Source organism: Amia ocellicauda, chromosome 6 (assembly GCF_036373705.1).
Source record: "Amia ocellicauda isolate fAmiCal2 chromosome 6, fAmiCal2.hap1, whole genome shotgun sequence".
Lineage (NCBI taxonomy): Eukaryota > Metazoa > Chordata > Actinopteri > Amiiformes > Amiidae > Amia > Amia ocellicauda.
In genome coordinates, this window is record NC_089855.1 from 18,592,277 (window position 1) to 18,714,172 (window position 121,896).

Consider the following 121,896-nt stretch of genomic DNA (forward strand, 5'->3'; position numbering starts at 1 on the left):
GCAGTAGAAGTTCTTGCTATATCCATTGATGATGTCCTTCTCTGGATTAGTTGTGGTATGAGTGAAGTCTTGATGAATGATACAAAAAAATTGTAGGTAAGTTATTTTTCAGACTGCAACTGTCTAGTTCAAATGAGAAACTGAGAGAGGGTGAAAGAGATCAGAGCGGAAATAGAATTTAAAGGGGAAAAGGAACAAGTAATAATTTTAAATGATCATCCGGGGAATAATGTAATGATTTTAACAGATCCGATTCTCCCAGCATTCCCAAAAGCCCAAAAGCATCTTGCCTCCGTGAGGCTGTGATGTCACAGCCCGTATTTCACGGCCAAGCACAGGCGATGACACAGGCAATTTAGCTTGTGAGTTCTCTCTAACCCTAGACATGGTGTTGTGATTACACGCTCCAGTGCAGGTTGTACATTCCAGGACAGAGGAAAACCTTTTAAAATAACTTTTATAGAGTACAGCTCTATCCTTCTAGCTCCTCATAAAACAGTGATAGATTTCAAGAAGTACGGGTAATATTAACTACTAGGTTGCCAACTGTTTAACAGAGAAAATACATGAAAAGCTCACAAAAATATCATGTTCCTGAGGAGAAGACTTCATGCATTTTTCCCATTTATCATGCATACTAACTCTAATATAACAGTTTTCAGCTATGTTTTTTACAGCCAGTTTAAGTTTCACAGTTGCACCAGGTGAGAAACTGAGAAGATTTATATTAAGCTTGGGAACTAGAAATCAGAGCCACTGTGAGGCCAGCCCAGCATCGGTAGGAGGTGGGTGGGCTGTTGAAAATGGGATTTATTCGTTTCTCGATAAGGATATGGAAATCTAAGCTGCAAATAAGAAAAACTGAAATATCATATTGAATTTGTGACATATGGTGTGACAGAATAAATTGGAAAATGTTAAGCTGGTGTCTTGGCTTGGACATCCGTGAAATAAGTCTTAGGTTTTAAGAGCTTTTTCACACATTGTCAGATCACTCAGTGGAAAACATTTCCCCAGCCTTGATACTCCCAGAATATCTATATGTCAGCTTGAGGTAGTAGGATACTATTTGTGAGCCCCCACCCAACATCTCTTATGCATTTTAAAAAGAAAGAAAAACAAAGGACTATTGTAAGATTGTTGCAGTGCCTAATGCAGATCTGCAGGAACAGAATTTCAGAATTTGTCGAACTACAATCTATTATCTTAATAATTGTTCAGTTTCATTGTTGTAGTGTAGAATATTTATACAAGTAGTACCAGTCATCATCATTATCATCAGCATTGTGATAATATTAAACCCATTCGTTCATGATCACTTGATGAATTGTCATTATTAGAATAGATTCAGAATTTAACATCAGCAAGTAACCATGTTTTTGTATGTTATTTTTCTTAGATGGAGATCATGTTTATTATAGACACAAATAATTGTCTATATATTTATCACTAAATGAAGATTATTCTTCATTTTTAATTCCATACAACGACGTGAAGCAATAAGGACAGTCGAGGATTAACAGAAGGGAGGGTGTGGCTGTTTCTTTACATGAAAAGCTCTCCTAATTTGTTCGTATTTCTGCTCCAGGCTTATCCATACACAAAATGTATCAGTCAACCTGCACAGATTGAAATTGAACTATATTTTAAACCTAAACCGTACCTAAACCTTTAATTTACAATAAAGCTGACATTGTTGATTAATGCTAAGATAACCTTCACTGCCTCCAATGGCAGTATTGCTGATGGTCGCATAATAAGTGAAAAATATCCATGGATCCTACACTACACCACACTTCATTGCACACATTAGCAACTCTGGCTTCTGTCATCTCTGTCTCCAACTGGTAGACTGACCCCCAGCATCTCTAAAATAACCCACTAACCAGTTGAAACACCAGAAGTGCCACTTAAACATTTTCAGTTGCTTGTTAAAGGCTTTCTAGGAGCCTGCGTGCTTGTCTCGTGCAGTGCCATAAATGTCTCAGTAGTTGAAAGTGACACTTACACATCAAAAGCTTCCTAGGTAAATTATCCAGGCCCCAGGAAGAGAGCCATTCTTTATCCCGCGGAATTCAGCAACGACAGCTCACTCCCCATGGAGGAATAAACATGAATACTCACTCAGCGAGACAATCCCCACTTAAACTGGTATTCCTCCTGGAGACGGAAGTCCTCAACCTCTCACACTTGACCTACAGCACATCAGTAGTTTGTTCCCCCCACTTTAACAGAGGTGTTCTGCTGCGTTATCACCTGGTAAATTCAATAGGACATGGACAGTTTGAGTACAATCTGTCTGCAGTTTGAAAATCCCATATGGAAAAAATATATACAATTATTACATTGTACTCAAAGTATGAATCATAACATGTTTTTAATATTGCACATGGCCACTTTCTTACTAGACAGCTTATTTGTGTTTGTTGTGTAAACTAATGTGTTTACTTTCAAATTAGAAGCATATATTGTAAGTATATTATAGTACTTACAGAAAGTGCCATTGACCTAAAATTATATTAAATTAGTCTGTAAGTATTGCTGAGCAAGCAAGCAGAGAGCAAGCCAGCCAATACATTGGCTCAAGCTACACAATCTCAAGGACACAGAACTAACTCACACTGGCAAACTGCACAAAAAAATAAGCATTTGAGTAGGGGGTTGCCATCCCTATCCCCTCCATACTTAATTTCATGAAGTGGTGGGTCCACCTGCTCTGATTACACAGTGCACTCAAGAATTACACTATCCACCCCAGATCTCCACACAAGTGTCCACCTGTTTACCAGCAGCTGTCTTTTCCTGATTGTTATGATTTACATACATGTTTGTTAAAAGCACAGGATATATGTTCTTATATAGATCATTTTAATATGGTGAATTATAACATCATTATAAAGTGTATATAATCTATGTTCCAAGGTCCCCTGCCTCACAATCTATAGTCTGTAGTCAAGCTGAACTATACAGTGTCAGTTAACAACATTTCAAATTCAAGACATGGAATTTTTGGCTGAATGTCCAATAGTGTCTATTTCGATTCATTTGACAAAAGGGTTATTTGTGGGAATCCAAAGGGAGAGAAGTGGTAATAGAGTGATGCCTCAACAGAATATGGTTTGATACGATTTAGTTTTCCCCTTTGACCTTTCTTCTTGCTCGAAACTCAGCACTTGGGATTGACAATTAATATACTGATATACAACAGCTCCCCAGCCAGATGTCCAGTTTCATCACCTCCCTTCTTCGATCACTCGGTGAGAAAGGAAAACAAGCCGACACAGGCTCTACACCCCTGCTTGTGCCAGGAAATTAAAACATTTCCCCCCAGGGAGTAAAACCGGACAGATAACAGAAGTTTTGTCTGGCTGGCCCAGCTGTATAGCCCTCTGTTGTTACTTTTAATTGAGATATCATCAGCTCAAGGACAGCAGCAGTCCCCTGTTCCTCCAAACTCCCCAGTAAAGCTACCAGGAGGGAACAAGCATATCGAGATCCTACTATATAAAAACACTTGTCCATTGTGCAATTGAGGGAGCTGGGGGAGGTTCAGAGCTTTTTCTAGAGTGAAATTAATTTGATATTACATGACCTAATCATATCACCAAGAGAGGGTCGTTTATTTATGGAACTAAACAGGCCTCCTTATGTGAAATTCAATCTCACGTCAGTTGTTTCACAGCCAAATCCTTAATAAGATCCTAATTACTTTCAAAAAGCAAATCAAACCCTGAGGAATATACAACGTTACCATTTTAAGTCTTCATGTTATTTTCCATTCTTGGTAGTTGGACTATATGATTTTGAAATGTGGGGTGCAAAGAAAGTACACAAATTTACATAGGCAAGTTATTGATACATTGATTTACACACCTCAGCTACGTAAAGGGTCAGTCAAAGATGAGGAAACACAATTTTATTTGCATATTAAGATCTCAAAGCCATTAAGAATTTCCGGAGAGTGACCAACACATAATTTGAATTCATATTTGTCCACTTGATCCAACAAAAAAGGTTGGTTCTGAGCTGCAGGCCACTCTTACAACAAAAAGACCTGCTCTCAGGGTTGATATACTCCTTTGACTTTGTTCCTCATTCTTGTCACAGGACAGTAAGCAGTTGGTTCCAGGAGGACTGGCCACAAAATCCAACATGTTCCAAGGGCTCAATGAACATCAGCTGTAACACCATGGGTAATCTCCATGGAAGTCGTCCATTACTCTTAAATCATAATATGGACCCAGAGCTGCTGAAGACCGTTGATCAACCCGCAGACAAATTGATATCTGAAGGTGAAAATACATAAAACCACAGATAAATCTTTGGAGCCATTCATGATAATCCTACTTAATACAAGTCATTTTTATACAGGTAGATATCACAAATCACTTTGCCATAGACACTAGTGAAGAGCACCAAGCTGTACTGTTCAGTGGCCCAGTGCTCTTTTTGGCTATTTATTTAGTTCTTATTCTGTTCATCAAAAAGAACATTGTAGTGGAATATGGACAATTGTGTCATGCAAATAGGGCTGCATACTGTCCCTGCAGTTCCTCATAAGTGTTTTCAAATTCTCTGCAGCAAATAATGTGACACAATGTATGAAAACAAAGGAAAATGGAAAACAGTCAGTTAGTAAGACTACCCCTGGTACTCATTAAAAGAACTTGGGGCTCAATGACTTAATGTTACACCCTTTTCTCCATGCATGTAAGAGGTTGCAGGGTTGCACAAAAGCAACAATTTAGGGAAACTCTTTTTCTTGGATTCACTGCATGACTGAAGTTTGGTGAATCATATATGGATGTTGCAAAACCACTCAAACTCATGCTGAATTACTTTTGACAACATATAGCTGTAACAAAACCATAGATAAACATTTTCCCAGTCTTGATTTCCAGCATTGCTTCAAAGCTCGTGAGTACTTTTTGGGGGGATCTCTCATGTGCATTTGTTAGTAGTTTGTGTTGATTTAATATATGACCTCCTTTTTTCCTGTCCATACTGGTTTCAGGAGGCAGTTTTATCTCTCCCTGCAGGAAGCCTAAGATTTATGGAGGTGACACTGTATGCATATATAAGCTTTTCCTTGTTATGTTTAGATGTGTATGAAAGGATGGCTTTTATATAAAAAGAGAAGGGATTATTTATATTTTTCAGGGCTCATAATAATGACTCTGAGAGGAGTTTTCAAGTGCTTGAATGGCATGATGATCCTTTTAGGCAAGTTCAGGAATTAACAAGCATTGGAATATATATATATATTTCAATAAAATAAAACACTGACTTTTATTTTGATCAATTAAAAGTAACCAACACTATATTCAATCTAATAATATGTTTTTGTGTGTTTGTGTTCTTACCAGAATGGGGTTTATAATTGAAACAAAAACACTGCTTGTGGACAGGTTAATTGGATCAGTCAGGTACTTGGCAATGTAGTTTTCCAATTAGCATTTAAATAATACAGAAGCATCATGTATTAAACATGGTTTTATAGATGCACAAATGTCATTGCAGCTGTATTTGCAGAGTTGCGCTGATGAACTAAACAAAAGCAAATTTACCAAACATAATTACCCTAAGAGTAACACGAGTGACTCAGGCTAATTATTAAGCTGTATTATTATTATTATTATTATTATTATTAAGGTGTCTTGTGTTTATTCGGTTACCTTTGTTATTTATATTATATCTTAATATTCTTGTTATCCCTGGAAGTCTATGGTTCTTTCTGCTAAGATTGTAAGCTGTCATTCAAGCAGAAAATATACCAATGCAGAGGAAATTCCTCTAGGATCAATGCAAGGAAATTAAGTGGCACAGGCTGTAGAGCCAAGTTCTTCAGCAACCAATGCCTTATAAGAGTGCCATACTGATTGGAAAACAGGCTGGAGTGGCAGGCAAAACACATGCCCATAAGAACATAACCAACCACAGACATTTACCAAAGGTTTCTAATAGGACGTGAGGTAACTTGGAACTGAATTGACCATACAAGGAAGACAGCCTTTTGGTTGATCCACTCTAGAAGACCATGCTAGGGCATTGCTGAATCTAAAGCAGATGAAGAAATGGCCTGGAATGTATTCCACCTATAACTGGATACCGGAGCACTCTCTCTCAGTCAGTAACTAAAGTTCATGATGATTTCCCCGTTAAGATTGGTCAGAGACACTGGATACATTTAAAAAGCCCAAGTACACATTTATTCAGACAGGCTCAGTATGGGTTCTCCATGAAATTGCATTTCTTAAAACAAACACATAAAACAAACAAAAGGAAATTCCAACACGTCACTCCAAACAATTTCCAGGCTGAGGGTAAATTGTTCTCAGGGGTTGTGACCTGAGTTCAGCGTTAAGTTCCCTTACTTGCCCCCCTTCACTGTCTCTGCACTCAGACAAACACAAGCTAAAAAAAAAATACACCACTCCATTGTTCTCCTTATATACCTTAGGCCCTTCCCTAAACAGGTGCACTAACTTAGCCCAGGTAATTTAACAAGCTACACCCCTCCATTCTGTAACCTCTCCCATTTAGTTTGCAGTGCTCACACTCTCCTACCAGCAGTTAACAACCATAAAACAGCAATAAGAAATAACCACCACAATAACAATAATAATATAGTCAATAGTTCCCCCCCCTTTCCCACAGATTAACATACACGGATTCAAGTTATAAACTTTACAATGCCATTACTAATCTGCAGTGTTCTTTATTGTCTCTCCCCTCATGGCTGTTGGTGCACACTGATGTTACGATCCTGTTGCCACACTTCCACCTGGCCAGATATGTTTGATTTTCCATTAACAGTCCATAGCCCCAGACCATAAGTCAATAGTGAATAAAAGTCCGATGACCAGGCCTAGGAAAGGCCTAGTGACATTCTCTGTCACAGTGCCCTTTGAGCGTTTTATCATCATAAATCGAGCATTGGTGAGATGCATAAAAGAAGCTGTTTGGCACTTCCGTCTGTGTTCACCTCAATAAGATCAGCACCTGCAGCTGGTAGCTCCAACATTTGCAAACAGTTTGATTTTAAGCTCTGACCATTCCAACCATTTTTACTGTCATCTTCTGTTACTAGCTTCAAGATACACCTTGGTTATTTATCCTACTTGGAATCTCCTCTGTGATTTTGCTCTATTTCTTCCTCTTGTTTGGTCATAAAATAATGTAATATCTTTAGCATGCATAACGATGAGGTTTTGTCAAGGGCATTCATTGAGAACATATTAGCACAAGGCCATCTTGAAAGGAATGAATGAACAGTGGCTCATGATAAATCTTTTGTTAAATATATGTACAATATATGTATATGTAGTTATTCGTACTATATTCCTTCATACATATAAATACATCAGAACATTACATTTTGGTTCACCATAGAAGAACAAGCAAAAATATGTTTCCAACTAAAATGCCCCCCCCCTTCCCCACACACACACTTATTTAATCACTTGAAATTCAAAAGATCTTCAATACAAATTCACCTATTGCCAACTAAAGCTCTAATCGTTTCACTGAAACCCGGATATAATAAATGCCATCTGTTTATTTTCTTCTGTACAGGAATTGGGTTACCATAAATAAATTAAATGTATAGTACCATTTGACAACAATGTTCAGATGTCTTTTGGGGAAGTCCAACGGCTTTTCGCTTCAGTAGTCTTCGTATGTGGAATGAGCTTAAGAAATATCAGATCTTTAAAATCTGCTGACAGGTTTTGGAGGGAGAGTGAGCTATTGTCTACCCTGCTGTTGGCACAGCATCCTCTGTCTATATATCAAAGTCCACAGAGAGAGAGAGGAAGGCATGGAGAGAGTCCCTGGGTAGAAAGAAAAATATATGGCATCTTTCACTGAAAAAGACAGCTTCCTTTCCAACATATGGACTAGTCATACAGCATGAATGCCAACTGGGTTGTTCTCCCAGTGCAAGGCTACTACTGGTGACATCACTCCGACTCCTGCAGAGGGACATCTCTCAGCTCTTAATTTATCTCCATCTCAGTAAGCATTTTCAAAGCTTACTTTCTTTAATATTACATTAACAGAATTAGGTTTGCTGTTTAATATAAAATGTAGACCGTGGAGAATTTTAATAATACTACTATCGTATTTGTCCTAATAGACAAGCAATGCACGAAGACAAGACCCTTTGCATGTGCGTCTATTAAGTACAAAATCCCCAAGTTTGCATTTTACCCACATCGTCATGATTTTGGCACATTTATGTATATTTTGTTGTTTGAATGTTATAACAATATATAGGTCTTCTCGGAAACCTTTTACAGATCAGGAAAAGATGACACATGCAAATGCATCCTTGACCTTGTTATACCAGAAAATCTGGCACCACATTTGAGTTTATTTCTTGCACATGGGGATATCACATTTATAAAATAGCCTGGGAACCAGGAATCGGCGAACAGGTGCTTTTTTATGTTAAATATGTTAGTGTTAGTCAGAGTGCCTTTTTTTTCCAGTCCATTTAATATGCTGATATATGTAGTTCATGCATGGATAGTCCTGATACAGTGGGTGACTATTCCTGTTTATTTCATGTTCTTACTTTCAATAAAAGCTCAAGTAAAACTTTATTTTTTAGCAAATACATTGTTTATTCATTACTTGAATCTCTTTACATTACATGAGCAACAATAACCTTGGGTCATGCACTCAATATCACGATTGCATACCTTGGGAAAAAAATAATCTGAAACGGGCATACTTGTCTATTAGGATGAATACAGTATTTAAAATACTATATTATTTAAAATAGAATAACTTCTTAAAGATCAGATATCTTAAATGACTGTCCTTGTGAGAATATAAAGACTCATTTGGACAAAGAAATCTCCAAAGGCATGACTTTTCATCTTAGGTTTTGGATACCCTCTTTTTAATTACATTTTTCATTGCAGTGTGTGTGAAATTTGCTGTGGCAAATATCATTGGCACCTTTGAAAAAGATGAACCCAAACAAATCCCATTGAAAAACATGGTTTGGATTGAAGAAGTCAGTCCATAATCATAGACTGAAGCATATCAAGGTTTTTGAAAGTCTCTGTATGAAGGAATGGTCTAAGATTCCTTCCAATGTGTTCTCCAATCTCATAAAAAAGTATATAGTGAGGCTCAATGCCATTATGTTTGCAAGAAGACCATGTACAAAGTACTGAAAGCAAAGGTGCCAATTGTGACACTTAATTGTTTGGAAATAATTCTGTAATCTGAGAAATTTGTCATTTTGATTGATTAATATAATTAATATCATCATTATCTGTGATCTTTATTTTATGCAGCCCTTTTACCTAATCTTTATCAAGGGTGCTAATAATTTTGGAGGTGACTTTTATATATGTGTATATAATATGATTGCTCTGCCTTTCTGCCAGAGCTGGTTGAGAACATTTCCAGTACTTATTTTCTGAAGACTGAGGAATATGGTCAATACATTATGATGGAGCTTAACTTTAGTTTGTTTGCAGCATTGTTTTTATCAATCCAACAGGTGTCTAGCTGGCTAGACACCATGGCGGCCGTTGTATTCCTCTGTAAATAGTCAACACATTTTCAGTCTATGCTGCACTTTTATTTAATCAAGAAAGGTTTGTAATCTCCACAGATGTAAGTTGAAGAGACTATGAAGAATTCTTTTTTCATTGCTGCACATGCTGTGACCATATTTCACAACCCACTGAGCATTTAAATAGGTTTAAATTTATAGTATCTCTTTTATGAAGTAGCTTATTTTCATAATTATAACCCTATGTCACAGTCCACTGCTTAATACTTTAAGAGATACCAAACCACTCATTTTTAATCATAAGCCATCCAAGTGTTGAACGCTCTGAACATTCTTCAGCAAGGATTCTCCCAGCTGCATTAAACATTGTAATATCTGTAGGGAACTGATACATCATTTTGTCTTTTGAAAAGTAACCCAGATAAATCTTTTATATTGATGACAACAGTATAGTTTAACTAAGCCTGATTTTACAAGTGCAAGGGCAAAGGCAATGGCAAGGTGCAAAGTGGTTGCCCCAGTGCCCCTGGAGCAATTGACAAAAGAGAACAATTATCTTCAGATGACATGTCAAATTTGGAACTATTTGATTGGGCTGAACCAACCACTGATGAGTGGGAGGTGAAACCTACTGCCCAATCATGAGATAGTGATGTTCCCTTTACCAGGCCATACACACAGGATGCTCAAAACAGAGACAGGTTATACGTCACCAGCATAGGTGACCTGGGGAGCTCAGGTGATCTTGCATGCCACTGAGTGGGAAAGTTGCAGTTCATAATGTGCTGTAAGCCATGTTGGTTCAGCAGCAAAAGTATTACTGGAGTGGCAGTGTAACTAGGTGGCCCATCCTGCATAATTGTTCCAGCAATAGGCGCACTGTGACATAAATGCCCCAAAATTAACTGTCCATTGTACACTTCAAATATCTGAGTCTGGAGACATATGCATTATACTGTGACAAAAGGCACATATGCTCCACCAGACCACAGAAACCAGCAACCATTGTGTAGATACTCCTTTTCCCACTGGAAAAATATCCCAGTAACTATGCATTTTGGAATGTGCTAGGTGAGCAGATGTATAATCTTTCTGCTTAAACTCAAGTGTGTTCAGCCAATTAATAAAATATAGATCCTGATATGTTGCATATTACTTCACAGGATTGTGCATGAAGTGACATTCTGGTTTAATAAACTATTGTGCTTAGTTTCCCACTGACTTTTTATCAAAATCCATTGTGCATATAGACTAATTTGCAAAAACGTCTGGCAAAGGGCCCGTGCCACTCCCTGAGGCATTGCTAATTTCTTCCACATTTCTGATTATTGTTCTGCACAAGGTTTTTATTATTTATGAGTTTACATCAGTATTAACAACTGATTATTAAACCATTTTAACTTTATGAATGTTATAGGACTATAAACAAGCAAAATAATTCCGCTTTTAGATTTATTAGGTGTGTGTAATTAGCAAAAAATCTATAAAGCCATTTTTAGAGCACACTTGATCAATACACAGGTAGGTGCCATTGTCACGTTGATGAATGAATTACTTTGAAGTCTTAATACTTCAGGGTTGGGTATTTGTGGCTGCTGGATGTTCAACATTTTCTACCCATTAATATGTGTGTGATAGTTCAACTCTTTATATTTTACACAAATAGGATTTCCAACATCTTCAGAACAAATGACCTCCAAAGCATCCACAGATCTTCAGCTGAAAATGTTGCTTCATTTCCACTTGGAAATTATTTGTAACTCTCCATGTTAAAGACTCCAGGAAAAGCATAGGATTTCCAGCACCCCTGACAAATGCCTTTGTGATTTCCGTTAGTGAAATTTATGAAGGTGCAAAACATGACCTTCCTGCACTCCATCTTCGGACTTGGTGAGAAATTTGTCTGTGATTAATGGGTGGCTTCAATGGATTAACCGGTGGTTTCAGGTTGATGGGTCTACTGGTGGCGGACGGAGAATTAGCAAAGCGGTTGCTTTTGGATTACACTCTGAATCTGGCCCAGGATACCACATCATGTGCTGTAGTTAGGGGAAACAGTGAACCTTAAGGCTTAATGTTTAAGACTTGTGTACTGCAAACTATATTTTTGTGGAGATAAAAAAAGAAATCCCAGAGAATGGAAAAGTGATCTTTATGTGGTCTGTAGTTAATTTAATAACGAGTCAGACCCCCTTCGAGCAAAGGTACCCTCTAAACAATTTTCCAACTTTATAGACTACATATTTTCCATTGTTTCAAGAAAAATGAAATGCGGTGCGCCATAAATCACAGTGAGTGCTACCAGCACCAGGCCTGCTCCCCTAGGTGTTGCAAATACAGCACAGCAGCAATCCTCAGTACCTGGTCCTGCCTGCATTCTGTAAACATTGTACATTATAAAATGTGTCCAGTTTTCATATATGTTTTAGTTGACTTTTGAAACTTCAGAAAAGCACACTTTATAGGTATGTTAAAGGGAAAAGGAATGTTACACAAATTGCTGTATCAATATATGAAATTACTTGCAGAATTTAGCTAATCTAATCAATGAGGAAATATCTTCTCGTCATAAATAAAGTAATATTAAAATGTTGCCTTGTTACTTATCAGAAGACTTAACATTCTTTGGTTACTTTAAAGTTATAAAGAATATATATATTTTTTCTCATTTGCTTGTCACTCTTACAAGCACTGATATGTAATATACTTAAGTCTCTTAGTCTTGACATACCTTGAGCAACATTCATGAAGACATTAAAAGGTGTTGGCAAACACCTAACAAGATACCATATAATGTTATGAACAAGCTTCCTTTTTGTCCGCGCACTAAAGTAATGTTCAGCATGCTATCCATCCATTTGGCTTCAGTATTAACTATAGTTTCAGCCAAAACAAACAGTCGATGTGCTTGCCGGGAACTTTTATTTCAGTGACTACATTTAAACTTATGAAAGCTGTCCAGAATCATCAGTTTAAGTAGACTGTTTGATATAGCAGTATTACTACGTCATGACAAAAAGCAATATAAAGCATTGAGAGGACGAGAAAAATTGTGTAGTTCAGAGAAAATAAAACATACCAACCAGTAGGCTAACATATTCAGATAATAGTATTATTTTTCACAGACTACCAATCTGGAGAAAATAAACAATAATGTAATTCCTGATCATTCTTTTTTCTTCTTCATTTCTTTTTTCAGTCATGGACAAAAAATAAGCATCTGTATGAATCTTCTGCAGAACAACCATAGCCATTCAAACAGTACTGACTTTACTTGATATCAACGTGATGTATAATAGGCAAATAATAATAAACTTATCATTTTGTTCTGATGTACATACTTTTGTGTAGGGAAGTGGAATTCTGACATATTTTGGGGTCTTATATTTATTTGTCTGTCATGTACAACCATTATTATATAAACAGTTGGATAGTTGGCATGAAAGCTGTTTTCATCATCTCCTCGTTTTTGGCTGCCAGGGTCATGGAAAAGTACCCACATTCACTATGTTAAAATTATGTCTAGTTTACAAATTAATTCACTATGTATCATTTTACAGCAGTCCTCATTGTACTCTGCTATCTTTCTGTATTTTTGTCTTACACTGTTATCTTCTTGTAAAGGCCTTAGCTTTTCCTTACATTTCTTTGCATCACCTTCTACAGTCAATGCTCTGTGTGTAGTCAGTAAATTCCCTATAAATGCCAGGCTCTGTAATTGGTGAATGCATTGATTCAATCAGATTAACCTCAATCACATGCTGTATATATACAGTAAGCTGTAGGGGGGAGATGCAGAAAAAAGAAAGAATATTCCTGTCACAATTTGTAGATAACCCATATGGATTTTGGTATTTTCCTGAAAAAACATCTAAATTGGTTATGACACATGGCTGCTTGCATAATACACATTTTCTTTTTGGATTATGGTGTATTGCAGAATTAATTCACTAGCAGATGTTTGAGTTCAAATCTGGAAGCCAGAAACTATTGTAATGTTTCATGTTTGCCTATCCTCATATAAATATGGAAAAGCATTAATGGAAGACAGCAGTAAACCTCTTATCACTAATCAGAATATCAAATCAAAGTATCAAAAGACACAGAGAGGGTTTTTTTTTTTTAATTGAAAGGGTCAGATGCTGCACAGCTTAAATCTGAGATGCAATCACACTATGCAGTTGCACTCATCTTCAGTCTATTCTGTTGTAATCAATGTGGCACTACAGTTGATCAAGTGGCCCAGCTCTCTAGGCATCACAGTAGTGTGTGAGGTCAGGACACACCTACAGTTCAGTTCAGTGTTTGTTGTGGTACTCTTTTTGTCTTGATGCAGAGGCCTTTGTTATCTTAAATAATATGAAGACTCAGGAAAACTGAAAGGAAAAGCTACAGCACTTAATTTATCTACAACCAGTTGCAGTTGAAAGTATTCACACCCTTCATTTGAAACAATTATATTAGGTGATTAAATCAGTTGAATACATTAAACATTAAAAAGAACACTTATTTATCAATTATGAAGTCTATGTGGAAATGTCCCTGGTAATTTTATTTTATCATAATTTTATCATAATTGTCCTATGCTTTGAATACTAACTTACCTTGCTTTCTCTATGACTTCCAATTATACACTTTGCACTGTGAATTGCTACACTTGTCCTCTAAACAAAGCATATTCTAATGAGCACTGTTCAGTACTATTCTTATGATCATTTACTACCAGTAGCCTTTAATTGAACAGTCCAATTCCTTATCCTTTGCTGTGACATTTGTGATCAAGAAAAGACTGCTTTGCAGCTCACACGTGTGGCTCATTCTGTTAAAGCTATGCAACAGTCCAGCACTGATTTACGAGCTCTACATTTCTTTCAATGATCCCTGCTGGTGCGGCCTTCAGCAATTTCTCTTTCATGTGTCAGTGTCAGAGGGCAACTGTGGACCAGCTGTAGAGAGCTGGTAAAGAAATTGCCATTTCATTGGCATGTTATTGCACTCGCACATGTCATGTACACATGTACATTTCATTTGAACGAGAAACTCTCGATATATATAAAGTGGGTTGATTGATCTTGGAGCAGTTTACTAATGGCAAAATAACTCTGAAAACAATGAAAAGGCTTTCCTCAAACTAAATTTATTTCTTTGTCCTCTTTATAGAATTTTCAACAAACCCCTTTATCTCAGGCCAGTTCCACTAATTGCTTCGTTTTTGTAGTTTTATGGCATGAATCTGATTCTCATAAGAGCCAAAATGCTCTGTTAATAATTCCCTTTTTTCAGGGGCTTCCAAGCTGAGTTATCAGTATTCTTCCCCATGGATTTACTACAGTTTGAACTATGGTCTAGGCTTAATATTGTCTGCTGGGTCAGTGTTAAAAAACAATTATTCTTTACATTTTAGTTTGATCCAGAATCTGGGTGATTTTCTCTTTCCCTAATTCTGGAGTGTTGGATGGTATTTATAGGTGGAACAGATATTGGTATAACTGTTTACCTTCCCTGAAAAAAGGTATGTGAGTTTTAATGTGCTACTTTATATCAAATGCAAACAAATGCAAGAAATATACAAAACCTCCATATTTAATATTTTGGTTTTTGGTTGTAGCATAATACTAGTATTAATTCCAGCAGATCTGTCGAGGGTGCTGTTTTGATGGTGTTAAACTAAGACAGGGTTTCAAGAAAACAGTGAAATATAAATGAATACAAGGGGCATGCAGAAATGTAAGGCCACCAATGAGAGTTTCATTAACAGTAATCTGGTTTCCAAATCTAAAACACTAAATACCAATATTAAGTAGAATGTGATGAACCCCACTACAAATGTTATGCTAATAAGGCATGGTGCAGGAGCTGCTGCCCAGGTCCGAGTCCATGTTAGAGGAGTAGAAGAGAAGCACCCATACAGTCTCCTTAAACAGTTCAAGGTTCTGCCACCACCAATGCAAGTCATCTTTCTATTTCCATAAATCAATGAATGGAAGTGGAAAAACTAGTAGGAACATAAACCATATAGTTTTTGTCAAATTAATCCCTTTTAAATAAGTAAAAGGAGACCCTGTGAAAAGCAAAGATTTCTCAGTAGGTGGGGTAATCCTGGCATTTTAAGGAGTGTGTAATGAGGGCCTAAATTAAATTATAAGGGCCGTTCTCTTCTGCCATGCCTGGCCTGGTCGAGTGTGCTGTCACCTGCTGAAGTGCCGAGGCCTGGGCCCCGCTAGCTTACAGAGAATGGGCTCTTTAAATAACACCAGATGCGGACCCTCGCTGTTACAAAGACTAATTGATTTTTGCCAGTCACAATATGGCTATTGTTTTTAATTTAAATAAATACATTGGATTTTTTTTTTTTGAGCTCCACAACCAAAGGCTATTCAATTAGAGTACTACAGAAAATGTGACTAATAATGCATGGAACACTTCCCCCCTTTCTCTTTTTTTACCATAAAAAAAAAAGAAAAAGTCCATGTTGGAAACCCAGTCGCTTCGGGACTGGCTATAACCATGATGGATAGCCAGTGTGTGTAAGCCGTTATTATTTGTTATGTGAGCAGGGGGATATGACAGGCGTTCTGGGCTATACACCTGCTGCGCCGAGAGAGGCAAGAACAGCTGTATGCATTGATTTAGAAGTTCGCGTCCATGGGCTTCAGGAACGAATCAAGCAACAGCTAATAAAAAGGGGTTTTATGATTCTCCACCCCCCTCACCCCTTTCTGCAAACAAATGGCTACATCATATGTTTTTCTAACACCGTATCGTTCAAAATTAAATCCTGAGCTAAGGTGTCAATTTTGGACTGTGTCACCATTCTAGCGGTTGGTGTAGAGAGAATAATCAATGTGTTGTACCATATACCATGTACCATGTAGCAAGCTGTTTACCATATTTATATAACCACAAGGGTACCGATGTTTTCCGAAAAAAATAATTATTGTTATTAAGCAAAAACAAAGGCCATACATTTCTCCTACCACTTCAGTTACAAACTACAAACTACATACTAAGTACACAGATGTCAAAATTATATGCTTTATTTTAATTTCCTAAAAGTTACTTTGAAAATCTATTTTTTACAGTATGTATTCATGCTGTTCAGCCTCTGTCTTACCAATTTTATAAGTGATGTAAATATAGTCACTAATCTCTTAATTTTACTGCTTGTTGTCAGGTGTAGCTGACCAGGGCAGTATGGACAATGTCTATCAGTATTCTAGATATATTTCTTGAAGTGTAGCTGAATCTTACTTTGGTTCTGCTGAAGGTCATTGGCAAACAACCGCAAATACTGTTTTAATGGAGCAACAGTGCAAAACAAAAACAAACAGAGTATGATTTTCTCTCTTTTTGAACATTAGCTGATGATCCTAGTTGCCATATTATTACACAATTTATCATAATTATTTCCCACCTCGTATATTATAAACTTGGTAACACTTTATATTACGGTTTCATTAATAAATAATTGGTAAATAGTTTATAAAACAGTTAGGAATCATTAATAACTCCATTTATAAATTATCAATAAACATTTATAAGATATGATTTACCATTTATAATGAAGATAATGTTTTGGCAGCTCCCAAAACACAATTTCTTTTTTAATTGTAATAAATGATAAATAATATTTATTTATTATGATAAATAACATTTTATAAAGGTTTATTGATAATATATAAATTAATTATAAATGGCTCCTAACAGTTTTATGAACTATTTACCAATACTTTATTAATGATACCGTAATAGTGTTACCATGAAATCCTTTACAAATAAATATAAAAAATTATACAAAAATCAATTACATTATTTAAAGATTACATAAACTGTTTTTTATTGTTATCATCAAATGATGCGTTCAACCTTTTTTTGTGAAGTGCACCAAAATGTACCAAAATACCCTGACTATTCCACTAAAGAGAAGTGCTATTTGATTTTTTTTTTTACTGGTAGCTGACAAATCTTGAACCTTGAATTTTTGTCTGTGTTTCCTCCCACTTCAAGCTGTCTTTAGACATGAGTTGCTTGGCTGGGTTGGGTATGTGATATGATTCTAACTGTGCAAACTGTAGCTCCGCTATAGCACAGTGGAAGTTAAATTGTAAACACCCACCACTACTCCCAAGCTAGATAAACCTGCTCAGTTACACACAAAGAAAGATAGTGTTACAGAGCCAATCCTTTGACTTTAGAAATAAAGAAATATGTGCTATTCATGTCTCTTCATTCCTATATTAGTCTGTGAACAATTAGTTAGTTACTGGCACCGTTAGCTACTAGCTGTATAAAAGACCCACCACGTCTCATCACCTGATTAGTGTGCTGTGCATTGTGGGAGTGTGTGTTTTTCCCAGGATACGTGCTGCATGCTTCCACACACAATGATGATGTACCGCATGTCATCCTTTAGCACAACTGCTGGTTTTCCAGATCCTAGATGTTAAGCAGCAAGATAACAGAGGCCTCTTTGTGGCAGTTCACGGAAATCTGCACTAGAGAAAAGAATGTCCTTTACATGGGAAACATGTTGAATTCCAGTGAATTGGATATGGGTCATATTACAAGAAAGGGCCACATATTTTCATTGCACACTAAAGCCACAACAGACCTATTACTTTTTAAATGTGTTTTTTCTTTATTTTTTTCCCCTCTAAGAGAGAGTCTGTTATATAAATAATTTATGTATATGGTTCCCCCCCCCACCCGTGTAAAGCCCACAACAGAACTCCACACAAAACTGAAATTTTGTTGTGTATGTTGTATTCATAACAGGGTATTGTTGCATATCAAAGATCATTCCAGCCCCCCTTGGATTTAACAGTGCATGCGTACAGTGTTGCATGTGGCAGTGAACATGACTTCCTGTGGTAAAGTGACACCAGCAGGAAGTCAGGGATAAGGACCAGCTGTCAGTTTTTACACACCGGCTGCTTGCCAGCGACTTTGTGCTTTAGCAGCTTATATTGGTGAGGGATATTTCTCAAGCTGTTTTTCAGTGTGACCGGTGTTTATGAAGTTGGACCCTTTTTGTTTACGAGGTTATGTTCTAATGAGAGAGTGCCGCACTGGGAACAACACCTAGTGTGGAGCCGTGGAGGAAAGTGCCATTATAGGGTGCCACATACTCCTGCTTTAGCACAAGGTTATGGGACTTACATCCACTGCTAAGCAGATATCGGTGTGGTACCAGAATGGTTTAACTGAGTTTATACAAACTCCTATTATGGAGTAGCAGGGGGGGACCATATGCTGATCTCACAAACTCAAATAGTTTTCGTAGCATGAATGAATCAGGTAGGGATGAACCAGCATCTCAGAAGAAGAAGAAGATTAGCACATGAACACACATCCACCAGGCTGGCAGAGGCAAGAAATACCCAGAGAGAGGGAGCAAACATAGCTGGAAACATAATCAAACACATTCCTTTAAGATTGTGCTGTAAAACAAACGCATATATATTTGAACATCAAAAATAGAAAAATCCCCTGGTTAATAATCCTAGGTTTAAACAAGTAGTTTTTTTTTTCCTTTTACTTTTGGCATAGATATTATAGAACTGCAGGTATGTGTACTACATAGATGTCTGCACAATGTAGTTTGAATTGTAAGATATAAAAGTATAACTATGTAATAAAACAGTGTTATAACATTAGTATTTTGTGTTAAGTCTATTGTAGAATGTTTGTACTATTTAACTTCATATGTATTGGGTTTGCTATGTTGAAAGACTTCATAAAAGGACCCCTAACTTTCCTGCTAACAGTGACTGACTATATATCATGAAAATGATCTCACAGTCGTAGTGAATACCTGGTGTTTTGTGAGCTAGGACACTTTAAAAAATAAATCAGAATAACGGTACCTTGTTTTTTCCATCCCTTAAGGAAGTAACACTGGAACACTTTAACATCCCAGCGTTAAAATCAGTGTGGCGTCTGCTCCCCTGAAGGAGGAAATGAAAACTCTACTGAGATTAGCCAGACCTCTAAAGTAACTACAATCATTTAAGTGCTGCATCCTGAGAGTAGCATTTAAATATACTTTTCCGTGTTTTATGATGACCTGGGAAGAAAAAATCTCACCTCTGAAATAAAACGTAATTGCAGGTTTGCTTGGATTTTCATCTAGAAAAAGACCGCTTCTCTGGAATGCCATCAGTCATGTGTGTACACTGTAGCCTTCTTTCCAATGCTCCTACCTTTGCCGTAGAGAAAGGCAGTAATTTGCTTTTGTTTCAGCTGCCTTGCAGATTGCTGTGACCGTGTGTATTTAAAGAGCATGTGCCCCTGTTGTCTCAAACTAATCAGCATGTTTGTGTACTGAAGGAAAGAAGCGGTCCACTCAGACGAGAACTAAGCATGTTTTTACGATAGGCCATGGTTTGATTTAGAGTCCGGTTCATCTTAAGCTTCCATTAGTGTAAGATTACACTTTAGCTTTTTTTGTTTTGTTTTGGAACAGTTTTAGTCACAGTTTGTGCTTAGCTTCAACCATTGGTGTGGGTTGAGGTTTGGATTAAGTTTATTGTTAGGCCAAATTACTTGGTAGAGAAGTTTAGGTAAAGGGTCAGTTTCACAGCACGTATCAGGAAACGTTTTCATTTGGGGATTAAGGTGCTAAATTTAGTAAATGATATACTCTTTGCTGTGAAGGTTGGGACACCTGTGCCATTACAACCCCAAACCTAGCCAGTTTTCACAGAGACAACTGTGTGTGCCTATGGCAACAGCTGACCAATTATTTTATTTTTTCAAAAACAATTAAATTAAGCTGGAACTAAAACAATTGGATCATAATGAATGACCTGTAGATGCCTTACATTTCAATAGTAGTTCATTCTAAAAATGAGTAAGTATATAATTCCATAAATGTAAAAGCTTATAAAGGTTTCTTAATAGAAATATTATACAATGATTGAAGAATTTCACAAGAGGAAAAAAAAGAACAGAAAAATTGGATCATAAAGCAGAGAACTGTGCCTGATATGCTAAAGTCATCAGACATGTTCTGGGGTGCAGTGCAAAGAAGGGGGTCTTGTGCTAAAAGGCTTATGAATGAAATCCAAGTCGTCTGCGGTCTGCTATTTCTGTCCTCCTGTAGGCCGAGATGGCCCAGAACAGAAAGGCAACAATATTTCACTATTTTATTCAACCCCGTAAAATCAATGGCATATTTCGTATTTATCTGGATAATCAACTGAGACAAGATAAAGAGTATCCTAGCTGAGCTTAAACTTGGCTAGGAAGTGGTATTTCTCATAGCAGCTGTTTCTTCTCTCTCTTGTTATACTCCAAGCCCAGTGTGACACATTGTGGTGTAGAGCAGTGGACTGAACAGTCAAAGGGAGTTTCAAAATCAAAGGTGGGAATCAAATGTATGTTATGCGCAAGGATGTGTTAGAGAATATATTTGCTGTCTCTAATAATCATTATCATCTAGATGTCCTCTCTGAGAAAATTGTCTTTTAAGGTCTGTTTGTCATAGTTTACTGACTAGGATCCCCCAGGATGGCACACAGTCAGCCACAGAAATGTGACCCAAAATGTGTAACAAATTGCCTGTTGACCTGCAGCAATATTAGTGAGAGCTACATCAGTCCTCCTTATGCTGCTATGAATGTGACATCATTTATTTGAGATTATTCATTTAAATAAGGGGCATTAAATTAAAGATAAGAGTTTTTGAGTAAAACAGTTCAAGCCCCACAGTCCAGTTTTTAAACCAGTGCTCCTACAGAGCCCATCATCTGAAATATTGATTATAACCTTATGGCTAAAATAAATTATTCATTACTAGTGTTACCTAGTTAACTATGTTTAACTATTTGTTTTTTTATTAAATCAAAATAAATCATTTAAAAGGAGAGATGTATGTGAACAAGCACATGATAATAGACATGAAAAACCAAAACATTAAATAAATGACAGACAAATATATATTGAAAGGAAACTTTTAAATTGCATCTGATGCTTTGGGAGAAACATTCTTGCTGAATTGCAATTGCTATTAGCTTGCTGTGGAAGTATTGGTTCTACAGCAGAGCGCGGGACCCCCTGTCCACACACACTCTGTGAGATGTGATTTAGTGCTGTTGGTTGCATAGTTTATTTACTACTTTTTGCTTCATAAAATTGAACCCCAGGGTCCTAACGCCAGCATGGGTCACTAAGCAGACATTTGTTACCTGTTCTGCACAGGACACTAGAGGAATCCCAAAAATTGTACAGTAATTAACTCTCAGTTGAAAGCCATTCAACAGCCATAGCTCTTTAAACACAAGCCTTTTGTGTGTGGGTGTGAGCTCCAGTTATAAATAGTTTTAATACATATGATATTAAATTATTAGGCATTAGGCAATGAGACTCACATTAAAAAACATATTAGCATTATTAACTTAGTGAGCTGCCCTGTGTGTGACAGCCTGTTATTAGGGCCGTAAATGGGCTAATTTGGGCTCGTTTTTCCTTACATATATTATTATTAAGAAAATGTTTTTTTTTTTAACTCTCATGATGTTGTTTTTAGGCAGCTTGTGAATGTAATTCCATAGCCGGAAAAGTTATTTTACATTTTTTTAAGTTTTTTTAGTTGGTTTATACTAACCCCCCCGCTTGTTAGACTTAAACACTAAATTATTCAAAAGGGAAATACTGCCAGACAAAAATTAAGAAGGAAAAAACTTTTCAACATGAAATATTTCCCCACCTTTACTCAGGGATTCGACAGTCCCTTTATAGCTTAATCCCCCGTTAAAGTAAGTTATTGCTGTGTTTTGCTCACATTTCACTGAAAAAGGCCTAAAATCAGATTTGCTTAATTATGTTTACATTAATATATTCATCAATACTACCATTTTTTTTGTGCCGTTTTTTTTTTTTTTTTTCCAGTAATACAAATCCTTTCAGATATTTTCTTGTGAAATGCTCATAATTACATTTGACTTTTCAACCTATTTTAAATGGTATCAATTCAAAGTTACCTGTTGATACTCTCTCCCAAGTTTGGAGTATCACCATTTGCAATATCCATTAGTCCAGATTATTTAAATGACCTTCATATGTCTCCATGCTATACATTTTTCCAAACCTTTAAATAAGAAAGCAAAGACGAACTATTGCTGTTAGTTTTCCACCCGTGGCCTGAAGAATTAAACAAAGAGCTGCAGTTTCAATCAACACAGAGAGCAAAGCTACCAACTGTGCGTCTCTCAGCGTACGTCTCTCTTCAAATCTCTTTGTAATTCATGCAGTAAAAAGTCCCCCACTAACCTGTCAATAGCAGCATGTCTTTTGACATCACCTAGGCCTCTGTCAAGCTGAGAGTTTGGGGACCTGATGTTATGAATTAGTTCTGCATGCTGTTGCCCAGCTACTTTGCCAGTGTGATTTATCGGTTTGGTTATTTTTTAAATTTCTGCATTCCTGCTTTAGACATTTCATCATTCCTGGTTTAATAAGGTACCCTTTAACTATGGAAAGACATTAACACTTTTTAATCTGTTTTATATACATATATATGATTTTAGTTTTTAAACGGCCACTTATTCTTTCAGTTCAATTCCTTATTTTAACTATAGTCATTCTATCTTATTTTCAATTTGTTTTCTTTTTTCTTTTTTCTTTTACTTAACTTTTACTATTTGGAAGTGTCTATATTGGGTATTGCAGTCACATAAAAGCACACAAATCTCTTCCAAGAGGTCTTCTGAAGTGCTCAAGATGTCTGGAAGAAGGTCTGTATTCTGTGTGGCTATAGCCTATATGCCTATGTTAGATGAATAGTTTTGCCTTTTTTCAAAAAATCAACCCCTGTGCACTGATATGGCCTTGTAAATTAGTTATTTAATAGTAACCATAGTGAAGTAGGCTGTGGTGCATGTTTTCCAGCACATAATGAGCCCTCGGCACTGAGCCTTGAACTGTGGTTTCTTGCACTGAACATGCTACCACGACACTAAAAGATCAGCCCCACTTACTACGGGCAATTTCCCTGCTTTGTTGATATTGCATAGCCTCAGCCCTAGATGTATCACTGTTTCTTCCCAGCAGAGATGGATTTGGCTCTCATATTCATAACAACAATACGCCTACATGTTTTTGTTGGTTTGTTTTCTAGTTTATTTTGTGTTTTCTTGAATCAGTTAGCGATTAGTAGAAATGCAGCTACTGTCAGTAAGGTATAAAGCACAAAGATTTATTCTGGAATAATTCTATTATGTTTACTTATTCTGTTACTTAAAATGTTTTGCCCTGAAAAATGTAATTAGTAAATATTGGTTGTTGGTAAATTCACCTGTAATTAAGAAATTAAATCATGAACCTTTCCATATATTATATTATTTTGTATGTACAGTCTGTGTATGACTCTTAGCTCAGACTTTGTACATCTAACTCCCTTTCTAGTGCAGACTTGTTCCAATTTGTTGCTAGTCAACTTTCCGTAAGATTGAGTTTAACATGTGGATGAGAGGTCGATTGATTCCAGGTACTCTTTGCTTTAAAGCCGCTGTCGAAAAACAAAGAGTTCTCATTCTTCATTTGATCTTAATAGCAGGGCCTTAAAGTCAAGACAATGCTCAGATCTCCATGAGTAATCGTGTGTGTTGTGTACAAGAGATCCAGGTCAGTACCCAGGAGACAGTCCCTCCAGACTGAACTATGAGCAGTACTAGGAACAGACTCCAGCACAAATCCTTCTGCTAGGAAGATCAAGCTATGACAAAATGCCACAGATGATACAATAGCATGGAGGGAATAGAAGAAATAGAGTTGAATTATTGAATTTTATAGCTGAATTTATATATAATATTCTCAACACAAGGCTCCAAATTGGATGAAGATCCTGTCATGGGATTTCAAATATAATATATATTTTATATTATATATATATCTTAATTCTTGTCTTAATTCCAATTAATTTTGACATTAGTAAAAGTTTTAGCTAGCATAAGAGACTAGTGCTACTGATCATTGTCAGGACATTTCTAATATAGATGAGTCATCTACTTGCTGAAGCATTACAGTGTGTCTTGTGCCTGAACGTTGCTCTGTTCTCTAAGCAGGGATGAAAATATATATATTTTTAAAGTAACTGATAACTCTTTTTAGGTAAACATGTCATCACATTGAAATCCATTTCAGTATATTCAGAAATAGGCCTACTGCTTCCATTCTTTCCCCCTACACTTTCATTTCTACATTTGGAACTGGATGGCAGTCAGATTTGGATGGGAACGTACACCGTTATTAACACGTTCTATTCAAAGCCACTTAGTGCTGATTCATGCATATATTTTTAATCCACTGCCTTCTGACCAGCTGGGACTGAATCTAGCAGGCAGGCTCTGAAGCAAAGTCATGTCAGGATGGTAGGAAACTGTATTGTAAGCAGCCCCTTTCTGTCTCACCTTCTTGACAGACAGACTGTTTAATTATTTGAAGAAAGCACAGAGTGCTGAAGGTCGGGGCAGTTTTAATGACACGCTGTGTGCCAAACTGTGCAAAGCAAACAGACGGCTTCTTCCACACACAAACACACTGGGGAGAATGTGTATATGCAGTAGCCAGATTCCTGTCAGGATAGTCCCAGGATTCATGTCACTCTGCAGGCCGGGACCTTAGGCTCCTGTCTTTCTCAAGCTGACGCATCGCTCAGCAGCACATCTGGTATCCAGGATTACTGCACCTTTCGCCATGCAACCTTTCAACTTCTGCAACATCATCATAAAAGAGGGATATGCAATAACATTACGTCCCAGTTTCATCCAAAAATCACTGCTGCAGCTGACAACTGAAATAACACAATGTTGTTTTTTCATGTGTGTGTGTTTGTGTGTTTTTTCTGAATAATTTTGAATCACAGTCAAGATTTCCTGCTAATGCTGACAAAGCTCTTCATAGGAGATGTGTTTAGTGAGCCTTCTTTGGTTTTGTTTGTTTGTTTTTATCAGTGAAATCTTGTACTAGTTCCTTTCTTGACAATTACTGTTCATTTTTTGATACTGGACATATTTAGCTGGGAATACTTAGGTAGTAAAATCCAGCCAGTATTAATTAATTATTTGTGGATGTAATAACATACCTTTTCCACCGATTAGGTTATTTAATTTAAGTATATAAAGTCCCTTGTGTAAGTACTTCATTTGAGTACATCTGCATTAAATGTAAATGCTTATGAATTGTTTGGATTGCATAAAACAAAAAGTCTGGATTTCTGATCTGTAAAAAACAAAAGCATGTCTCTTTACATGCAACATAAGCTCCTGGAGAGTAATCTTAAACTCTGATTTCTACTGACTAGTGGAATACAGACCCTCCTGTATTAAAAGTGGTGCCCTTTACCAACTTAGCAAGCAAAGCAGAAATGTGTATTACAATTGAATTACTTCAATTTGTAATCTGGTTTAAGCAATTTGACCTTTGCCCTACAAACCTTGTCCCAACGATGGGGATTGGTTTGCACATTTAGAATGACTTAAATAAATAAACTATTCTTAATGGAAACCTAAATAAATGAAAAGCAATGAAAGGTTAACTGCTGTGTTCACAAGGAATGTTAAATGAGTTCAAGAAATGTTGAATAAAGCTGCATAACTTTGAACATGGCATCTGACACTGTTACACTGTGAGGAGCTGACAGACAATCTGTAGGTCAAGTGGTGAGTGAAGAGAAACAAAGCCAAAAAATCACTGGTAAAAACAAATGTCTTTCTTGTGGTATTATAAATGTGATTCAGAAGGGTGAGCTGCTTTTCTGAAATAGGGGTTATCTTTCTCAACTTTTCATTTAAGTTTATTTGATGCTTTTGGTTCCACGTTTCAGTTACTGCTAAGTAACATGAAACTGCTGTATTTTCCCAGTTATGGTGACATCCATATACCGCACAAGCTTAGTATGATGCTGTTTTTAATTAAATACACTGAAACAACAGACAAGCTGAACAGCTGACAAGTGAGAAATGAACCCATTTTCAACTCACGAAAAACCCAAACCAAATGAATATTAAATAAATATTTTCCTTAACATTTTATTTAAACTAAAAGATATATAGGACTTCTACAGTCTAGTTAAAGTGAGTTTCTTCCAAGAGTGGGTTTGGTCTTCAAAAAATGCAAGTCTATTAATCCACAGCATCAATGAGAGAAAAAGGATGACATCAACACATGACAGTGTTTCATCTCTGTCATGTTGACCATAGTCAGGATCAACTGTTCATTTTTTATTTTAATTTTTTAATATTTCTCAATTAGGTTGAAACCATTACCTGCTGAAAATAATGATTATTATTGTTATTTTACAAAACAGAACTGCTTCAAAAGGCCTATAACATCCCAATCCAAATTCTATCCCTGTCCCAGAGTTTGGTCATTAACCACCAATCACCAAAATGCTGTTCAATCTGTTGACAGTAATTAATCATTTCCGTCACCACCATGGAGTATCAGATTCAGCTGTTTCGTCTGAGATCTGCCGTAATCCAGCTTCGCACTCTGCCTTCCCTTTTCTCCCTTCAATGTGCACTTTACAATTAGCCCCTTTATTCGATCTATCAGCACTAGGTGGAGTTACAGGTCTCCAGAGTACTGCACATCGTCTGAGAGGGATTTGGCCACTGTGTGCAGCCCTAGCATAATGTTTCTAAAGCAGAAAAATTCAACGGAGAAGAGCTGCTTATTTTTGCCCTTGGCAATCTAGGCCATTTTTGAAGGATAAGAAAAAACCCACATCTGTATCATTTCCAATAGGCTACCTGTTACCTCAGATTCTACATAGAAAGTTATTAATGTAGATTAATTATTTAAATTAGTTTCTAAGTGTGATTATATTACAAATGTGTATTTAGATTGAGAACAATTAATTTGTAAATTGGAAAGTTGAGTGTTGTTGTTCTTTTATATCATGTTTCCATGATTTTTCAATTAAAAATGTAGGCACCTTTCAAACATGCTGATAGGACACAGGAAGAAAAAGGCTTACTTGTCCAACCCAGAAACAAAATGACTATACATACCCTGAAAGCTTTTCAATTCAAATAACACTTTTGTTTTGATTATTTTAAAAGGAAGCTGCACCTGTGTAAACAAACTCTGATTTAAAACAGAGATCCATACTGATGATATTTGAGTTACATTCTTTGTCACCTTTCACACAGCTTTGTAAAAGGTCTGTGTGAATGGCTTTTGGTTTCATTTACTCTGAGATTCATTTTAATGAGCACCAGAGACATATTGATAATAAGGCGATACCTACTGTAGTCATACAAGATGTAATTAATACAGCACCAGCAGCAGCACTATTCCTATTGCGTACAGTGGTATACTACTGCAAATGGTCTTATTATAATACTGCTATGAGTAGATCACAGTCTGAAAGTAAAGTTATACTCAATGCATTTGTACTTGGCCAGGGCACCTCCATCCATCCCAATAATAGTACCACCAGCCTTTAAAAAAGCAGACTCCTTTAAAGGAAGGAACAAAAATAGCCACAAAGTTGCTAATTTAGAATTAAAGTATGTATACAAATTTGTCAGGGCAATATTTTGTCATACAGTTATACACCCAAACAGCTGAAGCAGACCAAAGAGGCCGCCGTTCCACAAGGAAAATCCTCAAACGTCACATGCAGACATGGCTGGCATTAATGTGATATTGAAATGAGCAGTTTTAATGTGAAAGGTTAAAGGAGTCGCAACCCGACTGGGTCTAAAATAGTCAGCTTTCAAAGACATTAGGATGAACTAGACAACTCTGGTTGCAGGAGGCAGGGATATATTGAGTATGTGATTCAGTGAGCCCCTTTTGGCAGATTTCTGTGTGCTAGTAGGGATGGTGCCTGGTTTTAACTGATAAGGTTACACTTACGGGTGGGGGGAGCCTGTCTATAAATCAACTCACCGTGCTGACAGTTATGAGCTTAAGTTGCTTTTTTTACAGTTAAGTAATACCATCCCGAAATCACATAATCTTCACTAATCTGTTTTTCAGCCTGGAAACATGGTAAAGCCATGCACAATTAACATTCATCTGCAAATTATTTTTTGTTACTTAAATAACAGCTTTGTTAGACAGGACAGAAATGGTCTTCTGTCTCCTGCTCTTACTCCTAGATGCTGAAATAGAAACTTCATCATCCTAGTTTCGTTGAGTGCTGATGACATTTTGATTTCATTCGTCTTTGTCAACGAGGATAATCTGGTTGCTGGGCTTTGAATATCTCCGGGTGCGAGATGAACTTTTTGATAAGCTGTTAACAATGTTGTTACAAGTTAATGATCCTCAGGACATGATGTTCAGCTCCCAACAGGAAAGCCACATATTATCTATAAAAAGATCACTTTGCACCTTTTTGATTGGACAGATAGGAATTCTTATTTACATTTGTTTTGTGAGTCTGTATGTTAGGGATGTTTTTCATGATAGTCCGTCTTCAATTTAAAATTAATTGAAACGAGGAAAGTGCATTCAGAATCATTTCACATATACATCAAAAAATAAGAAAAGGTTAAAGACTAGAGCATATTTCCTGTTTTTCTTTCGTTTTCGTAGATACCTATAGATCTATTAATCCAATCCGTATTTTCTTTTTTTTTTTAGATTTTTCATGAAATCAGAATCAACACGGATGGGTTATTTATTCCACAAACGCATTACTCTTTGGGCCTCTTGTTTTCAGTTTTTATTATTATTATTATTGTTGTTGTTGTCCAAGCAGGCTCACATTTTACAAGAAATTGTAAGAAGTTACATAGTGCAAAGTTTGCATGTTGTAAGTAACAACGTAGAATTAAGTGCAGTACTTCAAAACTTAAAAACACGTTATCTTCCATTGTGGGCAGTGTGAGGATGTTCTGCTGTGAATTGGAATTGTGAATTGGAATTCCCCAATGCTAACAACCAAGCGCTGCACGGGTTGGGTGAGCTCCCAACACAGAGTGGGTATCTGGGCACCAGTCTTGGCTCTTGTTTGCTCTTGGGACTAAAATGAAAAGAACAGTGTACATTTTACAGGAAGAGTATCTGTTGCCTTCATCTTTCCTGTATTAGTACAATAGTATGGCGACAAATACTTTTATATCTGTACTATTGGTTCTAATAAAATTACATTGTATTCATACATCTCCAGTAATTATAGATGAGCAAATATACCCTTAGTAAGATTCACAATTGTGTTATATGTGTAAGAGAAATACAAGAGATCCTTGGTGTGTAACAGTATATGTGGGGGGAAATGAATAAGATGTTAACAATGTAGAAAAAGTGAAAGATTTCTGTTGTCACTCATTTTTAGGATGGTATGAAATGGCTGATTAGATTTGGCCATTGGCTGGGTGAGCGATATGTTGAAGTATCAGTTGTTTTCCCAGCTGTTTTGAGGAAAATGGACTCATGTGACTCGTATTTCCCCAGCTGCTCAATGAACAAGACCCCAGGTACTTCTGGCGGATTGAAAAATAAGCAACACAGACAACCTTTCATACTGTGTGTTCTTAAAAGACTAGTGTCTTTAAGTGAATTTGTTTCACTTCGCTGTTACCCGATATGGAAAACAACGCAGCCACCAAAATCTCTCTTGGGAACCATAATGTTTGGCACTGTAACCAAATGGTGTAGTATGTCACTCTAAAACCTGAGCGTTTCCTTCTGGTGAAAAGAGACAAATGAATTTCAGTCCAACCAGAATGTGTAGTGATATTCAGAAATACGATTAGGAAAGAACGAATACGGTGGGCAATCTGTAAACCTCACACAGACATTGACCCACACATGACTTCCCCATGGTGCAGTATTTAGCATTCATTACAAGAGCAAAGGCAATGTTGTCTGAATTGGTTACAGCATAAAACATACAGCCATCAAATGAATACAGTAACTAAGAAGTCCATATCCGGTTTATATTCAGATTCATTCTTAAAACTCATGGTATTTGCTTAAACTAAAATGTATCCGATATTTTGATAAAACATTAACTGATTTAACCAATTCAGATAACTTCAATTAAATAATACTAATATATAGAATGGATATATAGAAGCAAAATTAATTAACATTTGATAAGCTGAGCTTGAATTGGGGTTCTTTCTGGTACTGTGTGCACTGTTAGTAAGTAATGTAATCAAATAAAATATATAAATATGAAGTCAAAACTACATGCCTTAAAATCTATATTAATAAAACAATTGATGTTCTCATTGCACTTACATTTGTTAGAAACTCTTAATTTTTAATAAATATGTATCACTCTGTAAAACATAAAGGCATTATTTCAGAATAGGTCAGATAAGCACATCCTTTAACTTGGTCCAGTATAGGTTACATTAACTTTGAAGTGCTCCTCCTACACTTTCAAATTCCCTGGCAGCGCTGCAGCCTGCCCACATTCAGGCCGAGCTGTCCCAGCCAGGCCTCTTCAGTTATGCAGGGGTTAACCCCTGTTTGAGCTCTGAAGTCACAGCTGGTGAAACATGTCTGTCAGCGTGGCTATTACAATCCTCCCTGATGCAGGGGCATGCGTCCTTGACCTTGGAATCAGCACATAACATTATCTACTCCTGGCCAGGCTTACATGCCAATGACACATGCTGTTCTTCACCTTGGACAAATCTCTCCCAGAAGTGTGCACCGCTGAATTGAATGAAATCGACGGTACTGAAGGGTGGCCCAAATAAATAATTAGTTTATTTTGTTTTCTAAACGCTAAAAGCACTGTATGTGTTTTCAGTCATTGTGATATTATATCAATTCAGCACTAGCTTATTAACGATTGTACAGTGGTTGCCTGATACTGCGCATGTGTTTTATTTCTGTGCTTAAGGGTTCCCATATGCAGATGACCTAGACTTACTGACATAATGGTGTGTGTTGTTGTGTTACTCAAATTTCCTGTTAATGTTCTAATTTCAGGGAAGTTGTAGTTGCCAATGAAGGTTTTATGATTCTGTTTTGTAAAGCACACAACATGCAAGACATTCAGGAAATTCAATCTCCTGCTTGGGTCACTGCTTTTAATAAGGTACAAGAGAATTTGGCATATGTAAACCCCACCTGATCATTTCCATTGTATGTTTTATTTTTTTATATTGCACAATACAAAAGCAGAGAGAACTTTGTCTCTGAAACTGTGTGAGCCTAGTTTAATAATATGCACAGGATCATGTGTACACTTGCAGACAAGTTTGTGCAAGCAAGGAAAGACCGTGATGAAACTTCTATTTGTTGGCTGCAGGAAATATAGTTTTTGTTGCCATGTCTGTCATCTCTCTTCTGAAGGAGTCCCTCTCTTTTGGCTACATAGCAACAGATCAGCTCTTTCATACCTCAATTACTGCCTTCAATATTAACAGCATTTCCTGTGGTTCCTCACTGTTGCAGCGTTTCCAGTAAAGTAGGTGTTGAGTCGTTCTGCATTTTGCACAAAATATATATTTTGTGGTGCTCAAAGGCATTTCTGCTGACCAGCAACAATAATGAACAGACATGTTTTCAGATTGCACAGGGACATGTTGTTACAGAAGGGGGAGCAGTAAAAACATTTGCGGGCAAATCAGCTTTGCACACTGGAAGCTTTGTGACATCACTATTTTTTATGTTTTATTGCTGCAATGACCTCACTGTGAATTCTACTGTGAAACCTGTATCATCATTTATAAGTGTTAACAGAGCTTTTAATATTAAGAAACAAATGCAGAAAATATGGTATATGTATTCCATTGTAATAGTACAATACATGTACAGTACATCTAATTTTCAATATTGTGTCACATCTGACAAATATACTGTGGAAAACACAGAACACAAGACTCAAGAAGACTGAGTATATATAAGAAAGTTTAACAACAACCTAATTAGAGAAACCATTGAAAATAATGGGAACATCAAAAATGCAAATAACGCCACCGAATAGGAATGAATCGAATCACTGCCCTAAAAAAGGATGATGGCACAACAATCAAAAACAGCGATTATCAGAGTGGAAGAATTCTACAAAAAACTACATTGTAGTGATAACAGCAGTGAAGAAGAAGAAGTCTCAAGGAACACAAGTGAAATACCAGATGTGATTCCAGAAGAAGTAGGCAATGCTTAAAGAAGATGAAAAATGGAAACACCTGCCCTCTTCAATTCACACTACAACTTTTCGATATGGTTCATGTCTGTAGACTGACAAAGCAATTGTAAAACATTTAATTTTGTGGTCAGTCAACCATTTCTTAGTTGATTTTGAGGTATGCTTTGGATCAGTGTCTTGTTGAAAGATCATTTTGCAGCCAAGTTTCAGCTTCCTGGCAGAGGGAACCAGGTTTTGGGCCAAAATTACTTTTTGGTGGAGTTCATGATTCAGTTGACCTTAACAAGAGCCCCAGGACCAACAGATGCAAAACAACCCCATAACATCAAAGATCCACCACCATATTTCACTGTAGGTATGACATTCTTCTAAAAATTTCTATCTATTTTGTGTTTAATATTTAGAGAGGAACCTGTTTTGCAGTTTAGTTTCTAAGAAGAGCTTTTTTTTTCCTACTCTAGCCACAGTAGATCTAATAAATATCTCCTTTGCACCATACAGTGAGGGAAAAAAGTATTTGATCCCCTGCTGATTTTGTACGTTTGCCCACTGACAAAGAAATGATCAGTCTGTAATTTTAATGGTAGGTGTATTTTAACAGTGAGAGACAGAATAACAACAAAAAAATCAAGAAAAACACATTTCAAAAAAGTTATAAATTGATTTGCATGTTAATGAGGGAAATAAGTATTTGACCCCTTCGACTTAGTACTTGGTGGCAAAACCCTTGTTGGCAATCACAGAGGTCAGACGTTTCTTGTAGTTGGCCACCAGGTTTGCACACATCTCAGGAGGGATTTTGTCCCACTCCTCTTTGCAGATCCTCTCCAAGTCATTAAGGTTTCGAGGCTGACGTTTGGCAACTCGAACCTTCAGCTCCCTCCACAGGTTTTCTATGGGATTAAGGTCTGGAGATTGGCTAGTCCACTCCAGGACCTTAATGTGCTTCTTCTTGAGCCACTCCTTTGTTGCCTTGGCTGTGTGTTTTGGGTCATTGTCATGCTGGAATACCTATCCATGACCCATTTTCAACGCCCTGGCTGAGGGAAGGAGGTTCTCACCCAAGATTTGACGGTACATGGCCCCGTCCATCGTCCCTTTGATGCGGTGCAGTTGTCCTGTCCCCTTAGCAGAAAAACACCCCCAAAGCATAATGTTTCCACCTCCATGTTTGACGGTGGGGATGGTGTTCTTGGGGTCATTCCTCCTCCTCCAAACTCGGCGAGTTGAGTTGATGCCAAGAGCTCGATTTTGGTCTCATCTGACCACAACACTTTCACCCAGTTCTCCTCTGAATCATTCAGATGTTCATTGGCAAACTTCAGACGGGCCTGTACATGTGCTTTCTTGAGCAGGGGCACCTTGCGGGCGCTGCAGGATTTCAGTCCTTCATGGCGTAGTGTGTTACCAATTGTTTTCTTGGTGACTATGGTCCCAGCTGCCTAGAGATCATTAACAAGATCCTCCCGTGTAGTTCTGGGCTGATTACTCACCGTTCTCATGATCATTGAAACTCCACGAGGTGAGATCTTGCATGGAGCCCCAGACCGAGGGAGACTGACAGTTATTTTGTGTTTCTTCCATTTGCGAATAATCGCACCAACTGTTGTCACCTTCTCACCAAGCTGCTTGGCGATGGTCTTGTAGCCCATTCCAGCCTTGTGTAGGTCTACAATCTTGTCCCTGACATCCTTGGACAGCTCTTTGGTCTTGGCCATGGTGGAGAGTTTGGAATGTGATTGATTGATTGCTTCTGTGGACAGGTGTCTTTTATACAGGTAACGAGCTGAGATTAGGAGCGCTCCCTTTAAGAGAGCGCTCCTAATCTCAGCTCATTACCTGTATAAAAGACACCTGGGAGCCAGAAATCTTGCTGATTGATAGGGGATCAAATACTTATTTCCCTCATTAACATGCAAATCAATTTATAACTTTTATATATTTATATATTTATATATATATATTAATAATTTATATATATATCCATGCACTAACAATGCACTTTGACTTGCACAGTGCTAGACTCATAAAAAGCCCAGACATGTGAAATTAACCAGTGGGCTGTCTTCAGATTTTGTGAAGCCAGTGCTGACCTCTCGTGAGTGCATAGCAGCTGATCTTTCACAGCTCTGTACAGTCAGTCGACTGAAGCCTGCATCCCGCAGCTGTTGTCTGTACTGTAAACCTTATAATTTTGTATGTCCCCTTTTCCAGAAAGGTATAACCTTACAGGTTCTGGGGTGTGTGAGCCATTCAATCTGCCCATTGGAATTTAGGGAATGATAGCGTCAATGCACCCCTCTCTCTTTCTGTCCCACACGCACACACACCTCCCAGCTCCTCGGAGGAGAGCACACCGGGGGAGCTGGAATTTTTGAATTGTGTTTATTTGTTGGCACCCTGTCGTGAAAACCTTTCCATCAACGGCATATTAATCTTGTCAGCAAATTTCTACTTTTTTCCCAACCTTCAACCTGATTAATTTACGACTCCCTGTCTTCTCATTCTCAGACACGCTCACATGTACAAACTCATATGTCCACTTTTGTAACACATAGCCATCATGGTGAAGGGCACTAAAAAGCTGTGGTGATGAAAAACCTCCACACCTTGCTGGGAACCCGTCTTCCATTTCACATGGTTTAAATTTATGGTCCACTTCTGGGCTCCAAGGAGGGCCTAGTATCACTTTTTAAATCTATCCAAAAAGAAACCATATTAGTCTTTCATAATCCCACTGTTTTCTAATCTTCTGAGTAGCTGATTCCTCTATTACACACTTGAGATCCAGACGCCACTTTCTTACAATTTATTGTGAGCTTGTTTTTAATTGTCAGCTACTTAATATGAGCATTGAATTAGTTCAGTTATAATTTGTCTGCTGGAAGTTAGATGACAGTGATCTGTGTTTCACAGATGGTACCCCTACAATCTGCAAATTATATACAATTATATAAAATAACTAGGTAACAAATAGAAAAACAACAAATAAAAAAATAGCAAATTCCAAAACACAACTATTGAGACTCCCATAAATAAATACACATACACAATAATACCCCAATAACTCAGGGTCAATCTGCAGCAGAAACATATCATACAGAAACCCTGTCCCTCTGAGCATATGACCAATTCATTTATTAGGTAACTGAGATGATGCTTTAATTATATTTTAAGTCAGTTTTAAGCCAAGACATTATAAGACATCTTATGGAAAATTATACAGCCCAAAAACATTGGCCTTGCCAGATCTTGGCAGTCTTCCTGACACTGAGATGTGAAAAGGGGGTTAAAAGTGAGAACACTGTGTAAGGTATCTGAGCATACTGGTTCTCAATTAAACCTGACCTGTCAGTGAGGTCATTTAAAACTCCCCTTCCTCCCCCACCACCTCCTCGCAAACACTCAAGCAGTGTTGGTATCCACCATGCCCAGACTGAAATGTCAGCCAAGGGGCTCGGACACTGTAGACCCGCAGGCATCGTGGCCAGGCTGCTCAGATTTACTGACATGCTGAAATCTGGGAAAAGGATCTCAGAATATCAATGCACTTTTTACAGTGAAGTCCTCATGCTGATACCAGCCTCATGATGTGAGTTCATGTGCAAATTATACTGCTCACAAATCTTAATGGAAAATGAATGATCGGTTGCACTAAGCCATCCTCGCACCTCTCATTCAGAATACAGGGTGTTTGTCTTCCTTATTATGTTTCACTCCTTGTGCCCCATGCAATGCAAGATCTTGGACTTTTAGCCACACATTTAATAAAATATTTATAATTAATTAAATTCCTTGCTATATACTATTTAACCACTGCAGACTGCATGAAGCAGCTATTGCCCTTGGTCCTCAGAGCTCTCCTGCATAATGTTCATTAGTTAATCATATTGTTTCACAATAATAAAAAAGTGTAGCCAGAGGAAATATGCCCCTCTCAATTTTAGCCAATTTTAATCTTCATTTCTTTGCTTGTGTCCTGTAAGGAACTTTGAGATGCCACCCAGCTGAGAAACTGCATTTACAGGACTGAGAGGCCTCTTGGCAAGTGTTTACACATGTATTTTTTTAATGTCTTATTAGTATTTTTATTTTCTTCTTCTTTTTCAGTCAAATTCTTCCCACCCTAGTTTTCTTAAGAGTGTTTTTTTAAACCAGCTATGTTGGATATACCTGTTTGCAACTATATAACCTCCACTGTGACAATGAATGGGAATGTGTCCTTGTTTGAATAAAGGCATACAGTGAGTGTATTCAGATCTGCTTCTGTTAACATAATGTGATATTGAAAATCAAAGAAGAAAGATTTTATTAAACTTCAAGAAATGTTGCTTGACTGTATATTAAGAGAACGTTGAGAAACTCTGATTGATTATATTTAGCTATATTGTGGAAAGTGCTACAAGTGCTTAAATTAATATTTTCCTCTTTTCTGTTCTGTTCCACTTTCACTCTGTCCATCCAAAATTGAAATAACCTGGGCTGGCATGGTCCAGACACTAACTGGGATTCTGATGGTAACTCTATTCCTGACCCCATTTCTATTCCTGAAAACAGTTGCAAAACATACAACTACAATTACATCAATGTATTTTTGCGTTTGGTGTCTGTGCGCGCATGTGTGTAGCATAAATGTGTATCTGTATCGCTAACCACCTCTCTCACTTGTGTACTGCACTGTAGTTTCTACAACCAGGGCTAGAGACACCTGCCTTCCTGTTCTGTGAGATGTGGTTATAGTTGTGACATTTTTACGATAATTATGCATTGATGTATTTATTTATTTTAATTATTTTCATTTCAGTCTATTAAACCAGGCTATTGTGAAAGTACCTTATCTACATAGTACTGCACATGTCTACAGTGGCCGAATGGTACACTAGTTGGTATAGTACAGTGGAATAGTGCTGTTACCATAGGGAGCTGTAGTAAAGGAAAAGTACAGTACAAATGTGCTGTTATAATATATAGTATATGAATATAATTTATTATAAATGATTTATATTGTAATGTTATGCTATAATAGACTATATGGATATATATATATATATATATATATATATATATATATATATATATATATATATATAGAGAGAGAGAGAGAGAGAGAGAGTCGTTTCCTGAGGTCCTGAACTGGCTATTAGGCTTAAGGATTTCCTTTGCATTTTTTACCAGATGAACTGGATTTGGCCCTGGTTTAGACATTTTTTAAGGCTTTACCAAGGCTATGTGAAATGGGAAGCCAACAGGGGGTTGGTTTCTTGGCAAACTTAAAAGTAGACTACAATTTTACATGTGGAAAAAGGTTCATAATGGTGGAGAAAACACAACCTCCTCAGAAGGAACATCAATCCGAGGAACAATTCAAAGTGTATTCATAGACCAAACATGGTCAGGTTTATATATATGTTGTACGAAAAGTACAAAGGCAATGTTTTTATCTATGTGCTATATTTCTGTAGAAATATTCAAAAAATCAAACACAAATCAACTACAGATTATGTTTTGTGGATTATTCAATTTAACTTCATTTTCAAAGATGATATAATTTCATCGAATACATGTTAGTGCCAAATACACTCTTATAAAGCATCTTTGAGATGATTATGGGAACATTTAGACCCCTTAATGAGGCCTGACAGCAACTCCCTCTGATCCTAATGACATGCTTTATCATATTATGGATCAGAACAAAGGCTCTGGAGTCAGTATGGTACCTTTCAGTCCATATATAATTCCTGGCACACCCCATAACTGTCTCAAAGGAAAGTCACACTGCAGGGAATCGCCTGGGGAGGGGTCTGCCTTGTCTTTCTTTTTAATTAAAGTAATAAAGTACTCTCACCCAAAGTGCAGAAATGTGCTCCATTCAGAAAGTGTAAAAGTTTATGTCCTGAGTGTCATAACAGGCTAATGTTTGGATATGCATGTTGCATGAAAAGTAATCTAGAGGTAATATATAATGTGGGTATATATATATATATATATATATATATATATATATATATATACGCTACTGGTCAGAAGTTTTAGAACACCCACATTTTTCCAGTTTTTACTGAAATGTATTGAAATTTAAGTACAATTTCCTACACCATCAAAAGGCACTTGGAAACTGGAGGAACCTCTGACAGGAAGAGGTCTGGCAGACCCAAAGCCATAACAGAATTAGAAGACAAGTTTCTGAGAGTCAACAGCTTGCGTGATAGGCGGCTCACAGAACAACAGCTTCAAGCACAGCTTAATACTGGTCGAAGTAAGCAAGTCTTAGTTTCAACTGTGAAGAAAAGATTTTCGAGCTGCAGGTTTGTCAGGTCGAGTGGCAGTAAGAAAGCCATTGCTAAGATGGCAAAATAAAAAAAGAGGCTTGCCTGGGCCATGAAGCACCACCAGTGGACTACTGAAGACTGGAAGAAGGTCTTATGATCTTTTGTACGCTGTCGAGTAGGCGAAAGGATGGTTCCTCAGTGTGTGACACCACCTGTCAAACATGGAGGAGGTGATGGTCTGGGGCTCTTTTGCTGGATCCAGAGTTGGCGACCCTGAACCAAAACGGCTACCACAGCATTTTGCAGCGCCATGTAATACCCTCTGGTATACACCTAGTTGGTCAGGGGTTCATCCTACAGCAAGGTAATGACCCAAAACATGGGATGAACTGGACAGAAGGGTGAAAGCAAAGCAACCTACAAATGCAACAAATTTGTGGGAAATTCTGCAACAGTGTTGGGAAGAACTTTCCAAACAATATTTAATGTCCATTGTAGACATTAAACTGCGTACATTTCAATAAAACCTTGAAAAATGGTGGTGTTCTAAAACTTTTGACCGGTAGTGTATATATATCACCAGCATCCACCTATATCGATCCATTGCTGGATGAAGACCTCCCCAAGATGTTTCCACTTGTTTGATCTACAGCTTCTCTTTTCCATGTCACACCAGCAAAGTGTATGATTTCATCTTCTATGAGGTCTTTTTCCATCTCTTGGGATCCATTCAATAGCTTTGTTTGTCCATGTTTGATCTGTTCTTCTTGCAGTGTGTTCGGCCTATTGCCATTTTAACATTTTCACTCTTTCAGTTATGTCACATATTTTGGTTTGTTCTTGGATCCATTAATTTATGTTTCTATCTCTTCTTGTTATTTCATAACCTACAGCTTTCCATGCTTCTTTGTGTTGTCTGCACTTTCAGTACCATTTATGCAGATAGTGACCAGAGTATATATATATATATATATAAAATGAATATAAAACTAATATATATATATATATATATATATATATATATATATATATATATATATATATATATATATATATATACATATACATGAATTGTACTACAATTTAAAAATCAATAAGATTGTGCCAGCTTATATTTGTAGAGATATTTAATAGATTAAGAGTCAGAAATTTAGCCAAAGGAAATGACATTTCATTTTCAATTATTTTTTCCTGGATACTGAATAACATTATTTAAGTGAGATGAACCCAGACCTTACTATTGATGATGTCACAATATGTCTAATATTTTTATTATGACCTTACATGAGGATATGTGACTTAAACATGTGAGTTTGCTGATTACGTTAAACAATCTAATTAGCTTTTCTGACAGAAGCTGACAGAATTACCAAAAGATTTCCCTTTTCCATCAGGTCCTGCCAATCTTTCTAAATGTGTCTGTTTCTGTTTAGCTAGCATTGAAAAGGTTATCTGTTAAATTAGTTCTGTAACGTATGGAGGTGCTAAGCAGAGATCTGTGAGCAAAAGTATGCCTAGGGTTAGGAGGGCTGAAAGCACTTAATGATTTTATTGAATTAATCACATGAGTAAGATCACATAGCGAATGTCAAAGGCTCAATCTCAGTGATCCCAGACCATCGGAATGCCAGCTGAAACCCATGAAAGAATAGACGACTTCAATTGTGTTATTCATCTGCAGGGAGAGGTTTCTCCCTTTAACTTAATTAAAAATTAATATGAAGCAGTCCACCTTTTGTTCCAATCCCTCCGAGGGTTTAAGGTGCACATGGAATTCTCTCCATTGCCACTGCCACCCAATTTACGCTATTATTTGTAACAGCAAGATTAACTGTCTGAGCTTTCCGAATGTGACGATAGATAGGTTCTGTGCACACTGCGATTAAATTTAACAGGTTCTATTAACCCCATTGGCACCAAGATGAAAAAGAAGATCCATTCAGATGCTGTTGCATTAAAGTGGAATTAAAATCTAAAATGTTGCTAAATATATACAAGGTCTCCTTTAACCTGAGTTACTTTAAAACTGTTATAGACTTTAATAATATTAATCTAGGATTGTGTGCATTCAATATATAGAATATATCGAACAACTCAATAGCCAATTGAAATTGTTTGATATGTATTAGATATTATTACTAGGAATGTATTTTCTCAGTCTACTGTGGTGCCCCTCCAATACAGTATCTTTAAGATTATCTTTAAGTGGAGAGTATACAGGCAAATCATTGTCACAAGCAGTTTTGTCACTGTAAATTTACAAAAAATGTAATGGTCTCATAATCAAATAAAAAAATACATTATGAAAACCAATTACATGTATTGGAATTATTTACATGTAGCAGTTCATAAACATCGAGATAGTTTGTACCAAGCTAAATGCAGGATGGCTGACGAATCACCCTGGAGCTTTGAAGTGTTTACAGCACAGTCTGAAGTGTGTGTATCTCCTCCACTCTGAAATGATGATTGACAGGCTCATCTTCCGTCTGGGTGGTCCTGAGAAGGAATGTCTTTGACAGCTTGTTACACTGGTCCTGGACTTCTGTTTTACAATTTAGAAATAAGATTCAAAGTATCTGGCTATGTCAGACTTCACTGTTGACTCCCACTGTCTTTCAAAAACAAAGAAAGAAAGAAAGAAAGCATTTGTGCCATTTAACTTGAGTCACTACATCAGAGTGAATTTCAAATGAAACACGGTCAGTGTGTTTTGTTGTTGTTACTACTATAGTACTACTACTATTACTGCTTTGACAACTAATACTGCTGCTGCTAACAATAATAATAATAATAACAGTTTTTGTATGTTAAAATCAGTTATTGCATTGAATACTTGTTTTTGGAGATTTTAAGGAACTAATACTGTTAAACGTAAAACCATAATTAAAACATATTTGGGGAATGTGGCTAAACAGAAAGCACACAAAAAATATTTAGATTGCTGTGAAATTGAATATATTCAAAATATATTTGCTTTTCTTGAAAAGTGCCCTTTCCGTTTACATAGTATAAACACAGAAATCTAAACTGATTGTTAGATCCCAGAATAAACAGCCCATTTTCAGAAGGGGATCGAATAACTGTTTAAAGGTAGATACAGAGGGCTGGCTCTTAATGAATCATTATATCAGCTTCTGAAAATCTACAAAACAGCACTTAAAGAGGGTATGCAAGCAATGGCGACTTACTCCTGAGCTGGGGGTTTGTCATTCTGTAAGGTTCAGAAAATCTAACCCAAATGCAAAATGCATAGTCTGATCTTTAAAGATCGCTTCAGAGAAAAAAGCAGTGCAACCCTGTAGGTAGGAATGAAAGTCTGACAATAAAAATTGTTGAATTTATAGTAAACTTACTACAGACTGAAGTGCTCTGTCCACACAGTGGTATCCAGAGACTACCCTTGTTGCACTGCCAATGTACCTTCAACCAGTCTTGGAGGAACCAAGATATAACTCTTTTCCAGCCTGTAGACTGAAAACATCAGCGCTCTGTTAAATGCAATAATTTAACCCCAAGTTAAGGGTCTCATGTCGGGAGCAGTATTCTTTCAATACATTTATCCTTTTGAACTGAGAGAATTTATTTAAATATTCTTCAGTTGCAATTTTCTTTTATTCCCAGTGTTTACTTCCTGATTGTTAGCATAAGATGGATTCTTAATAAGCAGTCTGTTACAAGACTGTCCGTTTAAAATGTATTGCTATAAAACTAGGGATAATTGTCCTGATACTTTCATATCTCAAGAAAGATGGTCATTTAAGAGAAATAGGCGTACTGATGTTACAATATAAACTGAGAAAATATTTTCTTTGATTTGTAAGTAGCTCCCCATGATAAAAACATACACCACATCTATAGTGTGACAAAAGCAGCTTTGTGTGACTGTGGTGTGTATCAGGCCGTCTCAGTAGCCCTGGACACTGTAAGAAGCATTTTCATTGCAACTTCCATAGCTAAAACCAGGTCAGGCATACATCCAGGACTATGTTTGATATAAAGGCATGATTGACACTTAAGTTAAACAACACAATGTGACCATTTATAAGCCCACTGGCTTGACTATAAACCCTCTGGCAACAGACTGCTACTGCAAAGTCTTGCTTGGCTTGATATAAAGTACAGCCCATAATTCTATATGCTCTGTAAGCTACACGCAAAGCATAACTACAACATGAACCCAGTGTATAATTTTCCAGGAGACCATTGATATTTAAATCAATATGTGTGGTGTGTGACCATCAGTTCAGATATGCATGAACTTTAATTTAAAACAATATTTTTCATAGTGATTCCCAGTTAATAATATACATATTAATTATAATGATTGGATGCAATCATTAAATTCTTCTACAATGGTAATCAACTAATATTTTGTGCAGCTATATTTTCTCGAGATGTTTCTTTCCTGACTTGCTGAACCTCACGCCTGCACTGGTTTAGCAGTCCGCCACCTGCAGGTATCTGGAATGATGTCAAACCTATATACCAGTGAAAAGACATTGATATTTACTTTAATCCTTAATGTAGCGTGAAACACAAATCTGGGAAGTATTTTCCAAGTCGACTAAATCAAACGTGTATCATGTATTATTAATATTATAAAAATGAAATGTAAACGAGTTGTAATGTCGGCGGCTGGCCAGCAGGTGTCCCTCTCCCCGTCTCCAGCGCTTTCTATTCTCCGGCTACTTCCGCTTAGAACTCGACTGTTGCCAAGGGTAACCACAGAGCGTCTCTGCAGAAAGTGTAACAGTCCGCGCGACACGGGATTTCAATCGCTTTGATGTAACAGATACGTGTACAATTACAATAAACACAACTTTCAAAATATATGCGTTATCTCAATGATGAACGTAATATAAATACGTTAATATCGGAGGGAAAATGCCTAAAAGAGTGAAAAGTGGCACTTTGTCCGCAGGCGCTGTGACAGGTGGGGGTAAAACCTGGGAACCTGGCCTGGTTGCGGCTCGTTTGGAAGAGGTAAGATGCACCAGTTTACACAGTTACAGTCCACAGCTGCCTAGCAATTAGCCACACGTTATTTCACTTCAAGACTGTATGAATGCTGCTGCCCAGCGTGCTTGTTCTAGTTAATAACAGTGTTTAATTACAATATATAGACAATCGCCATGATCGCAGTGCAACAGCAAGGTATGAACATAGTGAAGCAATCACGTGTCTTAATTTGAGGGGAGTAGGAGCTTGGGTCAGAATAGAGAAACATACTATTGAAGAAGAAGAAAAACAAACGTTACAATAATTGGATTATTGGAAGATGTTCAATATATTTGACAATAATAATAACAACAACAAAGCAGAAGATTTTAGGTGCTGGATTTGCACAGGACAAGTTGCACAGGATGTATTATTATTGTTTGTTTAGGGTAATGCTGCCACCTTGTGCTTCTTTGGTGTAGCACTGTCATAATGGGACTATTTTCTTAAGATGCAACTTCTCACAGACAGTCACTTTATTTGTGTGGCAGGATAATTGGAAGGCAGATGTGTCTTTCATTGTTCCTGGGAGGCTGGAGGATGAGGAGCACATCAAGGCCCTCACTGTGGCTGTGCAACAACCTTTGAGGAAGTTGTTTCATGTGGTCACATGGGAGGACATGTTGCAAAAGGTATCTAACTCTGTTTCTATACAACAATATTCATGTAATGTGTGGTTTACAGAAACTTTTGAGTATTTGGTTACCCCCAGGTGTCATTCATTGCTTTTTTTTTTTTTTTACCATTGCTGTTTTTTCTTTCATGCTCTCATTTTATTTACATAATACTGATATGTTCGATTCAGACAAATCATATTAATTTTCAATAATTTGGCTCATATTAATAATGCACAAGTCTTAAAATGTATAGATAACATACATTCAATGTACTGTGTAACTGTTAGATATTGAAAACACACAGACAGAAATAGAGATAAATGCATATATATGGTTCTAAAAATATTTTGTTCAAAATTATTTACAGATCAATGAATTTGGAGTATCAAAGTCAAAGAAAACAAAGGATGTCCCCATGTTTTATGAGGTAACTTATTTTCTATCCTGATTGTCAAGCAGCATATTAAATTAGAGCTGACACAGCACAGCTAGGTGGCGCAGTGAAAGCATTATTTCATGGTTCATGGTCATCGTTTTGGAAGGTCTTTGTGATTGAGACTAGTACCAACATTAGTCTACGTTTAGGATTGAAGTATGTGGATTTTAGATTAACTGTCTGAAGAGCACAGAGGAGGTCAAGAGACAGTTTAATTTTCAAAGGCATCTATAAGAACCCGCTATTCTTAATAAACTCTTTTCAACTTCAAGATTTACAAGTTTTAAACAAGTTTGATTTGTTTCATTCTTGTGCACTTTAGTGATGATAAATTAATTTTAAAAATAAATACAATTGTGTAAGTTAATTTAAAAGTATTGTGCCACGTGGAAATCTTACTGAATTCACATTAAAATAATATATCCTCTGTTTGGTTTAGCAAAAGTTTATTATCCATTTCAAAATAAATATATGAATGGGTGTGTTTCACTGGGGTTATAGCTCTCTTACTCTTATGAAACTGTTAATAATTATAAATGTGTTTGGTCAGTAAACACATAATTAAGGACGAATATAAGATATAATGACTGTGTATACATAGTTATTATTCACAAGGAATTATATTCTGGAAGTCAAATTTAAGTTTTAGACCCCAGTCAACAGAAAGCAATACAAACACAAGTAATAAAGACAAAAAGGGGGAAGAGAAAATATACTTGCTATAATATATGATATACTTAAAGTTTGAAAGTCCAAAGTCAATCCTTTCCTCAAGTTGTTTGTGATTTCAATTCCACAATAAATCTGCCAACATCAAAGGAAATAGTAAAAACACATTTTAGAGAAACTGGTATGGGAAGTTGCAGGCTGAAATCCTTTGTTAAAAAATGCAATGGATTTTACGGTTGTTTGATTCTGGTTCCACTTAAGTTTTTTCTATGGATCTATAAGGGTTGCCGCGAATATCCAACAGCTATAAGAAGAGATATATAACATCTTCATTAGGAATACATGTAAAATACATATATGCTTTTTTATGTGTGATCTGTTTTATTGAATTAATTAAGCTATAAACAATGCTAATGTTTACATATAATTACAGCACAATAATGTTGCAGTACAATGTTTTTCTTTATCAAAATTACAATAGATTACATAGATTTTAATAGAATCAACAATTTTTTGTTTTAGCTGCCATAGAATTGATGCCATTTTTGATTGTGTCCACGCAGTAGTAGCCCCCACCCACAGCCATATATGCGCCTGAGAATTCTGTATCGGAAAGCGGAGCCACATAACCAGTGTTTTTTTATTTATTTAAAAAATGTAACTTGTCAGTTTCAATTGAAATAAAATAATATAAATTATACAACTAAACGTGGAATTCCTAACACATTTAATGCACTGGATTAATGCAGCATATACTTTTACTGTTGGGAGTGCACGTTCTTCAATGCATGAGCAAACATACACTGGGAAAATACATGTCTAGAAAAACAATACATTCATTAAGATATAAATTAAGATTAGTTAATTGGACTTGTTTGTTTTATGTTGCTCTAATTATAATAAGTTTTATGGAGTGTATAGTTGTGGCAGCTGTAAGTGGATCTGCAAAATAAATGTATTATTGTTGTTGTATTTATAGCATATATTGTTTACATTTTTTACATGTTTATTACTTATGAATTGTAGTTTTAACTTTATGAGATTATATTTAAATTACTATTTAACAGTCAAAAGGTAACATACTTGTTAGCCATGCTTTTATAGCAGTCTTTGTCCTGGCAATGTTTCTTTTATCCTGAAATGTAGGCTGTCATTCAAAAGAAATTCATATGCCGCTAAAACAGATTGCTGAAAGAAAAAAAAAAAAAGCATGTAAAAAATATTTTATTCACACCTAATGTTTAATACTGTTATAGATATTCCATTCTTGGTAAAAATTTTAATTTAAAAAATAGGGAAAATATTACACCAAAATTAATTACAGAGCATGAAAGAGTCAAGGGATGAATTCCAAAACTGGGAATTGCACTGTTCAGTACAAGAGACTAGAAGAATTAAATAACTTTATAATGAGTTTTCACAGTAATGGGCAAGTAACTGTTCTCGAGGGGAAACATGCCAGGTGTCAGTGAGTGGCTGTAAAATCTAGTGCCAACAAGCTGTAAAATACAGTCGTAAAAAAGTCAAGATATTCGCATTCAGACAGCTGCATATTTCATGGGCTCTATTTCATGCATATGTACTTAATGAATGGTTTAAGAAATACTTGCTGTGAAAGTGTATAGGCCTGCTTGTGTACCAAAACACTGCTCATCTCTTTCCTGCGCAAACTGTAGATTTAAATGTGTAAGATTTTTGCCTAAATGCTAAAGTATTTGTCTGTTTCTGACAAAATGGCTTTCTTCTATAAGGCAGAAAAATAAAAATGTATGGAACTGTATATTATGTCGATATTTATTTGAATTAAAGGGGTAGTACCTTTATGTGTAATTTCTGTGGTTGTTATTGTAAAGATGGAAGGCTTCATTAATGGGATTACTTCAGTTCAATTAAAGAAGCAAGGCACGGGCTACAGAGTGACACATGGTTGTTGTGACTGCAGAGATAGAAAGAACATATACAGAGCAATACAAACATACGTTAGGACTAGACCAAGGGCCGGATGAAATCAAAACTTTGACCCACCCACTCATTGAAAATTACAGAATTGTAAGCAGTTACGGCTTCATTTTCAGTAAGATGACACTTTCTTCTAATCATAAATGTAACCACTATGACGAACAGGTTTGTAGTTTGCTATTAGCGGGTGGGTCAAAGTTTTGATTTAATCCGGCCCCAAGTAAAAATTCTGACCGTTTCACCAATTTGCAAATCACAGTTCAATTTATTGTCCTTAGTGTGATTACTGGAGTGCACTATTTATGACAGAGCATATGCTTTTGTATTATTTTAAGTAATTATTGACAAACGATCTGCTGTCATTAACCGGCAGAGTTTAAATCCTTTTCCTTTTAATGCTCTGTGCATCTAATTGGCATCAGTGCCTGGAGCATGAAATATTTTGAGAAAGTGAATTTGAATGACTACACCCAAACTACTGACAAGACAAATAAAATAAATACATTGATTACCAGTATTTGTAGTAAGTATTTGAGTTGATCATGTAATTATGTCTCATCTGGACATTTTGAGTTTTTCGGTTTTTAAATTATGATTGTTTTTATTGCTGAAATTCATTAGAGGGAATAACTGTATTTTCATTTTTTTTTAATAAAAGCTGTATCTGTGTTTTCCTGCCAGGCTGATTTTGTATAAATTACATTTCTTCTATGAGACCAAAGGATGTGTGTGTACTATTCTGTGCTTTTGACTATGATGCCGCGCCTTTTAACCATAGGATTGTCTATGATCTAACATGTAGGCAAAACCATTTCAGATTTTGCCATTTCAAATTTGTCTTTATTTTTTTTAATTTCTTCATTGAAAGTATACATTTCCCATGGATTAATGTATCCCCACACACACTCACAGACAAGAAGACAATAATTACTGTGGAATTGTGCATGATTTGTGGGTACTGAAAAATTAAGTCTGACCGCACTGAGAAACAAATTATAAAATGTGTTCCAATTTTCCATTTTTTTCTGCCCAGAGTAAATTAGAATTTATGTTAATTTAAAAATCTGCTGATGTATAGTTTGTTTAATCATTTGGTTATCATATGTGCACAATTAGCTTCCCCAAAAACTAATTTTAATGCATATTTTCCATTTTTTTCCCTTATATATAGTTATAGAATATTTCTGAGGATAAATCTATAAATTTATAGACCCTAAGAAATAAGTGATGCAGTTTCTGTCTACCATATACTATAAGCCTGTGTTTAGAAGTTGTTAAATTTAATACATGTGCCTTTAAACCTGGAAACCATCAATCTGGAATTTAAATGTTAGATAAAACAGTTATTATGTATGTTGTCTAGTTGTTTTTGTTGTTGTTTTGTTACATTTGGAGAAAAATTAAAATGAAAGAAAACTGTTGTAGGCACTGGATGTAACATTTTGCTTTCTATGCCCAAAGGTGACAGAATCTGCAAAATCCATTCTGGATACTGGAGAGGAGTTGCCCATTCACCTCACTGGAAAACTCTTGAAGTTCCTGCTGCTGGTGGACAAACATAATGACCTGCAAAGAAGGACAGCAGAGCAGAAAGTAAGGGATCGTATCAGTGTTGCGCAGTTTAATTTTTAAATAAAATTAAGTAACAGATATTTACTTAATATGTAATTAACATTACTTTAATCTGTATATTTTTAAATGATTGATGTTGAAAGCAAATCAGAATTTAAAAGCAAAAGAAAGTTACTCTACAAATTACACTACAAATTCATACCACAGTAATATAGTAATGAATAAACTATTTTAGAGGATTATTGTATAATACAATACCCCATTAGTGACTTACAATATCAGTCTAAATTAAAATACCAGAACAATACCCAAGTACTGAGCTCTTGCGATCACCTCTTTGAAAACACTAAGGGGAACAGTTTAGGGATTCTGCTCCCATTTTGGGGTTTGGAAGTACAGCTGTTGAATAGGTCAGCATCTGAAGTGTATGAAGGTGTTATAGTTTAATAAAACCTAGCTGAATCCTTTTTTTTCTTCTTTTCCTCACTCTGGCTAGCTGAAATATACAATAAATGGGATAGTAGGTGGTCTTGGTTTTGCATGTCAGCTTACACGTCAACTCACTGTTTGACTCTTGGCCAGGCATTTGTCTTTTCTGTGTTACAGCACTCCTGAGAAATGTCCAGTGGCGACCGAAGAAAGGGAAGAAATCAACACTATCCCGATACATTATTTCCGTTGAGGGGAAAAACAATAAAAATCTGTAGATTCTTACAAATTAATAAAATCACTTTTGGACTATAACTCACAATGCACAATGGTTTTCTTCATTTTAAATCGACAGTGCAGTAATTTAAATCTTTAAAGACGGTTTAATTGAATACCTTCGGAATCTCGTTTTTCTCTTAAAATAGCATCAACGGTTTCCAATGTACTTTTCCTGCTTTTCCCATATGTCTTTACGAGGAGATACCATCACCATGTCTACCAGTATGACATAGCTGTCATACTTTGAAACAACCTCAGAATTTTGGTTAAACACCACTGGTTTTGAAAGCCCTACGATACTCATATTATCAACACTCTTTGCTTTAGGCTGCAGAGGACAAAGCTAAGGTCAAGGCAGGAGGGCCTCCCGTGAAGGAGAAAGCTGGAAATAAAACCCCTTCCAAAGGCGACAAAGCTAAAAAAGTCACCGAGCCCCCTCCTCCAATGAAGGAAACTAAGCTCAAACGAAGAGGGGAGGAAGATGAAACCAGCAAATATATCGGTATTGGTCATGTTCATATATTAGTATTTTAGCAGTATTATTTCATTTTACACAAGCACAGAAACTGATGTGCCACGTCTGAGTCGCCAGAGCAATATCATAACAATGTATCTAACATTTTACCCCCAAGACCTAAAGCAGCACTTCTAATAAAGTATTCAGCTCCTTGGCAAGTATAATAAATGCTACTATTCCTAAGTATAGTATTTAGGCGTCATTGCCAAGTTACACGTTTGTAGATAGATACTGAAAGTCAAGATATTAATAGAGAGAATCCAATAAATAATACACTGTAGAACAGCTTTGAATGAAGATGTCACCTTGTCCTTCGTGCTGCATGGCTTCTGAAGTGACTCTCTGTTATGTATAGATGATGAACCGGATGACGGTGTAGATCACTACGTGTTAGTCGTTGGTTTCCACCAGCCTCAACTACTGGCCATCCTGCATGAGCTGGGGATTCACGTCTCGAATGTCATTAAAATCACCTTGGAGAGCTATGACACCCCAGCGACACCACCGGAGCCGACCAACACAGCTCTGACCGAGGGCAAGTCAGCGTGTGCGTTGGTCATTGGGCCAAGAACATTATAACCAATATTTGAACTTGTAATGTATAGTCCTAGTCAAAGTAAAACGAAGAAAGCAATCTTTAACAAGCATTTATTTATTTATTTTTTATTTTGCCAACACTACTACTGGTATGTTATATTATTACATTGAAACAGGATTTAAATATGTATGCTTTATCTTGGAAAAGTTATATTTTTTAAACATATTTAGTTGGCTTAAGGAAGTTAACTAATTTGTTTGCATATGTCTGTTATCTGTTTATTTATATGCATGTGTACTTCTCCAGATCAGTTTATTTACTTAGCAATGTCCCCCTATAGTGAGTGATATTCAGACCCTGAAGAAAAAGAAGGATTTGGAGATGTTCTGGAAATATCTGGAGCCAGTTTTGAACAATGCCAAGTCAGGATCAAAGCTGTATGACGTTGCCAGACTTCATTACATGGTGAAGGAAGCCATCTTACCTCAGGACAAGAGCAACAAAGATGTGACGGTTTGTGACACTGCTTCTTTATCTGTAACTTTATTTTAAAGTGTATATGACACAAATGTATGTATTTCAAGGGCTAATGTTGGAATGATATTAATTACACCATGTTTCTCTGTCTTTCTAAGCTCATTTCCCCAATTAAGTCTGTTACCAAATGTAGTAGTTGCTTGCAGAGGCAACAACAAAATGGGGGCAAGCTGTGAATGCTTTTTCAACTAATACTATTGCATTGGCTGCCCTAATTTCAAGTGATGTTTTTCTTAGTTTAAGAAATGTAGGTTGTGTTGTCAATTGTAAAAAACAAAACCCAACCACAAAAATAATCATCAGTTCTAATTTGTGCATCAGCTGGAGTTGGGGACCATACTGTTTGAAGATGTTGCATGTCTGATTTATGACTGCCTTGACTGGAGGAGACAACATCTCAACTATCTCAATAATATGAAGCTGATCAATGTCCCAGCTGTGTCTAAAGGAGAAGTTTTCACTGATGAGGTACATGTTGATTAATTGTTTTCATTACTTTTCTACCATTTAATTATATGTAGAAATTAACTTGGTGGTATATTATGAAGGTTATTGGGACACAAACCATTTTTAAAACATAAAATGTATTATTTTCTATTATATATATATGTTTATATATCTATATATTTATATATCTGTCATATATCTGTGTGTGTGTATATATATATATATATATATATATATATATATATATATATATATATACACACACACACATTTCCATTTAAATGGCAATTTGCTTTAAAAAATTGCTTTAAAAAAATAGAGTTATGAATTGCACATTGTTCAGTCTGAGCTTTTTAATATCATGGGTTGGAATAATTTTCTTTCCTGTTTCAGATTCAGACTATTGCTTCAATAGCACATACTCCAACCTCGAAAAAGAAGCCATTAACAGAGGATACACAGCAGCCTCTACAAGGTACTACAGCTAATGAATAAATGAAACAATACTACATCAATAAACTTTTAAAAACATAAGACTTTTCCTACAGCCTTTTACATAATTGAGAGCATTAGATGCATTCTTTGATGGAAAAAAAATAAAGTCAAACAAAAAGCTGTGCATTTCTTTGCATGAAACTGCTGACAAAATATTGTTTAAAATAATAGTATTACTATTTATTCATCAGTATATATCCCAGAACATATCCCAGATGCCCCTGCCCTTACCACTGAAGTGGACATGCGCTATTACAATGTTTTGCTGGGCCTGATTCCTCCAGAGACTGTGTCTGTGCCTTTAATCCTACACTGCATGCTTGAACAGGTTTGTTCTTCTGTGAATCTGAGCTGACGTGTTTCCTTTGAACTTGTGATCAGGTCCTGCTCTGTAAAATCTCTGTATAAAATTGCATGCAGTTCATCATGCATTGCCATTATTAGCAATTATTAGTTAAGACTCTACTAACTATTGCCAGTTTTTGCATTTCAGTACTGTATGGTTGATTGAGTAAATTATCCAAAGGATTATAAGAATTATCACAATATTATTGTGCCAAACATAAAAAAAGCATAAATATGTGATGAGTTGTTGTCTTCATGGCTTAGAGACATGCTGTTTTAATGATGATAATACCCCCTGCTAAACTTAAAAAATAGAGGCTATTTTATGTATACAATACAACTTTTCCCTTCACACCTAAAATTTTTAAGTAGTTCAATTGTATAATAACAATTATTATTATTATTTCAAAATAATTAGATTTTATTGTCTAAATTCAGATTGTTGCAACAGAAGAAGATATCCCTCCTTTATCTGAAATAGCTCCACAAACATGTGCTGATGGATTGGACCAAAGTCTTACAGATTACATGGTATCTGCAGTGCTGAGTCTGTCAATCTCAGAACAGGAAAAAAAGGTACCACGATGTTACAGACCCATAATCAGCCTGGCAGCATTTATTTTTTTATTTTTTATATAAAGTACGGGTTTGCAATTACAATCAGCTGCAATACGGTCTGTATTTAGATTGCTGCTTTAGATTTCTTTCCAGAGCATAAAATATAATATAATATTAAGCATTACATTGGCCCAAAGTCTGTGTTCTTATCCAGCGTTGTATTCTGGCACACAATATTTAGCAGCACAAGATAAAAACTATAATTCTCAGGCTAAATTTGTGTTTGGCTTCAAACCGTATGTTTCAGAGCACACTTCTCCATAGAGGCACTTCCATAGCAGGTCCATTTGAGCCAATGGGCGCAAACACGGACACTCTTTCTAAATTAGGCATTTAAAAAAAAGAATGACTGTAGAATCTGAAATGTTCTCTTGATGACCCATTTCTTTCAACTGTCTGAACTCTACAGTTTTCCAGAAAACATACGTAAAATGCTTTAAAACTTCTAAAATAAAATAATATTTAAAGATTTCCTCTAATTCTATCATTAGAATCACAAATATTCTTCAATCCTGAATTTTAATGTTAACATATTTTAAGATAATTTTTAAAACTGCAGTTTTTTTTACAGAAATTATTGGAAGATTTCAATGTTCAAGAACAAAACTATGAGAAAAAAGAATGCAAGTTTCCCTTGCTTCTGAACTATCACGATGAAATAGCACTGAGGTTACGCCAGATATCCGTAAGTGTTTTGTTTTTTGTCTGTGGCCTCTCTCTGTACCAGGTGCTGTGTTGTACCTGTTTTTCAGCAGGGATTTAAAGAAGTGAATGAAAACTGATTGCTTCCTACAGGACAATTGAGTGATGTATTTGTTTATTTGTTTATCTAAGACAACTCAGGTTTATTCTCTGTTTTATTATTTTTGTATTTGTTTTGATAACCTGTTTTTAAATCACAATTCTACTAGAGAAACATGGAACTTGGGAAATATTTTATTTCAATTGAGAAAAGTAATGCTTAATTTTCTTTTGTTTAAATTCTTACAAACGTCTACAGTAAAAAGAAGCATTTATGGAGATTATAATTAGGTTTTATTCGGCATTCATTCTATAATCTTCCACCCTAACATTTTATTCTGTTTGCAAATTTAATTTACTATACTAGAAATTAAATTTGATTGGTAGATTGATTGATTTCTGTTATAATATTTCTATCATATCATAAAACATATAGATCCCTCAAAATGGGATTCAATTGCAACCCAACATACATTTGATTTGTGACTTTTCTTTGACAATTTACTGCAAATTCCCCTTTAAAAAATAAAAAAACAGACATAATACATGACAAGAAAAACAAAAAACAGTGGAAAGAAGGTTGCTTAACAGAAGGTCGAAATATTTTTCTCATTACATCAGCTCTGAACTTTATATGCATATGGACTTCTAAAGTAAAGTTACAGCAATTAACTGATGACTGGTGATGTAATAAAACAATAGATAATCTAATTCATGGACATGTGTACTCACTTTTTCAGGTTCATGAAAGTTTTGATGCAGTGAAAGCTGAAAGGGAAATTCTTCAAAAGATCCCAATATCACAAGTCCTTCATTTCGCACAGCCTCTGCACGAAAACAAGAGGCACATGGCCCGGATTCAGGAGCTAATTCACTTCTGCACAGATGGTAAGGCAGAGGACTAGAGCAATGGCCACTTCGAACTGGAAAAAAATATAAAACCACAATCAAAATAAAATATATGAAGTGCGTATGTGTGTGCTTTTTGATCTTGAGGATCTTGCTGACAATTTGCTACCAATTTTGTAAAAAATATGATGGTGTAAAAGAGACAAATTACAAGATGGAAAATTAAATTACATTTTCTCATATTTTGGTTATTTTCACTTGATTTATTCCAAAATTGAAGTTTTGTACAGATGCTTTGTAATTATATGCTTTGAGAGTTTTCTTGTAAGTTTAATAGTTAAGTCATTAACATTTGTGTTTATTTTTTAAATATCAGAAACTCTGAGTTGGTCAGAAGTTGAAAGAGCCTTCAACCAGTTTTTGTTTGAGAGTATGAAGCTGACAGAGGTGGATGATAGAGGATTCCTGACAGAAACTACACTGGAGGAACCAGGGGTCATACCTTGGGACGACCCTGTCCTTTTTGCAAAAGAGCTGACAACAAAACAAATGAATAAATCAAATGATGTTAAGAAGAGCAGAGGTAAAGTTCTCTTTTCAATCTATGAAAGAATTGCTCCACCTTCCCATTTATTGTACTGCTCTTCAACAGTTCAGTACCTTCTTATGAATGTCATGTTTTTAATCATCATTAAAGAAAATCACTTTAGTATCAATTTTAATTATCATTTTCATGAAAAGAGAATGTGTGATGTATCAGTTTGCTTTTGTCTTGCAGCGAGCAGTAGAAACAGCAGCTCAGACCCAGTGCATAGCTCACAGAGAGAGGGACGCAGACGGTATTCTGACTCTAACAGCTCCGGTAATGTCTGCTCGGTTCATGTGAATATCTGTATGTTCAACCATTGCATGAAGACTGTTTAGCTAAACATACAGACAAGATTAATATGAATGTAGTATATTGTTTTGTTCCAGTCTGCAAAGTGTATATAGGATTCATAGTATAAGCTATTAATTTCTTAATTTAAGAGGTGTATTTTAGTTCAATAGTCATATTAGATTTATTTGTCCCTGAAAGTGCATGGTTCGTATTCTTGCAGTATGTTAGTGATTTGATATCTTATCAGCCTATTCCTCAAAAAGGACAATAGTCACCAATTATATCCATATGTTCCCTTTTGTGCACCCCGAAGTAATCAGAAAAAATATATTTAAAGGGAAATAAAATCCTGGATTCAGTAAAGCGGTCAGTAACGTTTCATTAACTATGGTTTGCGGTTTCAGCAAGGTTCATAAAAAGTACTATACATATGCGTGTGATTCACAAATGTGGAATTAAGCCCGTAATTTTCAGGTCAATGTAACCTTTTTGAACTGAAATGTCTCTGAAGGATAGGGAGGGAGTGAAAAGCATCTCGGACTATTCAGATTGCATGGAAGTAAATTTGACTTTAAATCACAACACATTAAAGGGAAATACTTCTAGTCCTTAAAAAAAGACCATATGTACATTTTTGTTTTTCAAGTGCACAACAACAACGGAGTCGAACCTTTACTAAGAAAACAGGTATGTTATTTTATTTAGTTCTGCTTTTATTCTCCAAATGTTATTATTTTGTCATATATGGTGAACATATTTTATTTGGTCACAATTAAACATAGATATTCAGCAGTTACTTCATATTTGGCAGAACAATGCGCAAAATACCCTTCAATGTGGAAGTCTGGCTGTGCCGGAAGAAATGCAATCTGTGTCCAATCACTTGCAGATCTAATGTGATAGATTGATTATCTGTTTAAGTGTATGACATTAATTTGCTAGGTTTATTTATACAGAATATTTTATGGACAGAATTTTTCTAACTCACAGTCTTCTGTACAATATTGATATTGAGAACTGGATTTTAGAAATCTTTATTTGCTATTCTCATAATTTGATTGCATAACATTGATATTGTTAATTCATAATACTCTGTTTTATTTGTTCAAAATAGGAATGGGAAGAAATGTGCCAATCCATCAAAATCAATACTGAGGAACTCCAAAAAACTCAACTTCGGTCTATGAGTGACTGGTATTTTGCAGAGCATTATGAACAAAATGTGTTTTTACAGGTAACAAGACCAAATCTTTTTTTTTTTTTATATTGGTAGTTTTGATATATACAATTAATATACATTTATACAATATACAAATAATATAATTATTTTGTCGTATAATATTTTTAGATCCTCCACAATTGTTACCAAACATATCAATGCACCGATATGTACCGTCGCACTCAGGATAACTCCCTTTTCCTGGTGTTTCACAACCCTATGAACAGCCAGCGACAGAGCCAGGAAAAATGGGATATGGCTCTCCATTCCAACGTTGGCTTCAGGTAAAACAGGAAATATATGGTAATGTTTCAGGTAAGATTGCACAAAGTAAAAAATAAAAAAAAAGTCTATCAGCATCCATAGCATATACTAAGGAATATCTATATATTTTGTAGCATAAGTTTTGTTTCTTTAGCTAATAGGTATTGTGTGCATTAGCATTTACAAAGCAGTTATTGTCTGACAAATACGTTTTTAAATTACTTTCATTATAGTCAAGCACTGTTTTTTATTTGTTTGTTTCTTACTATGCAATTTGACTACACAATTGAAAAAGGCATACTTTCCAATAGAAACTACCTGGAGCATGTTTCTGATTCTATTTCGGACTGGGTACGAGATGAAGAGGTGAAATGGCAAGCTTCTCTCCGGGAGAAAGAGGCAGAGAATCTGAAGATGTCACAGTGCTCCTCCTCTGATCCTTCAGAAGGGCCTAGGCCTGTCACCCCAAAGAAGAAGAGGAAATCTCCTTCCCCGAAAAAAACTGGAAGTAAGAAATAAATACAAAGAAAAATATTTTTTCACAGCTGTTTTGATTCCAAACTGCAGCAGTCCCTTAAGAGCAAGTGTCAAGATTTTGGTATTCTAGAACTAACTTTTTTATGCACTTGATAAAGGATCACCCAGCAGATCACCAAGCAAAACTGAAAGTGTTTCTGAACCTCAGTCAGCACGGGACCCATTTGTGCGTGAAGGGTCACTGAAGGTGAGTCATAAAATAAAGCAGGAATTAAGGAATTAAAGTGTTTTGCTAAGGTCAGAGAAGAGTCATCCTAGTGGATCTGAAGAGCAAACTCAATGATTTATGTGTGCTTTAATAAAACATATAGTGAACTCTTCAATTTCGTAAAAACCTTTATTTTGTTATTGTATTTTTGCTTGGCTGGCCAAATAACAAACTTATTTCAAGATGACTTATAAATAAGTAAACAGTCTTGTATTTTGGATGTAGAAAGGATCTTACCAATCATTTAAGAAGATTAATTCATCCAAACCCAAGCTTCAGACTGCAAAAAAACTACACAAGAATATACAATCTTAAGTGTTCTAACACACTCAATTCATATTGATGTTGAAAGTGTCTTGGAAATACGTCCATAAAACCTTTCAAATCCGACTTCAGTAGAGACCCCCAAAACGAATCTTACGAAAGATGATTTCTGAGACTTAATGCTGGTTTCCCTGTAAGGCCTGGAGGGAAGAGCAGGAGAAACTGAAGGAAGAGGAAGCCGCAAAGAAGGCAAAGAAAGAAAAGGGGGTAAAGAAGAAAGGAGACCGGTCAGTTTCCGCTGACAGCAAAAGAGCCCTGTCTTCTGCCAAGAAATCCCCCCCGGGTAGAATGAAAGAGGAACCCATCACAACCCCTGAACCTCCTGCAGCTAAAGTTCAGATGGCAGCAGCTTCAGTGCCACCTGAAAACAAATGCAGAGTAAGTACCCTCCTTTAGGTCAAGGAGAGGACAGGCCATTGTTCATGAAAATGTTGAATATACTTAAATATTAATATGAATTATGTTTATTACTTAAAATATGTAATAATGATACTGAAATAAGTGTGTAATATGTATGCTTTCATTGAGAAATATGTCACTTTTTATAGTTTCTTAGAGCTGATGAGTTGGAACTTCAATGAGACAGCAAATACATTTTTTCTTCATTTGAATTGTTGTTTATTCATGTTGAGATTATATGTGCCACAGACATAAACATCTGAAAATATCATTTTAAATCAATGCCTGGATGGAATTTCAGCACATTTATTACTAGTGCAGTGTCTTGTCTTTCTAGTTCACGGGCTACACTATGGGCGATGACCTGATCCAGGTTTCTGGGCAGATTCAGTCTTTCTTTCCCTCTGATGGAGGGCAGATCACAGTGCAAAGCACACATTTTGTCCAAGGTAAATTCAATATTTATTCAGCTCTGGATGCCAGTTTAATTTATCTTCAGTACGTCCATCCTAAATTCACATTTTAAACAGAGTAAGCGTATAAGTAATTTACCACACTGTATAATTGCACCCAATGCATAGTTTTTGTGGATAAACATTAGGGTTATGCATTGTTGTTCTTCCTGGTTATATTGAGGATGAGAAGCAGTCCAAGTCTATAGTATTACAGACTACTCAAGCATCTGTTATGTGGAAATGTATCAGACTGCAGCAGTTTTATGAGATCTAAAATACAAAATGTGGAATTTAAGTCACATGTTTTCCATTTCATCATCTTTAAGAAATGAAAATCAGTTCATTTACCGTGAATACTGGTTCTCATTATAATAATAGAAGGTATGGTTTGATTTGTGTTTTAATTGTATTGTGTTACAGTTACATATAATAGATGAAATAGTAACTGATCCTTTACTTGAAATGTAAGTTTATGTTCTTTTTACAGGCTCATCTCTAATTCAAGTGCGAGTGTTGAAAGACAAACATCACTTTTTCGTCCATATCACTGACCCTGTGAAAGAACTGGAGGATGAAGAATATACAGTCAAAAATGAAGTTGTCTGTGGTGAAAAAGAAGGTTAATCAATTTCCATTTGGAATTTTGTAGCTGTATAAAAGTTATATTTTATGGTTAACTTGGTTTTTATTGCCTTATGGTATTGGAATGTTTTCAAAGATTTTCTTCCAGTGCTTTATCGAACTTCAACTATTTTTCCAAAGTGACAGAATAATGTATTTAATTGTTCTTTCCCATACCTGTGAATTTTAAAAGCTTACTTTCGGAAAAGGAGATTTTTTTAACTGGAAGGAAATGAATGTTGATGTTAGTTTTTTCATATAGCATCAAATAATGTTCTTGTCAGACTGTGTAAGGGTTATATATATATAAATGGTATTTTTTTGTTTGTTTTCTGCAGAAATTAGGAAAAAGAGGAAAGGAATTAGCAAATTTGGATCATTTTCTGCTGTATTGGACAATGGAATGCATCTCTCTCTCAGCAACTACGGCCCCTCTGGCAAAGGCAGAGGTAATAATTAATTAGCAATATCAATCCCCAACATTTTTGAGTGGTCTGGGACGGGGTAGTTGGTGAGGAAGTAGCTCAAGTAGCAGGTGGTGTCTCCCAGTGAGCCAGAGCATAACCCAGTGGACACCTGGTGCAGAGTCCTGAACAGGACTGCAATGTTTTTTGGTCAGTTATAATTATGTTTATTTGTAGTCTTTTTTCCTAACACACAATACGGTATTTACTTTGTCATAGTACTGTATTTACTTTTATTATTATTATTGTACCCTTTTGTTGTAGATGAGAAAGACCCCAATTTGGCTTTGGTACTGAACATTCCTCCTGCTTCCACACCTTCTCCTACACCCTCCGCCCCCATTTCTCCCACTACCCCGAGAAAAAAGCCCAAATCCCCCCATGCCAAGTCCCCCCGTTCACCCAAAAGCTCTCGAGCCAGAGTGGCTACTTCATCTCCCCTTGTGGTAGAGGACCCCTCCAAGCAAGAGGACATACAGGTTAGAATAAACCCAGTATAGGAAATAATACAAATCTATCATGATGTTTGTTATTTAGTCAATGGTGCTCCTGATCTCTAGCTATCTTTTGATATATGCAGTTAATTGACAGTTTATTTAAATATGCAGAGATAAATGCATGATCTGCAGTCAATTATAGGGAATAGTATATGTTACTTTGCTGCAGATATTTGTAAAATGTTTTCTTCATTTATTTTTTGGTAAAGGTGGACAAGAATGCCCCTTCCACAGCAGCTCATATAGAAGATAGATCTCCAGGTCCCCCTCCCTTCCAGTCTCTGAATGTATCAGCACCCAGTGGACTGGTAGTGAAGTTCCTCAGTGAAAGCTCAGCAGGTAAATTCTTCAGCCTCCCTGTGCTGCTCTCAATTTCACTTCAGTTCCCCACAGTCAAAGCTCTTCCATAGGGGTTACACTGAACACTGAAATCAAAAATGTTTTATTGTACTTATTACTTAATACTATTACTGATATTTTTATAAATGACAATTATATACATATGTAATGGTTTCATGTATGATAGTATAGCCTAGGCATTTCTTTTACTTGCTCCAGTCCTCCAAACCAAAAAATGGTCTCTTATCCATACTTATAACTTGAGCAAATATTTTTGTATTATTATCATCATTATTATTATTGTTCTGTATTCAGATTTCACAGGAGACTCCTTTCAGGACTCTCACAGGATGCTAGTGAGACAGAGATATCCCGTGACTCACAGCAGCCTCTCAAACGCCAAAAGGAAAGAGCTCTCGCTGGTGGGTGAAGTGTCCAGAGTGATTACCAGCCAAGGAACTGTGATCAAATACATGAGAGATGGATCCAGTGAGGTACCACATGTCTAAGAATTACTATATCATATTATTATTATTATTATTATTATTATTATTATTAATAATAATAATAATAATAATAATAAATTGCTTAATGTTGATGGTTTATAAAAATAGTTTCCATACAAATGTATTGATTATTTTTCTCAGGTGCTTTTTGCTGACGGCACTGTTAGCAAACGACTTGATTCACTTGATTCAGGGCCAATCTGTAAGCCCCCGCCTGCTCCTCCTCAAGTTGAACAAGAGGCTCCTGTTAAAAAGGAAGTGATAGAAAAGAAACCTGAAGGGAAAGAACCCACAGAAAAGAAAGGTAAATTTGAGTAACTAGATGCTAAGCAAAGCTAGTAAAGTCAATCAATATATGTGTGCTCAAGACCATGTGATTTATTACTGTATTGCTAATTATGGTTTAATTACCTTCTTACATTGCAGTACGTTATTTATTCAATATCAAGTCTTCAAAAGGCTAATGGGTGTTTTAAATTATTTGAGAGTGCCACTTTATATATTTACTTTCCTAGGTCGGGAAAGAGAAATGTAGCTGCTTATTGCCTGTGCTCAGTCACACGTCTCTACTCATTGGAATTAAATTATGGAATATGATTTTTGTTCTTATATTTGGTCTCCAGATGACATATTTAATTATGGTACACAAATCACAGTTCCGCTGTAACCACACATGCCTTACCTTTCATCTCAATGCCCTGTTTATTTATCAGTTTGTGTGTTGTTTTTTGTTTTTTTATGGTATCCCACATCAAGTGACATGGGGTCCTTTTTTAGATGGGAGGGAAACCTAGAATATGCCAATACTGCACAACTTGGTTTATGTATCTGTGTTTTATTTTTTAATTTACTGAGATCGAATATTTGCCATTTGGAAATAATTTCACCCTGTCATTATGCATAACCAGGCCATATTATGATTACTCTGGGCTTTTACGTCTCTTATTGCTGTTTTATACTTTTACATAACTGATGCCCAATTATGGTTGTGTAGGGAAGCTCAATCAGAAGGCAAGTGCGGTTGTAGTCAAGGCAGAGGAGGCTGAGCCCAGTGTCTTGGATCTCAAGGCTGAAGTGGAGTGCATTCCTGAAGCCCAAGTGGGAACCTGGGTCACCACAACACCATCTGGGCTCAGGGTGGCAACAAAAGGAGAAAAAAAGGTTGACACTAAACATGCTTTGGTTTACAAAGCCACAGACCCCATCAATGGATCAGTAAGTATATCACCCGCTCACAGCAATCCCCTGTGCGGTGTCTTAAAAATTACATTATGAAATATTCCTGTCATTAAAAACTGTACACTGTCACACTAAAGAAAGATCCAAGAAGACTGTTTGCATATGGTCTGAATATGTGCTTGTTGCAGTAGTTGCCATGTCAGCTGAGTTGGGTTCATTCATGAAATAAGAAAACACATATGGGTATGGTTTTAGCACTGTGCATGAAACCTGATAGTATGAGCATTGTTATTGTGTGGCCCTGATGTATCACAGGTTATGATAACCAGAGAAGATAAAGTACTCACTGTGCTGGAGAAAGATGGCACTGTCATTGTGGACCATGCAGATGGCACCAGAATAACCACCTTGTACCAAGATGTTGAAATCCCTTTGTCTGGAGACCACCAAGAGACAGGCAAGTGAAAACCGCACAGGGCACAGTATTCATGAGCACTTCAGAAGACCATGACAGTTCTTTGGATACTATCTCTGTGTGAAATTGACATTGCAAGACTTTTTCATTAAACTGTACTCCAAGTTGAGGTTGTCTTTCAAACTCTCTTTGAAACTGTATTATTTACAAAAGCCACCAAACTGGATAATATGTCAATTCAATTGCTTTCAAGATGTTTAGAAAATAATTGGACTCCTTATGTATTCGAAAAGTCAAGAATATGATATACCATGCTTTCAATAACTACTAAAATAGTCATTTCAACTTTTACTATGCATGCAAAATTGCAGGAAAGAAAGTAGAGTTATAGATGAATAGCTGTCTGCATGTGACCAGACTTATATAGACAAATAAATCTTCATATGTTTTCCCAGGAGAAAGTCCTATTACCATCACCAAAAAAGAAAAAATCATTTGGGTAGAGTGCTTGGGATTCGCCACTATGATAATAAACCAAGAAGACAACACAGTGACTGCTATTTTTGGAGATGGGACTACAGTAACAGCTAGTCCTCAAGGATCATACCAGGTGAAACATTGAAAATAGCTTAAGAGCATCAATAAATCAATGAACAGTCTCAGTGGTGGAATAACTATAGTTAATAATATCTCTTATAATGCCTAACATGAGCATAAGCTGTCAGTTTGATACCAGCTTCATTATTGAAACATGAAGAATCAATTCCTTGGTGATTTCTTCGGTAGTCAATATTTTTCCTTTTGAAGAGATATGATATTGTCCTTTTTTTGTATACCTATATGCAGTAATACTAACTGCAGAAAGAATGGGAAAGAAGTGCATGTGTGTGATACTAAGTACTGGGTCTTGATTCAGGTCATTCCATCAAGTGTGGGGTGCCTCCACTTTGACCTGGAGGGCTGTGCAGTGTACAGCTCCACACTGTGCCGTGATGTAACACTGGCCCCTGTCGGTACTAACATAGAACTGCAGCCTGGAAGCTACATTATGCGACACACCTCGGATATTATCTGTGAGGTGATGGACCCAGAGGGAAACCTCTTTCAGGTACATAATTAGATACATTGGAGAGCCGAGTAAAGTCTTTGATCTGTCTATTTTTTAATTTAATTAAAAAATTATTTAATTAATAAAAAGTCTTAATACACCTCTTCTGATTAATTTCATATCATATTTGACACCCTATGAGATCAAAAGTATCTGTATAGTTCATTTGAGAGTATGAGACAGTGCCATGCTGTTGATTTGAATGTTACTCTGGTGATATGCGTATTTGTAGGTAACAGTGGATGGAACAACCTCAGCTGTCATCTCCAACACTGAAGACAACACAGAGGAAGAAAAGCAAGGAGACAAGGAGAAAGAGAGTTCAGAACCCAGGCAGTTTCAACACGTGGCTTCTAAAGAAAACTCACCAAGGTAGGATTTTGCAAGTCAATATACTGATTTTGTTCATAATATTGTTATATATTTCTCATTTTAGTTTTTTGTCAGCAGAATTAAATCCCTACAGTAAAATTGATATTACGATTGTCCCTGTCTGTATTTCATATAGATTAGAAAAGTGCACCATGGGTTCCAGGTATTTCATGGTCCATGCAGATGGTTCTGGTACTGAACTGCTGCACTGCACAGATGTGGAAGCCATCCTGTCAGAGGCCTACTCTGACCCAGCTACAGCAGTGCTCAAGGAACCAATGCCGGAAATCTTAGGTTGGGGAGCTAATCTCTGTCTTTGAGCAAATCTAAATATCATATACAAAACTAATCATATTTTCTTGGTGGGCATCGTTTAATATCATTGGGTATGAGAATCACATTATTCGGTCAAAATATATTTCATCATAAGACTTTCTATCTTCAGGCATCCATGGAATTACAATTCTCCGGCCCTGCAAACAGGATGTGTGGTCTCGCTGGCTGAACCAGAAAGAAAGAGACAATATAATTCCTCCAAACCTTCAGTCTAGGAGATGGGACACATTTCCTTCAACAGAGGTAAGAAATTAAACAAGTTTCTATCAAAGCAGATAGCTTATGTGTTCAGATACACTGTACACCTACATAAATTAACAAATACAGTTTCTGATTGGGGTTTTCTATACACTAGCCTGGGTGTCTTCAGGGAATTCAGGGATTGCAAACATCTGATGTGGCAGTTTGGGAGAACAATGGTGGTGTATGGACCTGTGTTGTGGACTGTTCCTACCATCCTCTATTCCAGAAGAAGGTTCCCGGGCCTCCTTTCGGCAGCACCCTGGGGAAGGGTCTTTACCTGACCGAGCGCCCTGTGTCGGCTCAGCCCATGCCTGTATTAAAGTGTCCTGAGGTGCTGGAGGTTCGCCAGCTAATCCAGTATGCACCCATAAGCAGTGATCTACGGAGGAAGATGCAGATGTCCTTAAAGGTGAGCTGTATGCATTGACTAAGTGGCCATTCATAGTTCTCTAACACATATATTGTTAAATGATCCTTTACGTTACATGTATATTAGCTTCTTAAATCATGGACAATGCCAGTGACAGCATTTGCATGTCTGTTAAAGGAGTACATGGACCACATCCTGACAAAGGAGCACATAGCAGATCAGCTGCTACTGAAGGATCCCAGGACCCAGGAGGAGAGAGTTCACGCTGCAGATTTGCTCAAACTCGTCCTGGTGAGAGACGTACAGTACAAACGATAGACACTGATCTGTGTGTGATATCAGTCTGAATATCACTGTATTTTTGTCAATTTCATAAATTTGTGTGACTATATACAAATGATTAAATGTGTTGAGAGCAGGAGAGGGAAGAATCATGCCTAACACCAAGCTGCTTTGGCGGAGAAGGGAGGGAAAGATAGAATCAGTGGAAATAGAGACCTGATATCATAAGAGAGGGAGGAGAAAGAGAGTAGATTGGTTGAGCTTGAGGTAATGGGAGTGCATCTGTAAATCTGACATGTCTTCACTGATTTTAACTGTGTCTAAGCCATCCAGATACAGTTTGATATCAATTAAGAAATTCCAGAAATATAGGACATTAAGGAAGTGAAGCGGTGAGCATTCTCTGCAGAGAATTTATCATTAAAGTATTAAAGGTATGTGATGTTATTATGTAATATCAGAGTATCATTCTTTCCAATTCCTGGAAGTTTGGAATAACAAAATATAGGACAGAATCTTTTCATAAAAGTCAATAAATTATTCACCATGAACTTTTCAGTCTTTCCCTGAAGATTCAACAGACCCTGAGGAGAAGAGAGAGAAACATGGTGAGTATTACAATTGACATTGTTTATATATGTATGGTATCTAAATACATTATGCAAATACTGCTTGCACTACAATTCTAAATGTGTCCAGTTGTTAAAGTTGTTGAATTCAGGTCCTACAGCCACAGTGTATTAATGTAATGGGTGTTTTGCTTCATCTAAACTTATGTAAAACTCTTCAATTAATCCAAAATAAAAACAATAACAATAGCAATCATATCTAAATAGTTAAATTAAATATATGACATACTGTATATAGTTCGCTCTTTTTTAACTTAATCTAAAATATGTTTCTTTAATGCAGTGGATATTGCCTCCTTATATACGCAAGCCATTACTACTCCTCCCAAAACCCCCCCAGAACCTGTGCGATCACAGCGTACAGAGGAGGACATGGAAAGGGACAGGTAGGTGTTTTTATTTTTTTAATGGTTAATGTACTCAGTGGGAGCACTAACGTACCATATAATTCTCCAGAGTTCACAGAGAGAACAGTTCTAAATGATACCATTAGACCTGTGAGAGAGCACTTAAATAAATCTCTGCTCACTCTTTTCTACTGAAGCATTGTTTTTTTGTTTATAATAACAATACCAATGGATGGATCAAAATGACCTGCAGCCAATGTACAGAAACTCACATTGTAACATAAATATGTAATAATGCATAAACCTGAGAACTATATCATCTGTCATTCAAAGAAAAGGTTTATATTGTTAAATAACCCAGCCTGAATGAATCTCTTTACCCTCTATCTTCATACATGCAGCCGGACTGGAGTTGAGCAGGTATCTCAGTGGGCAGGCAGACTAGAGCAGTGCAGGTACAGCAGCCAGGAGGACAGCCATGGCAGAGAGGAAGTGTCACTGAAGTTATCATTGTGTTGCAACATGTGTACAAAACAAAACTAGTTGCATGGATTTTCTGGCATTTACCCAATGTACTGTAGTAAGAAAAGAAATGTGTTTTGGAGTTCAGTGGCATGTTATATGTAATATTTTTAAATGTAGTTTATAGCTTCGAAACAGGTGTGGGGCACATATTCTGTATTGTCTGGAATTTAAGGTCTTGTCTTGAAAATGCAGACAGGAGAGGCTCGAAGAACAGAGATGCAAAGAGGCTCTGAAGAACCGAACAATACCAGCGTATTTTAACTCTGAATTTGGCAAAGCATTCTTGCTCACCCAAGTAAGATTGTAGATGCTATTTAATTGTTTTATATATTTGTTTAATTATTAGTATTTTATTGTAGTGTTGTCTAAAGGGTGTTTCATTTAACTAATAATACTTAGAATATATTCATAATTTTGTTAATATACATTTGTACATGAATGTATTAATAATTCATAATGAAGACTTTTTTTTCTAAAACCTTAAATTACATTTTTATTTAAATAACTGTTTTGAAAGGAATTATCTTCTGTTTCTCCTGTAAGGATCTAGATATGACATTCCTGTCCAGAGAGCTCCCACCATTCCCAAAAAGAGAGACAACACAGCCTGGGAGTAAAATCCATCAAGCTCCCTCAGAACTGACCGGTAATGCTTTACTCACTTCATTATTTTTTCAGCTGATCTACATCCAGAATGTTCCAACATCTTAATTAAATGCAAGAATTGGATGTCTTAGTTACTCAAGTGGTCTTCAGTTACTGAATGAGAAGTCATGATATTTCTTTTGTGACTTATGAAGGGCACAGACCCTTGAACCCAACTCCAAGTCATGCAACAGGGAGTGACATGACTACACAAGGAAGACCAGTGAACCCAACCCCACAGGCAGCAGCAGTTCCCTATGCTTCTCCTGCATCAAGTAAGCAATGTGTATTGCATGAAAAAAGTCACTCATTGAGGCTCAGAAAATGGATCAGGATGTCTGTCCATATTCAATGTGAATTGCTTTGAGACATGACAGAACCAAGCAATTCAAACAGGGATGAAGTAATTTTTATAGTCAGATAGAAAGTGTATTTTTTCTTTTTTTTTCCAACTATTTTTATTCCTCTGTTTTTGTAACTCAGGTCTGTATCATTTAATTGCTGTTATTAAGACAAGTTGATTTTTCCCCCCATTATATTAATTCTTCTTCAACAGGTGGTACAACAAAGAATTCAGGAAATCGGCCTCACGTGTCTTCAGTTCCGCCTCACTCCATCCCTAAAGAGGGAACTGAAAGGCTTTCCCATGCCAGTGAGTTTGACGATGGCCAAACTAGGAAACTAGAGATGTGGGCCTCCCTTAAATGCAGTTATCCCTTGACGATTGGATACCAAATTACCAGGCAATATACAGGGCAATTTGATTTGCTATGCACACAATATATGTAAATGAAAAATTAAAGGAACATTATATATAATTATTATCATTAATTTATTAGCAATTTCTATCCAAACATTGTTATGCTTAGTTATAAAATCATACAATAATAAATAGCACACAGCATTAAAACACTGTAATGAATGTGATTTTTCTTTCCAGGATCAAGACCAAAGGATGTGTATACAGTGAAGAGTGCTGCCCCCCTATCTCACAGTATGCTGCTGGATGTGACTGGGGCTCCTCGTAAGGAGAAGGTCAGAATCCCTTCTGCCATCCTCAGCTGCAAGCCTGGAGGACTTCCTAATCATAAGGTATGCCATGAGACACGGTGAAGGGAGTTAGCCCAGCTCTCTCTAGTTATCACATGTAATCCACTCTCTCCTGTGCGCGGCTGTGTCCCAGTTCATTGCAGTGGAGGACCCGGTGAGGAGGAAGGTGAACACTGTGTCGGTGGCTGGCCCTCAAGCTCACGGGGTCCTGCAGTGCGCTCCCCGGGGCTTCGAGCTGTTCCCCGCAGATGTGCAGTTTGGGGTTCTGAGAGAAGGCTACACCTACTCCGTCACTGTGGCGCTGAAGAATGTCGGGATTGACTCGTGCAGGTGCAAATCCGAATGTGTTCCCAGTGGTGTCTAGAGAGCGTAACGGCCCTAAACCTTTTACAGGTTAATAATACCCACAGATTTAACCAGGCTCAGGATTCATCTGCATTTGAAGTCAAATTAGTATAAATTAAGTGTTTCATTGTGGCTTTTTACTTTGCAGACTTTTGTATTTTAGTTCATGATAATCCTTCAATCTTGCTGTGTTGCGGTGAATTTCATTTTAAACTCAAAGGAAAATATGATTTTGTCAGAAGATGCAAGTATTTTTTTTAATTGTATTTGTCAGCCCTAATATGTTTTTCAGGATATCCTCAGCCATAATATACATTTTACGTTTTACCCCGTTGTTAGAGACTGGGTACGATGGTTCGAATGGCCTCCTCTCGTTTGTAAACTTTCTGATGTTCTAGGTGAAGCACAAAACAAAAATAAACCTTGCTTACAAGAATCTCAGAATGTTTAAAATGTTTAATCTCCAAATGATGTGGCTTGAAACTCACCACAGAAATCCACATCGTGTTTGCTCCTCACAGTTGTATTTTTTTCCTCTGCTTCAATAGATTCAGTGTGATCCAGCCACCACCCTCCACAGGCCTAAGAGTTATATACACCCCTGGACCAGTACGTTTTCCTTCTTTTCCTCTGTATTTGTTTCTTAATTTTAATTTATTTGCATTCTTTGCAATCTAAAGTGCTAAAACTACTGAGTATCTTTTTTATTTTTTTAAATGAAGGTTTGAAAAATCAGTGCCATTAGCTATAGGATTATTAATTGACTGTGAATCCAGTGTGTTTGTCAGTAATATTCATTATTAACTGGATACTTCAGGTGGCTGCTGGGATGAAGACAGACCTACTCATAGAGCTGTATGCCATGGCCATTGGGCTGGAGGAGACTGAAGGAGCAGGTCACATTGCCCACCACATTCCCATCCAGACAGAGATGGAGATTCTCTATCTGCCTGTTACTGCAAATATCCTTGAGTCCCAGAAAATTAAATAATAATAACGTTATGTACACTGAACACAATCTATATATCTTTCTTCTACTCAGGACTGCTTACAACACTGGACTTGAACCTTAGAAACCCTATGTGAATGTTGTATTGCACATATGTAAGAAGTGTGTATTTCCACAGGTAAATATTTAATTTTCAAATACATGAAGGACAACTTCCTTAATTGAACTCTTACCAGTTCTCACTGAACAGTTGTTTGAAAGCAGCACAAAAGACTTTCCCCAGGGCAAGACAGGAGCAAGAGTGCGACTCGTCTCAACCACCCCCTCCTCCAGACGAGGAATCATACGGCCTCACAAACTAGGTACAGCAGCTCAGTGCAGATCGCTCTGTTTAAGGCAGAGTACATACGTGGAGATATCTCAGCACCTTCATTTGTTACACTGTGTCTCATAAGGGGGAGGTATTTTCTAATTCACCAGAAATGAATTGCTAAAAAAAATGTTTATATCTCTCTAGAGCAGCTGGGCACTTCGTCAACAGTCTGGTTTCAGCCTGATCCATTACATAAATATAATAATAATAGTAATAGTGTCAAGTGCAAGTGATATACAGGGAAAGCCCAAAAGATATTTAAGATTTGAAAATAACAGTCACAATACAAAAGACTGTCTTTGCTACTGTGTGTTTTAATAAACCTTTATATATGTACAGTACTAATTGCACTAATTGTACTAATTGTTGTTGTACTTAGAAATGTACATTGTCATTTTTTTCCTTCTGATTTCTCTTGCAGATTTAGATCATACCTTTGTGACACAGGCCTCTTGAAGTCCACCCTACACTGCTACAATTCTCCCCCAAAATGACTTTCTTCATCCTGTTTGTGCTAAATGACCCAAAAACATGTTGTGCATTGTTCACGCTTCCAATTAATATGTTTGAAATTACTTTTAGTGTTAATAAAAAATAAAAAAATAATAAAATATCCATTGCCTTGCTTTTCAATTAATCTTGCTCTTAATGTTGTGGTGATCAGCTTATTGTTTCTAAGTCATACAACTTTATAATAGAGAGAGAGAATTGAAAATGTTGCATATTTAAATATTAAAAAGATATTTGAATTTAATTTAGAGACTATATTTATGGTGATAGCTCAGAACGAAGAAAAAAAAGACATTTGTTTAAGGTTACACATTTAAAAAGGGCAAAACAAGACTTTCTATCCTAATTATCATGTAGAATTGAGTTTCCAGCATTTCTGTCAGTCCTTTAGCCACGGCCTTGTTTCCATTACAGTGGACATAACATTGTAGCTTGTACTTTTTTGCTTTTGTAGAAGTTAACCCCCCCCCACCATATCATCAAGTTCCTTTTATTGGCTGTTTAACAACCAATCAATTGGCAGTATAGCTCATGTTGTAATTTGAAAAAAAATTGAGGCATTACAGGACTCCACCCCACACGTCAAAGTAAAGAAAATGTTTGCATGTTTTATTCACATTTATAGATATTGGTTGCAAGATTTAATAGTTTTAATAAAATATTTAAAGATGGAACGAATTAATTAAACTTTAATATTGGATGTTTGATTACAAGTTTTTATACAGGATATTTTCAAATATTGCCATCCACTACATTGGATAGTATGTCAGAAACCTTGTTATTGCACTCAGTTCTCCAGTATTGATGAATTACCTTACTACTAATATAAAAACAGTACATCAGAACAAGAAAATTAGTTGATAATAACAATACAATAAAATATAAAATAAAATAATCATAAATAATACAATAAGGAATAAAAAAGCCCACACTGTAACAAAACTATACTGCAGTCTATTGACCTCACACTGTACAGTAACTACAGTGCAGTCTAAATATCTCGCACTGTGCAGTACCTATTCTGTAGTCTAATGAGCTCATACTCTACAGTAACTATATTGTAATGATCTCAAACTGTACAGTAACTATAGTGTAGTCTAATGACATTACACTGTACGGTACCTATAGTGCAGTATAGTAATCTCACATTGTGCAGTACCTATTCTGCAGTCTAATGATGTCACACTGTACAGTAAGTATTCTGCAGTCTGATTACCTCACACTCTACAGGAACTACAGTGCAGTCTGATGATCTCACACTGTACAGTAAAAATTGTAGTCTAATGATGTCACACTGTACAGTAACTATAGTGCAGTCTGATGACCTCACACTGTACAGTAACTGTAGTGCAGTCTGATGACCTCACACTGAACAGTAACTATAGTGCAGTGTGATGATCTCATACTACCTCAATACTTTACAGTAAATATAGTGCAGTCTAATGATATCACAATGTACAGTAACTATAGTGCAGTCTGATGACCTCACACTGTACAGTAAATATAGTGCAGTCTAATGACCTCACACTGTACAGTAAGTATAGTGCAGTCTGATGATATCACACTGTACAGTAAGAATTCTGCAGTCAAATGACCTCACACTGTACAGTAACTATAGTGCAGTATAATGACCTTACACTGTACAGTAAATATGGTGCAGTCTAATGACCTCACACTGTACAGTAAGAATTCTGCAGTATAATGACCTCACACTGTACAGTAAATATAGTGCAGTCTAATGACCTCACACTGTACAGTAAATATAGTGCAGTCTAATGATCTCACACTGTACAGTAAGAATTCTGCAGTATAATGACCTTACACTGTACAGTAAATATAGTGCAGTCTAATGACCTCACACTGTACAGTAAGAATTCTGCAGTCAAATGACCTCACACTGTACAGTAACTATAGTGCAGTATAATGACCTTACACTGTACAGTAAATATAGTGCAGTCTAATGACCTCACACTGTACAGTAAGAATTCTGCAGTCAAATGACCTCACACTGTACAGTAAATATAGTGCAGTATAATGACCTCACACTGTACAGTAAGAATTCTGCAGTATAATGACCTCACACTGTACAGTAAATATAGTGCAGTCTAATGACCTCACACTGTACAGTAAGAATTCTGCAGTCAAATGACCTCACACTGTACAGTAAATATAGTGCAGTATAATGACCTCACACTGTACAGTAAATATAGTGCAGTATAATGACCTCACACTGTACAGTAAATATAGTGCAGTCTAATGATCTCACACTGTTCCAAAACTTTAGTGCAGTCTGATGACCTCACACTGTACAGTAATTATAGTGCAGTATGAGGACCTCACACTGTACAGTAATTATAGTGCAGTATGAGGACCTCACACTGTACAGTAACTATAATGCAGTCTATTGACCTCACATTGTTTAGTAACTATAATGCTATATATGATGCTATCATATGATATTGGTATTTGTATCTTAAAACTGTGTGGACCCGATGTGCATTCAAATGGACAAAATGTTGAACATCTAATTAAAACATCCAAAACATTTTATTTATTCAGTCTCATTTCTGCTTGCTTTAAAGATAAGAAAGGGGCATTGTTATATTTTTCAAAACCTTGGAACATAATTCAGGTCTGAAGGGTAAGCAACAACCTAAAATACAGACGTGCAGAACTGACTAAAACTACAAATCCCAGAAGGCATTGCGAAGGAATCCCGAGTCCCAAGATCCCCCGCTCCTCGTTTTCACAACAGCCAGCCAACATGGCTTCTCACGGGGGGCCGGGGCAGTTCCCTCTGTGCAGCCGCGACTTCCCCTCGGCTCTGCAGCGCGGTTTCCAGGAGCTGTGGCAGGCCCAGTGCCTTTGCGACATTCGTCTGTCTGCTGGAAATGAGACCTTTTCGGCGCACAGGTCGGTCCTAGCCGCAGCAAGTTATTATTTCAGAATAATGTTTACAACGGACATGAGGGAGAAACACATGGACTCGGTAGAGCTAAAAGGGGTCTCTGCAGCGGGTCTGAAATGTGCCTTGGATTTTATTTACACGTCCCACCTGAGCGCAGACTTTGAGAGCCTGGAGGACGTGCTGCTCACCTCCACCCACCTGCAGATCCCGCATCTCACGCAGTGCTGCGCCGAGCTGCTGCAGCAGTCCCTGAGGGTGGACAATTTCAGCGACATCCTGTGCCTGTCCGATAAATACGACCTGGTCTCTTTAAAATTGCAGTGTTTCTCGTTCATTTCACAAAACCTAGATGTGATTTTGGAAACGGCCCAGACCTCTCTGTTGCAGGTGGACGGGGACGCCGTTTTGGGTGTTTTGGAGAGAGATGACGTCAGTCCGCAGGTCAGCGAGAGAGCCATCCTGGAGCTGTCGCTGAAATGGTTAAATTACGACCTGGACAACAGGCTGCCCTACCTGGAAGACCTGATGAAAGAAGTCCGCTTGGGTCTGATCTTCCCTCCAGAGTGCTTGTCCGAGGATGACTTCAGAGACTCTGTGGAGCTGGTGAAGGCTGTCCCAAAGGGTGACACGTACATTCAGATGATGTCTAAAGAAGATCTTCGGTTTCAGATTGACAGTCCATATCAGAAGTGGTTCAAAATAAGGTCATCGCGAAAAGGGGTGCTGGCAACTTGTGGTAAAACCACAGGCAGCCAAGAGTGCAGGGAGATACTGGTACTGTGCTTGTCTATGCTTTATGTAAACCAGGGGTGTCAAACTCCAGTCCTGGGGGGCTGCAGTGTCCTCTGATTTTTGTTCCAACCGGAGATCCCAGTTACTTAATTAATGTCATTATTTACTCATGTAGGTTTATCTAGAACTTTATTGTTATAGCCAATACATTACAATTTTGTTGATGAACCCACAGAACATTTCAGAGTCTGGAGAGTGAATTGTTTTAGAGCAATTAAGGTGCCAAGAGCTGGTCTGGAACAAAACCCAGCAGACATTGCAGCCCCCCAGGACTGGAGTCTGACACCCCTGATGTAAATGGTCACCCTGCGTTTTGTGTGGTGTATTGAGCAGCTGCTGCATTATATTATGAACTACATTGAGAGAAAAAAGTATTTGATCCCCTGCTGATTTTGTGCGTTTGCCCACTGACAAAGAAATGATCAGTCTATAATTTTAATGGTAGGTGTATTTTAACAGTGAGAGACAGAATAACAACAAAAAAATCAAGAAAAACACATTTCAAAAAAGTTATACATTGATTTGCATGTTAATGAGGGAAATAAGTATTTGACCCCTTCGAATTAGTACTTGGTGGCAAAACCCTTGTTGGCAATCGCAGAGGTCAGACGTTTCTTGTAGTTGGCCACCAGGTTTGCACACATCTCAGGAGGGATTTTGTCCCACTCCTCTTTGCAGATCCTCTCCAAGTCATTAACGTTTCGAAGCTGACGTTTGGCAACTCGAACCTTCAGCTCCCTCCACAGATTTTCTATGGGATTAAGGTCTGGAGATTGGCTAGTCCACTCCAGGACCTTAATGTGCTTCTTCTTGAGCCACTCCTTTGTTGCCTTGGCTGTGTGTTTTGGGTCATTGTCATGCTGGAATACCCATCCACGACCCATTTTCAATGCCCTGGCTGAGGGAAGGAGGTTCTCACCCAAGATTTGATGGTACATGGCCCCGTCCATCGTCCCTTTGATGCGGTGCAGTTGTCCTGTCCCCTTAGCAGAAAAACACCCCTAAAGCATAATGTTTCCAGCTCCATGTTTGACGGTGGGGATGGTGTTCTTGGGGTCATTCCTCCTCCTCCAAACATGGTGAGTTGAGTTGATGCCAAAGAGCTCAATTTTGGTCTCATCTGACCACAACACTTTCACCCAGTTCTCCTCTGAATCATTCAGATGTTCATTGGCAAACTTCAGACGGGCCTGTACATGTGCTTTCTTGAGCAGGGGGACCTTGTGGGCGCTGCAGGATTTCAGTCCTTTACGGCGTAGTGTGTTACCAATTGTTTTCTTGGTGACTATGGTCCCAGCTGCCTTGAGATCATTAACAAGATCCTCCCGTGTAGTTCTGGGCTGATTCCTCACCGTTCTCATGATCATTGAAACTCCACGAGGTGAGATCTTGCATGGAGCCCCAGACCGAGGGAGACTGACAGTTATTTTGTGTTTCTTCCATTTGCGAATAATCGCACCAACTGTTGTCACCTTCTCACCAAGCTGCTTGGCGATGGTCTTGTAGCCCATTCCAGCCTTGTGTAGGTCTACAATCTTGTCCCTGACATCCTTGGACAGCTCTTTGGTCTTGGCCATGGTGGAGAGTTTGGAATCTGATTGATTGATTGCTTCTGTGGACAGGTGTCTTTTATACAGGTAACGAGCTGAGATTAGGAGCACTCCCTTTAAGAGAGAGGTCCTAATCTCAGCTCGTTACCTGTATAAAAGACACCTGGGAGCCAGAAATCTTGCTGATTGATAGGGGATCAAATACTTATTTCCCTCATTAACATGCAAATCAATGTATAACTTTTTTGAAATGTGTTTTTCTGGATTTTATTGTTGTTATTCTGTCTCTCACTGTTAAAATACACCTACCATTAAAATTATAGACTGATCATTTCTTTGTCAGTGGGCAAACGTACAAAATCAGCAGGGGATCAAATACTTTTTTCCCCTCACTGTATATCATCTCAAATTTAGTAAGTTAAGAGGAAGTCTTTAATTTACTGGCCATTCCTCCTTCTCCACCTACCTGGACTTTGAGATTAAGAAGCATACACAAGCATCTGGAAGTTGTATACTGTGGTTGGGGCTTAATAATGGTGCGTTTGTGTTACAGGTATTGAGTGGGGGTGAGCACCTGAAACCGGGTTCATGGAAAACGGTTACTCGTGTGGAGGGGATGTATAATCATTGTGCTGTAGTGCTCAATGACTACCTATATATCATAGGTAAGATGTGAAAACAATGAGCTCAATTGAAGGTTGGTTTTGCATGCATTTATTGTTGTACCTTTCTTATCATATTTCTTATCACATGTGTGGTCCAGTGTGTCAGTATGTTGTGTACACATGGTGTGTCCTGTACAGTAGGTGTTTGTTTGCTTTCCAGGGGGACAAAATTCCTGGTTCAACAGCAGCCACGAAGAAGAGGCCACCGCTTCAGTGCGGCGATATGACCCTCGCTTTGACAAGTGGACTCGCCTTGCAGACATGAATGTACGTTAGACAAAGGCAGCCATTAGCTGGCAGCAGAGGTGTTCGCTATAAAGAATTCGCCCCTTTTGACATGTGTGGGCACAAACAAATGGGCCGATTCCGTCAGGTACAGCTGTAGCCATTGCTGATCTTTCCAGGTTCGTCGTCGTCGTTTCCACTGCAGTGCCATGGGGGGTCGTATCTATGCTGTCGGAGGAAGAGGGGAAGGTGGCATCCTGTGCTCTGCAGAGTGTTACAGCCCTGCTGATGATGAGTGGACCCATATCCGAGCCTTGCCCTGCCCACTGTCCAGCCACGCCGGCGCGGTGCACGGCAATAAGCTGTATGTCTGCGGTGAGACTCTAGAGTTAAAACATTGCATGGAGCTTTTCACAGAGGGCTCGCTGATGTTTGCATCCATTGTTGGAGGTCATTTTTTATTTCTGCATTTACCATCATGGGCAAGCAAATCTGTGTGTAATTTCTGTTTGTGGGAGGTATTGAAATTAACATCTGTTGTACACTTGGCAAGTCCAAGGTAAATAACATACAGATCTCCTGTCAGTGCAGTTTTAAGACATGTGCATTTGTGCACAGGTTTCTAAGTGCTAGCCCTGTGTGAGCTGTTGGTGTCTGAATCTTTATCTGATAAAATATCTTTTAGAAGGTACAGTGGAACAGTATGTTCATTCACCAGCATTTGATCATATGGATTTCAAGTCTGGCTTTGGTACAAGCAAGATGAATGTTGTTCTGTCAGCTCAGTCCCCAGCACACATCTCAACCACACAGTTTGGCATTTTTTCCACAGTAAATCATTTTACTTGGCAATGGTCCAGGACTGCATAGATCTTTATTTCTTTCAAGGTAGAACTGAATTGAACATGAATACCTCTAAGTGGGTGCCGTCCTGAGCCTTGATTGCAATGTGGCAGTTAACCTTTGACTGACATATTTTAAGCAACTATAAAAAAACATTTATAAAATGCAGTTTCGGACCTGTATCTTCAGTTCCTGTGTGCTCACTGGTGGCCGTGTGTGCTGGTATTGCAGGGGGCTCCTCGGGGGAGGTCTTCTCTGACTCAGTGTACGGGTATTGTCAAGAGCTGGACGAGTGGACAACCCTGCCCCCTCTGCGGTATGCCAGGGGCTTCCACAGCATGATCTGCATAGAGGACAACATCTACGTCATGGGTGAGTGTGGAAAGGCCAGTCTCTTGTTACTCCACTGCCTACACCCTGGCCATTCCTTGTAGAGAGTGCTTTTCAATAGGTGTCTCACTTTCTCTACTTTCCCTGATGTGTAATACCTTTGAGTGCTGTTTTGTTAACCATCGTGCCTGTGTGCTCAGGTGGCGTCCTGATCAGCAGAACCCAGGCCCAGAGGCGCTCCTACTCTGACGTCCTCGTGACAGAGCGTTACTGCCCCATCTCGAACCAGTGGACGGAGCTCAGCCCTCTTCCTGTGGGTCACAGCCAACATGGGTGTGCTGCCCGGGGTTCCTACATCTATATCATTGGGGGCTTCTCCTGGACAGAGGAGGGCTTCCTCAGCAGTGTCCACGTGTATAACATCGAGACAGACACCTGGAGCACGGGCCCTACACTGCCACGGCCCCTGGTCGGGGTTTCCAGTGGGACTCTTACCCTCCCTCACCATCTGTGTCAGAAGAGAGGAGTCACAGAGCCTCCATAAAACACTAATATCAGAATACAGAGACCGCTTCTGTGTCCAAACAGTGTGCAGTCCCCACAGTCTTCAATATCACATTGTTTTTCTCCAACTACACTTGAACATCACTAAGGTATGGCTGCCCACCACATTAACAACATAAGCAAAGAACCCTTCCACTGTTACAAGAGAATATTGATAAGACACTTAAAAAAAGAGAGCCAAAATGTGTTCAATTTCTCCAGTGATAAATACGTAAGTACTTACTTTCCAGCTTAAAAATAATTGTGCACTTATTTAACTGCTTAGCACAGTAGAACGGGGAAGAACAAAGTAACAATGCAAGATTTGTAAGTAAAGTAGGTACCTTAATTCCTATTAATGATTCCGATCTTATCCTTATCCGTATTACCATATCCCATTTTGTCTTTCATTCATTGTCCTTACAGCACAGCCAATTAATTTCAGTTGAAGTGAAAAAATGTACCTATACGTACTGCTGAACCTAAACTTTTTTTTCTCAAATTGTCAGTTTAGTTAAGAATTTGATACAAATGTGTTACATTGTTATAGACTCATTTGGCTTTTGATGGAATGGAGTAGGATAGATTTGTTCTGGACTGAAATCCATTCCAGACTAACAAACCAAGAAACATATTGGCCAAGTTAAAAGATCTCTCTTTCGAAAGCTGATGGAAACTTACTGCATTCCTCCTGGCCACTGTATCTACTGTTAATGTATGTTATGAGAGTGTTGTTTTTTTGCTGCACTGGAAGGCTGATGTCACCAGGTTTGGTTCGAGCTGAAGCACATGAAAGTTTGACCTTGTGTAGTCTTAATGTGCTGCTAGACTGCCAACATTTTTATTTAACATACAGTAAAGACTGCAATAACAAATCTTATAATTTAATATTTAAAATATCATGCATTGTATAATATGTTCAACATGTGCAATCATTAAATTTATGTCTGAAAAGAGGCTGTAACGCTGCTGTATTTATATATAAAGAAACATTTTCAGGTATGTTTACTCATTTTATTTATAATTATTTTCAGCTGTTAGGTCACATCCTTATGGACTTGTACAGATACAGAAACAGGCTATTTTTTATTATAGATAAAAAAAGTCAGGTCCTGGAAGGGACAGTGTCTTATTGTTCAGTTCAGGAAACTACGAGAATGGCTCGCTCCCGCTTCTTTCTCTTTCTCTTCTTTTCCGTGAACCGATCTGTGGCATCAGCAAAGAAAGTCACATCTTCCTTGTCTTCAATCTCTCGCTGTAAAAACTTCAGCCCTGCCAGGTTAAATCCAAGAACGTCCTGGAAGAAAAACAGGAGTCAGACAGCAGGTTTGTTTAAAGTTGTGGACAAAGACAACATTACTGGTATGCAGTACATCCCTCTTTGGTGTAAACACAGTCATTTCACTTCAATCAGCTTTTGTATTTAATGCAAAATAGTTTGCTCATGGCAACAGTAATGTAGCTAGAACCTGTTTCTGCAGATCCAGTTTTCACAGGATGTTCAGAAACAGAAAACCTTATTAATAAGATCTGGCACAGGAATTGTTGTTTTGGTTTTGTCCATCAACGTGAGGAAAAAAATGTAAATCGCATTTAACTATTTTCATAATTCTAATTCAATGATATATACAGCAAAAATATTGTAATCAGCAAAGAAATTCAATTGACATAACTGCAGCAAGTACTGAGGAATTGGTTTTCAGGATCATGTGGAACAAGAACTCACCCTAATCTGCTCCACTTTAGAGATGGTGTTAGTCCTCAGGCTGTTGATCACGTTCAGGAGCAGATGATTGCTTGTGATTCGTCCAAAGTGTATCCTGAAGAAAGATGGCCCGTGAATGAGATCAGTATATATAGAGACTTAAACCAATTAACATTGCTGTTAAGGTAAACAGACAAATGCCATGTGCCACTATTATAAATACACTTCCTCACAGCTTGTTCTTAATACACAAAACAGAAACCTTTTTAAATGAATCTTGATGACAAGAGCAGCTAAAACATGACCTTCACATATAATGAAATCCTGGCCTATACTGTGTGCAGATTCCAGTCCTTATAAAGCCGCTCATTCAACTTGGACATGGCACAGACACCAACCCATCCATGTTCCTCCTGAGCTGAGCTCTTGACCAAGCGCTGACAAACACAAAGCCCGAGCAGCCTGCTGTGTACCTGAGCAGGAAGAAGAGGCAGCGACAAATGAGCTCCACCTGCAGCCCACCGCAGATGAACTCGTTGAACAGCCGGAGGAGGTCAGGTATGTAGGAGAACGGCAAGACCAGCAGGGACTCCTCCAGTTCACTGAGAGCAAATAGAGAGGGAATATGAGAGGAAACCAGTGAGACGTGATTCAGATGTACATATATCTGATGTATTTTTAATGATGTGAGAAGCTCAAACTTTTCCTACCTGGATTTGACTTTCCTGATGACATCTAAGACATACTGAGAGGGCTGCAAGGCAGGAAATCCAAAAGTGAAAAAGTACATCGACACCTTATTGAATCTTCTACCCAATTGTATAGAGGATATACAACAGCCATGTATTTCTCTAAACCAATCATTCAAACAGGCACAGAGGTATACAGTACATCTTGTTCAAGACTTTTTCAATTCATATTCTGCAATAAGAACAGTGTGGTCAATTAAATGTGCAGCAATGCATATGCTCATCAGAATATATTCACCATTAATCAAAACGAGACCCCAGCCTCCTGACAATCATCAGGAGAGATGTAGATTAATTTAAAAGATGCGTGACTTCACAGTGAGGTCAGGACTTTACGTACCGAAATGTTTCCGAAGGCCACTAGGATGGGACTCATTTTAGGTGGTGGTAGCTTAAAAAAGAAAAGAAAAATAAATTAATAACATCTCTTGTAGTATTCATAAGTGCAGAAACAGACCCTGAAGTCCACAGCGTTAATGCTAGCTCTGCTAACACTCGGGACAGGCCAGGCAAATGAAATAAAGTCCTACCTTCTTGCCTGCTGCCTCACAGGCTGCCTCGTGCTCCTGCAGCTTCTTGCTCTCGTCCCTGTAGAGCTCCAGGGCCTCCATGATGCGCTCTGCCTGTGGAGACAGACAGGACAGCCCCGTGTCACGGCCTGGAGTCTTACTGCACATCACTCTTCTTAATTAATGCTAACTCATACCTAAGCGCAAGTCCTATAACTGTGTACTGAGATCCAGACAATTAGTAGTCCAGATTACGATTTTACTAACATTGAGTACATTAAGGTTTCCATCCTTGAATCAGATGATCTGTGATTTATACACGCAGCTCCCTTCTACCAGGAACTGGACAGCAAGTTAGAGGTCTTATCAGACAGGAAGATTTGGGAGTTGAATACAAAATAAAAAAGCAGTCTAGTTGGTTAGTCGTTAGACTCACAGCTTTGACAGTTTCAATGGTCTTCTTCCCCGCCAGTGCCGCCTCCCCTGCGGTCTCCCCTGGAACCTGAGGAGGAAACAGACAGCAACAAGAGTGAGACGGACAAGACCCTCCTCACGAATATAATGGAGAAGAATCACAATGAAAGTAGAATCAGAGTCTTACCACTGGCTCATCACCTTTGGCCAGGCTTTCCTCAAATTCCGCCTCTCGTTCCTTGAAAACAGAAAACACAGGAACACGGTCAGATATTTGCTTTGTTCGTCCCCCTATGTGCCCTTTTGGTTCCCATTAGATTTGATTCCCTTGACTTCATACCATTTCTTTCTCTTCTTCCAAGATGATGGGCTCCCTAGTTCTCTCCCACAGACGCAGGGATTTGTCGTGGGACGATGACACAATGTGATCTCCACTGGGGCTCACAGCCAAGCACCACACCTCTCGATGATGGCCCTGCGCATAGAAGAGACACTAAATCAATCAAGCAGGTGACATGAGGCCAGGGCATGGGCTGGGAGGAAACTCTTCCAGGCTGGCTCTCGTTACACTTATTCAACTAAGCTATTAAAATATTCACATGAACAGAAAACAAAGCACTGTTTGTTGTGTGGAATAAGATGCTGATAGCCTCATATTTACCTCCAGGGTCTGGATGTGCTCAAACTTGTCAGCGTCCCACTGTTTGATCTTCTTGTCCTTCCCGGCTGTGAAAAACAGATGAGTTTTGGGTACGAACTGCAGGAACATGACACTGCAAGACAAAATCAACATCAGGTCACTGAACAGTGTGAATAATGCCACACTACACCGATACTCTCAGCAAGACATAAATTAATAACTTGATAGTTGAGTGGATAGCATCTGTGATTTATTTCCCCGTGTGTCAATATTTCTGTATCAAATCTTAATTTTGTGATCTTACCTGTCATCATGAGCAAAGAGTGACCTGTGACAATCTCCAAAGTCCAGACCCCAAATCTTCACATTCCTGTCAGCGGAGCCCGTGGCTATGAGTGTGCTGTCCTGCAAAGACAGTTACCAAATAGTTCAAATTCAATGCCAAACCTTTTGAACTGGAGTTCATTAGACCAGATTTTCTCAAAGGCGGCAGCACTTACATGAGAAATATCCAGGCACAGTACTGGCAGCTTGTGTCCATACAGAGACAGGAAAAACTGAAAGAAATACAAAACATAAACTTAAGTACTGACAAGTAATTTGAGTTCAAATATATTCAAAGAATCCACCACCATTCATCTGAAGAGGGTTGCAGCAAATTAAGATAAAATAAATGCAATAGTGAGTTGACTGAGCTGGGGACAAATATCTGAGATATCTTGACTAAAGAACCTGTGGCCAGTTGCATAAAACAGCTGAAAATTGTCCCCTAGTTTTCCACCTAGGTTTCCCATGAGTTGAAGAGTTAATATCAATACTGCAGGTAAAGCAGATGTATTAAACAGTTCAGTCTACCTTGAGGGTGTCTGTGTAGAAGACTTTGACAGTGCAGTCAAGCAGCGACACAGCAAGCAGCCTCTGGTCCGGGCTGTAGCGCACACACAGCACGTCCTCGTCCAGCTGCAGCGTGCGAACGTGATTGACTGTCAGCCTCCTGACAACACACACAGGAGTCAGGACACTGTCACTGAGGACAAGCACTGATTTACGATTTTATGCTACCAATAATGTGACTTTCAGGACACAGTCCTCTTCGAGAATTCTAGCAGAAGGCAGTGAATGGATACAATTATTTAAGGACATGCATTTTGTTTTCACATTTAAGTTAAACAGCAAATAACAAACCTGAATGTCATTTCTCATGCGGGATTTAAAGGGTATGGTTTGGGAAATGCAATTGCTGCTTACTTGTTTGATCCGGAGTTCTCGTCCTTGACCAGCTCAAATTCCCAGAACTTCACAGTCTTGTCGGCACCTCCAGTCATAATCCCTCTCTGTAGGAGAACACAAACACATGCACACAGTGAACCCCTGTAAGGGCTGGACAAAATCTTGCACATAAGGCAAAGATGTGCGTAATTAAGAAAGATCAGTTAGGATATTAAATAAATAATACAAATTGTCCAAAAACCTCATGAAGATTCAACCCCTTGGTTTTATTTTTCCCTTTCATACACTAAAGCACCTCTATAATTATACACATACAAATAATAAATTAGACATTTCTTTCTTTTAGGAAATCATATGAAAGCTAAGGTCTGTAATAAGCATTTTAAAAATAAACACATAAACCTTTAGTAATGAGGAGTTTGATTTGGCTAAAACCTAGCAAACAGAGGCCTCTTCTAGGGAGCTTTCTTAAGACAATGTAAATCCAAACCTGATCTGGAGAAAGACAGATGGACCACAATGCTCCCTCGTGTGCGTCAGTGGTCTCCAAAAGGCTGCCGGACGCCAGGTCAAAAATCTGGATCTTCCCACTCTGAGGACAGAAGGACAGACAGGGGTTACACAATGAGCCTAGCAGGTGGTGGATTCAGAATTAGGACAATTTGACAGAGAGAGTTCAGTATTATCACAAAGGCACGACCTAAACCCATAATGTACTTTAATCTTTTTGGATCTCCACAAGACGCACCTTGGTTCCTATGATGACCTGTCTGTCTCCAGGGACAAAGAGGGAGCATAGGGCGTATTCACAGGCCATCGTACGGATCACCTGCAGAGTTGATCTGAAGAAAACAAAGGAAAAAGATAACCATGCTGACTAGATTACGTCAATCAGCAATTTCACATCTCCTACTCCCTGTATAAGATAATTTTAGCATAATGTAACCGTACTATTAAAGCTTCAGTCCTTTTAAGTTAGTTTTACCACTCCTATGCTCTTCTTCTCATGCTTGGATCTTAATATTTTTTAATTAAACAATGTGATACAGTTCTACTAATCATCTTATATACAATTTAACAATTGATTTTCCTACACCAGTTACTTAATGGCATCACAGTTCCGCTTTAATATGATATGTTGTCTGTGCAGGATGAAATGCCCAAGAAAATCAACTCCTTAGACGTATGACGGAAATATCAAAACTCTAATTAATGAAACTGTTTTCCTAAGATTCTCCTCTTTAAGCCTCACAACCTTGCGATTCTTATTTCTAAAAGTGATCTTGAATGTGAACACCATCCACCCCTGACAGACAGGCCCACCTGTTCCAGACTTTGACGGTCTCTGCCGAGCCGGACAGGATGGCGATGTTGTCGGAGCTGAAGGCGAGGGTGCGAACGTCGGTGCGATGGCCACTCAGAGTCAGCCGGGCAGTCTTGGTGCCCTCGGGATTCTTCTGTGTGGTGCGGAGGGAATAGCACTCCACCGTGTTGTTCTGGAGGAGCAGAGATACCTTCAGCTCTCCGCTTGGGAACAGAAAGCAGTCCAGGGATCTGCAGGAACAGGTAAAACTCTGATATCATAAAAGCTGTCAGAAGAGTTACATGCAAACAGTTACCAGGAAGAGCCACAAATAAACAAACAAAAAGTATGACAACCAGGAGAAAAACAGGGATTATCTCTACCTGCAGTGTCCGAACTGACCTGATTTTGTCAGAAGCCTTGACTTTAGTGAGTCTCTGGATCTCATCTCCCAGTTTCATCTCCACCACTGGCTCCTCATCAACCACCCCATCCTGAGACCTACAGACAGTTAAATCAGTTACTCTCCAGTGTCCACAGTCTTAATGCAACATTCCTACTTTCATTAATAAATTATTCCAAAATAAATGTTAACCACTTTTTAGTACTCTCATTGGTGTAACCTGAATTCTCCTGAACTCTTGAATAAAATGTCAAGCCAACTAAACCACCTTTCTCTTCTGCATTTCTTAACCTTGAAGTTTCACTGAAGTTAGATTGACTATATTCATTCCCTAAACATTTTTATATTTTTTCAGGAAAAACTATGCAAGAGAAAGAGAGGATTTTCTATTTTCTATGGTTTCATTTATTGTATGAATTATATAAACAAGTACCCAAGTGACCTTTAATTAATATCACCTAGCCTGTAAAGGGTGTAGAAGGGATTAAGTAAAATATACAGAAAGGTTTAATCCATTTTAATCTGCTTTAAAGCTTTCTAGCATAAAAAAAAATATATATATTAAAACAGCCTGTTATTTCTCTGCAACTTACTTGGCCTTTTTCTTTGCTTTCTTCAGTTTCTTCTCTCTACACTTCTGTACCTCATCTTGGGAGAGGACACTGAATACCTCCAGAATGGCATCTGTTCCCTGGGGAAACGCAGGCAATATCCTCTCAGCTCACTCACCGTTAAAACTTAACAGAGGCTTCCAATTCTCACAGTAACACGCCAAAATGGTCTCACAATTCATGGAATAATCGTCCTTGTTTTTTAGATTTTTAAGAAGATTAAGCGAACACCACCAACAGCAACCACAGCACAAAACAATCAGTCCATCAGTCTAGCTGACGTAAGCGAATAGAGGATTTAGTCCTCTCGGAGCAGGGTCTAACAAACATGCCTGGATGAGATTGTACTTACGTGACAAGCTAACACTTTGGATTTCAGATCTGTGGTCATGGACACAACCCTGTCTCTCCCTTCTCGTAGGATGGAGCCTGCTTTCTGACAGCTCAGGATTCGCTGAAAGATCATAAAGAAATATTGATGATATCACTGCCACCTAGTCTGTTGAAAAAGAGATTTCAAATATGAAATACGAATGTTTAAATACAGCGCAGAGTATCCTGTGCTCGTACCTCCTCAGGGTTCTCATCAAGATCCTCCTCCTGGTCTTCAGGTTCATCCAGCAACCCTTTCACCTTCTTCACCTCTGGCTCCCCCACTTCTTTGTTCTGAATCGGAAAAACATGACAACATCAGTCTGACACGCTCCAGTGCCAATGCTTTAACCACTCGTATCCCGTACTATCACAAACGCCTTTCCTTTATAAAGAGGATCCAAACATTTGCATTTCAGCTCCTGTTCGAAGGTCCCATTAGTCATTATCCTGTAAAGAAGTTCTGTAATGTGTAGGATAAGGATCTACGTAACCCTCACTATTGTGACGACACACTCCAGTCCCGTAACTGGATGTTGAAGTCCCCCTTTACCTCCTGTAAGTAGCTGATGTCCCACGCTCTGAGCTCACTGTCTGCAGAGCCGGTGACAATCCTCTTCTCCTCATTCAGCAGCACCAGTCCCCACACCTGCAGTTGGACAAACCCAAAATCACCTACTCAGTACTGACACATCGACACACGTCTCCCAACTGTCATATCACCTGAACAACAACAATTACATTGATTAAGACATTCATATTGTAAGACTTAAAGTGTCAGCAATCTGCATCAATGCCCGTTATTATGTTCCTTTAAATGTATTCTTATTAGTGTCAACTTTACCTCACTACGATGTCCAACCATGGTTTTGAAACAGTGTTGTGTGTCCAGATCCCACCATTTCACAAAAGTGTCTTTAGAACTACAAAGAGAAAACACCACAGAAAGAATAACAGACAATGTTATTAAAAACCTGCTATCACCATATTATTGTTAGCCAAAGAAACATTCTAGAGCAGGACCACAATATCTGTAAAAATATTGCATATTTAAATAGCTGCAGAGATACCTCTAAATCTACACATAGCAAGCTTTACCTAGTAACCAGAAGGTTCCGGTTCTTCAGGAACACGGCCTGGGAGATGGCGTCCTTGTGTCCCTTCAGGCGGTACAAACCACATTCATTGATCACATCCCACACAATCACATCTGTGTCCTGCGGTACAAGGAGAATGCAAGAGTAAGTTTAGTACAGACTACCAGCCAACCATTAAAATCAGTGGAATGACAACTCAACAGTCATTTACTTTCACCTTTGGTTTAATGCAGAACATAAGCTGTGTTTTAGTTCTTTAATTCCAGTGTTATTACAGCACAGGTCTGAAAAATAATATTCACCATTAGGGAACCTCACCTTTGAACCTGATACAAGCCGTGCCCCAAGGTGGTCGTATCTCATGACAGTGACCGCGGACTTGTGTCCATTGAAGGAGACATTGCTCTCTCCGTTGAGCAGGCTGAAGACACGGATAGAGCCATCCTCATAGCCCACCGCCAAATGAACCCCATCCGGAGAGGGGCAGAGATGGGTCACCTCCTGTTTATTACCCTGGAGAATCTGAATCTGAAGAAAGCAAGCTGCAACTTTACATTTTTGTTTTTTTCAATAATTGAAGTCTAAACAACACAGAAGCTTCTAAAGTGAATCTGAACAGCAGTGGGGCAGTTTGGGTCTGAAACATGTGCCACACATTATTTATTGAACTTGCACATCCAGTTAAGTCTTAATGTTCTGAGCTACTTAAATACCATACACCTGTACATCTCAATACAGATTTTGTACATTTTTACATTTTCTTGCTAACCTACTAATATAATACTCAGTTGTCCATTTCTTACCCATTAACCTTGCAATTTGAGAGCTCTCTCTAAGGTTTTGTTGCATCCAAGTTCATTTAAACCCTCCTGAAGGAATGAAAAACACTCCTACTCACCTTTTCAGCTTTGCGTGTGTCCCATATGAAGACATGCTCGCAGGCTGCTACTGCTACATACCGACCCCTCTCTCCTCCCCTCAAGGTGACATATGCAATGTTGGCTTTCTGACTCCCTATCACTCCAAAAACAGCACTGGCGGTATACCGCAAGTACTGCTTTGTCAATCCCATGACAACCTAGTGCCCTGTTAAAAGATTAGAAACACATGTAAAAGATCATACCCAACTACAAAGTAACATTTTAATTTCAAGGCCCGAATCAAACAAAATCTCTGTGGGACTTCTTTAGATATGTTTTTTTGGTAACTAGGAAATATTACTCAGCAGCCCTACCTAAGCTAGATCCAGAGCAGTATTTGTGTGCAAAAGTGGATAATTCTGAGAACAATCTAGATTTGGATATCCCAATTAAAATACATACAGATGCCACAAAAGAAGGAATGTAGCTTTTAATATTCAGCTCATTTATAGTTGTATCAATGAGCTAAGTCTGTACATCATTGCCATTGATATGCATTTAGGAGCTGTGATAACGGTGCCTGCAAATTCATTTAAAATGGTCTGAATGTCTCCTTGGAAAGAATATGACCATCTATATTTGTTTCCCCCCTGAAGGGTATGACATCACATCCCCCAAGTATTTAAGTGGAGCACATCATGGAAGTTGGCTCTAAAGCAGAAGAATCAATGGATCACAGGGTGGGATTTGATTATTCAATGCAATGAGTAATATAGGAATAGTTGTTGCGGACACCGAAACCACTGGTATTCTCCCTCGGTACTTAGTTCTGTATTTTGACAAGTGATTTTATGTTTTAAAAAAAGTTTCTTCAGGGCTATTGTTAAGAAAATAGCATGCAAAGTCCCAGTAGGTAGGTGCAGTCAACGTGTCCGCGGATATTTACACTGCGCAGACGGACCCACGTGTGCGTGCGGCGAGGTGTTAGTGACTGAAGCTACAAGTATATTTTCAGACGCATTTCCTAACATAAATGATTAACTTGTACCTTACCGTTTACTCCTTATCGAGGAAAGACCCTATGGCCGAATTCGACAGGTTTCGCTGTTTCTATCGTGTACAAAGCGTTTGAATATTTAGCGGTGCATTCCTTCCGTCTCCTTCCCTGCACTCATGAGTGGCCCGTGTAGACATTGCCAGCCGATCACCGTGTAATCGATCTAAGACAGTGTGTACCCAAGAAAGTTTAATTGTAAATCGATTTGATCGTGTCTCATTTATATAAATCATGTTTATTTTAATCACATTAGCTATGGTTTATTGATGCGTTAGCTGCGTTTCATCTTTCTAAATATTGACATTCTGTGCTCGACTACTTTTATCTGTTTTTTAAGGGACTATCCATAAATGGAAAATATTAAGCATCCCCGATTAATATCAATGAGAAATAACATGGGTATTAAGGGAAATGAATGTGTTCTTAACTGATGATGTGCATTTTAAAAGTTTTATGATGGAGTATCCCTAACATCTGTGGGACAGGAAGTAAAATTCACCACACCGCATTGGTTTACGCGACAAAACCGCAACACTAATCGCTCCTTTTTTAGGTTACCTTATATTTAAGTACGGGTCGGAATATCCTTATTGGTATTTACTTAACGATATATGGTGATTGGATGCATGTTTATATTTTCATTTTCCCAAGTTGGACAGACATGATTTTAATGTATTAGGCATGTACCTTGTTTTGACCAACCCTCGTCGTAGAAATTAATACGGAATAGGAAAAGTCCTCTTATATACTGTACATTTAATTACAGATTTAATGCAGATGCAGCACTTCGGAAACGCACGAAACATCCCGGAAACGACCGAAGTAGGACACCCATTGTGGATTTGAATGCGGCTGTGTCCCATGAACACGCACTGTGCAATGCCTCGGAAGTGATGAATAGATTTCTGTTTGATGTGAATCAGCTGACCGGGAACACCGCAGGTAACTAGTAAATGTGAAGGGGGTTGCTAATGCTGCATTATATTTTACATTAGGATATGAAAAAATATAAATACATTGACATTAAGGGGCTGTCATGAAGCCTTGAAATGCGCTATATTTAAGAACAATCTAGCCTTGCAGTCGCCTAAAGGATTGTGTTGCAACAAATCTGGTGAGTGTATTATTAAGTATTATTTCCACGTCTGTTGCGATGAAGCATTATGTCGATGAACTAAAACGCCTACTCATAATACAGATGAGCGTCTATATAGGAATACATGTATGAATACAGAAGGAATTGGCAAATTTGGAGACGAGTCAATGAAGTGTCAGTTTGGCTTCATTGTCTTTAAAACTCGGCACGTTTTGTATTGCGTTACAATAATGACTTCTGCATTTAAACACGTTTAAAATAAAACCTCATTGAGAAGTGCCTGTTTAACTTTTCCACGCCACGTTTCGAAAACTTTACAAACCCTAGACAGACGCTTTTAAAATGAAATGCATATATATATATGAAAAAACACTTGTAAGAGACCAGCAAAAATGTCGGAAGTGTTACTGTTCGGGTGGGTTAGGTTAGTTAGCCTCCAGGGCGGCGCAGGCAATTGCACAGTATTACATTCACCAGCAGTTCATGTGTTCACTGTGAATGCATATTGTATCAGGAGTACCAGTAGAAGAGTTCAACATCAGCCGTTTTCATATTCATTCTCAATAGCATGGTGAAAACTCAAATTTCAAGTCTTTATTTGTCACATCCTATGCTTCTCTTTATGTCTTTGAAAGCACTTGCCCCTTTATGTTTTAAACCCTTCACACGTTACACAGCCCATCCCTCTGTTCCCAGGGATTGAGGTTGGAGGGCAGTCCTCATAGACAAGAGGGGGTGTGAAGTCCATTGCTCCTTATTTATCGTTGTTGCCTTCAAATATTGTTTGATGCTGCACATGGGTTGTGTCGATACAGAAGTAATATTATATGTATCGCCACTAATATTGTGCCCAGACCTTTGAATGACTTTACATCGCGTAGGCTGCCTGTAACTTCAAACCACTGCAGTGCTGTGGCAGAGGTGTATGGGGTTTTTCACAATGGATTTGACTTGAATTAAGTAATTACATTAAAATGTGTTCATTATAAAGGGTACTCTGATCTCCTCAATGTGTTATATGTATTATCAAATTAATTAATCTGAGTGACACCCAGAGAAAATGTCCTACACTAGAAAAGATGGGTCATTTATGAACAAGACACAAAAGAGTTGATCATTTTTAAGTTTGATTTGGGTTGACATCATCCAAAGTTATGGTGTTATACTAGCCAAGATCAATATACTGATATCAGACATTTTTTGCCTTATATTCCCTCTTAATCACATTTCCCAATATGGAAACTGTAATGTAGGTCATCTGTGCTTATGATTGTGTTACTTGTAAATGTATGATCAGTTTAGTTATACGGTGCTCATTGAAACCCCTTCTGCTCTCTATCTGATAAATGCAGAGACTCCCTTTCCAAGAACAGCAATTACTACCTTGTTCTATTCCAAGAACATTCCAGTATGGGTCTGAAAGCTGGTTTCTGTGGGGGAAAAAAAACTTGGGGGCTGTTCTTTTATGGGAAAAAAGGCATATTCACATGGACACAGTAGTCCTTTTTATTTGAGCTCTCTGGCATAACAAACTACTTTTAACAAACATAAAAAGCAGCCTAAATATTGAATTATAATCTCATGCTATAGGACTACTTGAAAACATATACCAATGTTTAATTCTCATTAATTGGTCAATTCATAGTGAGAGCTGAAGGATACTATTTCAAAGGTATTTAAAGATGGTTTCAGTTTACTTAAATGTTTAAGAGTCATAGGAATTACATTTAAGGAATAATATTACCCCCAAGTTACTTTTCACAGCTTATTTTGAAACCAGAATGCAGTATTCTTAGTTTTAGAAATGCAGGTGCATTTAAATTGGCATTCAGATTTGAAACAGTAATGTCATTGTCTATATTCCTGAACTAATAACACTGTAACAATTACCTTGAAAAATGTTCCTCTGAGATCAAACACACTCCAGAAGGCATTTTAGACCCCCATACTGAAACCATCATACAATTGCAGTTAAATAAATCAACTATCTATTATATTAATGGTTTGCATGAATTCTTATAAGGATTTAACTATGGATTCATAATTGCAAGAATCGTAGGCCTACTTTTCAGTTTTAAACTGCACAACCAGTGTGATAAGCACACATAGTTGGGGCGAGGTTGTCGAAGTAAGTCGTCAGAACAGCTGTTTTTGATATATTGAGGAGTAAGCAAAGTTTAAATGCCTTATCATGTACCTCCATGTTCTGTCATTAATTAATGCTCAAATTCCTTGGGCGATATGTTTCAGCCTCTTGTGTTTCATTGAGAGAGAATTGTGAAATCATGCATTTCATAAATGCTTATGTGGCTTAACATTTTCATTGTCTGTGATGTGTTGTGATCTGTTTTTGTTCCCAACTTTCTAAGATAATGAGATTAATTAAAAAAAAAGTAAAAAGAAAATTACTTCCTTAGTAGGGTTTAACCTATTTTTAAATAAGTGTTACTGGAATGTCTGGGTGTGGGTTTTTGTTTACATTAAATATAGTGTACAATTACATTTGCACCAACTGTTTATAATAAGGATTATTTTGAATGTGTTCTGCATGCTTTTCATAATTTCTCTCCCCAGCGGGCAGGCGGTGGCGAAACATTAAGTGTGTGAAGTGTTGGCCCGGCCTTATGGATCCTCTGGGAGCGCGCTCGCAGTTTGTTGATGCCCTGACGCTGCCCAGTTGGGAGCTGTCCCAGAATGGGGAGAATACGGCAGAATCCTGTGTGACTGACTCTCACAGCAGCCAGGACAGGGATGTCACTTCACCTTTTCCATTCAGAGAAGACCTTAACAGAAAGATTGTGCTCTAGTAAGTTCATCTACATACCTTTCAGTTCCACAAAAGATGTATCTTTTACTCTTTCTTTGTGGAGAGATTTAGCAAAGTTCTCCTGCCTACTTGTGTTGTTTAAATATCCCATGGCAGTAATGAATGAGCAGGGTGGCTAACTTCAGTGTCCTGGTAGGCTATCTGAAACAAATGCTTGCTTTTTGGTGGCATTTTGTTTTTCGACGGCAAGGTAGGTGAATGGGTTTATGCCTGCATTTCGACCCCAGCAATTTTCCACGTACATTTTTCCCCTCATTTATTTTAGTTGATTTAACTTTGCTGCAGTATATATCAAGACCCCACACAATGCCTCTCATTTCGTGGCCATGAACCGAGAGCCGAGTCTCATACTGGGTTCACTGGCTCAAATGATCTGTGAGCGCTGGGTCCAGTGGCCACACCGCAAAAAACATACAACCTGATGAACTAGCGATTAACTAGATTGACATATCATTTGCATTTCCCTCCTGACTATTTGTTCTTGGTAGTGAGTCTCAACCGAACCGCCACCCTGCTTAAAACCAATAGCTCAGTAAACACGATGGAAGGAAACTGGTAAAACTTAGAATTTTTACAAACACGTCTATAATATTGGTCCGTGTCTCCTCTCCCGAATCCACAGGCTTCTGTAGTGTCTCGTTCACAAGGCTTTAGCACTAATGTCTGCATTCTCTGTTTCATGTGTGTATGGGTACATCCTACATTTTGCCAGCATTTAAAGCCAGTGTGAATGGGGGTGCAACAGGAAAAAAGCTGGGAAACATTGCTTGCAATTTGCTGGCATCTGAGTGTGAATGGGGCTTGAGTCTGCCCTACTTTAAGAGCCTCCTCTAGTTAACTGCCTGAATGTTTTTTTTGATTCTCTGCTTCACTTGCAGTAGAACGCTGCTGGCATTGAATTTCTGCTGCACACCACTCAAGTGGGTGCTTCACTGAGTCATGATTCAAGTCACCGCCTACCTTTTGAAATGGTTTGGGAACATTTGAATTGAAATGTGATATATACATGCAGGATAATATGAAGGTGTTTGAACAAATCATATTTTAGCATGATCACATGTCATGGATTTCCCCCATGACTATACAACACAACCTAAATGCTCTGTAAGTACTAGACCAATATAAAATGAATGTCAGTGAAAGGATGACTGTATTCCTAAGCTCTGATGTTTTATCAATTTGTTAAATACAATTTGTCATGTTCACTTAAACCTTTTGCCTTTTTTTTTTTTTAAACTAACTTTTTAATTTTCAGTAAATTTAATCATCCTACTTGGAAAACAAATGCTAATCTTAATTACATTAATTACATGATTACAAGTTTATTAGAGCCCCACTGGTGTTTTAGCCCTACAATTGTATAAATGATGAACAAAGCCTTTTAAAGATTTTTCTCTATTTATTTTGGATTTGTTTATTGTATCGTGCATCTCAACCATTCACATGCCAAATGGTTATACAAAGCACATAGTTTCATTTGGAAGCTCACTGAGCTGTAATGATACATTAGCAACATCAGTCACGGGACAGATGAAAGCATTGTTTTACTTGGAATTTAAAAAGGACTTTGCACCAAAATGTCCTTTCACAGCTAATTTAGTCTTTCCTGTTGAATACACAGCAGAGGCATTTTGGAGTTTAACTTATTTTTCAAATGAACATATTGGGAAATCTACATTTTTTTTTTTAAATATATAAATTCCTTTTTCAGTAATTTACTTTACTGCATAATTGTAATTACAAGCCCCCTTTCAAACCATTTTCCTACAGTTTTCAATTGTATCTGCTTTTTCCAAATCCATTTAACTTTATCCAATTTGACATCATTCGTGAGATTTATTTCAATTCTTTACATTGCCTTAATCGAGTTTAATATTTACCACCCTTACAATTACTTCAGTTTGATTTTGAGTGAATTGAGGAGCTTCAGAGATGGGGATAAATGCATAGAAAACACATCAGTGTTTTATTGGTTATTGGTTAGTGTTTAGTGATTTGTTTGTGGTTTGATTTGTTTGGGGACTTTTTTCCAGCACTGGGAATGTGGCTCTCCTGAACTGCACAGCGATTGTCAACACAAGCAATGAAACGCTCATGGATAAAAATCCCATTTCTGACAGCATTCACAGACATGCAGGACCGGAGCTCAGAGATGAGCTGATCAAACTTAAAGGTTGGTATAGTTAAAGCTGGGTTAAGAGCACATGTGGGTTGATTTGGACTCTTTCTGTTTCATTGTGTTTAAACTTCAAAACGCCTTGGCTCTATGGTGAATCTTTAATCTACATGGCGTGCTTTAGAAAACCTGTGCTCAATATTTTCTGTCATGTGCTCACTACAAAGAGAAAACAAACGACATATATGGAACACATTAGTGTAAGACTAGATTTGTTTTTCTCTATTCAGTGGGGTGTTGTAACAATACAAGCAGCATTCGCTGTTGGGATTACTCATTGTCTGGATGACGTCCTGTTCCACTTGTGACCAGTCGTCAGGATATTGTCTATGAAAGACCCCTCAAGCTTTTATACTTCAAACAAATCAAAAATCTATGTCTGTGGTGTAAAAAAAAAAACATGAAACCCATTTATTATTATTATCATTCAAGTCAGTCAGACTTGAAAGTAGTTTTTAGATTTTAATAGCTTCAGTGCTTGTCCTTTTCTCTTTTCATAGCACAAACATTATTAGAAGTAATTAAAACGGGTTGAGTTCATATGTGCAACTGTTGCTTACATTATGCTTTTATTCATATTTTGTTTAGTACCTTTAATCTTTTCCCTTCTGTATTTGTGTAAAATGAAGTATTTGATCTCTTAATTTCTTGGTCCATTCAGGCTGCCGAACAGGTGAAGCTAAGATGACCAAGGGCTTTAACCTGGCGGCAAGGTTCATCATTCACACTGTTGGACCAAAATACAAAGCCAAGTACAGGACAGCGGCCGAGAGCTCGCTCTACAGCTGCTACAGGAATGTGCTGCAGTTGGCCAAGTAAGACCTACCAGCCTTTGTATACCGTTGAAGCGTTCAGTTTTTACATTTGACTAAAGCAGCATTTTGATACATTTTGACCTGCTTGGTTTACATTAAAGTTAATAATGTAAACTACCTCAATGCTTACTTAGACACTCCTCAGGTTTACAAAGATTAATTACGCGGTAAAACTTTAAACAATCACTATTGAGACAGTAACTTCTTCATATCACGTAGCCCAATGACATTCATTTAGTTTAGCAAACTGTCCTTTTTCAGTATTGGCCAACTGCTTGAGTATTATGGAAATGAAAAGCAGACGGGGATTGATGTGAAATACATAGTTTATTTTTTGACATGGGGAATAGAAAATTGGAAAACTGAAATGTAAATGCTTTTAATTGGACTTGAACTGCGAAGAGCAGACTCCTGGCTTATGTACTGGCCTAACAGCAGTCTGTGCTGCTGTGGGGAAGTGATACAGTCCATAGCCTGTATGTTTAAGGCAATGAAACTGGGATGGCAGTTTCATACTGTCCCATATGTCCATTACCAAAATGAAGAACACTGGAGAAGGTTGTTTGTTGGATTGATAAGTGGGAAGTGAAATTATGGATGTAAATCAAAATAAATGTGCTGTATTTTCACTTTTTGCTACTGGTGAACTCTTTAACTTTAATTGTTCAAAACCCCTTGACTTATTAAAGCTGTTTTCTTTCTCCCCTGTCTTTCTAGGGAGCAGGGTATGGCATCTGTGGCATTTTGTGTCATTAACACATCGAAGAGAGGGTACCCCCTTGAAGATGCCACACACATAGCGTTCAGTAAGTATGAAGGGAACATTAAGGGCCGCTTCTGGGTATTGTGAAATGTATGACTGGACCCAAGCCCTGGTCCTTGCCCTGTCTGCGACACTTCTGCCTTCACTCTAATCCTACTCTGGCCTTAATTATGTGCATTATCCTAACCCTGATCCTAAACCTAGCCAAGCCTAAATACTTTTCTGAACCCTAATGCAGTCAGTAACCTTAAATAATTTTACTCTTACCTGAGCAGTAACCATGACTCTATGCCCCCCCACCCCAGTCCTAGTCCGATTCTTCACTTTCCTGTTCCAAGCCCAAAGACTAACACAAGACTTTACCTGACCTCCAATCTTAACCATAGCCCTGTCTCGAATTTAAGATCCAGTCAGCACTAGCAGTTGCTTGAATTCTAGCCTTAACTCTTACCCTGTGCATGTAATCTTTCCATATGCAATTAAAATTTGCAATTTTCATTGATTTCACTACATCTAAACATTATTCTAAACATAGTTGCAGATATTGAATTATTGATTTTGTTCAGTTTTCAGCAGTTTAATTAAGACTTGTGCCTCTTCTTCGCTGTAGGAACGGTCCGAAGATTTCTGGAGAACCATGGAGAAAGCATTGAGACTGTGGTTTTTGTTGTGACTGATGTAGAAGAGGTAAGTTAAGGAAAGTTAACTTCTGATGTATTTTTTTTTACTTTTTCTTAGAAAATGACATTTTCAATCTACTGTATCTTTTAAGGGGATTGCGACTGAATTACTTCTCCCCTTTCTAAACAAAGCACTTAAAAAAAACAGAATAATAATCAAAACCCTCTGTTTGTGTAAACCTCCCATATGAGTATGCTTTCTGAAGGGAAACCATGGATACACAGTAATTTATGTTTTATGCTTCCCTCCTTGAAGCCATGTTAAACAAGCCATGAAGTCTTATGAGGCATGACAGTATCAAGGGACTAACTGAAATAAAATCTCAATATAATCTATCCATTTTTTTGTTTTATTATAAGCCAGTTGACTGCAAGTGTTTATACATACTATATGTGTGTGTATGTAATATTTAAGGTATGTGTGTTTGTGTATAAAGATGTGTATTTTTGTGTGCATGATATCTTGACCTTCATTTTGCATCTGGCAAGATGAGATCTATAATCTCTGTATGTATTTATCCATGTTCCTTCTCAGCCAGTCTACCAGAAGCTGCTGCCACTGTATTTTCCGCGGTCAGTGGAAGAAGAGCACAGAAGCCTCCCTCTGCTCCCACCCGACATCGGAAACTCTGAAGGAGAGCCCGTGGTACCAGAGAGGCAGATACGCATTGCGGAGAAGCCAGGCGTCCCTGAAGGTGAGTTCTGCTTTGGCTTTGGTGAATGAGGAAATGTCTCGGGTCAGACTTTATTACAAATTGTGTAGCATCATTTCAGGCAAAAATTTTAAGACTGAATATTTCAATTTGTGGATTCATACCCTGCGTTTGTAATTTGTATAATGTATGACTGTCTTTAAAGACATATATGCATATACATATACATATATGCTGTACAAAGGGTCTTTACGCGAGGAAGATATTGGATTGGAGGGATTAGACTGGAGAAGGACCTGTATTTTGTTTTCCCAGAATGGATGTATGTACCCTTTAAAAATGAACTTTAGACCGTGACCATTATGTCCGAAGGTTTTTCTAGTAAAACATCACAGCTGAGAGAGGTTTATTTACGGTCTTCAAAATTAGCTTGTCACCAGTGCACATACAATGATTGTCTTTCTGAACATGTTGCATAGTCATGCCAAAGACTCTAATGTGCAATCTTTCTGAACATTACATCAGTGCTTCAAGTATGATATTGTTTTGCCTTTGTAGAACAACATGGATGACTGTGCTCTTTACTTCACCCCAGAATAATAGTTTTTTGCCAAGCATTTGGCATAAGGCAGTCCAACTTCATTGCAACAGTCCAACTGGACTGAAACGACTAATCTATTTTTGACTTTGAATTGTCAGAGGATTCAGAGGAGGAGACTCTGGACAAGGACCTGTCTTTTGTGGGCTCTCATGCCTTCGCACGAATGGAGGGAGATGTTGACAAGCAGAGGAAGCTCATTTTGCAAGGCCAGATGTCAGAGGCTGCTCTGCAGAAACAGCACCAGCGCAAGTATGGCAATTCACACCTCTTTGAGCTATGATGCACCTGCTGAAGGCCACATACTGTGTGCTGTTGGCATTCTGTGAACCTGTCAATATAACAGTATTTATCTTAACATACTTGTCATGATGAATAGGATTAGATTATTTATCTCCCCATAACGTGTGTGTGTAATTTTGTTTTAATATATATATATATATTTATAATTGCAAGCATGTGTCTTTTGTATCTGAGGCTATCAATATTTGTGTATTCCTCAAAGTACTGAAGGCATCATAGGACTTGACCCCTGGCACAGATGCAACAAAAGGTTTGCATTTGTGTATATTTTTTCTAATATGCTTTTACTTCAATAACGTTAATGTTTTCTATTGTGGGGTTTCTGCTCAACTTTTGTGCACAATGTACACTACCAGTCAAAAGTTTTAGAACAGACCGATTTTTCCAGATTTTATTGAAATGTAGTGTACCAAATATGCATTCAGCATTGATCACACATTAGTGGGGAAAAAAGCAAGTTATACCATTCTCCAAAACTCTGCACATTATGTTTTCCTAAAAACATTTTTATTTCAGTAGATTGTGTAGAATGGTAATACCTCTGCAAGAGGTCATGAGGTCTTTATTTGCTATTCTCAAGAAGAGCAAGTGTCGATAGCCTGCATAGCATGTTTACATTTATATATAGTGTAAAATTGTCCCCCAGAAGGCAGTTTTGTTTTGGGGGAAGAAACTATCAAATGTATTAAATTTGGGGATCCTTACAAGTAAATGTATCATCTTCTATTGAGTGGTTTATATAAACATTTAAGATTTTAAACCATATTTTAATTAAATGTTTTGAATTTCAGACTAATTGTAAAGAACCGTTTTATCTAGATAAGGTAGTTGTTGGCCGTGTGATTAAAGGAAGCATTCCACAGAGATTCTCTGGAATTCTTACAAAACCTGCATTCATTGGGCAGTTGTATAATTGTAGTTAATGGCTATAAATAAAATGCTTAATACTCTTAAGACAAAGAAGATGTTTTTATGTTTTCTTAAATTCAGACTTCCGGATATTTCTACATTTTGAAAAATATGGAAAGGCTTCACAATGACCCACTTACTAATGCTTCTTAAAATATGGCCTAAGGAAGTTTTCTTTTTTTATGTAAAGTGTGTTGGCAACTTTCCTAATATCCATACAGTACAGTTTAAATGTATTATGACACCTCAAGAATTGTACTTTTCACATTTGCACACAAAAGAAACCTTTTTACCACATTAGTTTATATTCAGGTAACCGATACTGTGAGACGTTCCCAAACATCGGATGCCGGTTCTGTCATTTTAATGCATCTTTTTGTTCTTTGTACAGCTATACCAGATGGTTATGTAGAGCGAGAGCAGAAGACCTGTCAGACATTGCTGCCTTAAAGGCATTGTATCAAACGGGTGAGCATCACTGGCATGACTTTGTCATAAGGTTCCTATTTTTAAATTGAATAACTGTACAATCTAAAATAAACAATATAAACCAGCTTGATGCTCTTTAGAAACCTTGCATGTTTTTTGTGTGATTAAAAAGGGTCACACTAAACGGCAATCTGACCTTACAGCAGCTGAACTCCTCTGCACTGTATTGATTGATAGATGTTTTTATTGAATAGTCAGTCTTGACTGTGGCTAGACTTCTGTGAAATGAACAGCGGAAGTGTTAGTTCTAGCTTGGTGATTGCTTAAGTTCATTTTGTAATCCTTTATTTCAATTTCGAGTTTCACTTGCGTAATAATTTGAGTTGTGCAGGAAGGCCCATGTTGTCAGCTGTTATGTGCACACAGAGAAATGCAGCTGACTCCTTCCATGAGTTTTACTTGAAGATGTCCCTTTTAATAGAGCTATGTGATGATTTTTGAACCCCCAATAGATTATTCAAGATCTACAACCCTACCTCTACATCATATTTTGCACCACCATGAAGTACTAATTTAACAAGACCCATTGTCTCAAACCTATTACTTATTTGTAAGCGGGGTGCCTCTTACCCTACAGCTGACTTTAAATTAAATTAGGTATTTTAATATTTTTGGTCTAGTATTTAATGAAAGTGTAATTATAATAAAATAAAAAAATCTATTTGGCTATAACCATTAACCAGTAGGTGGCGCACACTCCATTGTAAATATTTGGAAATGGAGTCATGTAGTCTACAATTGCACTGACTTAAAGGGGAAATATGACAATTGTGGAATGGCCAGTCTGCACTGTTTCAGTTGTTTACAGATATGAAAAAGAGTGGGGGAGAGAGAGATTCACGCATACATACAATGAATCCTTTAATTAAATATAATTTTTATCTTTAGGGGTGGATATCTGTGGAAGAACAGTTATGGTCATCGTTGGAAGAAATATTCCTGTAACACTAATTGATATGGAAAAGGTAATGTTTCTGACCACATTGTTTTAGTCTCAGTGATAACGGGGGGCCTGAGATGGACCTGCAGAGGGTCTCCAGTGTTTCAGAGGAATGTCTCTGACTCGCTGGAGTTTCCAATTAAAAAGCTACCCACGTGCCTTTCTTTCTGCAACCCAGTCTGTGAGGAATTTTTGTGATGAGTCAGTCTAGTTGAAGGCAATATACAACATTGTAATTTAACCCTGAAATATGGAGGCATGGAAACTTTCACCAAATTAACTACTTATGTGGAATGTGCTGTGGTGAAGAGGTACACCGTAAACAAGCTGTTTCCAATGTGGACCCGTCTCACAATTGCATTAGGAACAATAAGCATATTTTGTAACAATCTTCTTTCTGTGTACTGTTATTACTAACTTTTAAACTTCCAGTCTATAAAGCCACTTTCATCAGATGCATTCATTTAAAGTTCTCTACCCTGTGTGGTTACCTTGCAGGCTCTGTTGTACTTTATCCATGTGATGGACCACATTGTAGTGAAGGAGTACGTGATGGTGTATTTCCACACACTGACGGGCGAACACAATCATCTGGACTCGGAATTCCTGAAGAAGCTCTATGACATTGTGGATGCCAAGTAAGCAGAAACTGAATGGAGGGTGACCTAAATGAGTGCTTTCGAGGCTTTCGAACTAATTAACCTCACAGACGAGTGGGATGTGACTGTGGTCCTTTAAGAGAGCCCACTGGTTATTTTCTTAATGATACAGATTGCCATGGATTATAGTAGTAATTCACTGCACTTGAGTACTCGTATTTCCTTTCCTTTCTCAAGAGATGTACGAGGAGAAAAAAAAAAATCCCATATGTTGTTGCGGTTCTAGTCCCTTGTTGAGAGTTTTTTTTTATTTTTTAGCAATAGAATTCCGATTTAAGTGGATTAGATTAGCTTGTTTTATAGACCAAAACAATGTTCAGAAGAAAACTTGTATCAGTTAATCTTCTGAAAGTATATTAGTCATATTATCAGTATTTTTATTAATGGGTCTGATGTCTTTATCCAAGGCATCTTACACATATGCAGAGGGAGGAGATCGCTAGTCGGAGATGGGTCTCCACTCTCCCCAGTTGCCTCATAGCTCCACAGCCCTAGAATAGATTACCATATTTGCTTAAAGTCCTCCCAGTTATATAACACACACACACAAATGTGGTGACTTGTTTACAAACATTAACAAATGTTTACAAACAAGATGTTGCTGTTGGAAGCATTGCAAACCTCCGGTTAGATCTGGTTTTGTATCAGACTCCACTTAATGGTAACTCACCCTCCCCCAGTCTCCTACCAAATCAAAACATGTTGATGTGCTGTTTTTTTGGTGTATTTATAGAAGTGCCAGATCAGCTGGACATTGGGGGTGTTTATGCTGCAGGATGAAGACTGGGCTGTTCTGTTTGAGCCTTGCACTCTGAGAAACGTGCATAGAGGCAGCTGGAAGGAAGAGAGCACGTACAAACTATGTTCAATTGTAAACACTGGTCTATGCATATTAGAAAAGGGGTTTTGCACTGCTACCTTTAAAAGTTTTCAGTCATCAGTTCTATAAATTGATACTGATGTTTGTCTGGCTCTTGTATGTTTGCTCAGTGGTAGATTTCCATTCTGTTTTCAAGTAACACATGAACAAGGTGTAGAAGCATTTTGATGTGGTTTTGAGAGGTTGATTTCCTTGTGAAACCAAAAGGTAAAAAGGCTGGTAAGCTATGCCTATAATGTATCTTTGTCTACATGTCATTGTTTTCCCTTTTGTTATAGGTATAAAAAGAACTTGAGAGCGTTCTACTTTGTACACCCTACATTCCGTTCCAAGGTAAACAGTGTTGGGTAACTTATTTATAGAGGACTATCCATGCCAAAATTAAAATTCAATACACAGAGAAAATAATAGATCAATCAATAAATAAATAAATACATGTTGAAATAAATAAAGCAACAAATACATGAATAAATACATTTTAAAATAAATAAATGGGACATTTATCTATGTATTTGTGTATTTATTTCAACATTTATTTATTCATGTACTTATTTCCTGTTTGTCGCTTTGCTATTTATATTTGTCAGTACGCTTTTACATTTCTTAGTGCACTTTTACCCCCTCTGTCAATCACAGCTAGTGGATAGTATCCAGTACGCTTATTGGCTAATCCAATACTCTGTGTAGTGGGTTTTGATTGAGTTTGAAAGACAGAAGAGCCAAAACATGTATTTTTGTTTATTCTAATAGATACACTTCAGTTATTTAATTATAAAATCGTCTTCAGAAACAATTAAACCCCTCAGGAACCCCACAACACAGTGTACCTGATTAGCCAAGAAGCGTACTGGATACTGCCCACTAGCTGTGATTGACAGAGGGGGTTTTGTCACATTGAAAAAGAAAAACGGAGAAGACCCTTCGAAATGTACGCACTGAAAAATGTAAATAGCAAAGCTGCAAATTGGAAATAGATAAGTGTCCATGTATTTATTTCTTTTTCTCTGTATTTATTTTAAATTTTGGCATGGATAGTCCTCCATACTTATTACACTTTCATGGGGGCTGACCACAAATAGATTTTACACATTTACCAATTATGCAATGTCATAGTTTAATTCCTGTTTTTCTGTGTTCTTACTATGCCCTGCTTACAAATTTAACAGTATTAACTGTTGTAAATTGTAAATATGTACTGTTGAAAATGTGCAAGTGATTAAACTCTGAAGGAGTTGCTGATAGGGATGCACCGATTAATCGGCCAGCAATCTGTATCGGCAGATTATAGGCAAAAAATGTAGTTGGTGTCTGCTGACTACTTTAAAATGGCCGATTTACTTGTGACCGATTTGTAGTGTCTGAAAAGGCATCATGCTTACCTAATTTTTATAATAGGCTAACATTTTTTTCTCCAGTTACGCGTCAATGACAGATAATATAGTGCCAGGCTGCTTTGTTATATATAAGGCAAGAGCTTTCACACATACAGTGGGGGAAAAAAGTATTTGATCCCCTGCTGATTTTGTACGTTTGCCCACTGACAAAAAAATGATCAGTCTATAATTTTAATGGTAGGTGTATTTTAACAGTGAGAGACAGAATAACAACAACAAAATCCAGAAAAACGCATTTAAAAAAAGTTATAAATTAATTTGCATGTTAATAAGGGAAATAAGTATTTGACCCCTTCGAGTTAGTACTTGGTGGCAAAACCCTTGTTGGCAATCACAGAGGTCAGACGTTTCTTGTAGTTGGCCACCAGGTTTGCACACATCTCAGGAGGGATTTTGTCCCACTCCTCTTTGCAGATCCTCTCCAAGTCATTAAGGTTTTGAGGCTGACGTTTGGCAACTCGAACCTTCAGCTCCCTCCACAGATTTTCTATGGGATTAAGGTCTGGAGACTGGCTAGGCCACTCCAGGACCTTAATGTGCTTCTTCTTGAGCCACTCCTTTGTTGCCTTGGCTGTGTGTTTTGGGTCATTGTCATGCTGGAATCCCCATCCACGACCCATTTTCAATGCCCTGGCTGAGGGAAGGAGGTTCTCACCCAAGATTTGACGGTACATGGCCCCGTCCATCGTCCCTTTGATGCGGTGCAGTTGTCCCATCCCCTTAGCAGAAAAACACCCCCAAAGCATAATGTTTCCACCTCCATGTTTGACGGTGGAGATGGTGTTCTTGGGGTCATTCCTCCTCCTCCAAACATGGCGAGTTGAGTTGATGCCAAAGAGCTCGATTTTGGTCTCATCTGACCACAACACTTTCACCCAGTTCTCCTCTGAATCATTCAGATGTTCATTGGCAAACTTCAGACGGGCCTGTACATGTGCTTTCTTGAGCAGGGGGACCTTGCGGGCACTGCAGGATTTCAGTCCTTCACGGCGTAGTGTTACCAATTGTTTTCTTGGTGACTATGGTCCCAGCTGCCTTGAGATCATTAACAAGATCCTCCCGTGTAGTTCTGGGCTGATTCCTCACCGTTCTCATGATCATTGAAACTCCACGAGGTGAGATCTTGCATGGAGCCCCAGACCGAGGGAGATTGACAGTTATTTTGTGTTTCTTCCATTTGCGAATAATCGCACCAACTGTTGTCACCTTCTCACCAAGCTGCTTGGCGATGGTCTTGTAGCCCATTTCAGCCTTGTGTAGGTCTACAGTCTTGTCCCTGACATCCTTGGACAGCTCTTTGGTCTTGGCCATGGTGGAGAGTTTGGAATGTGATTGATTGATTGCTTCTGTGGACAGGTGTCTTTTATACAGGTAACGAGCTGAGATTAGGAGCACTCCCTTTAAGAGAGAGGTCCTAATCTCAGCTCGTTACCTGTATAAAAGACACCTGGGAGCCAGAAATCTTGCTGATTGATAGGGGATCAAATACTTATTTCCCTCCTTAACATGCAAATCAATTTATAACTTTTTTGAAATGCGTTTTTCGTCTCTCACTGTTAAAATACACCTACCATTAAAATTATAGACTGATCATTTCTTTGTCAGTGGGCAAACGTACAAAATCAGCATGGGATCAAATACTTTTTTCCCTCACTGTATGCCCCGTTTCCACTGGCGGACGCATCCGGCCCCGGACACTTATATGGGTGTTTCCAGTTTTTGTGGCCGATTAACTATCTGCTGCCAGACATATCCGTAAGCGTCCGTCATGCCACTGAGGAAATACTTCTCTTTAAGAAGCGAGATATGAGCTTCACTTGAGACAGACGGGGAAGAGATCAGATGCATTATGTTGGAAGATATAATCTCAAATGCCCTGTGGGATCACGAAGAAATTTAGTTTTATTAGCAGCATGGAGTGAAATCCACGTACAGAAACAATTAAACGTTTTCCTGCTTACAGTTAATATCTTACTGCTTACATGGCATCCACAATGTCATAGAGCTTCTTTGTTTGCAGTTACAAATCTGTAGTAAGAGAGGGAGTCAAGTTGTGCCATTTAAAATGTCTACTAGCACATATTGTGTTGATGATTACAATAAAAATCAATAATAATAAATTGCAAAGTTATTTTATTGTTGCACATGGAAACGTTTTCTTACTGTAATGTAATGCCTGTCTGAATATAATGTTGTCTATACACATTTAGCTGCTCTTAATATCTCTTCACAGAAAAGTGTATTTATTACGCTGTCTCCAATCACGTAAAGCATAAAGAATGAAAGACACAAAAGTCCTTTCCACATCGCTCGTAGTGTTTTCGGTCTGTTTTTAAATTGAAACACAGTTCTTCCATTGACGTTTTTTAATCTTTAAAATACAGACGTTAATAAACGAATGTTTAAAAGTAAATGTTTGTTCTTTTTGCAACTTACTGTAATAAACTACGTTTTGAACTCGTCTGTCTGAAATGGAACATATATAAATGTTCCTTCCCCGCTCATTTCAGATAACGTATGCATAATGCATGAAGCCTGTGCACTTATGTGCATATTTAATTAACCTACTGCGTTAGCCTATATTGTATGTTATTAAATACACAAATCTGTAAAGAAATCACAGATAATGTGTTCTTATTGAAACTATTACCACAGTATTAATTACAAAATGCCATCAACGCTTGTACCCCATTCATACAAATCCGAGGTCAAACAGAATACCTCCGTTGCAGGAAAGAAATGTAACGGCTTTGTAGATGGGTTTCCCTTTGCATACCTTTCATTTCTAAAAACTACACCATATGTCAAATTGGTGGCCTTTTATCCTGTCTGAATGGGGTACAAGTCTTTTCTTATTCAAATATATGGAAAAATAACTTGTATAATTAAAATTAGCTGAAATTAGAAGCCTCATCAGAAGCAACATTTTTATTTAATTTATGACAGGGTAGAAAGTTACAGAAATGTCAAAACACCGGTATCGGCCAATTATGTTATACGAACATCGGCTATCGGTATCGGCCAATAATTTTCTTATCGGTGCATCCCTAGGTGCTGAGAAACTAGAATGATCACTGTACTGTGGCTTTTAATAAATAATTGAGCACAGGAAACCATTGCAACTCTTAAAGTAAGAAACAATCGTAACATAATTGGGTGACTTCTGTATCAAGATGCAGAAAAGCTCATTTTACTAAGGTCTACTATTGGTGTAGAAAGTGGTTAACAAATAATCAATGACAGGACATTCCTTTATTAACCACTGCACTTATTATTGGAGTCATACATGTTGCTATTTGTCATCTACCACATTTTATAAAACATGTCCCACACTTTAATTATTGCTTCCCCCCTCTGTTTTGTTAGGTTTCAACCTGGTTTTTTACTACTTTCAACGTCTCTGGGCTGAAGGACAAAGTTCACCACGTGGACACCCTGCAGCAGCTGTTCACCTGTGTGGTGCCTGAGCAAATCGATATTCCCCCTTTCGTGCTTGAGTATGATGCCCGGGTAAGCAGCCTTTTGAAGTTCGCTTTTCTATCAGTGATTACCATACCAGGCCTTCAAAGTTTCCTCCTCACTACCAGCAACGCCTTTCATTTTAACTTGCGATGAACCAGAAACCTGACCAAAAAAGTCATGTGAGGTCTCACTCAGATCCGTCCTGTCACTGAAATGTCACAGTATGCGACTGTCTGATCTTTCCACTTTGGGTGCTTGAGATGACATTTCAATCGAATCAAGAGATCCAAAACATTGCACCGCACTATGAACACAGCAGTAATTACATTCATATTTCACATATGTAATTTACTTTGTAAGTAACTGGGACTTGCCATGTGTCGTAAGCAATTGAACCAAACACTTTCCTAAGATTTGAAGTCTTTGCCTAGCCAAACAGTCATTAGAGTGTTTTCTTGCTTTTCTATCCATATTATGCTGCACTATCCTTACTTACCCTTGCTGAAGCCCTGACTGATGCTTTCTATGCTGTAATATAACCTGCCGCACCAGTCTGTTTTAGTGTCAGTCTTTTCTGAAACCTGCTGTGTAGAGAGGCTTGAGTATAGATGATGTCAGGGAAGAGTTATGTTATGATTGCATAACAAGTTTGTAACCCTTCCCAGGAAGTTTATCTGTCTTTAGAGATGTTAAACAGCATTAAGTTGTTGTTTTTCAGAATGTTCAGATCCTTTAAGAATAGTTTTACTTGTTGTGTACAGAATGAAGTGAGGCTACTTGTATCCAACTGGTCTGACTCATTACTGACAGGCCCATATCTTTGGGCCTATAAATCTTATCTTACACAGATAATGCACAGATGTTTGTTTGACTTTAATTCAAATGCTGGCAGTACAAATTGTGGATTATATCATCATCAGTCAGTATTTATTGTATGATGATGATGTAGAGGATACTTCGAAATGAAAAGCATTCTGACATTTGATGTAATCCTGTAATATATCAATTTGCATTGATCACCTCCTAAAAAGATTGAGAATTTTAAGATGGATTATGTAATTGGAAGTGACCTCTAATAATAGAAGGTGACCCTGAATCGGCTACTTGGCAGTGACCTGTGATATGGATAATGGGTCGCAATGTGAATTCCACTTGGATTGATTAATTACTGAGCAATTGCTTGAAGTTAATACGCAGACAAATAAGATTGGTGTAATTTGCCGCAAATATTTTTGTAAGAACAACATTTACTGTAAAATATAATTGAGCAATTATGTTGAATTTATTTGTATTTTATCCTTTGGGTGGATTTATAATACTGCTTTTCAAAATCTGTGTTATTCCGTGTGTGTTGGGTTTCAAATGTTATTTCAGAAAGGTTATGAGAGGTTATGAAATTAGCTCTGGAAATGGTTTAAAATGTTTTGGTTTGTTTTTAGGAAGACTGGAGGTGGCATGAGAGAGCTCATGAGGCCAAAATAATGAGGAAATGTTAGCATTAATACTAATTTTTTAAAGATTTTCAAAGCATGTTTGTCAAATGTGTTGAGCATAGCATGCATCAGAGGAAATTTTAAAATTGATTTCAAAAATTGGAGTTGGAAGAGTACCTTGGAATGAACCTGTAACCACTTACACGTATTACTTGGCAACGTTTGAAAAGAAAAGTTTTGTGTACAGGCATGGTCCGTCCTTAAAATCTGGAGTCTATTTCTCTTTCCTCTGTATTGTGCTTCAACAACATGATGACACCATCATCGGGACTTAGTCTTTTGTTAATACCGAGTCTGCCCAAAGCTGGCGTGATGCATGCTTTCAGAATGCTGTAGTTCCGAAACGCAGGTCGTACCAGATGCCCCTGATTTAGATGCATGGCTTTTGGTAAACATGACCGGTGTCCAAAAGCCTTGCAAACTGGACACTTATTTTTGTTGAGACATCATTCTGATGGTTCTGAACTTGAATGTGCAATAACTACTGTGAAGTGGTAATTGGAAAGGGGGGGGAATCTGCTTTTTGTGCAATTTTAATGTTGCATGCAAGTGGTTGCCTTATCAGTTGCCTGAAATAGTTGCATGAAAGTGCCAAGCATACAAGAATTTAACTGGAGACATGTAATTGGAAAAGTATTGTAAGGTCTGTAAATTAAGTAAATGGCATTTATGATTTATGCTGCTTCCACTTTAATGTATGCAATTCGGATTCTCCACATTTTTTTTCATACATATCGAATACACAGGAGTTGGAAAATAATTTAATCAAGGGCTGTTTAAACACTGTAAAGTGAAACACTGCATTCTAATCTGGAAAATAAGTTCTGCCTGTATTTAAACAAGCCTGTATTAATTAGCCAAGTTTTTACATAATGAGATACAAATATGAAGTTAACATTTTAAATATCCTTTGCAATGCTGCTTTATGAATTGTATTCTAGCTCCTCAGTTAGTAGCTTCATATTACGCACAGTCCTTTTATATTTTTATTTAAATAAATTGTATATGGAGGGCTTGCTCCCTGATAATGCCGATCAGTTTACTCCTTTTTGATCTTGCTGTGTCTGAGTAATCCATATCCCAAGTATGAATGTAGTCCCAAAGATGATTATAGATCCTGGTTTCTTGTTTTTTTTCCCCCGTTAATTTATGCTGTTTGAAAACTAAAGGAAATGTGCCAACCATATTTTCTTTGGTGATTAGCTTCACTTATTTTGCCAATCTTTTTCCTGACTTATTGCTGCCCCCTCTCTGTTAAAATAAACATTTGTGTGTATGTTTATCTTTTGGATCATCAAACGTTTCCACTCCAGCCAGCACCCTAGCTCTCTAAACCCCAGCTGTAGTTACACTAGAGCAGTATCCTGCCCTCACAGTGTGATTTGCTTTGCAAGGTACTGATTTCAGGTAATAGCAGGAAGGTATAAATTACTTCAGTAAATTCAGAGTTTTTATTAGAATAAAGATTGTATTGTTGCCGGTTTGATGTTATAAAACCATATAGCATGAAAGAGATTAACATGCACAATTGAAGTGGGGGAAAAAATATGTAACTGCCCTTTCCATTGTTTATTAACTTGTTTGCATATCAGGATTTTGTCTTAAACAAAATAAGTACAAAAGTACCCAGTGAACACTCTGAAAAACTGTGGTAAAGGACAATGTCCACTTCCTTTTGCAGAATAGAGCTCTCAAACTTGTTTGTCTGCTTTTGTATTCCCTTGTGCCATCTGTAAAACCTCTCTAATATGAAATGTTATCACAGTCCACTCCGCAATCAGCCAGCGGAGATGATCCATATTCAGTGTTTCCCCCAGAAATTATGCATTGGTGGGACGGTCTGGTACAGAATTGTTGATGGGTGGCCGTGGGGTTAACCGTAGCGAATGAGAGCAGGAGGCAGAACGTGCCCTTTCATGCATATTTTCTTTTGTTTTCCTGGGTTGGGGGGCAGCTCATGAGCTTTGAGGGGTGGGTGCCCCCCCAAATATAATGCTTGGGGTAACACTGAGTTTCTTGTTTCCTTAGTTTGAAATAGACTGTGTGTGTTTGTCGTGCTTCCACTTAGTTGCCCAAATTACTTTGCTGTTGGGCCGTGTTTCTGCCTGACTGGCACATCCCATCCAGCAGCACTGAGTTCTCTGAACATTGTGAGCCAAAAGTGCTCAGGCTAATTGGAGTAACAGTTGGCAGTGGGCTGTTGTAATTAATTTGGCTTCCGAGTGGTTTCCTTTTTGGGACTAGATGCAAGCTCTCTTCCAATTGTTAGGTTAAGCTATGCAGGGCTTGTTTTGACTAGAATGCAAACGCCAAAAGGAGCGGTGTTGCCCAGGGCCTGATTTTAGGTGTAATGTCCCTTTTTATCCATGATTTATGATTTTGCAAAGTCATTTCAGGCTCTTCCTTGATGTTAAAACAATATAATTTTCATATTCTTATCAGAGGAGGAGCAGACAAGGCCTGTGCAGGGAAACGAAATGAACTTGGAAATCAAAAGTTGTAGCTCAATTGATTGTGAGAACGTTTATCTAGTATTTGGCTGCATGATTGTGTTCTTCCGACCCATATGTAGTATCAGATTATTCTGTATGTCTTCAGACATGCATGTACATACTCATGCAATCTTTTAGGTTCCCTTGTTCTATCGATTGCCCATGCACAGAAATAAACCTGATTAAAGCAAACACCATGCGTCTTACCATATCTATTTATTCTATCATGAAATATTTAGGAATATTTCTAAGACACTGGAAAGGGCCCAGTTCCTATACACCCGGTGTGTAACTATTGCCTTTGCTTCCATTTCAGGTGAATGGGCCTTACCATCCCTCCTATTCCTCTGGTCTCTGAAGAACATGGAAGGCTTCTGCATTCAGTGGAAAACCTCTCTCCTGTGACTGAAGGCCCATGATCCGCATTCTCGGATTAGAGAACTTTGCAATGGTCCTATATTCCTTTGTAATTGATTTACAAAGTAATTTGAAGTTGCTAAGCAATCCCAAAGGTGTGTATTCACACCTTGAGCCATAATTTCAGCATCCACAATGCGTGTTAGTTCAGGGAAGAACCACTGATAGGTCTTAACTTTCAGATTGAATCAGTATTTTCGACACCATGCACTTGCAAAGCCTTTCTCTATGCAAAACAGGTAGTATATTTGCTCTCTAACAGTTTGACACTGTAACTATTGAAGGCTCCATCTTTTCCGAGGGATCCTTTCTGCTTTTATAGCACATCTCTCTTGAAAAAGAGACATATTGGACAGCAATCAGTCACTCTTATTTCACTAACTGCATGCATCTGTCAGCTTTCTACCTGGTTTACATATGAAGGTTTGTTCCTTATCTTTGAAGGCGATACGAAGGTAATAACATCCAGTGTATTTAGGCTTGTTCTCATTGTATTATCAGCCATGTGAAGAATAGGATGTATATGGGAGCCTAGAAGTAAAAATACAGTTTAATGTGAAAGGTGAGACCGATAAATATCCACACTTCCAGAAGTGAGGTTTCTTTTTTCTTTTCTTTTTTAAGAAATGGTATGTGTGTATTATGTGGGAACAGCAAAACAGGATAAATTACAAAAGCCTTATGTCCCACAGTTAGTGGTTATAGTCTTTCTTCCTGGGTATCTCTTCCACCTTCGCATGTGTTATAAAGGGGTAAAACATTTGGATATGCTTACCATTGAAAACTAAGGATAATCAAAAAATGCAGCCTTAATACACATTTGCTGTAGAAGCATTCGGTTATTTTTTCATTTTAGATTTACTTGTTTTATTGCCTTCCCAGTAGAGGTAGTCCAAACTGCTGTACTGTTTTCTCTGGAGAATTAGTTCAATGACAGCTGTATATCAAATGTTTGTGTTCATTTTACTAATTATTATGCAAATGAGCAACAAGTTTTCTGTACATGGCATACGTTTATCTGGCTGTGTATATCAGTATGGATTCGTGGCTGTCCATCTGGACTTTCTTTGAACAGCTGTAAGAGCAGTGTGTGGCAGATGTCTGATATTCAGTGTGGTTGCAAACAGGCTAATATTCCTTTTCGGGGTCGGGGGTAGGGGCGGTGATTCATTTTAGGAATACATGAAACTGTTATCGGCAAAGTTCTGAACATTAATGACTCTAATCAGGATGGATTATGGGCCTATTTTGGTATATTGTTATTCTTGCCGTCTTATACAGAACTCACCCTTATTTTTCCTTTGCATGTCCACTACACTCTGCGATTTTGTCTGGTCTTGCACATGCTCCACAAGGGCAGTACTCTGAATATTCAATCTGCATGAATTCCTGAATTTAAATTCGGCTTGCATGTACGCAGCTTGTGCAGATTACTATATTCATAATACTGATGTATTTTACATGTCACATGTGTAAATGTAATTGAGATTTAAAGAAAAATAAATCTATTGACCAATGTATGAATTGATCCTGACCCTAAAAGGAGAGATTTGTAATGACTCTCTCTCGTTGGTTCAGAAATTACATTTTAAGTCTATAAAGGGTCTTTTATAAGACTTTCAAAAGAACGCATATACACTGTACTAGTAATAAAAATGGTGGCGAAAGCACTTGCAGTCTTGAGATCATTAAATATTGTGAGCATAATGGTTGACCTACATAAAACGGAATAATCAAAATGCATTTTTAAAGCTGAGCAATAGACATTATCAGGTGTGTTTGGTTGAATTTGCAGCCTGCAAAAACACTACCACTCTATAGTATGAGAATTTGTGACTTAAAGATGTACTCTGGAAGTCTGTTATATGAACAACAGCAGCACTATTTAATTTGTAATTTGTGTTCTCTGAATAGGGACATCTTCCCTATGACAGTATGTTATGTATTTAAGATGGTTACTTGGATTGTTTGCTGACATTTTTTAGTGTGTTAATGACAGCTGGTTACTGTTTTGTATTTTTAAGTCCATTTATTGATACAGTATTTGATGCGTGTAAAAGTGGCCATAATATATTCTGCTAGTTTGGTGCATATGTAGTATTCATCATTATGCAGAGCTTAGAGTGCCAATTCTGATTGTAGAAAACCCTTTACATAGCCCATTGTGGCATCAGTGTTTTATCATGGTTGGTTGACATCATCCTTTTAATGAATGTAAGAAAAAGTATATTGGTGGAATTTTATTCAGCCATTCAGATTTTTTTTTTCTCTCCATTCCATATTGCAGATTGTTTAGTTTGGACAAACAAGGAAGATGTTGGCAAAATTGTGAAAATACACTAAAGCATCGCTTCCCAGCTCTGCACCCTCACCATTAACCCACAATCGCATGTTTCTATCCAGAAATGTAATATTTTCAACTCGATGCTTCCGTATTTATATTCGTACTTCTTGTGGAAGTCTTTCTATATATGTAATTAAAGTACCTGGCAAACTGGATTACAGTGTGGAGTTTCTCTTTACATTTGATACAAGTCAAGGACATCAAATGTGCCAAATCTGTTTTAGCAATCCATATGCTTGGATTGGAAGTGTGATGGGTATGATGTGATTTGATGGTTTATTTTCCTGCCTCAAAAGCCTTATTGATATCCATAGGCGTTGGTCAAAGGATGAACATTGATAACTAAGCCATACTCCTTTTTATGAAGTATCGGGTACATGTTATATTTTATTTTCTTGAATTCACCACACAGTTGCAGTACAGCACAGTACAGCATGCTTTTCTACAGCACAGAAAAGATAATGAAGCTCAAATGCTAGTGTTAGTTAGCTTGAAAAAAATATAGAAATTGGATATTGAATTGCAACTCAATTTCATATTGCAATACGGATTAAGAAAATGCATGGTGCCATAGGCAGAGCCTCTCGGTACAGCCAGCCTGTCATGACATTGCAGTGAGTTCACATTCCTGTATTGCAGAACAATCTCGTCATTCAATGTCTTTGACATTGTATTTATAGATGGAGAGCCATAAAGTAAAGTGTATTTGGAAACAAATTATTGTTATTGGCGATCTCTTTACATTTTCATTAAGAGGATTTGATTATGGCACTCATTTTTAGAAACATCTGGGAAACATCTCAGCCCTCCAAATCCTTGGTTTTCTTTACTGAGTTCTCTGAAGTTAGCTGTTCTATGCATTTAAAAAACTAAATAAAAAAAAAATAAATAAGTGAGTGTGTGAGGGGGTCCTTCCATTCTTCTCTCAGGTTCTGTATTCTAGAATGGGGGAAAGGCATTGAATATGTAATCAGAACATACACCATTTTTAGAATTGTTCATGTCCTTTCTATACTACACTTAACTACTCAACTTCTGTTTCTAACTAGATTTTTTTCATTAAAGCTGAGTAAATAGTTTTAACTATTTTCAGTTTAATTGCAGTGAAGTTACCTGGATATAATTTCTCACCTATTTGAATACAACAAAGCAATTTTTTTTTTTTTGTATTCTAGTTTTTTAAATAAATAAACGGAATGTGGCATTGTAAGAAGTTTTTTTAGTTTTTTGTAATACTTGAAACTTGGGCAGGACTTTGGGGTCTGGCTAGAAACCTGTTCTAGACATCTGTGAACTTCTGTCAAAATTGTCAGCTGACTGCTTTTATTGTTAGCCAGATGAAGCCAGTTATTTTCTACTGTATCTTCACCTGCTGATTTGTCATAACTAGAGCTGCATTTTTCGGTGTCCCCTTACAAATTGTCTCTTGGACTGAAATGTGTGCCATCTGTGCCATAACCTCAGGACAGTGTGTCCCTGGTCAAGCACAGAAAGATGTAAAACCATTTTTTTATTCTAAATGTATTGCAAATGAAATTAAGTATGTTAATTAATTAATTGCATTTATTATTATTTGAATTATTTTGTGCAGATGTGATTATTGGAAAGAAAAAAATAGGTGTGTAATTTTGTGAAATCTGAAATGCTGATTTATTTCCTGTTAATAAAATATGAAACAAAATAGTTTTTTGTCCGGTTTTGATTTGAGCATTCATAAAATGTGTTTTGGCATTTCATGTTTCTTCTACAAATTCTGATAAATTGTTGCTCAGTATGGCAAAATCCAAGATTGGAAAATAAACTTTGCTTTACACTGCAAAATATGCCAAAAGTAAAATTATAATAGATTGTACGTATGTAGGGCTGAAAATAATGCAAAAGTCTATGTCTAAGTGTTCATGTATGTTATATTTTCCATAACAAGGTTTTGAATTGGTTTGGTTGGAGGTTAGGTTTAGTTCAGTCTTTAAGTGTATATAAATGTTACACTGCAATACATTGCTTGTCTGTTACAGCTTGCCAAAAGCTATGTTCATTTAAAGAAAGAAAGACAGAAAAAAGTTCTAACAGGGCTGGTTCTTTTCTTCTGGCACTTACTTTGTGAACTAAATCTTTGGCCAGTTTTGAGGGAGAAGTGTATTTATGTAACAGCTGTCTTCATTTTACTTAGAGTGCTGAGGTTTATGTGCACATTACTGTTTGGAAAAATAGATGTTTCTATTTATAAATAAAAGGGGAACAGAACAAACTTCTCCTACATTCTCCTTGTGTACCTTTCTTTTCATTTAGCAATGGTCCATTTTATTATGTTTTATATCCACTGCAATGATGTAAAGATGTTGCATATGAAGTCAAATAAAGATTGAGTGAGTAAACGGCAGGTGTTTTTGGTTCTTATTAAGCTTGCGGAATCAGTTTTTCCACCTTGGCTTCATGCTGACCTGTGACAAAAGCACTTTGTTCCAGGAAATCGTGAGCGGATGCTCCCTGTTTGATTAAAACTCTGACCTCCTGCAGTCTTTAGACATGCATATGTTATATGAGCACCTAATGCTCTCCTATGATTCTTTTTTCATTCACTGAAGGGAAGCGATTGTATCTAAGGCAGAAATGGCCATTCTCCGCTGATATCAACAGGATTCAGCACATCTGCTCCCACACAAGATGCATCATTTACAAATGGGTTGTACATGAATTAGAATTGTTTGGTCAGATGCCGTGCTGGACACAATCTGGCCACAGCTTAAGTGCTATTCAACAGTGTGATTGAGTGCTCAAGGAGCAAGGAAAGTGAGAGTGTGGCTTCAGCAGGAAACGATTAGGCCCTCTGGCTCTCGGGCAAATGGGTATCGGAGGAAGTTCAGTTTTTCATATACTTTCATGTGATTTTTTGGACCCACTCCTTTTTTTGTGTGTAAACCTTGTTCCAATAAATCTTTCATATAATACTGATTATCTGTAAACATTTTCCACATCACAGCCTCTAAACACCATGTGTGAAAGTACTCAACCCTTTTCGACATCATTGAATCTTAAGTGAAATGTTTTGAAATCGTTAGGGATAAACCATGATGGGAAATAGAGGCTTTTTAGAAAACTAGCTTTGTTGTCTCCCAGACCACCAACAAAATAAACAGTTCTTGTCTCATAACAGCTGGATGGGAGAGGAATGCCACCATTTGCTGGAATAAACAGAAGGCAGTAAAAGGAGGTATGTGTACTGTGAATGAACCTAGCAGAGTGTGACTTGGTTACATGTGGTGATTTTCTTACGTCCTATGTGTTGCTGCTGAATCTTCTGGTAGCAAAACTGGATTCATTAGGAGATATCCTAGGTTGCAAACTGGACAGACTAGTCTCAGAGCTGTCCAAGGTCCTGGACCCACCGTGTGACCTCCTCAGACAAGGGCCTGTATGATACCCCTAGAGGCAGCTACATTGTAATATTATGTGTGAAAAACATCCCCAAGTCTTGCATCATCTTATCACCTCTAGTGGATCTTCCAATCTGGATGTCTGTGTCTAAAATCACATACCTGATACTGACAAAGAGATAAAATCACAGTGATTTTTGACTCATCTTGCATGTCAATGAAAAAAAGCCAAGCAAATGGTAATACTAAATACAATTGGTTCCTCATTTTTCAAGGTCTCAACACATGAAAATGCCCTTCCAGCAAGCTGACTCACTGTGTAACTTAAAACCCTTAGTTAGCATTTCATAAGAATTTCATAGGAAAAATAAGTTAAATTCATATAATTCTGTAAAAAGGTGTGTTTAAGAGTTTAACAGACATCTAAATTAATACCCCACAGTAAAGGGCTATAAAACAAAACAATATTTAATAAGAAATTGATAATAGGGAAATGCTTTTTAATCACTTAAAACCTGATATACAGATGGAGAGGAAGTAGAGGAACATTAGTATAAACCTGTAGTTGATATTTACTGGTTATTATTTTTAACTAAATTGTAGAAATGGCTGCTAATGAAAGGTATAGATGATATTGGGCTCAGAGTGGTATTGACAAAGCAAATGCTCACTGCAAGTTTTCTTTTTTTATGTATGATATTGATGATTCATCTTTTAAAACATAATAGTGCAGTCATTTTATTTAAGATAATAGTTTAATCGCACCTTGAATTTTTCCATACTGGAGGTGTGTTTTGTAAAGCATTCTGAAGCAGCTCTGTAGATTAAGAACAATACGAAAATGAACATCTGGGGTTTGTTTGTTTTTCTATTCTAAAAATAGAACTGAAATTGGTAACACTTTCAAATGACGGCCACAGCTTTCCCGGTGGATAAACTCAGACAAAACACAGTTTTGAAACTGAGGCTTGTTAATAACAATATTGATAAAATGCTCATCACTAATAGTCCAAAATTAATATAAATACTGTCTGCAAGTCAAACTGATGTCCATAAATAACCATTAAAAGATGTATTCATTATTTTCTATATCTATTTGTCTTCAGGCCGCTCTGCATCTGGACTCATGTACAATGGACTAATTTGCCTCCAATCTCCTCTGAATGGGTATGAAACACCACATGCTTTGTTTCCTTGCTTGGTTGCAGCTCTTTGACATATTTGACTCAGGAAATTCACAAACTGAATCTCTGCGTATATCATTTCTCTTAAAATAAAACTTCCAATAATGGTTCATGTAATTATCCAGTCTTTGGAAAGTGATTTTTTAAATTGCCATTTCTGATCATATAAAGAACAGCATTAGCAATTATGCCTGCAAGAGATGGATTTATATTAAAAATTGATTGCTCCACCTCGAGAAAATAAGCACATGACGTCAATGGAGGTGACCTTTGTAAAATCCTCATCAATAAAACCATGCCGAGGAAATGCAACTGATTCATATGATGCACACATTTCCAATAACACTCAGCCTTTAATTCAGTAATGAAACATTTCCCAAGTCTAACATTGTGCAATGGCCTATGACTTATATTGTATAGCATCCTACATATAAAGGTGCAGAGCACACCATGGGAAATTAGACTTTAAAATGCAGCACATTTCCAAGCAAGGTCCCTTCAAAGCAAGGAAGTTCATACTGCGCATAACAATGTTGTACCATTTGTTTTAGGTACCAAATATTTTGTTGATTCAGATAGTGAAAGGGGAATGTGATACTATATAAACTGAAGATTATTATTATTAAATATTTAAGACAAATTCATTACGTGCACTACATTATTTTGGATTTATACGTGTAAATATGTGAAGACACGTTCCTTTTTTTTTTTTTTTTAATAATCCATCCAATCTGCAGTGATAGTTGGTTTCCATGGTATTATCACCTTCATATACAATCTGCACCTTCTGTGATATGGGTTTATTGTGTCTTTTCAACTTAAATTCCCTTGTAAACGTATAGAAAGTATGGTTATAATGGGGTTATAATTGCAAGTGTGCAAAACGCTATGCATTCGAGTTTTAATGGTAGGCTTTCTTTGATCAAGAGCCCCCTCCTTTAACACCTCTTACTGTGCACATAGTGAGACCGTTTCTGCTGTAATGGTTGTGGTTTCTGGGAACAACACGTGGCATTGATCAGGCAGGTGAGCCGTATTGCCCCCCCGACTTTATCAAACAACTCATGAACAATAAACAATAAGGAGCAAAGCACACCACAGCAGGATGCCGATCCAATTACAGCAGGTTCATGGTGCAAGCTGCACGCCCCCCCACCAGGCTCTCCATTTATAGATTCAGATCTCTCCCCCTGACGTGGCCAAGCCATAGACTCCCCATTCATCTGAAGCACTTCTGGCTCTCTGCCTCTATACTATGGTGACCCTGAAGATGCAGTCAGCTTCTTTCGTTGCTATGGAGAAATAACAAATCCACTCTTCCTGCTGTTCGGAGCTCATTTTCATGGTGCTGATTGACAGCTGTGACTTCCCATTTCCTGTTCGGACTTGGAAAAGCTGAAGATGAATTAATACCAGTGCTGCTTTATACCCCGGCTGACTTGACTTCACTTATGACTTAGCATACAGAGGTTAACTGACTCTTAACAAAGAAAACATGCATGTAAGTCAGCATGAAAATATTCTGATTCATAGTACTACTGTTACACAACTGGGATGACCTGACATCATGCACAGACAGGCCCTGCAGACAATTTCCACATCTCTTTAGTACCCAAGTGCCTGAAACTAGAAATGTCGTTGTGTAAGCAATTGTTTGTCTGTTTATAAGATGAATACAGATAATTGCAACAATAATATATTTCTTAGTGATCACTTCACTGCCTGATGGACATAATAAGAAAACTGCTTAAGCATGAGTTAAAAGTGCATCAATGTCCACCTCTACAGACTAAAAACAAATCGTACAGATCAGGAACAGTACTTCAC

General features: G+C 37.6%; 4 protein-coding genes across 9 annotated transcripts; 3 read left to right on the forward strand and 1 right to left on the reverse strand.

Annotated features, from left to right (window-relative positions):
* The first annotated feature begins 43,611 nt into the window (after positions 1 to 43,611).
* On the forward strand, positions 43,612 to 71,389 carry spag17 (sperm associated antigen 17). The gene is made up of 49 exons (XM_066707600.1): positions 43,612 to 43,861; positions 44,368 to 44,508; positions 44,861 to 44,920; positions 49,019 to 49,150; positions 50,165 to 50,339; positions 50,710 to 50,901; positions 51,233 to 51,405; positions 51,751 to 51,897; positions 52,270 to 52,351; positions 52,563 to 52,699; positions 53,155 to 53,292; positions 53,906 to 54,019; positions 54,816 to 54,963; positions 55,301 to 55,507; positions 55,703 to 55,786; positions 56,451 to 56,491; positions 56,919 to 57,038; positions 57,153 to 57,307; positions 57,599 to 57,795; positions 57,923 to 58,011; positions 58,495 to 58,734; positions 59,093 to 59,204; positions 59,698 to 59,829; positions 60,170 to 60,280; positions 60,560 to 60,774; positions 61,002 to 61,131; positions 61,447 to 61,625; positions 61,779 to 61,941; positions 62,632 to 62,852; positions 63,132 to 63,237; positions 63,714 to 63,841; positions 64,148 to 64,339; positions 64,572 to 64,711; positions 64,848 to 65,005; positions 65,157 to 65,290; positions 65,517 to 65,699; positions 65,838 to 65,951; positions 66,502 to 66,550; positions 66,855 to 66,957; positions 67,636 to 67,738; positions 67,987 to 68,089; positions 68,244 to 68,363; positions 68,645 to 68,740; positions 69,029 to 69,180; positions 69,272 to 69,468; positions 70,032 to 70,092; positions 70,301 to 70,445; positions 70,666 to 70,794; positions 71,227 to 71,389. Exons 1-49 carry the CDS (start codon positions 43,763 to 43,765, stop codon positions 71,259 to 71,261), a joined length of 6,582 nt encoding a protein of 2,193 aa, XP_066563697.1. The 5' UTR covers positions 43,612 to 43,762; the 3' UTR covers positions 71,262 to 71,389.
* Positions 71,390 to 74,055: 2,666 nt separating this feature from the next.
* Positions 74,056 to 80,128, forward strand: LOC136751157 (kelch-like protein 9). The gene is made up of 6 exons (XM_066706512.1): positions 74,056 to 74,997; positions 77,119 to 77,230; positions 77,391 to 77,497; positions 77,635 to 77,830; positions 78,530 to 78,670; positions 78,829 to 80,128. The coding sequence occupies exons 1-6, from the start codon at positions 74,080 to 74,082 to the stop codon at positions 79,170 to 79,172; spliced, it is 1,818 nt and encodes a 605-aa protein (XP_066562609.1). The 5' UTR covers positions 74,056 to 74,079; the 3' UTR covers positions 79,173 to 80,128.
* A 43-nt stretch (positions 80,129 to 80,171) lies between these two features.
* On the reverse strand, positions 80,172 to 90,269 carry wdr3 (WD repeat domain 3). The gene is made up of 27 exons (XM_066706511.1): positions 90,118 to 90,269; positions 89,103 to 89,290; positions 88,523 to 88,732; positions 88,206 to 88,324; positions 87,952 to 88,030; positions 87,661 to 87,756; positions 87,306 to 87,401; positions 87,088 to 87,189; positions 86,718 to 86,815; positions 86,124 to 86,222; positions 85,742 to 85,972; positions 85,167 to 85,260; positions 84,909 to 85,010; positions 84,437 to 84,522; positions 84,044 to 84,182; positions 83,689 to 83,745; positions 83,493 to 83,593; positions 83,210 to 83,321; positions 82,889 to 83,023; positions 82,736 to 82,786; positions 82,571 to 82,636; positions 82,156 to 82,248; positions 81,966 to 82,016; positions 81,587 to 81,630; positions 81,350 to 81,478; positions 80,898 to 80,991; positions 80,172 to 80,468 (listed from the first exon to the last, which is right to left on the reverse strand). Exons 2-27 carry the CDS (start codon positions 89,274 to 89,276, stop codon positions 80,313 to 80,315), a joined length of 2,814 nt encoding a protein of 937 aa, XP_066562608.1. The 5' UTR covers positions 89,277 to 89,290; positions 90,118 to 90,269; the 3' UTR covers positions 80,172 to 80,312.
* A 623-nt stretch (positions 90,270 to 90,892) lies between these two features.
* gdap2 (ganglioside induced differentiation associated protein 2) lies at positions 90,893 to 120,691 on the forward strand. Of its 6 annotated transcripts, XR_010816984.1 has the most exons (17): positions 90,893 to 91,063; positions 93,792 to 94,023; positions 96,078 to 96,217; positions 96,882 to 97,035; positions 97,753 to 97,841; positions 98,409 to 98,485; positions 99,014 to 99,173; positions 99,831 to 99,981; positions 100,235 to 100,282; positions 101,333 to 101,409; positions 102,319 to 102,395; positions 102,869 to 103,008; positions 104,188 to 104,242; positions 108,670 to 108,813; positions 113,067 to 113,262; positions 118,666 to 118,722; positions 119,992 to 120,688. XR_010816984.1 is itself a non-coding variant. In XM_066706513.1 (16 exons), exons 1-15 carry the CDS (start codon positions 91,015 to 91,017, stop codon positions 118,714 to 118,716), a joined length of 1,644 nt encoding a protein of 547 aa, XP_066562610.1. In that variant the 5' UTR covers positions 90,893 to 91,014; the 3' UTR covers positions 118,717 to 118,722; positions 119,992 to 120,691. The 6 variants fall into 6 exon arrangements, 5 of the variants coding, with proteins under 5 accessions (XP_066562610.1, XP_066562613.1, XP_066562612.1 ...); XM_066706513.1 differs by lacking the exon at positions 113,067 to 113,262 and having other exon boundaries at positions 119,992 to 120,691; XM_066706518.1 differs by lacking the exons at positions 90,893 to 91,063; positions 113,067 to 113,262 and adding an exon at positions 91,070 to 91,235 and having other exon boundaries at positions 119,992 to 120,690.
* The last annotated feature ends 1,205 nt before the right edge of the window (positions 120,692 to 121,896 follow it).

Coding starts and splice junctions, on each gene's coding strand:
- spag17 (XM_066707600.1), top strand. CDS start 43,763: ATGCCTAAAAGAGTGAAAAGTGGCACTTTGTCCGCAGGCGCTGTGACA. Junction 57,039..57,152: donor AACAAAATGTGTTTTTACAG/GTAACAAGACCA, acceptor TAATATTTTTAG/ATCCTCCACAATTGTTACCA. Junction 60,281..60,559: donor CCCCTCTGGCAAAGGCAGAG/GTAATAATTAAT, acceptor CTTTTGTTGTAG/ATGAGAAAGACCCCAATTTG.
- LOC136751157 (XM_066706512.1), top strand. CDS start 74,080: ATGGCTTCTCACGGGGGGCCGGGGCAGTTCCCTCTGTGCAGCCGCGAC. Junction 74,998..77,118: donor AAGAGTGCAGGGAGATACTG/GTACTGTGCTTG, acceptor TTTGTGTTACAG/GTATTGAGTGGGGGTGAGCA. Junction 78,671..78,828: donor GGACAACATCTACGTCATGG/GTGAGTGTGGAA, acceptor CTGTGTGCTCAG/GTGGCGTCCTGATCAGCAGA.
- wdr3 (XM_066706511.1), bottom strand. CDS start 89,276: ATGGGATTGACAAAGCAGTACTTGCGGTATACCGCCAGTGCTGTTTTT. Junction 83,024..83,209: donor AGCACATCCAGACCCTGGAG/GTAAATATGAGG, acceptor TTCTATGCGCAG/GGCCATCATCGAGAGGTGTG. Junction 80,469..80,897: donor CTAAAGTGGAGCAGATTAGG/GTGAGTTCTTGT, acceptor TTTTTCTTCCAG/GACGTTCTTGGATTTAACCT.
- gdap2 (XM_066706513.1), top strand. CDS start 91,015: ATGAATAGATTTCTGTTTGATGTGAATCAGCTGACCGGGAACACCGCA. Junction 97,842..98,408: donor TGCCACACACATAGCGTTCA/GTAAGTATGAAG, acceptor TCTTCGCTGTAG/GAACGGTCCGAAGATTTCTG. Junction 102,396..102,868: donor CACTAATTGATATGGAAAAG/GTAATGTTTCTG, acceptor GTTACCTTGCAG/GCTCTGTTGTACTTTATCCA.